The sequence below is a fragment of the Aphelocoma coerulescens genome, chromosome 17 (genome assembly GCF_041296385.1).
Source record: "Aphelocoma coerulescens isolate FSJ_1873_10779 chromosome 17, UR_Acoe_1.0, whole genome shotgun sequence".
NCBI lineage: Eukaryota > Metazoa > Chordata > Aves > Passeriformes > Corvidae > Aphelocoma > Aphelocoma coerulescens.
The window spans coordinates 10,748,971-10,893,149 of record NC_091030.1 but is presented as its reverse complement, the minus strand read 5'-3'; the positions used below and the strand labels follow the sequence as shown (position 1 = coordinate 10,893,149).

The 144,179-nt window shown below is 45.1% G+C and overlaps 1 protein-coding gene and 1 long non-coding RNA gene across 7 annotated transcripts; both read right to left on the bottom strand.

Annotated features, from left to right (window-relative positions):
• Window positions 1-30,946: 30,946 nt before the first annotated feature.
• LOC138119787 (uncharacterized) lies at window positions 30,947-43,496 on the bottom strand. 6 transcript variants are annotated; one of them, XR_011155618.1, is made up of 5 exons: window positions 43,348-43,496; window positions 42,595-43,198; window positions 40,494-40,663; window positions 39,282-40,351; window positions 30,947-38,721 (listed from the first exon to the last, which is right to left on the bottom strand). It is a non-coding gene; the product is annotated as an uncharacterized lncRNA (long non-coding RNA). The 6 variants fall into 6 exon arrangements; XR_011155617.1 differs by having other exon boundaries at window positions 42,595-42,761; XR_011155620.1 differs by having other exon boundaries at window positions 39,282-40,366; window positions 42,595-43,496.
• Window positions 43,497-47,525: 4,029 nt separating this feature from the next.
• LMX1B (LIM homeobox transcription factor 1 beta) lies at window positions 47,526-137,509 on the bottom strand. The gene is made up of 8 exons (XM_069032018.1): window positions 137,257-137,509; window positions 136,769-136,955; window positions 59,376-59,608; window positions 56,565-56,743; window positions 56,094-56,171; window positions 55,630-55,696; window positions 54,647-54,808; window positions 47,526-52,939 (listed from the first exon to the last, which is right to left on the bottom strand). The coding sequence occupies exons 1-8, from the start codon at window positions 137,393-137,395 to the stop codon at window positions 52,782-52,784; spliced, it is 1,203 nt and encodes a 400-aa protein (XP_068888119.1). The 5' UTR covers window positions 137,396-137,509; the 3' UTR covers window positions 47,526-52,781.
• Between the last annotated feature and the right edge of the window lie 6,670 nt (window positions 137,510-144,179).

Genomic DNA, 144,179 nt, shown 5'->3' with positions numbered 1-144,179 from the left:
GAAATGTTCTGGGGACATGAGGGCTCTGAATTTGCTGTCAGTATTACTCTCAGCAGTGCAGCCCCTGATATAACTGGAGCCAGAGTACAGTTCCTCACTGTAGATGGGGAGAAATTCAACTCAACAGGTATTTTTCTTGCCTAGAATATCAGGTTCCTACTAAATGAGGGCACAGGGAACAACTGAAAGGAAAACAAACTACTTTTAGATAAGCATGGTGCAATTAACAGCCAGCTTGTGTTCTTTTAAGTTTGTTGTTTTCTTTTGCTAAAATCAATTATAATCCAAGACAAGTTCAGAATTTGTAAGCCAAAATTTCTCTTGGTTTCTGTGAAGATGAGCATTTGTTTCTCTTGTCCCTCTTGACCTTGGTTTCAAACTTCCTTCCTCATTAATATTTTTTTGACCTGAATGAAAAGCTGTCCGTGTACAGATTGTCTTTCCATCCTAATTCATCTGGCACTGCAGGGTTCTTGTGAAGCTATTATTACAGGAGCTGATCTGCACCACAGACTACCAACTGTGTGCTCTGGACAGGGGGGAGAGGGCAGCACTGGAGAAGGCTGTGCGGCCACTCCTGATACACCACCCACAGATACACCTGGGATCGTGTATGTTAGTTTAACTCTATCTTACCCAGACTTGGTATCTAGAGCTTCCCATGGAGCAGTGCACAGTTATTAGGTTATTAAAATCTAACCTGAAGCTGTCAGACTAAGTGCATGTACTGGTGTGTGGAATCTGCTTCTAAAGCCACATTGGCAATCAGTTTGCACCTGTAAATCAGCCAAGCCAGGTATTTCCTCAGTGCATACAACTTTTTCAAAATTCAAAGAGCCATCATAAGCTGCTGAGTCTTTGACTTATGAACAACCACATCCTGGTGGGCTGGAGGTGGAGCCCAACCCAGGATCCAACCCAGTGAATCTCAGCAGCATCATTGGAGGGCTGTGTATCTGATGGCAGACAGGTTCCATGCCTGTGACCACCTGACCCTCTGGCTGGGATTCTGCTTCCTCAGCCTTGGCAGCAGAGAAGACAATTTGCACCAAATCCTGACTTTCTGTGGGCTGCCTGCCCTGCAGGTTGACTTGATGGAGCAGGAAAAGTCCACCTCTTGTGGAAATTTTTAATGCTCAGACATAATATATTGAAATATAAAATGCATTCAAATTAGAGACTAGGTGTAACAGCGTTAGTGGCTTACCGCAGCTGGAATTCAGTGCTGAGCAAGGAACCCAGTGAGGGCCAGCTTTAATTTGGATCAGATGGCATGCCAGAACATGTGCACTGAATCTGGAAGGGTTTCTGTGGGTATGGCAGGGGGTAGCCAGCACCACAATAGCGGCACAGATCTGAGCAGTCAGCCCAGCTCTCCTCCATGAAACTGAGCATTGAATACATACACCATCCCAGTACAAGAGAGATTGATCTCGGTAGGATGGCCCAGTCAAATAATTGTGTGTCAATAAGCAGGGGGAGTAAAATATCTTCTCACTTTTCTGAAAACCCCATGGCTCTCCCAGAGCAGGACTGGCACAACAGGCTAGTAGGGCTGCGCAGGAAACAAGTACTCCAGCAGCTTCTGGGGAAGGGCCTGCATTCTCCAGCCCTGGAAAGGTGCAGGGAGGCAGGTGCTGCCCCTTGGCATCAGTGGCAGCTTCAGGGAGGTGCCTTCAGGCAAGGAACAGCAGGTCAGGCATGACATGTAGGAGTTTGCACCGGGTGCTGTTTCACCATCCACTATGTCACAAATGGAGAGTGTTGTGATGGGCCACGATTAGATTCCATGGTTTTGGGCAAGGCAAAACACGCCAGGGCTTATGTTTCCTTCTGCTGCAGAAACGTAAAGTCAGCCTCAATGGCTTTTTTCTCTGTGTGGCTCACTGTGGCTCACATATTTTCATCATTGTTTCTCTGCGATTTTCATTGCTATGTGTGACTTTGGCAGAGGAACATCTAGGTGGTTCGCTGCCTGAAGCCAGTTCCCAGTCCCTCCCAGCACAGCTACCAAACACAAACTGTGCAGCAGCCCAGCAGGGGCTGTGCAGTGACCTGTGATCAAAGTTAGACACTACTCTTCTGGCCCCAGTGCCAAGTGATCTTGTTTTAACCTCAGAATGTCAAAATAATATGGAATAAAATACATGAGGAATGATCTCCCATTGCTCATGGAGGGAAGGAGAGATTCCTTCTTGCCTTCCTGCAGAGTCCTGTTAGGGCTGAGTCCTGCTGTGGGAAGGTGGAGAAGGAAAAGGCAGGATAGAAGAGGAAAAGCGGGGGGAATCATACAGAGCGATAGTGATCTGCAAAAAGAAACACTGTTGCTGCTGGCATGCAATTGTAGAGGAAACATTTAGGAAGGGAATCACCCACTCCCAGCTCGTGAGAGGCTATGTTGGCAGCAGCTGAGAGGATAAGGATTTAGCTGGTGCTGACAATATCCCACCTCCTTCCCTGCTGTCGTGGTAATAATGCCCTTTCAGACCCTAGTGTCTGTATTGGAAGGTGCAAGGTTTGCCCATGCACAGAGCCAGGCAGGTCGGGATGGCCGCGGAGCCACATCAACTGTACCCATGAACACATGTGTGTGCATTACTGATAGCAGCTGGTGCAGGTTTGCAGCCCAATTCAGGTGCCAGCTGGCACTGTCAAGTGTTGTCAGGGCACACACTCCTATTGCTATCTCCAGTAGGTATTTTGTGCAGGAAAAGAAGAAAATTGGCCCACATTTTCCATGGTCTTCAAGAAGCAATCAAATGCAACCTGAGGTTCCCATGAAAGGCTACCAGAAGCATGGTTCCCTATGGACCTCTTAGCAGCAGGGGCCTCAGCCCAAGGTTCAGCAGTTGTATGAAGCAGAAGTGCAGAACATCACTAAGAAGGGCTGCTCTTGGGCACTGCATCTGATGGCAGTACAACTGTTGCTTGACAACAAGGCTCCTAGAACAGAGACACTTTTACTTGCAAATATCATGTTTTGTGATATTTGCAACGGTTACACGGACAAGGACCACAGTACAGAACACTACGGGGACCAGGACTGGGGAGTTTCTGATTAATAATCACATAGAAATTAGGTTCAAAATAGAAGATTTTGCATTTGCCAGTGCTCATCTGGTGGAGTCCAGCCCCTGAATTTCAGTGCAAATTCACAAATTCTTGTGGAAAGCCATGTTATCTGCTCATCCTTGGGATGAGGATGAGGTATTGCTGCAGTAGCTGAAGCTGCAGTCCAGAAGAGCAGCAAATACTCATCTGCAGATTGTGCATGTGAATATGGGAAGGTCACTGTTCAGCTAAGACTTCAATATGGAAATTGCTGTCAATAGAGACATTCCAGCGAGGTGAAAAGTCAGCCTTGGATCAGACTGCATGGATTTGGAGGTTACTTTAATGTCATCCATCTATTCTCAGCCTGCTGTTTGGCCTGGGTTTTGCCTGATTTACAGGTAGAAGTTTTGGGAACTAAAGTGTTAGCTGTAAGTGTCAGGACGTGCAGGTGGAAACTGAACCCTCGAGGTTATTAGCAGAAATTTATTCTTTTGTGGTTTACTGTAAAAAGCTGTAGGAGCAGACAGCTTTTTAAACACTGGCCTGTTTACAGAGTCATCCAACCATGGCAGACAGCTTCCCACTCAACTCTGACAGTTCAGGTGTTCAATCTTCAGCTCCATCTCTGCATTTGTTCTTTTATTCAAAAGAAAAAAAATGTGATTTTTAGACTTTTTTGTTACAGCTTCTTTATCAGGCCAGTTAAGGAGAGAGCGGAATAATTTGTAATGGGATCAACGTGCCTACTATTGTGCTCACTCTTCTGAGAGGAGCTGTGGGACATGCAAACACCTCTGGCAAGTTGTGAGCTCTTGCTAATTGATTGTACCTCATGCCCCAGCTGAAGTTAGCAGCAAAATTATAATTTAGGCAATCCTTGTCTTCTGCTCAGAAGTCTTAAGCCGTGCTACAACAGTAACGATGCATATATGGTGTGAAGGAGAAGGGTTTTAGAGAGCAACAACTCACAAAAAACATTGAGTAAAGAACTATTTTGAACACCCTAACAGTGCTTTGACCCAATTACTGAGCTTGGTTGGACAATCTGGCTTTATTGCTCTCTGTAGGTTTTCTCAAGAGGCTAAGAGCTACCCTGATACAGTGGCAGTAAAAGAAACTCATCTGACTAAATTTCACATAGTGCTCCACAAACTGGCCAAGTGCAGAAATATCAAGCCAAGAGCTACAAGTATGTGTGAAATGGGAAAACTTTGCCCACTGTCACTACCCACAGTGCAATAAAGCTCTCCCACTAGCAGAGCTGTAGACTTTAATGCTTTATTAGCTAATTACAGACAGGAGATTCATTCAGCACTATTGCTAACAGAGTGCTGCTACCTCCACTTGATACTTGTCAAGAAAATATTGCATCTGTCTTGGAAAGGAGTTTCACCACCTCCATTTGGAATGGGAGAATTGTAAAGTATCTCCACAGTAAATGAACATCAGAACCTGAATTAAACATTTTCATTTCTTTTTTGCGTTTTATGCTTGGTTTCTTTAGCTAGGACTCTAGAGGATAATGTCCAGCAAATATTCTAATTTTCTGCCTGTGAAATACCAAAAATATGTTATTTATTAACTCAAATGCTTTTTCATCTTTTGCACTAATGACTATAGGGAAGGTATTGATAAAACAGTAATCAGAGAGTATATCTGACTGTCCAATATGTGACTATATGTTAGAGAAGAAAGAATAAAAATTGCTGAGGTTTCAGCAAACCTGCTTACTTTGAGTTTAATATCTCCTTTCCTTGATTTGGGATTCCTGATAGTACAACCAGAGCTGATGCTTGTGGTAGACTCACTGACACTGCCTTCTTGGTCTCAAGTATCCCCTGTATCTTCACCTTTATTCTGCTTAATAATACAGCCCATTGTCTGCAGTTCCCGTCAGGACATTTTAAGCAGTTCTTAGTGTCACTCAATCCAGGATGGGTTCTCACTGTTTAGTAATGCTTTTGAACTCAGTAGCTCCTTGGAAGCAGTTGATAAATTAATGTAAACAACACCCTTGGGATAATAGATCCCAAATTTTTAATTTTTTATCTGTAAACAAAATAAGACCCATTTCCACTGGGAATGCAACTGGCCTGGTAATGGGATCCCAGGCCGCACTAGCATCAAAGTCTGTATTTCTTTATCAAAAGATGAGACTGTCCTGAATATTAACATAATCAGGGTCCCACACTTAGAAAGAACAGCAGATGGGATAAAATATGAAAATAAAAATATGAGATGAGAGGTCTTCTTTTCTTGAGAGACCAAGTGTGATGGTTGCAAGAAAATAAAGTATATGCAAAGATACCAGCACTTCTGTGTCAGCTGCTGAGCATTAGTCCTCCTCCTCACCCAGTTGTTGACAAATTAAATAGCTTGGATCAGCAGCTGAAGAAGAACTCTCTTGGCAGCTCCTGCTCTGGAGATGAGCTTTTTCTGCCCCTCTAGCCCTTGTCAGGCTGGCAAAGAAGGGGATGCATCTGAGGCAAGATTGGAGAGGTACAGGCCACTGGAAAATGGCACGAGCTTGGTGCTGCTTTGGCTTGTCACTGAGCTCTAACAGTTCAGGAGAGGCTGGGGTTGACAAGTAAGCATGGCAAGGAGATACAGTCTGGCCCTTACCTTGTCTTTCAAATATTTAGCCTCTTCTCAAACATTTGGTGATGTCTGCCCTACTACAGTAGATATGCAGCTATAGACAAACTGCAGCTGCCTGGGTCACTCTGTTACGTAGCACAGCAATAACCCAGTGTCAAGGTGAAATTAGCAGTCCTTTAGGATATATATATATATATTCCCAGATATATCTATATTCCTTTAGGATATATCTGTCCTGCTGCTAAAATCATACCTGTAGTCATAGCTCTGCCTGAAGACAACATATAATCCCTATGGAAAAGATACATCTTCCTTTAACCTGAGCAAACCTGTATTTATGCTACTGGCTTTCGTAAATTACTCTGGAGCAGCACAGTTTTGTGTAAGACCAGTATTTGGCTTGGTAGGCATAAATCTCTCTAGGTAGGAGGGCACTGGCTTCCACCAGCATGTCTTCAAGTGCTTTGCAATAATGAGAACAAGACATGGTACATTTCTCCAGTCTTGTACCACCTGAATAATACATTGAATAATACAATTTTTTTTTTTTGAGCATGGAATGTGTGTGCTTTTTCAGAGTCTGACACCCTAGGATGCTTTGGCATGTGTGGGCATTCCATCTGTCTTCCTGACAGAGGCTCACAAATTTTGTCTCAGTCTAATCCCTCTCTTCGCCCTCACTACAAAAGAAAAAGGGGGGAACTATAACTTGCACACAAATACTTATCTAAAATTATCTTCTTTCTATTTCAAATTTGTTCTGCAGCTTCTCAGTGGGACACCTGGAACTACCATCTGAAATGGACGGGCAGGTTCTTCAAAATAATCCTTCTGTTTTCAGGGTACAGAAATCTGTTCTGCGGCAAGGAGGGAAGACTTTGGAGGGATCTAGCTGGCAGGATGTTTTTATAGGATGTTTTATGTTTGGCAAAAAGTACTCATGTTAGGCTGAGTAATGCCATGAAACCTCTCCCCTGCATCCCATTTCTCAAATGCTGGAGATCCCAATATCTCAGCATGCTCAGTACAGTGTGCACACACCTACTGAAAGCAGATTAAAAAGATTTTTTATAACTTCCTGAGATATTGCTCTCCCTTTCAGTAAGTTTTTACTTGTGTCTTGGATGGAATTTTTAGGGGTTTTCAAGGTTCTTGAGACTGTTAATAATACTGCTCAGGGCCTCAGGGAATGAACAAGATGGTCTAACAGGTTGTTTCCATCTCTTATTTCTGTGTCTCTTTGATTTAAGGATTTTCTGCATTTATTGGCTGTTGCTTCTCTTGGCCACTTTATACACTGTGTAGTGATTTTACCAATCATGGGGAATGGCAGAGGCTACTTGAACCCCCCTGTTGCTATAGAAACACAATAGCATCTAGCTGGCTCTAACCTCACTCTCCCATACCAGCCCCCAAGGGAAGCAGAAATTCTGGCCTTAAAATGTAATCAATTTGATGTTAAGTTTTAGAAGTTATTTTCTTTTTGTTGACTGGGTCTCCTGGATGGATGTTTTCATGCAGACTTAATTACTTATACTACTAATACTTTATTAAAATTACAGCAACTAATGATTAGCACAAGTAACACTGTGGTTTCCAGAGCCATCATAACTCCTATTGGATGTGTGCTCTAAAGACTAACAGTTCATGTTTCAGTCAGCTACTGATGCAGCCACAGAGGGAAACTTCCAGCATAACATGAGAGATGTAAACCCAGAGAGACTGGGAGAGATGTTTGGGCGTGTGTGAGGCTGGTGGGTCCTGCACTGGTCTGTGTATCCCAGCCAGTCCCTGCCACAGCACTGCTGGTCCTCTTACACTGGATCAGGTTTCAGTGTCTGCAGTCGTAGGCGCTTCCCAGTCCCCTGCAAAGCCTGTTGAGTGCACAGTACTGTGGCCTCATATTTAGAGATATCTCACTCGGAACCGATTTTCCTCTTTTACTGATGGTTTTCAGATTTCTGTATATTTTATGGGAAAGTGCTGGCTATCCCATGGGCTGCAGCTTGACACAGGCCCAGTGTGAGGCTCCTGACATGATTCCATGACCACTTTAACCTCTAGAATTCTGCTGCTTTCTCCTCTTACTCCCATTTAAGCATGACAATATCTTCAGGTGTCAAGGGTAGGAAAGCACCTTTGTAGCACGAGTTCTGGTGTGTGCTATTCCTGTGGTGCTTGTCTCAGGTAGCATGACTTTGGGTGCATAGAGAACAATAATTTCAGGTAATCTTTAATAACTTGCAGCTTCCAGGAGTCCCTGGGAACCAGAAGGTTTTGTTGTATTCAGTTGATGTGAGTTGTGACCTTGGGTCAGTTTACTGTCATTACACATCCTAATGAGCACATACTCTGGCATCAAAGGGCAAAGCTGGAGCTGGGATACTTTAAACAGACTGGAAAGAAACCATACAGCTATTGTTGTAAATTGCCATTACTGATTAAAAAGAGATAGCAAAGGTTTCTGCTGAGTGAGCTCTGCATCATAAAGACTGAACAGAATCAGGCCCATGGCAGATAGTGCACTAGGAAAGGCAAGTTAGTGGAATCACCTGCTTCTCCCAGTTGCTCTTCTCCAGTGACTGCTGCTGCCAGAGAAGGCTGGAGAAGAAAAAAAATTATAAAGTATTTGCAATATGAATAGCTTCTGGCAAGCAAGATTGTTTCTCTGTGTACTTGAAGATTACATCAGACCTTACAACCCCTTTTTTGTCCTGGTCTACGGGAATAGGAAGTCTTTAAGAATTTTACCTAGGAGGTGGCTTTTACAGAATTTGCTTAAACTCACCGTGAGAACAGCAGCAAGCTAACCTCTAGTAAAATAAGGGAATTCTGTGAGAAATAGCCCTCTAAGAGTGGTTTATACTGCAAAAGTTTTGTCTTGCCAGGACTGGATTAGGAAATTACAGATGCGCCTGTAGGACCCCTGTTTCCTGTGCTCCCATGATTAGATCAGGCTGTAACCGTTCAATACAAAAAATGTAATTGGTGTGTGTCTCTAAAACTTAAGGAGACAACTTTAGAATGTACATGGAATATAACCGGTTGTGCGTAAGGAGAGGGACTGCCTGTGTTTGACAAGAGTCTGAAGAGGTAACTTTGACACAGTAAGAACTCCTGGCCTATTTCCAATGAGTGTTTACTTCAAGACCAGGAGCTCCGAGAGGTTACCTGTGCCTCTGGGATGGAGCTGTGCACAGCCAGTAAGGACAATGATGATGGCTTGGACATGATCAGAAGCCAGCTGATCGTGCTGCTGGGATTGCTGGGAACACGCTGCTGTGTCTGGGAATTGCGCAGATTCCCAGGGCCCCACCATGACACATCAGTACTGAGCTCTGCTGATAGTCTCATTTCTGTAACAGAAATGTACATGTTTTTCTTTTGTAAAACAGCAAAAGCATTGATGTCTTTGTGTTGTTAAACTGAGTTTGCCCCTGTAAAGTCCTCATGCCGTTTTGGAGCTGGCAGTTCATTTTCCCACTCTATACTTTTATGTTTCTTGGAGAGCTCCCGTAACTTTACTCTTCCCTTCTCTCTCCTGGCTGACGTGTTTCTGATCTGTACCAGCCCATATAAAAGCCTAGAGAGGAGAAACACTTTCTGTTCTCTTTCTGTAAACTGGTAAACCTCTTCCTGAGCCTTCACAACCCTTTGGAAGCACACAAAGTACTTTTCATAATTTCCAGGTACAGTGCATGAAAATTCTGCTAAGTAAACACTATAAAGTAGGTTTTGAGAAAATATTAGTCACCATTATGCAATTCTAAAACCAAAACCACAAAGAGAGTGCCAGTATATTTTGTTTTATTGGTTGTGACTGCAAATACTATGCACACAAAGGAAACCTTTGAAAACCAACCAGCCTATGTTTGTATGCATATTACTCTTACAAGGCAATTTGTCTAGTAATCTCAGTGTTAATTTTTTTCATCTGGTACACACTGCTGATACACCAGACAGTTTTCTGTAACGCATCTGAAAAATTCCACGCAGAGATATTTTTTTTTCCTCAGTTTATTCTTAATTTTCTAAAAATAAATTTACTTGCTTTTCTTTTTTTGTCTTTGCTATTAAATCTAGTGAAGATAATATTTTCATACAGTGTCTTTTAACTTCAAAGTTTTCAAAGTAAATAGAAGCAATGTGCACTCTATTAGAAAAAAAATGTACAAAGTACCTAAATCCTAATTTTTCAGGCCTGCCAGAGCTGCATCTGTTTAAACATGTTACTTATATACATGTGTACAGTACAGGAAGCTGGACTGCTTTCCAGAACTGCCTGGAGTTGTATCTTTTTTATTCTTCTCTTTCTCAAAACAATTTTAAATCTACAAAAAAGGTCAGGGGAGGTCATGATTCCTGACCCAAAGCTGAACTGAGCTTGCCTATACCGCCTGTTTGATGATCTGACCAGGGTCACTGAACTGGGGGTTATTACTGGCTCCCTGTGTCTATGAGGCACAGCCTATCCCAAACAATTTTTAAATTACCACTGGCATGAGACTGTCAGGAAGGATAGTAGCTGGGAATGTCTAGACACTGCCGCCAAGACAAGCTCCCCTATAGCGGAGCCACTGTGTGCCGAGGGGGTCAGGAAGAGGGGCCGGGAAGCTGCCCCGGAGCCCCGGGCTGAAAGACAAAACTCCCATCACGTGCCCTGCAATTTGCTCCAGGGGTTTAGCCAAAGAATTTAAGATAAGGAAATCTATAGGCATTACAACTGGGACAATTTTTAACTGCTTTATTGCTTTCCATAGATTCTAAAGCCAGTTGTCTGCTTTTATGAGCTCTTTAAATCACACATCGGTTTCTCTTGGCTTCAGTCACACTAAACTGTCTGTGAATTTATACTGGTTCTTCTTGACTTTATTCTTTAGAAATTAACATTGAGGTATGACTTTAAGATTGTATCAATGAATTCTCATCCTTCTGCAAAGCTGCAGCACCTTCCAGTGCTGGTCAACAGTTCTTTACGGTGTGTAAGGCACGGACAAGGCCACGGGGGTCTTTAAATCATGTCTTTTTCTGATTCATCACTCTGCTTAAGCAAAACTGCGAGGGAAAAGTGAGATTAAATATATATTCTACACTTTCCAGCTCAGTTCATTGCATTTTTTAAAGAAATTTCATTCAGAATGTGTTGGCAAATTATTTAGTAATCATATATCAAAATTTATTAGTATCATCATTCACTCATTAATAAACACCCTATTATTTACAATAACAACACAATCATTTTGAATTTTGTATTGAAGGATATTTTTAACCGAAAAGTGCCCTGATCAGTCAGGTTAGATTGGTGGTGGGCACAGCACTGTTGCAGCCCCAGCCACTCGCTGGGCACTGTGCTGGCACTGTGTAGGCACCACACTGGCAGAGAGGAGCAGCCCCTGCCCCTAAGCAGGAGCTGGCAGTCGGGTGTGCCTGGGATGTGGGAGGGGGCATCCCCTGCTTTGCATCCTGATGGCGGAGCATAAAAGCATCTCAAAAAATCCCGAGTGTTTCTCTGAAGACAGCTGAATGGGGATTATTTCCCTAAGGAAAAGAAAAACTGTGTGAAAACTGGAGTGCTCTCCCTTATGTCCCTTGTTAAGATCCACCATTCTCCAAAGGGGCAGCTTTCCTGCTTTTCCCCTTGGCCAGGCTATCATGCTGTTTCACAGTATCTTTGGGCTAATCTAAATGTCAGTGGGAAAAAATTTCCGTAAGCCCACACTTCCCTGCTGTTTGTACTGTGAAAGGTGTGACGAGTCACACAGCAGACCTCCAGCTCCTCAGTCCCTCAGGCCACTGATAAGCACAGGGCAGGCTGGCACACAGCAAGGACACCGCTTGGTCACAGCAGAGCAGGACCTTTGGTCAGTACACCTGACCTGTCAGAGAGCTCACTCACCCACTCACTGCTTGCTCTCTCACTGAGCAGAAAACAGGCTCGTACAGTCAAAGCTAAATTTGCAGCATAAATTAATTTACATTTCAGTTGTTAGCTTGTGTGCAATTTAATAACAAAAGGAAAAATCCCCAAAGAGATGATACTACACTTGCTATATATAAACTCTTCTAAAAGTCAGTGGCATTAGGGAAATGACAGTCCTTACCTTGCTCCCAGCAGAAATCTTTCAGTGAAGCTATTATCACACCTGTGCCTCAGATTGAGGGTTGCAGATGGACTTAGGGAACGAAAGGAAAGATTCCTTCGCTCACGCACTGCAGCCTGTTAGCCCATCCAGAGTGTCACTGGGGCACACTGCTGGGAGGCAGATTACAGGTGCTAAGCTTGTCATAAGCCTCAGAGGTCACAGGCAAACCTCTACTTTTGAGGTTGCATCTCTACAGACAAGGCTGAGATGCAGCTGAGATGTGAATGCTCTTACTGGGTTTTCCTGCTGCTGTTTGTGCTTGGGGCAGCACCAGCCCAAGGAATACAGCCTACTCAGCCTGCTGATGTCCTGGAAAGGAGAGTTGCCACACTAAGTTTGAGGACAATTTTTAACTCTTCCTTTCGCTAAACTACACTGGAAAATTAATGCACATAAAGTAACACACTTCACATTCCCCACATAAGAGGAGCTCCTTCTAAGGACACTTTCTTTTTCTTTTATTTCATGTTTCTGCATTAGTTTATTCCATTTTTAAATGCCTGTTAGTTGACTAGGAAAAAGATGCCTTTGTGCCTTCAAATGGGAGTTAATCAAGAACATTGGAGGCAAGTTATTTTACACTAGCTGCCTTCAGAGGCTGGCCTTCATCTGCTGGGATTTTCAGCCCAGGTAGGACTACAGGTTAGTGCACCTTGTACTACTTTTTCTTACATCCTGTAATAATTGTGTAAAACAACAATTTTTCCAAAGTTGGATCTGCCTGTTAATAATCCTATTTTAAACTAAGCCTCTTTCTCATGAGCTCACATACAGTTTTGTGGGGCAACAGATCCTGTTTCTAAAGATGCAAGAAAAATCAGTCTGTTCTTCCTAATGCGAATGTTTGCAAAAAAATGTATTGCTCATCTATGACCTGCCTATTACTGCTTCAATCTGTTAAGCTTGGGATGTAAGTGCATGTGCAAATAAGGAGTCTTGTGACTGCCTTCCCTGCCCAACCTGGCAGCTCCTCTCTGGTGCATCTGATGTGTGTTGGCCCAGGTGTACTGGCAGCTCACACCGCTCACCTGGTGCCATCTCAGGCAGTCCTGAACTGCATGGATAAACAAGTAACAGACTATAGCTGGACAAATTGGCACCAAATGCTTTTAGAGACTGAGGGGTGAGCCACTGAGTATGGGAAGGGGCAGGATTTAACTTGTGCTGATGTCGAGGAAAATTCAGTGAGCAAAGCAACTCAGAATGAAGTGGGGCAAGAGCCCAGCCAAGAGCAAAGATTCTCCTGGGGCATTACCTGTGAGTGATATGAATTATGTAATCTGGGACAGTTTTGCTGAATAGTACTAGTTTTGCTGAATGTGATATCTGCATATGGCATAAAAATGCATTTCTACGGAAGATGATATAAATGTTTGTGAGCAGAAAACAGGGTCTCTGATTTAAGGCATGGGATGTAGTTTTGATGCCTGTTTTTAAGAGTGCTTCTCTGAATACTCCAACTTGAAAAAAGCTGTTGAATGTTAAAAAGCAGGAGATGAATGTCTAATTCAAAAGAGAAAAAGGAACCCTATTAGTCACCTTGGAACACAAAAGGAAAACACACAGAAAGAGAGCGCTTTCCAGAAATCAGTCAGTGAAATATCCCAGTATCTCTGGACTTTGCTCACTGTATCATTGTGTCTCTCTTTACCCCTTGTGCTTCTTGCAACTATCTGCTATAGACATTCCTATCTCTTAAGTATTTAAAAATATTTTAAAGAACAATTGGTAGCATTATTCAACTAAAAAAATTGAAATAAATTGTTCAAACAATTTATCTCCCAGTGTACATTGCAGTTAGAGAAGCCCAAGAAATAAAATTATTGCTGTTACACTCATGACTTTCATGCAGTTGATGAACACAGGAGAAGGCACAGCCCCCCTCCCTGGGACCCCCCACCAGCCATTCTCTGGGGCTGGGCTGGGGCTGTGCTGTGGGACTACGTGAAGCCACCCCAGCCACAGGAACAGGAGCCACCATTGGTCCTGCTTGAGTTGGCCATTTTTATTTACCTATGGCAAACAGCTCAAAACTCAAGAGTAAGGCAAATTATTTGTGGAGCTAAGTTAAAGTTCATGTTAATTGTCTTCTTCATTCGCAAGGTACCCTATCTCTGTGCAGTAGGTGATATAAAGACACTTGTGATGACCCATCCTGGAGCCCTGCCCTGCCCTGCCCTGCCCTGCCCTGCCCTGCCCTGCCTGGGAAGCAGTGGCATTGACTTTCTGCCTTTCCTGCTGGCTCTTGCAGTCTCTTCTGGTTTTTTATTTTTTATCTCCCTGGTTCTCCACACTCTTTTTTATACAGAGGTTTCCTGCATCTCTGCATGTATGAATAATATACCTGATGGGATGTATGTGTGCATGTTCTCTCTCCTCAGAGGTACTGTCTTGCCCTGATTTGTGTCATCTCCTGGGCAAATATTTCAGGGTTATGTACAGTTTAGAAATTCATTTTGGAAGCTTCAAAATTATTGTAGTAAGTAGGGAAAATCTAGCAAGTAGAGAAAAAGACCATTTCTCTATAGATTTCTCTATAGTCATGGGAGCACCATAGTTTTAGTGATGAAATAATACTCCAAAAGAAGCAGAAAGTTGCAGGTTAAGTGTTAAGAGAATTTTGAAAATAAAAAGAAATTCTTATAAGGAACCCATAGAATAAAATTAAAATATTAAATTGGGTAAGAACTATTTCCTTTTAGAATATAAATTTGGAAGGATTTTCACAACTATGTCTTATATTTTGTACATAAAGTCACTCGAGTGCTTAACTAAAGGTCAAGCCTTCAAATAAAAAAAAATCGGTTTTTGTAGTCTGAAAATGTTTCGTGAAAAATATTAAAAAATTAACACACTTCCTTTGTGCCAAATTGTTCCAATCTAAGCCAACTGATTCTAAGCCGCAGCATTTTATTTATTGTTTTCAGGTTTTTCTTCTAATTTTCTGATGTGTTGATTACTATAAGCTCACAGCAAACCCAAGCTGGACGTGAGCATGTGCATAACTTGCCCCTCTACATGGGCTGCAAGATAAATAAATTCTTTTTGACTAATCATATCAACTGCAAAGCATTTTCAGTGCAGTGATCATTCAAAAATAGGGTCTTTTCACATAAGCAGAGTACTGTACCTTACAGCACTACCATAGCCTTGTTTCACACAATTTTGTAGGACTTCTGTATTCTGCTTTTGACCTTTTAAAGTATTTTAGTGTATGATGATAATTATCTTTTATGAAAAGAAAAGCTTCAAATAACTAATTTTCATTCTTGAAATCATTACAGCAATTTCAGTTATGATACAGATCATTAAGAAAGGCCAGCAGTTACATATCTGCTACAAATACTCTGTATTGAGTGTGATTTAAGGAACATAAATTTATTAATAGCATGTTTAATAAAAAGAGCCTTTGGGTTCTTCCTGTGCATGACTATCAAATCTATTTGTACTTAGGATGGTAAGATAAGACATGGTTCCAAGTGTAATACACATTTCAATAGAATTTGTGATTACTGACCTTCATAGTAAACTGGACTTGTTTTTAACTCGTATGATGTATTTTAAAACAAGAATGTGAAAAGAATCTTGTTAGATCACATATGGACTAAATGCTTTGAAATTAGAAAATTCCCCTAAATTCTGAGGGATGGCAGGCATCAGACTCTTGCCCTCTTAACCACCTCCAAACTTTGATGGTAGAGACAGATTTCGGCATGTAACAGGAACGTAACTGGGAAAAATAATTGAAAAAGGCCACAAAACTGGATGTGCAATTTTGACACCGAGTTGTTCAAGAGCAAGAATTCTTTATATAACATGAGGGCAGTAAATCAAGGGATTTTGTCACAGTTCCTTGTCGTGCTGATACTTCAAACAGGAGCACCCACATTGCCTGGTACAGAAAAAATATTTTTTTAAAAGACTTCTTTCTTTTAACTTTCCATCACTAATAAGCTGTGATTGTGGATTTCTACCTGTAAAACTCATCCCAAACAACACTGCATTTATTGGAGAATATTTTAATCCCTGAGAAGATGAATTTGACTAAATTTGTGTTTTCTAAATTATGATACAAACCAAAAACACTTTGAGAAGATCAATGACATTTAAAAGGAGAAATGATGGAACTAAGTGTGACATTCTTCCCTTCAAAACAGTATTTTTCTCTTTAGGATACATTCAAATGTAACTTGAATTACAGCAGTTTCTGTGGAGGATTACTTCCCATTAGCTAATAAAGAGTAAACTGCAGCAAATAAAATATTCTTTTAATTTATCTCTTATCAATGCTGTAGTTTAGTAGATAAATTGGCATTCTGCTTAGAGAGTTTTCAGAGCATTCAGTTTCTAAATCTCAGCATACTAACACATCTAAAGAGCATATTTAATTTAAAAAAAATAAAATGAATCTCATACATTAATTTATTGGGGTGGTGCAGCAGCAATAATAATACAGACACAGTTTCAGCCCTAAAGACTTTTACAGCTTTGTTTTTCATTAGGCTTTTGAATCCCAAACAAGGTATGTAAAGCATCTATTTTGTCTCAGTATTCAATCAGAATTTAATATTTATTCTTATTGAATCAGATTCTTCAAAGTCTGTAATAAGTCAATTCTTCGTTGTTAATTTTAACATGAGTGAGCTTAATTTTTCAGTGTGCAAAGGAGCTTAGGATAAGTAGTTTTGAAGTTAAATAGAAAACCCAGGGAGCAATATTTATGAAGTAATGTGGCCAAATGCATTTAAAATGCAGAATATTTGTGACTTGGCTAGCCAGTAAATCCTTTTCTATTCTCTGCTTAGCTACAGCAGCTGGTGATTTTTCAGTTTCCAGGTACAGTATCAGCAGCATAGCCTTTCTTTTGTGACAAAGGAATATAAGTTGCCTTGGAGATTTTTAATTAACTCTTCTCCTGTAGCTCTGCCTGCTTATCATTTCAGCAGTTATTTAAGCTTCATATCAGATTTTGGATATTATTCTTCAGAAATGTCTTCTTAATCTACACAAATTAGCATTTCAGCAAAACAATGTTTCCATAATGGACCATTCATTACACTTTTTTTAAAGGTGTAACTAGTATTTACACCCATTAATTCAGCCTTGAAAAACAGATGAATCCTAAAGAGGGGAACATGTGTGGATTCTGCAACTAAAAGAAACTATTCTGCACCAAAGACGTGATGCTGATCACTTTCCTAACCTTAATCAGACTAAGATACTTCTTAATTACTTTTTATGATTTGTTCTTATCAATAAATAAAGGTGAATAGAATATTTTTTAATAAATTGGGATTCCTCAGACTAATTTGTTATTTAATAGAGTATTATTCATTTAACAAATAAATTTACCTTGCAAAATATCCCTAGCTTTTTGAAATGGCCATTTTGAAATGGCTAGTTGTCTCAACCAAGTGGGTGAAGATATATATATATATTTCTATGTGAGCAAATAAAAGCGAATAAAGTTGGAAGAGGCAGAAAGGTGCTTATGACAGTCACATCCCCTGATGTCACAAATTTTTTCTCTATACTGCTCTTTTAAAAAGCCTGGAATTTACTGTCATCATTGTTGTTAATGCCATTGAGCTAGCAGCTGGGCTTTAGGGGCTTTTTTTTTTTTTTTTTCCAGACAAATTATAAATGTCATAAATGCTTCCAAGAATACAGAATCAGAAGCCTTTTCTACCCTGAAAATGGAGGTAGGAGTTTGAGCAGATATGATTTACAGACACGGGGTTAAGGCTATAAGCTAGAGGGAGCTCCACCACAACGAAATGCAAAGGTTCAGTTTCATTTATCAATGTGCTTCCCCGGCTTTGTCTGCTCGTGAACATAAAAGACCCGGTTTTATTGCAGATATTATCTACACCATTCTATGATATGAATGTTATTGTCTAAACTGTTGATGAGATATAAAACAGCTGAAACCTTCTACCAACACCATATTTATGCCAAACCTTTTGATAAATATACAGGTCTTTTTGTTCACCTTCACTGTCTTTGTCCTCCTTACCACTCAGCCATTTTAAATGAAAATGCATCCTCTATAAATCCCGAGCATAGAAATGCACCAAAAGCCAATCTTGTAGCCATAATTGTGCAAGATAATGTCCAGCAGTTGGACAAGAATTCTGGGCCAGCCCCAAACCCTGGGTCTGAAGACAAAAATATCTCCCCAGTTCAGTTATTTCATAGTGCTCTTTCCAAAGTAATCCACACCACAAATTCATCCCAGTGACAACCTGGTTTATTCCACAACTAGGCCTGAAGAGGGATCAGTGAAGGGAAATTGGAGCAATCTGCTTGGAAAGGACGTAGTTATTATAACTGGAACGTCAATAATCTTTAATAATTGCTTCTATTGAGCATCTCAGAGACACAGGGATCTATTCACAGTTCCAGTAATTCTCTAGGAATCCTGTTACCCCTTCTGTAGCATTGGCTAAAGGACAGTGTTTGTCCACTATCGTTTTTAGATGCCTTTTCAGTGTAAGAATAATTGTTAGTTAATTTGCATCCCTGCCTTGCCTTTGTGCGCTGAAATTCTGGAGCCTACATTTGAGGTTCTTCTTTCTTACCTCTTGGTCCTCAATCTCAGCAGATGATATTGCACTCATAGAGTCATAGAGATAATAAGAAAGCACCTAATACCTTCTTATTGATTTTTGTTAATAAAATGCCACTTCAGAGAGAAAGCAACAGCTGAAACCATGAAGGCTGAGTCATGGCTGTGTTAATGAACTTTATTTTTGTCTATATTTGGTGTCTAATTCATGGTGAATAATTTATTAAGTAAATTTGTCCTCTTTCCTGTTTGTAGAATACCCACAAGCAAATTATGACCTTATTCCACTTTTTAGAAACAATATTATTGTTTTCCTCTATCAACTTTAAAAATTTTCGAACATAATTGACCAACTCAAAAACTTCATATATGTGATTGATCAAGTCTCTTCTCCTTCAGCACAACTGACTGCATCTGTAGGGCACGGTGCTCTCATAGCAGAGAACAGGTATCAGCTTTCCAAGCAACCTTACCACTAATGTTGTCCCAGTAAAAATTTAAAATGGAATTTCCAAATATGCTGTGAAGAATACTTCAACATTTGGTGCATAACAGCATTCCTGAGCATAAAACCTGGTAGGCTTGACCTCACTTGTGGGAAAAGGCCAGAACAAGGCTTAGAACTGCATCTGGGGTTGGTCATCTGAGACTCAAGAGGAGGGATTTGAACCTTTGTTTCCACCAAGACTGAGAGCCTTGCATTCACACAGCTCATGAGTTCCTTGAAGCTTAGGAACCAAGTAACCGCAACCTTAAAACAACATGTAGCTATTAATCTTACATATGATATATTTTCTACATTTAATGTTACTTTTCTAACTTCTGAAGAGGTTTCTTTTTTGAATGAGACAAACAGAATGCCTTTTTCTCCCATATTTATGGGAGACATGGACTTATTTCTGCTCCTTTTATAAGTTATGGCACATTTACTAAGTTACTCATATATTTGTGCAGCATTTTTTATGCCTCTGTGCTTTAAAAAAGAAGTCTGAGTGTTCTGCTCACAGATGGGCCTTCCAGGATGCTGAGAGGGGCAGCTCTGCCTCTGGCCCAGGGGAGGGAATAAAAGTTTTAGGAGACATGTTAGCAACTCAGGACCCGTTGTTAGGGCTGTCTGCATATGGGCAACACCTTACCTCATGGGGCTTTAGGGAAAGTTGTCTGCTTCATCGGACTTGGAGTGGATGCTGTCTGAATGGCAGATCAGCCTCAATAAGTATGCCAGAAATATTTATCACTTTGAGAACTCTACCTGCAGAATTTGCTATCTAATATTAAATAATGCAATATTAACAAGTTCTTAGTGGTCTTATGGACAAATATGCAAGCAGCAATTCTTGGACTGGCTCCAAAGGCCAGCTGCCAGCCATCACCTCTGTGTCACAGCAGCGAGGGCCTGGGGGAGTGATATGGTCAGAAAGGATTTCCAAATGGTAATTTTACAGGCAGCTGTTTGCCAATCCTCATTTGCTTTCTGAGTTTGCTGAAAAGTCTTGCTCAACATCTTTTTGAAGATTTTAACCAGTGTTTGCTTCTTTGCCATATGGGATCACCCTCAGATGCAACCATGGGATGCAGCCCCAGTGCAGGTTCTGCTGCACCGCACTGCACAGGTTGCCATAGTGACAGACAGGCGAGACATTACTTCAGAAATGTTGCTTTATTGCAGCTAAAGTGTATTTTGAAACAGGATCACATTCCAAGTCACTCCCTGTGTTTCATATAGGAACAAGCAGAATTATTGGCTTCTACAAATAAGAATTAGTTTGTACCTGCCCATTCCCCAGCAGACGCTCAGCAGACGTCATGATGTGCTGCATGTGCTTTCCATTTACCCAGAACACCCCTCCCTTCTTTCTCAGTATATGCACAAACACACTTTGCCTCTCTGCTGCCTTCAGAACTGCCCCTGCTTCCAAACAGGCCCACAAATACCATGTCACTGCTGGCTCTGATGTGCTGTGTCTTTTTTTAATAAAGAGTATCTTACTTGAGATTCCATCAATTTTGTTCACATTCATGCAGAGAGGACATCAGGGGAGAATTCTGAAGGATTCCTGACTGTGTTATGTCCTGCCAAATGAACCAAATAAGGGGCATTCTGGAGGCACAGCACTACCTGGTCAGCCTGGGCTGAAATGTCTCTCAGATCTGAAATAGCCTTCCCCATGGAAACACCAAGCCCACGGAGATTCAAGATGCAAAATTCATCAGCCATCCTCTCCCCTGCAACGCCATCTCCATCCCACAGCTGGGGCAGGCCCAGAGCTATCAGCATCCCCCTTCTCCACTGATTAAACCATCTGTCGGGGTCTCCTCCCCCCGCCATGTAGCCCTGGGAGCCCTGAGGGCACAGACACATGGGGTTTCCCTGCCCCTGGTCAGCCTCGTTCCCCATTGGTTGGTTTGTGTTTCCCGCGCGGGCAAAAAGGAGCTCGGGTCCTGACTGTAGCAGTTCCTCGGCAGAGCCCGGCCATGCGGCTGGGGAAATAAACATCTCTGAAGCATCTAGCAAGAATCCGTCCATATATATTTCTTTTCCACGGGACTCCTGGTTTGATATAGGCGTGTTACAGTATCCTAACTGCAACAACCATCCCCACCATTTTTCCTAATAAACAGGATGAAAGGGTGTGCTGGTGAAAGGTGGGGCTTGGGCACAGTTTAGAAATGGGTGAGTTGGCAGTTTGCAGGAGGAATGTTCAGGCCTGAGAGCCCTCCAGCCACAGGGCTCTCCTTCCCACTAACGGGGGTGGTGGGTCACTGGAGCCTCGGTAGGGGCATGGCTGGCACCAGGACAGTGCCGACTGAATTCTTAACATAGGAATAATGCAGGACAGAATGATCTTACTGCTTTTTGAAATAGAGTTTTGATCTATGCCTTGGATTTTACAGCTTGTTCTTTTACATCCTTTCATCCTTTCTGTAACTTAGAGACAGGAGTTATTTTTTCTGCAGTAGATTGCTACAAAGGTCAGAGACATGATTCAAATCCTGTGCTCTTGTGCATCTACTTATAGTTATGCTCATATAATATACTAACAGTACAGTCACAAAGTCAAATGTTGATTTCGAGCCTGTCCATCACACTCCTTCCAAAATACACAGTGCAAGTCAGATTTCTTCATGAGAGAATAAATAATGTACTGGTCCACCAGCTCCTTCCTTCCTGGCTCTGTGACCCTTTGTTCCCTGGGCTGGGAACTATTAGGAAGATTAGACTTCTTATTTTACCTCTTGCTCATTCTTTGTCTTTCTGCCTAAGCAGACATGACTCTATTTCCATTTATTTTGCACAGATCTCAACTACCAAGACAAGTAACAAGCACAGGCATTGGATGAATTCTTGTCTTGCTTAACTTTGTTTTTCTGTCCATCAGTCAACAACTGGAAAAAGAAGTGGATTAAAGTGTAATGCTCCAGGTTTGTTATGATGCTAAAGAAGAGTAAAAATAATTAGTATGGGGATAGCATCCCTATTTTCTCATCTGGAAAAAATTGAATCTCTCTTCTATTGAAACTTCAAAAATAAGAGTGGACCCCTGGCACAGAGAACTGAAGGCCTCAGCTTCATTTTGCCACAGCCATAGTGGTTACAATGGGACGTGCCTATAGGTGAAAATCTTTGGGTCCTCTAAAGCGGATGCACAATTTGAACCATTCTGTGAATGAGGAGGACACAAAGCCAATAAGCAGAGTCTGCTGCAGCTTACAGCTAAGCCTGTGGAAGAAAACCTGTGTCAGAAGGAGTTACAGCACTGGCCTGCCATAGAGAGCCAAGGGTTTGGCATCAGGAGAGGTGAGCCCAGCTGAGGATCTAACTACCGAGCTTGATTTAAACTGTGCCCTGTCTTTTGTCAGGTGCGGGATATGGGCTGAAAGGAGGCAAAATATGGCAGACTTTATGTCTGGCTATTTTGTACACCCTCATGCAAACACTGTCTTTCCTTATATTCCTGCATGAAACCACACACTTGTGGTTTGCTTTGTAATTAGTTTTGGTGCTGAGAGAAGACAAGAGAACTTCTTGTTAGATGGATTAAAGGGATCTATGCTTTACACCACTTGAGTGACAAGAACCATGTCAAACCAGTCTGCTGTCAAGTGAAAAAAAGTGACAGCACAGTCTGAGCGAGATGAGTTCTCCCACTTAGCGAGTGGCAAGAGGCAGGCACGAACTAGCCCTGTCAGAGAGCAGCCACAGGTGACTGGGTCAAAACAACTGGGACAGAGATGAAAACACACAGCGTGATTCCTCCTTAACTTAGCTGAAGCTCTCCTGCTGAGACTTGTGTCTTCCTACCAAGGGAACTAGAAAACGCCTTTAGGTCAAGGAGTGGGAAGGGGAGGAGCCTGGAACTAGCTCTGCGCAGATATTTCCTAGGTTGCAGCCATCACTTTATAACCGTGTTTGCATGCAATGTGCAATAACGATAACTCTTGTTGAGTAAAAGAGGATGGAAAGTAAAACGGAGCTCTCTGTGCCTGTGGCACAGTGTCAGTGTGGCTGAAATCCAGCCTTTGAGTCAGCTGAAGCCAGATGACGAGTCAGGAGAGTGAGGGAGAGATTCCCTTTTTGTTTCGGTTCCCAAGAGCTCTGCTGACATCAAACATCAGTGCAGTGGGTAGCACGGGAGTGCTGTGGAGAGGCTTGTGCTTCTCAGTTCCTCTCAAATCCCCATGACCAGACAGCTCAGTGATGGTCTACCTGCTGATTGCATTAGGATTATTGGCTGAACTAGTTCGTTCTCAGCTTCACAGGCTCTAACATCATGCCAGAAATATCACAAATATTCGAGATCCAAATCCTTCAGGTGCTGTAGAAGTGAGGTAGTAGGGAATGAATGCTCCAAATTTGGATTCATAGAATAAGTCTATGCTGGGAAAAAAAAAGCTTCCTCTTCTCTGAAATTCTACCTTAGCACTGAATTCTGAAATTCTGAAACCTACAAAAAAATCAAATCTGCCTTTTCTGCCTCTAACCTGTATAAACACATGGTTTAATGCAAATTCTACCAAGCATGACAATCAGTACCTTGAAATTATATGGCAGAAAACAGCCCATGAGACCATGAAGTTTGCTTAACAGTTTCCAAGGGATTGGAAAAGGGACACTGCAGCTCTCACACCTGAACTCTCTTGTGCAAAGCAGATGCCCACAGCAGTGTCCTTTCCCTCATGGATGCTCTGTCTGGCCTTCACTGTGGCTCAGGAAGTGTGCCCAGCTCTGCAGAGTGGTCCCTTGCACTCTCCTCATGCACGTCTGTGATTACTGGCATGGACTGTGGTGGCAAATATGCACCTGTAGCTACAAGAGCATCAGCAGTGCTTCATCTGCAGATGTGTTGCGACTGTGTCTGACCACGTGGACCAGCACTGGCTCATTGATACCTGATGTTCTGCAGATCTTTGTGATCTTTACCTGCTGTGAATCATCTTATATCAAGACTGTCAGCATATCAGGGCAGATAATATTAATGGTAGCATCAGTAAAACTGCAGCTTAGATGGTTTCATGTGTGGCTGAAAGATGTGTGCCCCAGCCATGGTGGAAATGCCATGAAATGTGTAAAGAGTAACAGGGCAGGAAGGGCAGACAAAGTGATCCAAATGCTTTAAAGAAGAATGAACAACTCTGTAATACTGATGCAGGAGATGAGGAAATAGATAATTTTGTGATGATCAGAAAAATAATGGCATGAAAATAACCAGTGAGGTGACAACAAAACTAGTCATGTGCAGAGCGCAAGGCTCAGCGTCACAGCTATTGGATCAATGGCAAGTGTTGAAGTTAAGAATTGTATGCAAAGCTGTCAGGGCACATATAAACCATAAAATCTACTGATTTTAATATAAGTCTCTGATTACAAAGTGACAATTGTCTTTCTTTTTTTCTTGGTTTGCACCTTACTCTATGACTCCGAAATGTGGACAAGTTAGGACAAGAACATCAGAGGAAGCAGACATCATTAATCAGCAATACCTCCAAGCTACTATGCTTATAATTGTCAAGACAAAGATTATGAGTAATGATTTTCTGCAATACATTTTCACAAATTGTTTTTAAAAAAGTACTTAGCAAAATACCAGCTTTTCTGGACAGCACCTTTTTTCCTGGCTAAAAGGAATTAATATCCAATTATATTTTAATGGACAGATAAAAATGCAGAAAAGGGATTGAAGATCTAGGAAGAGCTTTTCTATCATCACTTGGAGCTCAACAGCAGCAACAAATCCTTATGGCACATTGAGAATTACTATCATTTATTGGTTACCAGGCAGAGAAGGGCTTCTGCAGAGACTTGCCATGTTTTGAAGTAGCCTAAAAGTCAAAAAACAGAGTTTTTTATCTGTTCTGCCTCTCACAGAAGCCTTGGAAAAACTGAAATTCATGATGGACGGCAGTGACTAGAACTTCTTTTCCTCAAATTTCTGTTGCAATGGGTTGTCTCCAGTTTAAGAACATCTCTCAGCTTTTCAGGCCAGGAACTCTAACTGACTGCATGCAGGCATCTGATATTTCCCTGTAGCCTCGGGTATCTGCAATATGATAGTTGAACATTCAATGCTTTGCATACATCCTGCTCTGTTACCTCCTTTTTATCATCTGAAAATAGAACTTCTTATTAAAATTTTTCACACAAGGAATTTTTTCATTGCATTTGAGATGAACAAACACCTCAGGAGAAACAGTATCAGCAGGAAAGGTCAGAGTGGTTGCTCTGTAAAACATTTTTTAAAGGTCTTAAAAAAAATATTGGGATAGGTCGGACAAAGTTTTCAAAAGTCAAATAACTGGGAAATTGTCAGTCCACTTCAATTAAATGATCTTACATTTATACTGTCAGCTGCAATAATAGTTAGTATTCAGTGAATTTTAAAGCCTGCATTTATACTCCTAAAGCATAGCACTAGGAAGGGAAAGTGGCAGCCAAGTTGCTGTCTATGGATGCAGCCTGTCCTGCCGATCTCACCAGGTGTGCCCAAGGAGCTTGACTCAGGGGCTGGTGTGTGTGGCAGGTCCCACCTGGCCAGCACTGCCACAGGACCTGCTGCTGTGCCCCAGCCCCATGTTGCCACAGTGGCCACCGTGGGCACAGGCTGGCAGCAGCCACAGAGACTGGCATGACTGAGGAGGCCAGCGAGGTGACCTTGCTGCTCTACTCAGCCCTGCTGAAGCCACACCTGGAGTGCTGTGTCCAGTTTGGGGCTCCTCAGTGCAAGAGAAACAGAGCAGATCCAGCGGAGGGCCACAAATTTGATTAAGGGACTGGTGTATCTGTCTTATGAGGAATGGCTGAGGGAGCTAGGCCTGTTCAGCCTTGAGAAGAAATGACTGAGAGGGGAACTCATCAGTGTCTGAAGGGAGGATGCCAAGAAGATAGATCCAGGCTCTTCTTGGTGGTGCTGAGCAGTGACAAGAGGCAATGGACAGAAACTGATGCACAGGAGGTTCCACCAGAACATGAGAAGGAACTTCTCTCCTGGAGAGGTGACTGAACACTGGAACAGTGACCAGAGAGGTTATGGGGTCTCCCTTGCTGGAGATATTCTGGACACATCTGGACACAATCCTGTACCATGTACTCTAGGATGACCCTGACTGAGCAAGGAGGTTGGACCAGGTGACTCACTGTGGTCCCTTCCAGCCTGACCCCTTCTGTGATTCTGTGATTCTCAGGCAGTGCACAGCACACAACGGCTGTGCCAGTGGGGAGCAGCTGGGTTCTCTCCCCAGGAAAGCCCCTCGCCAGTTGCACCCAATGTCTCCTTTTTACATGTTCCTCTCTGGGAGATGCCACTTTCTCATTCTGTACTGCAGTCGCAGATCCCATGTCCTTATCTTGACATTAAAGAAATAGATTTAATTGTCAGTCCTCTTAACCAAGCGTTTAATTCCATTCTGTGGGGACTAAAGACAGTCTTAAATAATTGAGCGGCCAAGAGATTGGTTATTTCTGTTTTCATTGCCCATATTGATTTAAGTGCAGTTAATCCTTTCAAATACCCATGTCACACTGGGCCTGATGGCTCTCTTTAGGGCAATATTGTTCCTCTGGCTAGATTATTTGACATCAAGCATTGTAATGTCACAATAAATCCTTCATGTAGGCTGTTCTTTTCAGAGAAGGACCAGATGGGGACTTCAGCTCTTACATTAAGCTCTTGGTTTTACTAGTCAGAAGTTGGGCTTGTGAATAATTTTCATTAAATTTTCTTTTGTGCCTCATAAAAACTACCTCTTCAGCAGTGACATTAAATAATCAGAAGCCCAATTAAACAGGCATATTGACATAAAACAAACCAAGGTGTTCCCCTCACTGCAAATTAAATATAGTTGTATGTAAAATAATCTCATTTGGGATATAACCCAATACAGAACTTGTGGAATGGATTTTACAAACAAAAAAGTAGGGATGGCTGAAGCCAAGATCCAACAGATATGTTTTACAAGTCATTGCAACATTTCTTACTTCTGGTTAAGTCCTAAATCTGTCTGTCTACCTTGAGTTCCATCAAATTAATTGAATGATTCTCCATTTGCTATTCATCAATGGATCCAAGTGAACACAATAAACATCTGTTCTCTTAAACTTCCCTGGGTTGATGCACTTATCCTTGCTTCCTTCTTTACTGTGCTTTTCACCACTGCAGAGCCTTTAGGATAACTCTGCAATTAGCTGGCAGTGGGAAATGGGAAAGCAGAGCAGTGGATGAATTTCCCTTGAAGCAGAAGGTATTGTGCCTTCACCTGTGTTATTAATGTGGACAGCTGCTCTATGGAAACCTTTTAAACTTTCTTCTTCTCTGGCCTTCCTTCCCTTTGGTAATAATTGCATTGTCTGCTTTTATGGGGTCTTTGGGGTTTTTTTTGGTTTAGATTTATTGTAAGAATGCTTAATGGCCAACTGGTAAAGAACCTGTGTGGTGATTCTTTGGCTCTGTCTCCAGAGAAGGTAATTACACACACAACTTTATGCTGCCCAGTTAGATGGCGGGTGTCATGCAGGGATGCACAGGACCTCTTGGCACCATCATGGTGGGGGGAGACTAGGCTAATGGCATATTAGCTGCACACGGTCCCCATCTCCCTGACTAGTGGGTACTAGGGGGTCAATTTTATCAAATTCAAGATAAAAGTTTTTATTGGACTTCTTGTTACTCAGCCAAGAGGTCTAAAGTCCTGGCCAATTCAGCAAACATGGCACTCTCCATTGCTAATTTAAGCCCTATCCCAGCATTGCTTTGGAAGCAGCAATGTCAGGACTTGGGCTCATGGTCCTCAAGTTGTACTGTGGGCACTGGGTCCCTTTAATATCAAGGATCTTCATGCTATCTGCACCAGCAACCTTTATATTAGCTAAGGAAAATAGATTCTTCAGTTATTAACAAGAAATTCTTCTTTTATTACTGCTTTCTTACTAACCAGATGTGTATTTGAAATTCTTGAATTTTAAACTTCATCTGGATGAAGCATCTGGATCCACCTCATTGGGTAGCCTTTAATGACAGAAAATATTTTGGGTTGGCAGCTAAAAGGACAGAGTTTATCAGCTGTTCCAGCTCTGCTCACATCATCTCTTTCATAGCATCTCCCCTTACTTAGCTCTCCCGTTCCTGTTTTCACACAGGTTGCTGGTTCACTCTGAAAAGTGTTCGTGCACCACCAACCTTCAGAATAAAATTATTATCTACTTCTACATTTAATGCACATGCAGTCTTCATTGCACGTGCATTAAATGATATTAAAATCTGTTCTCTCTGGACTCCCTGTCTGTCAGGGCTGCCCTTCTTTCCAAGCAGAAAGACGATGTCCAAGAAAAAAGGTGTATTAGAAAGCCAGGAAGACAAGCAAGTTCTGCAAACCCGAAGAGGCATGTGTTTTAGGCTCTGGTTTTCTGGACAAGGATACAGATACTCACTGCGCTTGTGGATTACATCAAAGCAGTTTGACTTTCATTCACTGAGAAGATTGTGTAAAGAACTTATGGCTATTACTTATCTGCTTGGGGTATTTACAGCATAGCAGCACATATTTTTTTTTTGCTGTTGATTGCCATTCTTCCGTTCTCTTGCCACAGACCTGCCCTAAACTCGTTCTGGGTGGCCTCAACTGCTCTGGGATCAGCAGCAAGGCACAGATAAATGTATGGGTCACTTCTGCTGTACATTTGGTCAGTTTTTTTGGGTTAATTTTGAGAAGTACATGTTACTGTCAAATCCTATCCTGATTAAGAGTTTACATATTTGATGTATTTTTAAATGACATTTTGAAGAAGTTTTCTTAAGATCTTAATGGAGACAGTCTGTCAAGAATGCAGCTCACAGCAGCGTGAGAGCATTCCAACGGCATTACCGGCTCGACAGCCACACACCCAACGTGGCTCTGCCTCGTTATGCCCAGAGGTGTAAGAATAGCTGTGAACAGCTAATAAGAATCAATGCTATTGGAGACATCTGGTTCAGTTTTCATTTTTCAGTGTTATTAGTGCTTATTGGTACAAGGCTCAGGAATGCAGCCAATCCCTTTGAAGTGGAGTGTATTGTAAGGCTGGAGGCATTGTGAGCCTTGTTGATGACCCTGTGTGTAACCTTTCATTTAAACATCCGTAATGCACGGAATGAGAAAGGCCTCCTTAAAAGAGAAGATTGGTGTACATGAAATCTTGTTGCTGACATTTTAGTATTCATTTTGAATTTTATAATCTCCAAACAAATAACAAATTCTTTAATCTTTCAAGATCCTTTAATTTTTAAAAAATCTTTTACTCTGGTCATGTAAAGACATCACTGCTCTTTTAGTTGTTAATATGTAATAAAGGTCCTTAATCTGTGCACAGTACAAGCAACCAGGGAAGATACAGCTCTTTGACCTCAACCTAGAAAATAACACAGAGACCAAGTGGAGCTGAAGTCAGCTGCCAGCTGTGTCTTGCTCCCCTCAAAATCTAACCACATGCATCTACAGCAGCCTGGAACAGGACGACAATTTGACTTGTGAATAAATTGATCTGCATAAGCCCTGCAGTTTAGAGTGAGGTTTTTAGAGGCATTTTGCAGAGCACAGGGAGGTCAGCACAGCCTTAGGAAGCTCCTATCAGAGGCTCAGAACAGCAGCATGGTGAGGTCGGAGGGTTCTGTGTGTGCCATGCTCTCTGGAGGCTGATTTAAGGGACTGTCACAAATGCAACAATGATGTCATCTGGAGAAAGCTGGGAGAGATGATCTGTGTGACAACCATCACTATCCTGAAGACAGTGCTAATGTACTTTGACTTATACACGAGAAAATTTTTTTACCATGAATGGTGCAGGTCCTCCCTCCCAATTGCCTTGAGGGGAAGCAAGCGACAGTGTCTGCCCTCTTTTTTCGACTGGTGTACTGGGATGAAGCTGATGCTCAAACAGCAGGATGTAACTCCAGTACCTGGCATGTGTTAGTAAAAGAGACCTGGTGCTCACTGACTTCAGCATGGGCAAGTAAATACAGATAAACAGAAGTGAACCAACCATACAGCATGAGACAAAGCAGTAAGGTGGGTGAATGGTGGTAGTGGAAACAGCTCAGTGTTCTCTGCTTCTCATTAGCAGTGGGGAGTATCAGCTTGGATTTTTCAACAGTTAGTGTGAAGTTTGAACTCATTAATTTGTAGTTTTTTTATAGAGTGATTAATACAATTACTTACTTGTACTTAAATGGAAAGAATCACAAATATTAGCAAGAATCAAAATATAATTAAAAGGGCCAATAGTAAGATGAGAAAAGTGGCAGAAGTTGGTTGGCTTAAAAGATAAGATGTAATAGCAGACATATAAATGGGAGAGGAATTACTCAGGATCATAAAAGCAGGACTGATAGAAGGAATGAATTAATGGCAAAGCTTGGGCTGGCAGTGAGATCTGCAGGGCTGTGAGAAACTCTCATAAGTAAAGGGTCAAGTGTATCACCAAGGACATTTAAATCTACTAGAACAATATAGAGCAGAAAATGTCTTCTGAATAAAATGCCTTAGTCCTTTGGGATGAGATACAGGATGTTACAGAGCCAGCAAGTTCTATCTGTGTATTTGGACTGGCCACCAACATTGCTGCTGGGATGTAGCATGGCATCATGTGTGAAGAGGACAAAAAATGTGGTAGTGATCATTCTGAATGGCATGGACAAAATAGCATGTAGATTTAGTTACAGATGCACACCAGCACAGAAGGTATATCTTTTCTGCAGCAGAAATATACATTTGGTTAAAAGTTGTCCCTTTCAATTCCTCTTTGCAGGAACCCTTGAGTAGCAACAAAAGCAACAAATCAAGTAAAGCTACAAAGAGAATTTTTCTTCACATGGGAATAGTGATCTGTGATATTTTTTTTTTTTAATCTGGACACTGCAGAATTGTTGTTTCCCAGTACAGATAGCAAGGATATGTTTTAAACCAGAACACTCTTTCTCTGTTAATCCAAATAAGAATGAACTAATATATTCATCACCTGATGACAAAGAAACAAGGTGGCACATTGGGGCAGTGTGTAAAAATGTAGAACAAAGAAAACTAGCCCACCATGACAGTGGAAATAAGAAAACTGCACATTCCTCTGCCTGGGGCTTCTTCGCACCTCAGTATCCTTAATTATGTTCCAGGGTATTTTGGCATTCCTTCTATTTGCATTTAGATCTTTCATCAGGAAGTTAATGTTCTCAGAGCAAGTAAGATCTCAAACCCCATAAATCCTAATGTTTAATACGTGAACGATATAGAGATAAGTATTTAATTTTGCTTTATGCATGACAGAGAAGCCAATGACAAATAGCACTGAGTAATATTTATGAGTTCCATGCCTGAAGGAATAATAAGTACCTTAAATTATTGTAAATTCCAACAAGGCACATACATTGAAGGCTTTATAAAACTTTATACTTTATGCATGTTAACTACCACATTGTTCTCCCTGCCATAGTTCAGCTTCTTGTGTTTCCAGCTGCTGTGATTACAAAGCAGCATCTTCCTGAGCTGAAACAATCTGTGGGAGTGTATCTAAGTGTCCTTCTTGACATTGTTCTGGCCTCCAGGTTCCAGCTATATCCTGTAAAGGGCCATGAAAAGGGCAATAAGGAAATTTATTGCAGTGCTAAGCAAGTAGCATATGTTTACTAAATGTCTATCATGGCTAGAAACAAGATAGGGTTCATCTTTCCTTCTTCCTTTTCATTATTTGTATTTTAACTTTACGTGCCAGCTTTGCTGACCAGCATTTCCTGTGCTTGCTGAAGGGCAGCTGGAGAAAGGAACCTCACACATTCAGGAGCACAGCAGCAATTTCTACAAGCATCTTATACCAGTTCATCAATGAAGAATGAATGGAAACAGAAGGTGGACTATAGCAAAGGAAATCTATGGGAAGCCACTTCATTTCTTGGATTTTCAGGTGCACCTTATAACTGGACTCAGAAGAAGTCACAAGTGTACAGGGAGGTTTCAATTCCTCTGGCTGAATTTGGCTCTGATAGTGGTGGCAAACTGAAGATACCTTGGTAGGTAAGGAAATATTTGCAGATATTTGTGAGAAAAGATGGCAGCCTTGTGTAAAATGATACAGTTGCCAAGTGTTATCATCAACACTAACTACATGCTGCAAGACTTAAAAGATTATTTTACAATGTACTATTTTAAGAGCATTGTAGCAAGGAGTAGCTAACAAAATGAATGGAAAGTAACCTGCTGCATGAGTAACATGTTTTTCTCCTCAGTTCTAAGGAATACATGTATAGAGCAGAGGCCGCGGTTGGCACAATTGTGTGACTGGGTTTCGGGACATCATTTAACCAAGTATTATGAAATGAATGGGGGTAGGAGGGAATTTTCCTGTCTGGGGTAATATTTAGATGGGTAAAGAGGTGGTTTCCAATTTCTAAAATACCACGTTTTAGTACCCATCCTCTGTGCCACTGCACCACATCAGTGTGAGCCTTCTGCAGCCCACACTCTGCTCAGAAGGTTGCACAGGACATACACACCAGGACACACTCTGCTGCTCACAGACAGTTGCACTGACAGGAAATGTAGCAGCAGAGCCAGTGCCCCAGTCCTGCTTGGCAGGACTACCTCCTCTCCTTCCTCAGAGCAAAATCAAAGCCTCCTTGAAAAAAATTTTAAACGAAGTTTACAAAAACCCCCACAACAATCCCTCTGAGTAAGTGTTCTTTTTCCTTAATGGCGATTTACAAAACCCATACCTTGGATGGGACCGCTTCCAAGAGAAGCTGAGTTTTGTTTTTACTCCATTAATCTGGAATGGCAGGAAACTCTTATCAGTTTGTGCACAATACATTTAGTTTCTTCCCTTCTCTCTTCCAAATGTACTTGGCTTTATAAAGGTATAGAAGACTTTGAGAAATGTGATGCTGTGGGCTTGCCAAAATAAAGTACGCGATGATGAAGCAATAACATATTTAACAAAGTGTTGTGGAGAAGACAAGCTGCAAAACCCATCTGCTGGGCTGCTATCTCCACTGCATCACCTGCAGCTGCACAGAGCAGTCCTGGGTATCTGCTAAGTGCTCTGCATACACAGGAACACAGCAGGAATTACCCAAGTTCATGTGCATCACCCAGACTAACATTGATTACAGTTCTTTAAACTCTGATATCAACTGTTGAAACCATGTTGTATAGAGAAATCTTTGGTCACATCCATTCTTGGACAAAAGCAGTAAGTTAGTCTTGCCAGTACACTTAGAAGAGACCTTTTGAGCAAGATAAAGAAGTAAGGAAACTCCATCAGTTCTTCAAAGACTAGTTCAGACACTGGGACATGACTGGACTGGCAGAAACAACATCTCTAGGAGTTAGTTATGTCATTTACTACAGGTACAACATTCAGGCCTGGCACACGACAGATGCTGTAACCTTTACATTTGTGTGGACAATGGAATCCATAACTCTTATTGTTAGACCAGTCTCCTGGACTTGGTCAAAAGATTTGTTTTGTGTTACCACAACAGAAGGCTTAGAAGGAACCAAGCAAGGAGAAGGATACGATATGTGTGACTCCCACAGGATAAGAGACAACAGCCATATTCTGCTCCTCCTGTCGTGTAACAGGTGTATTAACGTATTTTTAATTCTATTTTTTAAATCTCGCCAGCTCTAGCTGTTTTGTCGTTTGGGTGAGAGACAGGTATGTAGAAGATCTTGAATAAATAGTAGCATTCTGCAGTCAATGTCCACCTATAACTCATTTTCAGCTCATTCTAAAGCTTAGACTAACAAGCGTGCTGAGAACACTCAGAAGAAAAATAAAAAGAAATTCAGAAAGTTGGTGAAATGCAGTTTTTCTTGGCAACAGGAAAGAGCATAGGCTGCCATGGGGAGATGCCTGGTGGGTGAGGGAACCATTCTCCTGCTGCTGACAGATTGGCATCAGTGGATGAGAGCCCAGGAAAACTGACACACGACTGTGGGAGTGGGACCTGTGCGTGGGCAGATCCCCATGTCATCTCAGTGCCAGAGGAGAGTGCTGAGATTGAACCACAGCAGTGGCTCAATCAAGCTGACAATGATCAGACATGTAACTCATCAGGTATGGGTCACTGGAGAGCTTGCAAGAAGTTGTAGCTGCTCGGATTCCCTGTCCTTGGGAAGAGTTGCTGAAACGTCCTTGTCCTTTGAACAGCCATGGGTGGAAGCCAGTGGGCTGTGCTGGTCAAGGTCAAGCACCTTGGAGAATGCCCAAGGCTCCTGTTGTTTTCTGAGGCTGAGCATGGGGACTCACTGGCAGCGTGTGGTAACCAAGGGGTTGATATCAGGGCAATAAACAGGCAATAAATCCACATTTAGGGCCCTTGTCTACCACTGTAGAAGATCAGCTTCATGGCTCAGACAGGTTTTGCTAGCATTCATTTAGGAAAAATGAATAACAAAACATAAACCATTTGATCTGTTGGAAGTGTTGCAACAAGATTTTTAAATACGTATTTCAGAATTTTGCTTCACAAGAATGTGGGGCACTTTTGACTTTCTGCACTGTTTTACCAGGATGCTCTGAGGACACTGCCCCCTCCAGCCTCTGCTAGACTGAGTCACCTGAAAGCGGAGGAGGGTTTTTAAGTGCTTGGAGGAGGCCAGGCTGGTGACCAAGCAAGGCTTAAATCCTCAAAGTACTTCTCTACTCTCCAAATTTGTGAAGGTGTTTCTCTGCAAGGAGAATTTTCCTACACTCCCAAACAAGTGTTGCAAGAGATTATTTAAAACATTGCTGTTGGTGCCTTCTAGCACTAAGCCTAATTAAGTTTCTCTCATGTCTTGGAGGACTGCACATGCTTGCTTTCAGGAGGATGGCAAAGCACCGACAGTGCCAGGAGATCCACGTCAATGCGTGAGGTACCTCTGCAGTAAAAATAACAGCCAGAAATTGGTAGCTGCTGCTTATAATTTAGAGCCAAGGAGCTAAGATTGATGTTTGCTGGCAGCAGGTTTGTTGTGGTTAAATATCTTTTTTCTTTAGCCCATGAAAAATACTCACACAAGAATTACTTGATCCACAGCAGAAGAATAGGATTAGCATCAGGAAGAGGTGTCCGGTGGCAGCCTCAATAGTACAAGTTTCCCTCCCTGAATGGAACTCATTCTTCGCCAGTTGAGCTGGTGGGAAATTCTTGCTCCTACAGGAAAGTGCATGGAAGGCTGCCACGGTGTTGTTTTTTTGCTCTCATGTTATGCCCTTTTGCAGGGGTCAAGAGTTCTTCCATAAAACTCACTCCAGGCTAGAGGTCTCAGCATAAGGAGCCTACTTGGTATGTCCTCCCAGAAAGGATTCTATACATGGGGTGATGGAGCCCCCATGAAATGCCTGTCAGCCCAGCACTGTTTGTTTATTCCAGGTTCACTGGAAGGAGATCTTGCTTCACTCTTCAGCCTGTCCTGGAAATTTTTTTCATAGATTTTCTCTACCACAGCCATATCTCAGTAAGATCTCTCTGCCACAGCCAGCCGGCTCCTCCAGGCTGACAGTCTGGCACAGGCACACAAAGCCGACTGAGCCATTGACAAAACCAAGGTGCCGCCCATTATTTGAACATGCTAGAGTGGACAACTGCCGGGAGATCACGAGTACCAGACAATGAACGAATCCTCTGCGGTTAATTGTCATCCCTGCCAATGAGAGGAGGTTCGTCGCTCTCGCAGTCAAGGACAAAAGTCTTTTCTTCGGCCCTTTATTGCCTGTCACAAAGCTGGTTGGTGCAGCTGGGATCAGGCCCACAGCTGATCCTTCTCCCCCACCCCGGGCCGTTCCTCCCAGCTCAGCTGGGGTCACCCGGACAATGGGGAAGCTGCGTCTGCTATGTCACAGGACGCTGGGTCTATAGCCTGGGCAGCCCGAGAATATGTGTGTATGCTCCTGCTTGATGCTCAGGAGCTTGATACCTCTTTGTTTGCTTTGCTTTATTGCAAGGTAAAATGGAAGAAGGGAAAATGCCCCTGCCTAGAAATACAGAAAAACGGATGAAAAAGGCACAGTTCAGCTGTGAGCCTCGCATCTCAGCTCAGCACAGGGGTGGTGTAGCAGGAGGCTGCCACAGTAGCTGTGCTGCCTCGCTGCAAGGGTTCTGCAGACAGGATCCTCTCCACAAAGCAAAGCTTTTCATGATCAGGTAACAGGCTGCCTAGTGTAAGGTGTCAGGATAATTTGGCAGTTCTTCTGGCAGATCGCTCTCCATGCAGGAGTGAACAGGCAGGTCTGACTGAGCGGCAAGCAGACAAGCCATCAGAAAATAGTGATCAGAAAGTTGTACTGCTCCCTGTTTTCCTGTGTTGGAACTTTGCTTCCCCGATGTGTTTGATGTAGCTGCACTAAAAGGATAGAATAATTTTTTCCACTCTGTATTTCTGTGGTTACCTTTCTCCCAGCTTGGGAGCCAGCAAGCAGATCCCAGCATGTCCATTTCCTACTACCCACTTGTGCCTCAGCAAGACATAGCACAACCTGTGCAACCTATGCTTGTCTCATTAGGACCTAACCTGGTTACCATCTTCCCAGCATTTTAGTGGCTCTTACAGAAAATCACTGCCTCGCGTCCTCATTTCCATAAAGCTACTGCTACCAAGAGTGTCACAGCAGCTGGCTGCTTTTCCCACAGTTTATCTTGTGTAATGACTAAACCACATATCATTCATAAATATCTGCATATTTTTTCTGCATCTCCATCTAAGCAACTGCCTGTGTTCACACCTGCACTGAACACCAAAGGGACAGTGCTCAGTGGTGTGGTTAAATAAAAGTATGCCCTTTGCCAGATCACCACCAAGGAGCTGGGAAAAGGTCAAAACTGCAGTGGTGTCTTTCCCCTTCTCCCTGCTGTCATGACTGCTATTATGCCTTCAGTGCAAGAATAGCAGAGGCTGATAAGCATCCTGAAAGAGATGATTTAACTTGTATTTACCTATGCATATAAACCAGGTTTGAGACAACACAGGCAACATCCCATTCTCTGGCATCTCATGTTAAAGAAATGAATGGCTCTTAGTTCATCTACTGTTTTGGAATAATGCATTCCCTGATTTTTCAGGTGTCATTGGATTATTGATAGTTATTGTGTTCTATCTGCATATCAGTGCTTGTACTCCCTCCGCAAAAGACGCTCACCTGGAAGCCTGTGGAAATTGAATACATATTCAGGACTCAAAACAATTCCTGCCTGATGTATTCAAACACGGCAGCAGAATTTCATCACCTACCTCACCGCCAAATTCTTTTCAGATCTTATCTTTTCCAGTCATAAGCTAGAAAAGATGCATGATACAATATCCTAGCAGTGCTGCAGGGGATGTGACTCCACCAGTAATTTGTGAGATAGATGTTGGGAGTGCCCCTAACGAAAATTGTTTGAGGATAAAATTACTGAGCACAGTGCTGAAATGGTGCATCACCCACTGGCCTGGTCCAGGATTTCCAGAGGGATTCTACAACCTAGATGCCAAAATGCTACTGAATATCAATTGGAATTTTGTTCCTAATTCACTTGCCTGAAACCCAATTAATCCTTTCCATAACATTTCTTTCAGGTTTTGGATGGTGATTACATTAAAAATCCTATAGACTTTGATCATAACCGACAAGATTTCCTTTGATGTGGTAGAGCTTTGATAGCCACATCAACATAAAATCAAATTAAAAGAAAAATTTAGAGATTTGTATCAGTTTACGATGGCAGCTATTCATAAAAATTGAATTGGTGCATATATGATATTTACGTACAGTCTGAGAAGCACAAGCCAGGGGACCAAGGTCTGATGCAAAATTGAGGTGTTGTTAATGATAAAAAACTTAAGCACTATCATAGTAGAAATTATAACCTGTGAACCCCTGTTCCAGACCAGACTGGGGGTCTAGGAGTTGCCATGTCCTTCACTTTCCACCACAGGTAACAACATGAGTATTTTTAACAGAGACAAGAAACATCAGTTGTTTTCTGCCAGAGCATCATCAACATGGGTTGGGAATTGGACCTTGCTGGGCTCTGGCTGCTGGTTCCTTAGAGAACAGATTTTCTTCCTGAGAGTAGGTGTTCAGGGACAAGGTGCTGGAGAGACCCTGTGCCCTCCATAGTCCTGCCCTCCATCAGCACCCGTGGAACTGGCCACAGGGGCACTGAAGGGATTTTGCATAACTGGAGGGCAAGATTTTCCTTTTGTTGGCCGCAGTGTTTGTACAAGAAAGACCTGCATGACTGAGTGGAAGAAAAAAATATTTGTACCTTATATGTTGGAGAAATTGTTCAGGAACAGTTAATCCTCATGAAAATCCTTCTCTGAAATGCTGCCAAGAGCAGTAGCTGTGTTGTTATTTGCCATGCCAATGCCCGTCTGTGAGGAGTGCCTTCTCACCATGTAGCATGTGACTCTGGCAAATAGAGTGGGACATTTTTTTCCCAGTGGGACACAGCTGATTCTATCATTAATGCTGCCTGGACTCCGGGAGTGCCAGCTTTTCTTCCCCCATGGGCATTTCCTGGTATTGGCTACGTGGCAGTGGCCAGGCCAGCGGCAGGGTACTTAACAGGTGGAGCACATGGGGTACCTTGTCTGAGGACACCTTACCTGGAGAGCCTCTTCACACTTCATGGACATACATGTACACTGAGCATCTATTTTATCTCACTCATTTTTGTTGATTGCAGCATGTATCCTCAGCTCACAATCCTCTGCACTCTGTGTCATTGAAAATCAGGTTCTCCTCAGCCCGCTGCTGTCACACAGGACGTATCTGTGAAATCTGCCCACCTCAGGGATGATGCTCATCATTTAACATAATCTTGTGCTTTCCTTCATGCTTCATTTTTCATGCTCTTAGCAGCCATAACAAGTCTGAAAGGTAAATGATGAGAAGCCTGAAGTATGCAAGGAATGACTATTTGATTCTCCTGCAAAACTGGGAAAGAAAAGCCCCAAACACCTTTGAATTTTCACATATATACAATCTTGTTCATGCCACACCCATGCTGGGCTCAGAAATGTAAACATGCCAATTTATTTTTATAGGAAAATCAGAACAGGTACCTGGAACATAAAGAAGTTTTGCAAGAGCACTTTTGAGGAAAAATTGGTCTTATCCAGATAATTTTAATTCAGAAATATAAAAAAATAGTATTTGCATAGAAATGTCATGTCAGGTAAGCTTTGTATTTACTTTTCAGTTGTATTGAAATAGTAATGTTACCACTGTGTTTTCATTTATGAAAGCTTTAATCACTCACATGTGCATTTGGTTCAAAACCAATTAATTTCAAATTTTTTTTCCCCAGTGCTCAGAAAGTTAGCTTTCCATTCCAATCTGTCAGATTTTTCACTACAATAAAAAAGTCCTTTTATTCTCCAGTGTTATCAAGTTTGACAAAGCAAAATAATAATGATTAATAAAATACTACCTTTGCTTTGACTAAACCTGTTTGGTTTTATTGCCTTATTTTGAAGAGGTTTGTTTTCCTTCCTGTGGTGTAACTGTTACTTTTAGTACAGAAACACAAATGTTCCAGGCTTGCAGATACCAGCTCCAGTTCTCAGAGACTCCCCTCGGACAGCTAATTGAGCCGTTGCTTCATTAGCAGTGTGAGCAGGAGCAGTACTGCCTTCCTTGCCCCTGTGGCATAGTTCCTTTGGGAGTGGGTGAGTAGAATAATATAGGGAAAAGCAGCATCGAGACAAAGCAAGGACTAGCAAGTCTGGGTGTGTTTGTCATGGAGCAAGACAGCTCTGAGCTGTGAAGTCCTGGTCATCTAGAGGAGGGTTGTGGTGTCTTGGCTCTTCAGGGTACCCCTTCTAACAGCTGAATGCTGCTACATGTTTTTTAGAAGATTAGAAAAGAAAGGTACAGAGTTCTTTATTAGAAGCTGAAAATTACTAAATGCAGTAATAGGTCTGGTGTGGAAGTTTGACTAACAGTTTGAACATGTGAATTAAGGTTCAGAAATTTACTGTGATGCCCGCAGGGGCATGTCTTTGCAGTAGCTCTATGTAGAGATAAGCAAGGTACCATGAGAATCAATTCCTGCTTTTTGTAGCTACAGTAATTTGGGCTAATTAGGGCAAACTGAGCACCACCCTGGTGCTGAACAGAGAGCTGTATATAAATTCAAAATAACTAAGCTGTCAGCTTCAGTGAGTTCCTCATCCAAAAGACCTCACTTGCAATCACCTGTGGAAAAAAGCTACTTGCACAGACAGGCCATCCTGAGAGCATCCCAAGCCACGAAAAAACGTTTCAGTCCTGAAGAAGTTGCAAAGCTTAGAGCTTCCTGCCAAGCTTCCCTGGTGTTGCCTGCAGGGTGCCAGGTTGCCAAGCCTTTGGGGAGAGAGTCGGTGCCCGGGGACAGCTGGGTGCTTTGCCAACTCTGGGTGGCTGACCTAGCTCGAAAGGGCGGGGAGAAACTGAGTGCGCTTCCCATCTGTTCTGCCCAGCACCAAGTCCGGTAGAGCCTGGCCAGGCTTCCAGCAGTACCTGCAAGATGAAAGGCTGAGATCTGTGAGTGGTTACCACCTTCCTCCAGCCCAGCCCAACCTCAGCAGTGCCCCGGGGCTGCCTGAATCATCGAAGCAGCACCAGCACCAACAGTTTGCTTTGCAAAGCATTAGCTCCTTACTGCCTGTCTCTGCTCCAGTTCTCACTTGGTTGAAATGACGAAACCCTGCACGATATCAGTCTGACACCGCTGCTTACTCCTGGAGAGGATTCGTTTGCTGCATTGACAAAGCTGCCAGGTATGTGGAAGGGGGAGGCTGTGCTCACATGCTCCAAAAGCAGTTAAGAAACCTGAAAACACAGCACAATCTGATGTAAACAAACAAGTTCTGCATATCCTCTCTTCCCAAATATTCAGAAGTCTTAAAAGAATTGGGTGTGTAATTGAAAGTAGCCGAAGGCAGCCCTATCCTGTGCTACCAGCGCTTACGCAGCCGATCACCCAAAGTTTCACTTGGCAGCTTGACAGGGTTACGCATTTTCACATGGGTGAACAGTTCTCTAACAAAGCACTGCAGCCTGAACAACATTGAAAACCACATTGTCTTGTTCCATGGACTCTGATTTCAACAGGCTGGAAGAGAAATTTTCCTTTTTTGCTTCAGCCTTGCCACCAAGTCCCTTGCCTGAAAGAGCAGCCTTCCAGCACCAGGAGCCTATTTTCTTTGACCTCTTGAATCTCACTTGCATTTTCACTAAGAGATAACGTGCCTCGTATTCTGCCCCATGTCCTTGCTAAGATCCTCTGGAGACATAGTTCCTAATGTCAAGGGGATCCCGCTGTCAGGAAAAGATCTGAACCAGCAGCATTTTAGATTTTGGAACACCATTGATCAGAAAATTTGACACTTAGAAGGGATGCAATTTTTCTAAGAAATGAGAAGCATTTCCCTGCAAACCCAAGCACTCCAGAGGATCAGCTATAAGGAACAGGGCTGTCTCCAGAACACCAGGTTTTCTTCCTTGCATGCCATGACCTGCACTTTTTTCTCTTAGGGCCCAGAAAGGAAAATAATTCCAGGAAAAGAAAACTCAGTATATTACTGAGCTGATGAACAAACCACAAAGTAGGGGGCAAGATGAGCCTCTTACAGTTCTGCACTGAGGAAACAGAGAAACTTGTCCCAAATACCATGGTGGGTCAATAGCTCTCTTAAAGCTATTGGATTTCCCATCTTTTGAGAAAAAGTCCCACTTTTGATGACTTTGTTCCATGCTAAAAATAGCTTATTTTTAAAACTGAAATATGACAAGATAAACAGAAAATTCCACAACATAGGCAGACACTACACTATACTAAAATCTGACATGCTTTTCTACTAGTATCACAGTTTTCATTCATGTATATGCTATTTCCTTCCTACTTGCATAACTTAAAAATATGTGAAAGTGCTAGAGTGCTCCTGAGAGCTCCATCCAAGAGCAATTCTCCTGACTAAATCAATAATTAGCCATCATGAAAAAAAAGAAAAAAAATAAGGAAAAAAAAGTAGCAGTCTCTTCACATAGTTGGTTTCTGTTGTTTTGGAGGATAAAAAATGCTTTTTCCATCATCACTCTTGTGAGGGACATAAAGGTCCACCTACAATACAAATCATGTTGTTTACCAAAATTACAATCAAGAGCACTTCTGGTTCCTTCTGCAGCAAGCTTTGATGTCAAGTGGTGTTCCCAGCATGGAGACAAATTTATTTATTCATTAATTTAATATATTCAATAAGCCAACCAGCACACAGACTTATTCTTTACAAGTAATTAGAATGTATTACAAGCATACAAATGTGCCTAAGATTGAGAACTTGGGTTATAATCTAATGAAAATATTGTCACTGAATTAATTTCCTATGTGGTGCCAGACGCACAGAATAAAAAGTATATTGAAAGTCTTCAGAGACCTACTGTCAACAGCCCAGCACTACCTCTATTTTAAGCACGAGAAGATTCGATTTCAAAAGCCTGTTCTTTTTCATGCATGTTCTAGTTGTCTTAGAGGAATCTTCTGTACTTGAAAGGCCTCATAAAAGTTTCAGCGATTAAGAAAGTGAAGAAACAGGCAATTTTTGCTACAAATGTCATTAAAATTAGTACTTTAGTATTAATAACTTATCTATTAATTAAACTCTATTTATTTATTAGTTTTATTGTGCTATTGATTTATTAATAACCATTAGTCATTAAAAATTCATTAGTCTCACAGAAATGGAGTTCAGCTGTCAACTTACCGGGCTCAAGGCAGTTGATCCTCCCTGTGACGAGCTGCAGTCCTGGGAGCTGCAGGTTGCATCACTGCAGCAATTAAAAATCAGGGTGGGTCCGACTCTTGCTGTGGCCGTAGCTGTGGTCTTTGCCAGCACTGCAGCAGCACCCAGACCCTCACTGATACTCAGTCCTTGTCAAAAACATCAATTTCACACTTGCCTAAGATTTTAATTTCTCAGTGTTTTGTAAACTGACTATTGGTGTATCAGTGAGAAGAGAAATATTTTTAAGAATGGGACGTGTGATCTCAATAACACACAAACCCTTCAGAGCAAGCTGGGACAGACACAGACTGTTGGCTGGTGCTCTCAGAGAACAGCTGCTTGGACTCATTCGTGGCCCTTGGAAGTCACGCAGGCAGATGAACCACAACTGGGATATTGCTTCCAACTTTCTGTTCTGATCAGCTGATACAGAAACCAGGCAGAAACGGCCGTGTCTGGATACAGACATAGGCTGCAGCCCCACGAAAAGCCACATCCCTGAAGCTGCCGGCCAGATAGCAATCTGCCTTCCAACACACTTTTGTTTCTTTCTGCCTAGTGCACAGCCTTGGGGCTTCTCCCTCTTTTTAGAAGTGAGAAAAAGAGTTTAAGTTATCCAGGGCTAAGTAATTAATTGTTTTTAGTCAGATGTATTTTGCCTGCTTCAGTATGCAGCAGGCTTCCATTGCTGTGTCCTGCACGAAAGGCGGTTGCCACTGGGAGTATAATTACCTGTTTTCTCCTCTCAGTTCTAAAACAAAAGGTTTCCGCATAGTGCTGAAGTGTAAAGAAAGATCAAGGGAATGCTCAGGGTTCCCTGAGAGCACTTCAGTGCAAGGCTTATCAGCGGCTCCTTATCGCCACTAATCTGACAACACAGGTGTGATGGGATGCCCCAGCTGGGACGGATCTCTGGTAATCTGATCAGGAGTAATTTATTGTGTGCTGCTGGACGCCAGTTTACTCGTTACCAGTTGAACAAAGGAAGAAATTAAGCCTACCTGAGTGGTGCTGGTACCCGGAGGGGTGTGGTGGGGAGACCTTGGCTGTCTGTGGGTGTGCAGTTCCCAACCATTGCACACCACCACTGACATGTTCCCTGGGGGCGGGGAGAGGGCAGGTAATTACAGCATGTGTGTTCAGAAGGAAAAGGCATTTAATATCCCATGTTCCTTGTTTTAATAACACAGATGGCTCACTATGAAACATCTTCCTTAAAAAAATATAACTCTGTGACCTGCATCCTTGCTGCAGTGGCAGAGCTGGAGCAGCAGCGTGCACCTTCCCACTGCTCTGGGGAAAGGTCCCTGTCCCACCTGGTGGACAGGGCTTGTTCCTAGGGCTGGGTCAGAGAAGTTCATGGCTGAAAGGGTCATTGTCTGGTTACAGCCAGGGTCACAAAGCAGAGAGGTGCTCTCCTCAAGCTCAACCCAAAATGCCATGAATAGAGGTGGACATCAATGCACGCTCAATTCTGCTCCTCTGTGGACCAGGTCTCCCTCACCTTCCTCATCCCAACTCCCTGCATGTGCTCCCTGGGCCCCACCACCTGAGGGGAGGTGGCAGCATGCCAAAACATTGTCTTGAACACTGAACTGAAGCAGCAGAAGAGCTAAAAATAATTTGGGGAAGAACTGTGTTGAGCTCCAAATGAGGTGGATTGTTTATTCAGGAAACAGTATCTCAGGCAGAAAGCTGTAAGGAACCCTTTGGTGTCCTACCCTTTTCTACAGTAATTTGAATGGGAAAATGGCTCAACTCTGACAAAACCACTTGAATTCTACCTAAGCCTGTTTAAAAGTAAAATATCACAGCATATGGAAATATTTGTTTGGAAGGGGAGGGACACACAAGCACATGACAGTGACAAAAATATCTGTCACTGATGGATGACATGAGGGGTTTGAACCAGGCTCCTGTGTTATGTACAGCTCCAGCCTGTCCCTCCTGCCAGCTGCTAAAGGCTTGCCATAAAGCATTGCTTTTATCTGCCTGTCTTACAGAATCCTTTTTGCTTTGGACATCATCTGACTATGCCAGGGTCCGACCAAACCCTCATTACCTGCTGCTTCTAGGAACCGGATCTGTCCTATCTGCCAGTCAGCAGGCACAAGGGATGGCAGGAAGATTTTGGAGTGAGCAGATGTTGTATTAGATCCCTTCACGGTTCCTTGTGGATGCACCATCCCATAGGCATGCAAAAATGTCACTTCACTTCCTCATTTTGGCTAAAGATGAGAGAATGTAATGTCCTCTTACTAACTAAAGGTCAAGAGATTGTTAGTGTAAATCCAGGTGGCAGAGCAAAGACTCTATCAACATTCAGTGCAGTGAAACGTGCATTGCTCTAGTTCGTGTTGTGGTTTACATAATTCTTCACTGTTATTTTCTTTACTCTGCAGTTTGGGGTGCCACTTTGGTGATGTCTAACACTGGGCCTTGCTCACTGGGTGATAGCCCTAGAGCCTGTGATTGACATGTTGAGCTATGACAAGAGCATCTGACCCTGGCCATGGCTGGTGAGAAACATCAGACCTGTGCAAGGAGCTGCAGGCCAAGGAGAGGTGCAGATCATTTCTGACTTTAAGGTCTTCACACGTACAACTGACACCATGCTATCACTATATCCAAGCAATTCATATTTAGTTCTTGAGGTATGAGAAAAACTAGCTTAAGACTGCAAATGGTGGCTGTCGCTTTGACAAATACTGCAGGCCAAATTCATTAGTGAGCTTTCAGAGAGAATTGTTTCATTTTCCCATCATAAGTAAACAAAGAAATAGCATTTCTATCACCTCATTTCAGAATGTACCTGCTGGTTCTGGGGCTAATTATCATGTTCTTTCTGTGATGGAAAATAGCCCTACAGCATCTTAATGCAAAATTTGGTTTTCAGGAAAAAACGGTTTTCTGAGGACATAAAAATGTGTTTCATTCTTTCTGAGTAATTGGTTTATATTTGAATATAAATAAATGAGAAGCAAGTATGCTATCTATTTCATAGCATTTGATGTACAATCATTTATACAGTGGGGCCATACTCATAAGTTTCTTTTATGTTATTAAAAATACTGATAAAACACTAGACATTCATTTGTTACACCACTTCCAAGTGCACGGGAGAATGAACAAATGTGTTTTCATTATAAGAGGTAATAATAATTAAGAGTGACAGAACCTTATCCTCAGGATCTTCCTCCCAGCAGCAGTTTGGCTGATAAAAAACCAGAAGTTAAGATAAGGCAGCAATTATTAAGACAAATCTTTTGAAGGGCTGTTTGAACTCCTGTGTCCAGCAGATAATCTGATTTTACAAGGTGCTCCAAGGGGGGAGGCTGCATGGGAAGCAGTACCCAGGTGCAGGCCTTTAGCCCCTTGCACTGGCATTTTTACCTCTAGCCATTTCCCTGGTCTCTTCTTCTTTTGTTTGCTACAGCTGTGGCACATAAATCAGTCTCCATTCTGTCTCACTGACACCAAGGAGAAACACAACACAAACAATACACAACACCAAGCCCCAAATGTATTAATCTTTTTTTTCCTCCTTTTTTTTGTGATCCCTTTCACCTATTTTTTGGGGGGAGATTCAAAAATGGCTATGGGCAACTCTAATTCTTCCTTCATAAATATTAGATGCACACAGAGCATGAATATTTGAGTAGCTAATTCTGACTTAGGTGAATCCAATTGCTAATGGCAATTCATTTTTCCTCAGTGACATTCCACCAATAACCAGTGTGAGTGGGACACGATGATGCAGTTTGGAGCTGGAAAGCAAAAAGGAACGAAAGTTCTGACTAGTAGCAAAAATGCTTTATTGATCTGGTCCTCAGGTGGGACTTGGGACTGTGCCTCCTCCCTTACCTTGGAAAGAGTTTGAGCAGGGAGATCTGTGCTCAGCAGTTACGTGTGCATCTTTAAAAACAAAATAAGGGAAGAAACTTTTAAACTGATTTTTATTATGTCATTGAGATACTGCCTCTTGATGTGTTGTGCCCTTTGTGGTGTCACCCACATGATGTGCAAACTGCAGTGGGAGAGACTCAGTTGGTGCCAGCACCCTCCCCTTGGGATACACCATGTCCTTGCTGCTGGGCAAGGCCTGTTGGGGCTGTGGAATGGCCTGTTCCTCAAGGTAGGTGAACCCACCTTGCTGCACAAGGGCTATAGGGACGTGCTGAAATGGCAGGATGGGGGTGGAAATGGGCCTGTCCCATTTGGTGATACCAGGTTATCTGTAAAACTTTATGTCCAAGGCATAGAAAAGAAATGTGATGTTTCTGGACCTGGGGAATGGCAGTGAGTAATCAGATGTGACCAGATGAAACCTCAGCTGAGGTTCACGTTCATGTTTACATGGCCCAAGAGACACCAGCAAGTATCTATCATTTTATATTAGTCTCGAATTTGCTATTACTAGATGGATACTTTATAATCCATTGCTAATACTTACACACATTTGTCTGCTGTAGCATGGGGCTGCCCTTGCATGCGCTTTGCACAGGAAAGATCCCACTGGGTCTCTGAAATCACCACGGAGCAGCTCCTCTGCCAGGGCTGGCTGTTTGGGTTGGCTCCCTGTGTCTGGCCAGCCAGCTGGAGGAGCCAGGACGGCAACAATCTGTCACCATCCCTACAGAACAGCTCTCAACCTGCAGAAGCCAAAAACCAGTGCAAAAGGAGCCTCTGCCATCATCCTTGCGGTGTCCCTCTGCCAGGCAGCCTGGGCTCCAGTTCCACAACACTAAAACCATCGAGGCTGTGCTTGGCTGTCCCTGTCCCTGGGTTCTCCCGCCTGTGAGAACACTGGTGCTAGCCCCAGGACACAGAGAACACATTCTCAGTCTGCAAAAGCAAAGAAAGAACTGCACACTGAGGGAAAATCCTGCTTAGTTTACAGGTTGCTTTTATTTACAAATATACTGAAGTGTAATCTCTCTCTTTTTTTTCTTTTTCTGTTTTTGTTTAGACTCTGTGTGTGTGTGTGCATGTGCACATGCACGTGGGAAGGAACATGATGCATGAGAAACTCATGGATCTTAGCTGCCAGCAATGGTGGCAGGAAAAAAAATGAAATGAAATTTAAAAACACTAATAAATAATTTAATAATGACAAATAATTAAATAAAAAAAATTCCAATCTACATACATTATGGTGGTTTGTTTCCAACAGAGGAAAAGGAGCAGCGAATCTACAGTGAAAGGAGCTGGTTAAGTATGAGAGAGCACAGTCATATTTTTTACAAGTTAAACAAATTGTAACAGACAGCTACAAAATACTACATTTCGATAACATAAATACAGAATATATAAATATACAAGTAATACAGCCATACACAGCTAAAAAATAGGGTGTTCACCTAAAAACAGAGTTCCCAATGCAAAGTATCTGGCAGCCCCTTCACAGCTGCTGCTGAACAGAACCAGGGTGCACCAAGCTAAGGTGATCCAGGCTGCAGCCGTCAGGAGGGAGAGCCATCAGTCAGATCGGCCTCAGAGAAGCAAGACCATGTTGAAAGCCCACCAAAACCAAAAGACTTCAGGCAAGCAAATGCCCAAGCATGTCCCTAACCAAGGAGCACAGGTGCCTGAAGCCCTGGCCATCTGGCTGCCCTGTGCCCCTAGGCCACAGAAGGGGGGCTATGGAGGGACCTGCATGCTAGGGAGAAGCTACTGGTCAGAAATCCGTGGGGTGAGTTGGGCATGTGGTTGTGTAAAGCATGATCTGAAGCACTGGGACTCTGGGTACTGCAGCTCCAGCTCCCACAGCCGTGTTGTACTTCAGCTGCCTCTCAGTCCTTTCACTGCTGTGACCGAGCTCCAGCTTGTGGGAATCCTTCCCTTCCTCATGATTCTGCTGTTCATTTCTAGTGACTTTCAGGGAGAATCAGAGTTCTCATGACAGGGCTCACAGAGGTGCTCTTGTAAACCCCAGCTTGCAGCATCCCAGCAGCATCCCAGAGCTGGGTTCCCTGGAGCACCTGAGGCAGTGGCTTGGGATATACCTCTGACCCTTAAGGAAACTGGAAGGGAGTCCTGAGCACAGTAGGAAGAGGGAAGTGGGTTCACATCATCTCCGGAAGGTTTGCTGGCATGAAGGACCTTCCCCATGACATGATGCACAGCGAGGTGGCTGAGCAATGGCCCTTCAAAGGACCTGGTAATGATCATCTGAGTTATGCAGGGTGGATTTGAAAAATCCACTCAGCAGCTGCTGTGAGACTAACATGAGCCACATCTCAGGCACAGTTAGCTGCGTCTGGGCCAAGTGATCTGGATGTTTTTGATGAGAGTTTAAAGAAGAAAAGAAGATCAAAATGCCCAAGATGTTTCAATATAAGTGAGTGGAACCCCTACCATTTATTTACAGCAACATAATTGTCTTTAGTATTGTGACTGTGAAACGTTTGCCACGAGCCCCAAGGTTTGCCCCACACTGCAGTGATAAGGAGGGTCTGAAAATAGCAGCAGAGGGCAGGAGTCATCCCCTCAGCAGCCAGGCATGCCCAGGGAAGGTGCTGCTGCTGCTGCCCGTCCCACAGCCCAGCTGGGACCCAGCACCAGACAGCTCAGTGACTGGTCATGAATGCTGGGAACTCTCTGCCACCGCCACAGACCTGCAGCTGCACAATAAGGACCTCTGAGCTCGTACCCAGCATATTCAGTCTGATCTCACAATCACCATTTTGATACATTATTGAGCACACTGAAACCTAATCAATCATCTTTTACTTAATTGCATCGTCACCACTTTAGCTGCACATGTATTCCTTGATTAGCCAAAACAATATGATGGAAACACCATGAAGAGCTCACTTGATGCATTTGTATTAGAGAGGGGTTAATTTCCTAGGGAAAATGATCACTGTAAGGTGCATGTAATAAACTGCTGTCATGACCTCTAGCCTTTGAGCTCCCATATGTGCAATCATTGTTTGTGGTTTCCACGGAAGTGCCAGATGCTAAGAATTTTTGGCAAGAGTTTATCAATTTGACTCAATGTAAGATATTACTGTGATATGGCCCATTAAACATTTTACGTTCACCTGATCGGGGACATTCCCTTGACAATAGAAGAGTAAAGCAGAAATCAAAGAGGTCAGAGGTTGCTGTATAATTTCTTACTGCAAGGTCCCAGGTTAAAACCACAATGATCACACTCCAGTAGAATAATTTATTCCACAAAAAGAAAGTGACATTTATTTTGCTTTAATGAACTTTGGCCTTTGCCAGCTATAGCAGGCCCACTGGAAATCCTTGCCTATGCATTCCTTCCCTGGACCAGCAGCAGCCCACCATGGCATAGAAAATGTTACACATGCCAAGGGCCTGAACATGTACATGGTATGTAGCTTCAAAGGTGGCAGAACACGGGGCAACAAACAGCTAAGGCATCATCATACGACACACCAAGGGAGAGGAGACAGTATGTACAAGCATGAAAAAAAAAAAGTGGCAGTCATCAAAAAAATCAGCAAAAAATTATGGTTACTTCGTTATAAAATAGGATGTCTGATTTTTTCCTTGGAGATGGATTATTTTTCAACATCCATCCCAGATGCAGAGGTAGAGTTGGGACAAGGCAGTTCTCCAAACTGTAGGTCACATTATAGTTCTCATATGAGTCCCTGTAAACACCAAAAATGCCATTTTGATCCTGCCAGTAATGAGATATGAAGCAAGGCTGTGCCTGTGTGAGGAGTCTACAAACTGGTATGTCTGAGAGGCTTTTCTATGACTGTGAAGTAGCACAGCAGAAGTGAGGGGAGGGAAACGATGAATCCATCGAGATCGGTGGTGACAAATGACAAATGTTTACATGTGCCATATGAAACCTGCTTGCTTCTGCCCTGCAAGCAGTGAGGATCACCTGAGTTCTTTATAGATGTTTGCTACCATGCAGAAAGAAAGGAAATTGTTATTTATTTTGATACACAAGAAAAGGGAAAAATAATTGAACAGGATGGGTAAGAAAAGAAAATCCTTTCAATCTCAAAATATATCCAGGGGTTCACAACCCTCAGTTGAAACCACATCCCTGCCAGAAAGTAGGGAATGGTCACTAGGCAAAGCATATGGACACAACAGACCCACCTCCCTGGGGATGGCAGCAATGGGAGCCTACACAGAGAGGGACAGGGATGGGGACAGGGGTGTCCCCTGGAACCCTCGCAGAGCCACCAGTCCCTCCCCTGACTGAGGCTGTGTGCAGCAGACAGGGGCTCTGCACCTCAAGCAGTGGGACAGTGGTCTTTGGCCTGTGCTCTGCCCCCTGCACTATGTGCACGTGCACACACACACACGCACATGCACAGCCTCCTCCACGGTGCTCTCGTTGTCTCTGGAGTGAGAACCCATGCACTTACCCTGCAGATAAAACTTTGCTTTCTCAAGAAACCTCCAACATGCTCAGTCCACATTTCCATGCAGGACTCCCCGAGGCTGAGGCCGCAGTCCCCCCAGCGGGGCTGCTCCCTCCCTGGGTGCTGAGGTTACAGGGGTCCTGCTCTGGCCTCCCCCTGCACAGGAGACCCACGCTCCCATAGAATGTGCCAAGCCCCACAGGGACACTGTGACGCTGGCCTGGTACCAGTCCTCAGCCTGAAGGAGTTAGATTAACCAAAGCTTTGGACTTGTTTTTCAGCTATTATGGTCAATATATTAAAGGTATTTATTTAAGAAAGTGCCTATCCTGCCAATCTTTCCCCATGAGCTCTATTTTGAACACACCCTATAATTACTGATATTACCCTGGCAAATATTCCCCATGAAGTTTTCTCCACTGAGAGCCATGACTGTACTTGTCTGTTTCTCCACATTATAATTATCACCAGGCAATATTTATAGCTATACTATTATTACTTATGATATTTTATGCCCTACAAAAATCTATATGACATATGCTCAAACTTCAACATCAGAGACAGACTTCAGCTGGGACATCCCCTTCAGTTGGTGTACCTGTTCCTCCAGCACTTGCACTGATCAGTCAGCTGGCACCATAGCCAGGAGTCCTGGCAGCGGGGGATTTACGGGACGTGGTAAAATTTCAGCTCAACATACCTGAACTTCCCATCGTAATTTCTTTCATAGTTTCCTGTTCCCAGCTGGTGCACATTTCAGGACTTCTGGTGTTTCAGGCTAGAACTGTGTATCCTCAATTCTTGCTGAGGCAAGGTAACTAAAGGAGTGCTTAATTATTCCAGATGGACAATAGAGAACAGCACATTTATGCCTCATGCAAAACAGAACAGAATGAAAAACACTTGTTTGCCAATCATGGTCTAGACTTGAAATTTGGCACTGCAATACCTACAAACAAATGTAAATGTTTTAATCTCACACCTCAGAAAAAATTAAATAAATTTGTCTTGTAAGCACCTTTAGTTTTAATTATTTAAGATCAATACTAACCTAAATGCCTCTGCCCCTAACATGCATCTCCTCTCCAGGGTCATAGACCTTTCTTGTTCTGAAATCACTGGCTTTCTCCACAAATACTGTTAACCAGTTTCCTCAGTATCATATGCATAAGGGCTATAAACTAATGAGCAGATCTAGGTTATGTAGAAAAAGTGTAGAAAGGAAACAAATGTTGAACGTCACATTTACATTAACTTCTCACAGTTCAAATGGCAATTTATCCACAACATAGTATGAATCATGCAGTAAGAAAAGGAGGAATCTCCAGTTTCTTTGATTTATTTGTCATATGGTTGACTGATGTCAGTATCAGTGGCTTAAAAAAAAAAAAAGTTTAGACATCCAAAAGAAAGGAAGAGAGAAAGGAGGAAAAGATCTAGCTTTCCACAAAATCCATTTCCTTTAGGATGATGAGCTCAAACCAAACCAGATCAAAGGCTGAGGACGAGCAGGTTCTTCTGTTCCTTCCATGCTTGTCTCGTGGTCTGGCGCAAGCTGGGAATCAAGGGTATGGGACAGGTGGATGTGTTTTTTTCTCTATATATGTATGTATGTAGGTATTAAAATATATATACATACATACACATATATGCAAACAGAGACAGTCTTCCTAAAAAAATGCTCTTTGCAGTCCAGAGGCAGCAGAGTCACTGTGAAGGAAGAGCTGGGCAACATATGGCTGTAGAGTCTGCACTGGAAAAGTCACTGGCTAAACACACGCCGGCTGTTAGTTTTCTTTATTTTCATGAGGCGAAATAGGAGCTCTGCATAGAGTACAGCCTGTCAATGGGGTTTCCTACTCTAGCCTGCATGGAGTTAACTTCGGAAGAGGCAAGAAAACAGTCGCTCAAGCTAGTTAAAGAGGTATCACTGTCGATATCATGAAAAATGGAGTCGTTTCCTGCAAATGAAATGTACATGTTAAGCTGGATGCTGCGCAGCCAGGGGAGGACACAGTACACATGGATGCTAACATGCTGCACGCTGCAGCAAACGGGAACACTCCTGGTTCTGTAGTCACATGTTAACCTGCTTTGGCTCTAAGGGTCTGACCTACAAGGAGGAGGGCTTGGAATCAACCCACAGGGGTCAACTGGCAGCAATGCCCCCAGACTTGCCAGGATTTAATTTCAATTTCAGTAAGCAGCACATAACAGAGTCTTGGCTGACAATGGGAGCAAATGGTGCTGGGGAGGAGCAGGTCCCCAGCTTCTCCATGGGCTCTGGCACTCATGGGAGCACTGGGACTGACAAGAAAGGTGGACCAGATATCGAGTGCCCATGACAGGGAAGCATGGTCTAAGAGCCATAATCACACTGGTCTTCATATACACACAAGGTAAAAGTCCTACCAGTGTGACAGGACCCAGAAGAGACCCAGCTTCCCTGGCCTCAAGTGAGATACAGTTGTAAATATGCTCTCCTTTGAGAAAATTCCACTCTTTTAGGGCTGGTTTGGAACAGCACCTTTTATTTCTCTTAGCAACTAAGATTTCAGCTTACCTCAACACTGAAGGCACCAGAAAAAGCTCTAGGTCAAGTCCTGGGGGCTCTGCGAAAGTGTTAGTCTGCTTCTTTTTCCTCACAGACTCATTCAAAAGGGCTTTGTGCCATCCCCTGCACTCCTTTTGGAGCACAGAACCTGCTTCCCAACGAGTTTTACTCAGATAGCCAAGCAAACCAACAAAACCACAAGCCCCCTAATGCTCAAGGGCACTTAATATGTCCTCAGCTCCTTACAGGACCTCCCAAATTTCCTGGTGTGCACCACAGACTTGTCTCAGTGGCAAAAGTAATGACACAGACTCAAAGCAGATTTCCTGTTGGCCTGTGCACGCTGTGCTGGGGACACTAATGCGCATGTGAGCCTCTACAGTGAAGTGCTCCTGGTCAGCAGAAATGAGTCTGAAACAGGCCCTTGTGGGCTACCGCAAGGCCGAGAATCACAGTCTGAAAAATCCTCTGACATTCTTTTTAAATGCCACACTGCAATTGTCCAGAATCAATAATTGAGCATTTAGTGCTTGTAATGCGTTTGATGTGTGGTCAAGCAATCGTGAAAGCAAACCGTCATCTTGATTTGGGACAGAGAATAAAACTATGCAGGAGAAAAGTCCTGTGGTAACCCATCTCTTAGTAGCTCAAGAACTGTTCTTTAACAAATCCACGCATCCAATCTGAGTGGTCTTACAGAGCTGCTTATTCATTTTGTAATGAATAGATTACTTCTCTTTATTGAAGGCACTTTTTCCTCAAAGCTTCTAAGAAAAAAGGAAAAATTTGTGAGGGAGCTAGAATTTGGTACTGTTTATTTTTCAGTGTCTTGGACAGTGGTTTTAAAAGTGGAGCTTGGAGAGGTGCTTGCTTTATCATTAATCAGAATTATACTGTGAAATAGTTTTGAAAGGTGTCCAGAGCTTGCAATGAGCTCTGTTCTACCCTCTTATGTGTACAAGAAAATACACACATAAAACTGACTGGTACAAATTCCCTGGTACAAATGCCAGAAAAAATATTCTAAAAGCCAGTAATGCTGCTGCCCCTGTGGTGTGTGATCCAGCGCACGGACCCAGCTACTTCGGATGTGGCAGAATGAGGCATGCCTTACCATAGGGGTTCATGTGGTCGCCTGGCATTTGTGGAGGGGTAAGACCCTGCTGAAACGGGTCTGTGCCATAACTGCTTTGCTCCATTGCTACAATCTGCTGCTGTGGTGGTGCAAGTGGTGTGTAAGATGTCATCATCCCTTCCATTCGGTTGGACATTACTTCTGCAAAGCAAAGAGGAGGCACAGTTACTGCTGGGGCAGAATCAGTGGCAACAATGAACCCTAGCAAATGCAGTCAGGGGTATCCTGTCAGTCAGAGAAACTTTCCAAATTTTGTCCAAGTGTAGAACCCTGAGCAATAAGCTGAACAGCTTGTAATTTCTGACTACATGATTTCTGGAGTTCCTAGGTGCTTGACCCTATCCTCCTAAAGTCTGTGTACTGTGTATGACAGAGCCCAGTTATTCTCTAACTTCTGATGGTCTCAGTTTTTCTGCCCTGGGTAAAGTGGAGGATTTGAGGCTGCAAGGTCTTGGGAGCTGGAGATCCTCAAAAGTACCCACAGAGCAGCAGGGCAAGCCCTGGTGCCTCTGTGCAGTGCCTGCCCCAGGGTCCAGCCACCTCTGGGGGCACAGGAGGGACTCCCTGTGCCTCAGCTGGGGCAGTAAAGCTGATGCCCATGCAGATTCCCAGCTGAGCACCGTGCCCCTTACTGCAGTAGAAAACAAACTGGAGAATCTAGCTGGAGCAAGCCTCCTGAAGATTTCCTCCAGTGCATTTCCTCCACATGGTACATTTCTTCTAGAAACGAGGTAACAGCTTCTGCGTGAGCCCCTCTGGGGTCTGATCCCACCAGGAAAACTTGGGGTAACCTGGTGTAAGCACACAGGTACACCTTTGTGTCCATCCTCTGCTGATGGCACATGTCACTCACAGACCTGTGTGCACCCTGGATTGCTGTATTAAAGTATCATGTGGGAAAGACACTTCCAAACAATGGCAGATTCTTTCTCTCTCACTTCGCTTTATCACAAATCCCCTACCTTGTCCTAGTCGCTGCGAGTTCTGTTGCTCCTGCTGCTGTTGGTGCCTTCGTGCTAGCTTTTTCATCTGAAAAAAGCAGAAAAACAGAACAATCTCGTGGCTCCAAATGCAAAAATTTTGTTTCCTTACAAAACTCTCTGCAAACATCTTATCAGTTGATACGGACCATTTATACTTACGCACACACTGTTGTGGGTTCAGTTTCAATTCTAAGCTTAAACATTTCAGTTTCTAGTTCAGATTTGCATGTAAAATTTACTCCCAACCCTGAGTTGCTTTGAGCATATGAATATAATGTTTGTGTCCTGAAGTTGCCTTTCTAGTGTGGATGTAGAGAGCAGAGCAGGCAGAACACAGACAGCTCAGCCATGGGACTTCTGCATGTGTGAGCTGCATGTGGGGAAAGGGCCCATGTTGAGGCACAACCTGCATTTGACTTTTGATAATGTGACAAACAGCCTACCTTTGCTCTTTGGTTTTGAAACCAGACCTGGACGACTCGCACGCTGAGCCCTGTTTCAGCTGCCAATGTTTCTCTGACCTGCGGGAGGAAATGCTTAATGATGCAATTTTTCATAAATTAAAAAAAAAAAAACCAAAAACGAATCAGTTTTGTTAAGAGGAGAATTTGTACTTACAACAAAAACTGCATGTATAAAATTACTTTTAAAAATTAATCATATCTTTTCATAGTGTTGTCAAGTTCTGCCCCTGATGGCACTACCAGTTCTGTAACTACTGAACAAAGAGTCTGAGCTGAGGAAAATGACACTAAGTCATTTCTTTTTTTTTATTTTACCCACAAAAGACTTCTCTGCAAAAAGAGTGCTCTGCCTTCACCCCAGAAGAACTGCTATTGCCCCAGGAAGGGGCAGGGCTGTCTGGGGCTGTGGCCTGGTGTCAAGGCTGACTCAGTCCCTGGTGAAGCACCTACCTTTCTACAGGGTTTAGAAGACACTTCAAAGGATGCTTTGAATGCTCGTCTCTGTTGTGTAGTAAGTATTGTTCTTGGTCGTTTAGGTCTTCTTGGGTCCTTCCCATCATCACTTCCTTTTCCTTGGGTTACTTGGCCCTTGGTGGGCTTAACATCTCCATCTTCATCATCACTTTTGACTGGTGAAAAAAGGATATATAATTGCACTTGTTCCACCAAGAAAACAGGATGTTTGAGAACTGCTCTTCAGTCAACAGGTTCAACTATTGTCCCATGGTTATTTGAATACCTAAAGCAGCTGTGGGCAGGAAGAGACTATCTTAGATCTGTGTGCTCTGCCTAAATCAAATGCCACAAAAGCATAAAAATGTTTGCAATTTTTAATTTAGGACATGGGACTGATCAGGGGATGGAAACTCAGAATATGCTTCAGTATTTCCAGGAATCAGGCACAGAGAGACTTTGTGCCTTTCCAGGATCTCTTGGTCCTGTGTGCTCACCTGCTCCAATCTTACCACCAGATAAACACCTTCACCTTCACAGCTGAACTCCAGCTTCTCCTGAAGCATTATCTGCAGACAGGTACTACTGCCTGCACTGCTACAGCAGCAAAACAGCATAAAGCAAGTATTACACAAGTATCTCAAAGCCCACCTAACTAAATATAGTGCAGATTCCAGTTACTGAAAATTGTTTTGAATGTTTTGAAGCTCCAGAGATAATATTAAATATAATCTTTGTCATCTCATTTCCACTTCCCCCAGAAAACATCAGTAATCTTCCTCTGTGCATTAAAATGTGTCTGTATGTGCAAGCACAAACTTCTCTTTCTCAGTAAATACATACAAGTATCTATGTGCTTCTGCAGACCAAAGAGTTTCTTTGTAAAGAGATTCTTTGTATTTTCTATCATTAAATTCTGAATACTCATACAATCCGGTGGTATTACGTGTTCATATATTGTCCTGGGAAATCTCAAGCACAGTGGCAAAGGTTGAGGGGTAAATACATTTCACATTTTGTTGTGAAACTCAACTTTTCAACTTTTTATTTGAACAGACTACTGATTTTTCTTCCAGAAAACACTACCAAGTATTACAGGGACTTCAACACGAAGAAACACACTGAAATTTTTATATACTAAAGGACTACATTTGGGGAATCAACAAATTAGACTTTAATTCATTTTAGGGTCTGATTATTATTCACCTAGCAGTCTAATCACCTTTTACTTTAATAAGCATCTTTGGCCTAATGATTAAAGAGAAGTTCAGTCATTTTAATAACCATGACATTATTAACTTTCCAGCATGCCTTTTCTAAGGAAAGGTTTGTGAGGATTAATACTGCTCATTGGAGAGTTACTTTTGTGTCCAGTGGATAAATATTTGATTGAAGCAGGACACATTCTCAGCCAGGGCTTTGCAGATCATGTGCTCTCACGCCGACCCCTGGGAGATCGGTGTTTTCAATGTGTTAGACAATGGGAGACAAACGATTTATTTAATTTGTCAGCTTGTTTTTCAGGTTTGGGTTTGGCTAAAAGAGAATAATGAGGGGGAAAAAAAGCATCTCCAGGAGTAAGAAACTCCCCTTTGTGCCAAAGGGAAATGAAATTGAAACCAAGACTAGTTTGTGCTACTGTGGTAGCTCCTCACTGATGGTCACAAGCCAGATCTGGTCCTGAAGAGGAGCCCACCCCTGCTCAAAGCTGATGCCAAATACAGCTGCCAGCACCGGTTGTGTGAGTGAGGACAGCAGTGGGGGAAGATGCCTGTGATCAGCCCCAGCGTGGGGGACAGCCTCGCACAAGCTGGTCGAGAGGGTTTGGCTGGACATGAGGCAGGTGCACAGCAGGTCACTGGAGCTGGTTGGGGGGAAGGTATGCTGACAGCCAAGGAGGAAACTAAAGTGCCTCAGGCGTGTTCACCGAGAGCCCAGACCCTACGATGCGAGATTTACTGAGCAGAGCACTCCAGGTCCTGCAAACGCGGCATGGCAATAACTAAAACACTGCTCTAAGAATGGCCCTGGTCCCATGCATTGCTGAGTCTGCAGAGACCTTTGTCCTGAGGGATTCCTAATGCAGAAATAAAAATTTTAGCAATGTGGAGAATATGACTCTCAGATTAGAGATTAAGGATAATTTTTGCTCCCAGTTAAAATGGAGTAATGCATTTTCCCATAAACCAGAGGCAAACATGTAATTTGTACATTTAATGGTATGGTAACTGTTGATTTTCCTGCATATTTTCTTGGGAAAAAAGTGTGTGATTTTGATGGCACAAACCCACATCTCAGTTACTTTTAGATTCTCTTCAGTATTTCTATATTGTATTTGCAATCTTTCTTAAAGGTACATTTGTAATTGGCAGAGAGATTCCTCTCAAAAATCATATTACTGCTGTGCTCATTTCCCTAATTTAGTGCTGAAATTGTATGTGCATAAGATCCCCTGAAAAATATATTAAGTGGATTAAAGAATGCCTGAGGAGAACAGCATACTTATGCCTCACTTGAGTGAGGCCCCACATAGCTAAATTCAGTCCGATTCACACTTTATGATCTTATAGAAAAACACTTCGATGAAAGCAAAAAGATTTTGTCTTTTACTAAGCAGGAAGTTAAGGGAGGGAGTCAGGTTAGGGAAAGCAGACTGCCAGTAGGAATGTTTTCAGCTGGGCCTGCAAATTTGCACAGGTGGCACATGCATTTGGATAAGGTGGATGTGAAAATGAAAGCACTTTTCTATAAAAAGCTCTACAAACTCATGCAGCTTCTCTGGTCAGAGCAGGTGTGGAAAAAGCTCACCTGAGTCTGAGTCGTCTGGGCTGACCGAGCTCAATAAGTCTTTCTCTTTCTCATAGTCACTTTTGCAGAGCAGCTGACCTTCCTTGAGGACAAACTCGTCCCCTTTCCTCAGCTGGCGCTCGCACACGCAGCAGCAGAAGCAGCTCAGGTGGTACACGCACTCCAGGGCTCGCATCACAAACTCCGTTGGAGCGATCTTCTCCATGCAGCCGCTGCACTTGGCAGCAAACAGCCTGCAAGGAAGAGACAGCACAGTCAAAGGGAGCGTCAGATCATACCCCGTGTGGATCTAAGTCAAGCAATATCTGCACAGATCCACCTGGCTCATGCTTCTGCATCCTTAGGCTTGGAAACGTCATAGGCATGCAATTTTTTCAAATCTCAATCTGTTTGGTCTTGAGATTCCCTAAATCACCTTTGCTGGACAAAGCCCACTAAGATCTGTCCTTATCTCAGTGTTTTTTTCCTTTTCAAAATAAGAAAAAAATTGAGCTCCCGAAGTTGGGTAATTGCTCAAACCCAAATGTATTTTAATTCACCTTTTAAAGGAAGGACCAGCTAATGCTTTGTTTTATGCAGGGTCTCTGGTTTCAGCACTTAAGCCCTATTCTGAAGAGATTTCATGACTTCCCATTTTTGGTATTGTCTGTCTCTGAGGAGGCTGATAAACACAGAAATGAGCATGCAAACTTTGTGCTTTTGCTGAGGCAAAGTCAGCATGTGCACATGCACACACGATTGTACACGTGCAATCAATAAAGAGAGGAGTGAAATAACACAGCTTTTCTTTGGATGTTGAGTTATTCCAGAACAACCTGTCTCTGAAGGAAGTACTGTGCATTTTAAATGGTGTGAAACATCCTTTGGCAGAGATAGGCAGTGATACAATCTGTCAAACTACCAGTATAATCACAGACCCTAGAACACACACTGTATCCAGACTAGTTCTTATTAGTGCTCTATAAACCCTGTCTTTCATCCGTCATTAATTTTCTAGGCTTAAGTTAGAATTATTTAGATTAATTTTATTTTGCTTTTCTAATGGCAACTGGGAATCTCCCTAAGTGAGATTTCAGAAAAGGGCTGCCTCAAATAAAGACGAATTGCTAAGTTACATCCCTGTGTCACATGGTGTGCTGGTGATTTGAAATTCAGTGTCTTTTATGGCAATATATCACAGTGCAAGGTGCATGAACATTTACATTTCAGCAAGGAAATGAACACCACTGCATCAGTGTGTTCACAGGAAAAAAATTAGATTCTGCCTTTTAGCATGGGGTACACTGCCTTTTTTTTTTAATCATCAAAACTATAATTTTTCACAAAAAAAAAGGCAATTGTCTTTGATTTTAGAAGGTTAAGACTACAGTAGTTATTCATTCCTCCAGAGCCTCCATTTTGTCTGAGCTGAGAAGTGCAGGAAAATGGCAGTCACGAGCTCTCGGCAAAGGGCTGGAGTCAGTGGGCAGGAGGGAAAAGCAAATGCCAATACGGTTGCACACGACATCCAGAAAACGGCAGAGAGACGGCAACTGGGGTGTTCCCCAGCTGCACCTAGGAGTGACTGCCCTGGCAGCCTGGCTGCCTCAGCGCACATCTTTGCACGACCACAACCTCAAGGTAACAGCGGTGCAAGGCAGACTGACTGGCTCTTTTTCAGGCATGTAATGAATTAAATCTATCAGAAGGAAACTGATGCCACACAGGACGCTGGGCACTGCCGTGAACAGGCCGGCTTATTTCATACACTCCATTTGCTTTGTCCACAAGGTTTTCCTCACAATGCTTTAGCCAGCAAATTCCTAAGCAGAAAATATTTTTATCGCTACACAATTTTATATCCGAAAGGATTAATACACAAAGAGGAAAAAAAAAGGTGCACTGAAAAAAGTTGTTTCTATTTAACTGCTTAAACCTATTAGACTCATTTAATCAAGCCTGGCCTCTCTGTTCGAGGGGGTGTCCTTAGGACGGGGCATCCCTGGAGATCTCAGGAGCGGCAGAGCTGGTGCGAAGGCATTGTCCCCCCGAAGCCACCCCCACTCTCCCGTCCCCGCTGGCCGCGGCCGCCGGGAGGGACGGGGCGGCCCCGATGTGCCGGTGCCCGGTCGTACCGGGACCGCGGCGGCTCCGGCCGCCTCCGGGCTCCGCCGCCAATCGCGTGTCCTGTCACAGTGCCGCTGGGCTGGGAAACGTTCAGAAACGGGCTCCAGGGACCCCGCCCTGCCGCCACCGCCGCGGGCAGGTGCCCACCTCCCCACTCCGGCGAGGGGAGAACGGGGAGCCTTCCCCGGGCGGGGTCTGGCGCCGGGGAGCGGCGATGCAGCCGGAGCCGATGGGTGGAGCGGGCCCGGCGCTGCGGTGCGGGCGCGGCGGCCCGGGCAGGGCTGGGATTGGCCCTGACGGGGCTGTGATCGCTCCAGGTTGGGCTGCAAATGCCTCCAGTTGTCTTCCAAGCAAACCGCATGATATGCCACCGTCCAGTGACAGTGGAAACACAAATGTAACACAGTTTACAGATAATTTCAAGACGAAAAGCCCAAGAAAGCATAAATCCCCTGCACCTTCCCTCAAACTGGGACACGAAAATAACCTCCTTGTCCTGTGGAGTGTGTTGTTTCCCTGACCAGCACCTTTGCTGTCATACTGCCTTAGCGACTGTTTGTGTTTTTTCTTTTTCTTCAACATAAGTATATCTAACACAAACAGAAAATACTTCGTGTTATTTACTGGCAGCCGACTATTCCCGGAAAGCTGGTGCTTTTGCAGCAGCACTTCCCAAGGCAGCCTTTTAGCTATAACGAATTACACTGTCATCAGTGTATATTAACTCATTCAAATGAACATTAAATTGCCCTGACAATACTGCATGGACTTCATATCCCGAAATTAACTCTTGTCAAGAAAACTCCCTCCCCTGTCCACAGGTACTCTGTATTATAACATGCCTTCGCACAAATACACACACACACACACACACACAGAGCAGCGTGTTGGGTTGAATTCTGAGATTATAAAATCTTCATTAGACCTATCTTATAGGGTGTTTATAGGTATTTTTTCAGCTTCCCAAGAGGAACACAAGGTTATGCACTCTTTTTGCACAAGGCAATCTCACAACAGGAAACTAATCTTGACAAATGACCAGACTTTGATAGCTGTGATCTAAACCACTGCTCGTTAGACTGTTCATTTTATAAATGAATGGTAATAAACCTGTTGGGAAGTGTAGGATAGCCAGGAATACTTTACAGATCACCCCTTTACAGGTTTCAATCAAAGCCATAAATTTGAAGGGGAGCACACAGATATTCTGTGCTGAGACAAAGACTCTGTCCCACACCAACCACATTTAAAGGAATAGTTCTTTTGCTTTCTATACATTTTACAAATAATTTGCATAACTCTGGCTTTTTACCCCCATGGCTGATTATCTCCAGCTCTCCTAAGCTAATGTCAAACCTCAAAATCCTTGGATGTGTTAAAGTATGTGGAGAGTGGAAATCAAATGCCTTTATTAGAAGCCGCAGGAAATCTCTGACTCCTAAGCACAACGAAAACATTCCAGAGAAAACCGTTCAAAGAGGACAAAGAAGAAAAGCAGAACAAGAAAACCTTGTTTTGAATCAATGATTGCGGAGTTTTATAAATAAATTCTGTTGCCTGGACAATTTTGAAAGACAACTCAATAGGTTTAGGAGTTTTAAAGTGTGTTTGCCTCTATGCCTGGAACACTTGGGGGACTCAGCCAAGCTAAAGCTCCGAACAATGGCCTGTCTGTCCATCAGAGTATTTACAATAAATGCCATGAAGCAACTTTACAGTACTAGATAATAAAAAACTCTTTACCAGCTAAAACTCTGTGAACTTAAATTAATTTTGCATATGTGTCAAGGGCAATGCAAATGCTAAGACATGTCCTGACTTTAACCAGTAGATGAAAATTTTCACCAGCGGAAGAGGCCATAAAGATTTTATTTGTTAGGATATCCCTGTGAAGGCAGGCTAAATCAGTAATCCTCAGAAACAACCACAGTTACATGATCCACTGTGCCTTCCTGCCTGGCACAGCCATCTGGAGTGCAATACGGACCCCTGATTTATTATATCCCGTGCAGTTATCTCGCAGTAAGTTTGACCCTGCTTTGCTCCTGAGAATCATGGCTCTGCTGTTTACTCTCCTGGTGTCCTGACAACCCACCCTTTACCTTTCTGTGGCTTAGCCAGGTCCTTCATTTCCTCCTGTCTGTGGGCAAATAGATTTTAATTGTTTTATTATAACTAATTTAATCTGTGCTGAAAGATATCTATGTGCAGTGTGAAATTTGCTGTTCACATTAAGTGTGGTTCAAGAGGTTTGTTATACAGGACAAAGGTAGAAAAATAGACTAATTTAGTCAGGTTGTTCATTTACTGGGCCTCTGCCGTGAAGCAGTAAATAGGAAGTTATTAAGCTGTGTTTGATGTATGCAAGAGGACAGATGCTGCTACTTACTATCAGAGACCTTCAGCCATTTCCCGTTCTGTGTTATTCTGACATTACATGTTGCAGCAACCACAGCAGACACCTGGCTTTTCTTCATATAATAAACATGCAAAGGTAGTGGTCACAGCTTTTGTAAATGCTCTCGGTGTCTGATGCTTTTCCCTCTGCTCACCGGGACACCCCGGCTGGCCTACTCTGATGCTGGGAGTTTGCTCCACACTCCTGTGGTATGAAACAGGGTAGAGCTAGAGCAAAGTATATTATGCTTTTCACACAACTGAGTTTTATTAAGAGAAGAAATTAAATTACTAATGAAAGACATCTGTTCCTTGTTCTTTGGGAGAAATTTTGATACTTCTTTCTTTAGATGACATAGGATTGGAAAAAGAGTATGCATGGGGCTTTTCCAGCATAGGACTTGAATAATTTTTGTAGCGTCTTACAGCTCATGGGTACTTATAAAGTGGAAAAACTGTTCCTTGGTTGCACTCAATTCTGAACATACAAAACATCTTGAATACAGTAAAGCATAACAGGAATATTATAAATTTATTATTTAAAACCCCCTTCTTAAAAAAGAAATAATCCATTTAAAATATTTTCCCGGCAGAAGAAATAATTACATAGTTTATTAAAGCCAATTTCATAGCTGAAACTTCAGTACAAGAAAGATAATTCCCTTTCATCGAGTAGTAATAAAATGTGCAAAAATTAAAAGTTTCTAGAAAAAACCCTTTAATATTTAGAGAGAAACTAAAACAAAGAAACTTTTCTTCTCTAGGGAGAACTGAAGAAAATATTTATTAACCCTCTATCCACAGGTGCTGTAGTATGAACACCAGCTACTGGTGAAAGCTTGTGTTAAATCTGCACTTCACAACGTGGATTTGGACTCACAAATTACACATTGCCTACCTTGGTAATGAGTGACTTTTTCTTCACTTAAGTATTTAACCTGTATTTCCATGACGAGTGCTGTACTCCCCTGCCAAGACAAGCTGATGGCTAAAGTAGCGATAGGGACCACATATTATCCCATGCCAAATCTTGCTCTGAAGCTGGTGGGACTTTGACCATGGTCACTGTCAGAGCCACCAGCTCCCATCCTCTGCCCACCAGAAACAGACCCTCCAACATGGTGCCAGGAATACTTTAGGCTGGCCATACCCAGACAGCAGTCTGTGTCAAACAATGCCCACAAAAATATCATCCTTCATGTGATTTTCTTCCCGCTGAGGCCTCTCATGATCCCTCTGCAGGTGGCCCAGCACTCGCTGGCCTCCTCAAACCTGTGGGCATCAGCAGCTCTGGGGCAGAACTGGGATGCTTAGACAAGCACAAAGACACACAGAATTTAAAGCTTACATCCTAACGAAACTTGCTCAAGTGGGACCAGAATGACCTAAATAGTTACATCTCCCTTAACTATAAAGTACAACATAAAATGCAAAGTGCAGAGCAGTTTCTCGCTTTGAGCAGAATGTGACAGAATGAATTCTTCTCTTTGCTTAATTTTCATCCCCTAATTGACCACTTTGTTCAACTGTCTTCCATCACTGCCATGCTGTTCTATTTTATAGTATTTTTCCATACAACACTTTGATGGAAAAATTTATGAAGAATAGAATTATTGCTGTTAGAAGGGAATTAAAACAATTTTTCATTTACAAAGTCACTGATATTGCTCTACTGTGCTCCACCTTTGGGAATCCAATTGCTCTTCTCAGCTACTCCCATTCCTCTTTATAGCACAGCAATTGCACTGTACAGATTATGGCTGCAATTTTCTCCTAATCTTTTCTGTAGAACAGAAACTGTTATAAAAGTTAAGGGCACCAATTGAATTGATAAAGCTGGGACTGCAATTAGGAAGCTTTAATGAATTAACAAAATATGATGATTTTGTTAGAATTATATTTTTAGGCAGTGCAAACATTTGTGAAATAGTGTTATTTTTGTCCATGAGTTTCGAAGAGGCTAAATGGGCTTCTGCTACTGTGTTTTTTACATTCTCCAAATCACACTGATGGGCTACAAAAGCATGATACGTGTCAGGGTGTTTATGCTTCTGCCACAGCTCTACCTAGCTGGGGGGCAGTGGTCACCAAAACTGACCAGGCACTCCTTTTCTTTTTTTCCTTTGGATTTTTATTCAGTTGTTTGCACAAATTAAATTATATCCACATTCATCTTCTCCCCTTATGCCCTCACCAATATCCAGTGGATGAAGCAGCCTGTGGAGGGGCCCTGTGGAGCAGCCCCGCTCGGGGCTGGGATGCTGGCTCCAGCCTGCAGAACAGTCTCTGCTCTGACAGACATCTTATCCTTCTTGTTCACTAAATGGCACACTGAATTTACATCACCAACAACACAGGGAAATTCTTCTAATGCAATTTTTATACGAGATTTCACCCTAAAGGCCCCATAAGCAGGGAAATTGTACTGTTGTGATTCACTGGCTCAGTCTTCACTTTTACAGAAAAAAATAATCATGTGTCAAAGCAATTCAAATGTAATTTCTAAGTTATTTCTTGGCTGGCAAGAATGACTTAGGGAAAGAATTTACACAAGGCTTTCCTCGCAACTAAGAACATCAAGACGAAGAAACGTTATTTGCCAGTATAAAACAAAATCACTTCCTGTGCCTGCTGCAGTGATGCTGGTGGAGAGCTTGTGCCCAAACTCATCAGCACAGCCAATTTAGCAACTGATTTGCAAGGGAAAGATACCTTAGTCCTGTGGTGTTAATGTCTTTGCAGTGGGGGGTCTATTGCCAGCTTCTCCAAACTCATCAACACAATCTATTATTAATACCCAGAAAGGCTTTATAGTATCTTTATAGCACAAGGCAATGAAAGCTCTGTGGTGTAATCTGTTATCTATATTGCAAAAACATGTGAAATAAAACAAAACATAGACACTTCATAAACAAAGTGTTTCATCTATTATATCTCTCTGCCTCCCCTGTATATAAAGCAGTGGGGTGCAGGAAAGGCATTCAGAGAGATTTGCTGTTAGATGTGGCACTGGCTCCTTTTTAAATTCTATTTGTATTGTGACACATTTTACACTGAATGAAAATTTCTGCTTCTTTCACGGAGATGGAAATACTCAGATATTTGCAAAATTAGGCTGTGTTTTGTCAGTAGAGCAAAGGGGGGTAGGAGCAAAATACAGCTTCTAAACTCCTACAGGAAAACTCTATGACACAGGGATGAGCTGGCTGAGCCAAAGTGAGGAGGCAGCTGCAGCGGAGCGAGGAGGGGGCACAGCCTGGGGCAGGGCCAGGTAAGAGGTGTCAGGGCATTGCCATGGCATGAGCTAAAGAATTTGCCTCCAGTAAGCAGCAGCAAAACCAAGTGCCCACTGGAGGCAGTTATTTCTCTGGAAAGCATTCAAGAACAGAATTTGAGCAGAGCTGGATCTTTTCTTCTACTACTGATGTGCATGACAATGTTTAATATGAAAAGCCCAGAATTACCCTACCTTTAGTCCCTAGGAACAGACACAATTAGAGACATCATTTAACAGCAAAGAAGTAAACACGCAGTTTAAAACCCAAGAAGGTTTTGTTTCAAATAAACAGATTGTGGCAAAGGTAGAACCAAGAGGGAAGCATGAAGCAGTTTTGTGTACTTGGTGCATGTATGTTTGCAATACAGTAAGAACCAAAAAAAGTCCTCGACATAGGGCTGTGTCTTATTTCCCAGATGCCTTTTTATGTTCTTTGCCTGTTGAAAATAAATTGTTCTTTTGTAGTGTTTGTCTTTTCAGTCCAACTGTCAGCTATTACTTTTCTATTTCCTCTTTTTGTCACTTTGCATTATTTTTGGTGCTGTAATTCCCATTTGTTCCCACTCCTATCTTCCTGTCTCCCATTGTTCCAATTTTTAATCCCCAGTTTTACTCTTCTTTGGCTCTTTTTTGGCCCATTCTCAGTAGGGTTTGAGAGAATACCCAGGCGTGACTCCCTGCTATAGCAACCACACCTCCCCAGGAAAGCCACAACAATCTCTTCGGGAGGAGAAAAGTCTTTCACAAGCTGGCAGCAAAAGTAAATCCTTCTTCAAGGAACAAGAAGGATTAGCAGGGAGCAGTGGGCTGCAGACTTAACCCTACCCCTCATTTCTTTAGAGCACCAGTCACTCAGAACCCTGCTGTGATGTACAATTAAACAGAACCCAAAAAAATCCTGAATGACACAAGAGCAGGATTGTGTAAAGGTTTAATTCCACTTTAATACCTTTCCAAGTTCAGAACTCAAAGATAGCAATTTAACCCAAGAATCCCCATCCGAGCATGAAAAGTTGCTGCTTGTCTTACAAAAGTCCCAGCTATATTCTGCTCTAAATCATGCTCTTTTAGGCTGACCCTAAATGGATGAAATTTTTCTCCCCCACTCATCTCACATGGTTTCTCTTTATTGTCCTTCTTTCACAAACTTTGTTGTTCTGATAAAAACAGGAGGCTCTTACCAGAGGCATGGAGCTTTGTAAAAAGGACCACTGAAAAAGGAAAAGGAACACAAAAAAGCCCCAACTCAAACCCCCAAAACTCAGGTGACTAAAGGTGTCTCCTGCAATGTCTAAGAATGGTAATTTATTCTTGTAATGTGAAGTGATTCTTATTATGTCGATTACTTACTATTAATATTAGGATGGAAAATAAATATCCCTTTTAATACAGGGTTTTTTTGAAGACTCAAAATATCTGATTCAGCTTTTCTAAATTAAAGAACAGACAAGCCTGGTCATTCTAGTATGGATGACTACTAAAGTTGCTCTATAAACTGAATTTTTAAGATTAGACACAGAACTATGAAAACCTCCTGGCTTCTGTAAGGCCAAATATGGTTGACAGAGTCCTAAGACTCAGCTATCAGCATCTGTGTTTGTATTCAGGCTTTAGTAAACTAGATGCTCTAAACCCATACAAAGAGATTTATCAGTAAGCAGGGCCCTACAGCACGCCCAGACCCTCCTCCTGCCTCAAACGTCTGCACAGGTTTTAAGTCATTCCAGCAGTCAAACATTTATCACACAGGACACTTCCACATGTGTGAAAATGAAATCCCATTAGACACCAACAACATTATTAGGCATGCAAAGAGGATTATTCCTTTAAGCTCACAAGACTGAAAGGTTTGTCTAAACATTTTATTAGCTTTTTCAGATTTTTTTTTAATTAAATGAAAAGTTGTAAGTAGGTCAAAGCTGAAATACTTAAATTAAATACTACTTAACTTTTGGTTGTGTATGTATATATATTATAGACACACAGAGAAAAAAATAGAGATGCCTGTTACAGAAAAAGTCTATAAAATCCCCTCATATCTTACCAGCACATTCCTTTCTTTCAGCAAGAAAATTTGTATGGCTTGGAATTGTTCTATAAAAGCACCAAAATGTTACATGGTGTTGCTCAGGGTTCCATATATGTTTCCAAAAATGAGGTGCTTTTTTGAATATCTGGTTGAAAAGAAATCCTGCTCTGACTGTACTGTCCTTTCTACAAAGTTGACAAAGCCCTTTTTTTCAAAACACAATATTTGCTGAAATGCATCGAAGTTTGCTCACCGGGAGGTCTGATGTTCTTAAGATCATCTGTTAAAGAAAAACAAGGGAGGAGAAGCTGCGTCAGCTTTTGCTTCAACTAAGTGAGATGCAAAACTCCTTAGGGAGCATCAGGAACAGGACTGGGTCCTCATTCACAGGGAAGATGACTTTAGAAACGATCAGCTCCGTCGGCAGTTTGGTCCTACATTTTGACATTTAAGTGTTGTTCACAGTATCTCAATTTGTTATTGGAAAGAAAACAATTCTCTTTTTGGATCTCACACCAACACACATCACAAGTCACAGAACAGCCTGCCCTGGGAATGTGAGGGCCGTAGGCAAGACGTGGCACACGCCAGTCCTTGCTGGTCATGATACACATGCCAGTTCATCACGGACGGGCAGGGCTGACCTCCACATTGCTCTTGTTCTCACTTCACTGACAATAGGCGTTAAAATATTTAAGATTTGCTTCTAGCACTGTATGGAGCAGGCAGGAAATGTAGAAGCTTGGGTGTACAAGTTAATGAAATATGGTTGGGTGAACATAAGCTCTTAATTTAGACAATAACAGTTACCGCCACAGTGTCTTTGTGTCCGCTTTATGAAAGTCATAAACTCTCCAAAGAAAAGCAGGAGCTATTTCACCCTGATGGTCTTTGACTCCCTCTCACTACCTGCTGGCACAGTTAGAAAGTATCAACTGTCTTTGAACAGATTAGGACCAAGTTAAAGTGTGACAACATCTTAAGCTTTCTCCACATGTTGCCAATGATTTCCAACTAAAGATGTTACCCTCATCACTTCTGCCACAATGATAAGAATCTATAGCCGGCTCACTTGAGGAGATAAAGGCAGTTTAGCTGGAAGTATAAAGTACTCCAACTTGCTAAGCTAAGTGGCTGGCTGTCCCAAACTAGCTGACTTTTTTTCCTCTACAAAGCACAAAATCCTTATCATTAGGGACTTAAGCTGCTTTTTATTTTGAGACAAAAAGAATACTGTTTATTGGCATCCAACTCAAACCAGCTGTAAACAGTTGCTTTGATGAAGAAGCAGCTACAACTTCAGTGTGCCCGAAGGCACAAACCCACCGAATGTCAATCATTAAAGGAAGAATGTAAGGTGTATAGAGGGTCAAAAGAAGGCCAAGGGACATTTGCAACCGCAGGGATCTTGGATAGCTCACTTTGCCTTTAGAACCAGAAGAGGAATTGAAGCTATTCTACTGTATGACCTCCATCTCCAGCAGCAGCTCTGGGCTTGGCTCAGCCCTGAGTTTACCCACAGGAGCAGCAGACCTGCAGTGTAAGGCTTTTCTCCCCCAGCATGACTGTGGGAGCCACATAATGAACTTTGATTTGGCAGAGCCTGAATGGCTTCAGGATGCTGTACCTCATGGCACCCATACAGAACCCACACAGAATGCTCTGGCAGCAGGAGTACTGCTAGCGTCCATAGACATTTGAATCACTGACGTGCAGGTAATTTTAATTCTTCTTGTGACATTTCTTTCATCAAGAAACACTTTACTGGTTGCATCAGCTATTTAAATTAAGATGCCACCAACAGTTTCGGTGTTGCAGCCAGACTGATATGGACCCTTACAGAGTTAAATCCCAGCTGCTTTGGGCAGCCCAGGAGGGTGAGCTAGCATCCACTGTTGGCCCTCCTGCCACCCTTCTTCTTCCTCCTCACCTTTCTGCCTAGTAGATACTGATGTCTCTCAGTTGTTCCAGGCTTCCTCCCACTTCCCATCCCTGGCACAGCATCAAAGCTTTCCTAGAAAGAGCCGCAGCACAAAGGGTTTCAGCATAGAATAGCAGTGCTGGCTGGTGGGGCGTGGGGTTCCTGATCCTTTATACGATCAGAGTGGCTTTTCAGAAGGAATTCAAATGCTGAGTGAACTCAGCTACTGGGTTGCACGTGCAAACCAGCTCTCACTCATGCCACATGAGCTGGGATATTTTATAGGAACATGTTGTTTCTGTAGAAGGACCTGGTACCACCAGAGATATGGCTCCTCCAGGTACAGGCTCAGCAGCTCCTCCTCCTCCCAATGCTGAGAAGATACACACCAACACTACTAGTTCCTCTGGCAGAAACAGGGTGAATCTCCCTGCCCACATCCTCACAGATACCACAAACACATAGTTTTGTTTGGGGGATTCAGTTCAAAATTGCTGCCTGGGCCTGGAGCCCTCTCCCAGACTCCTTCCAACCTGGCAGCCTCTCCCTGGCCATACGTGCACCCACTGTCCCGCACTCCTGCTGCCCACTTGCACAGCCACACCGGGAGCCAGGCTGTCCTGCTGCTTCTCAGCCCCACCTCTTCACCCACCACATCTTCGGTAACACCTCTGGCCCTTGCTGGTCCCTGCCTGGCTTCAGCTCCAAACAGCCATGCAATGCAGCAGCTCCTCCCAAGTACTCCAACACAACTGGCATTGCAGGTATTATTTTGGGCTCACATGATAAGCCAAAAGCAGTGGAAGGTTTGCAGTGCTGTTAGATTATACAATATTACATACATAATACAAAAAGAGTAAGTATTTGTAATTTATTCTGTTAAGAAATTTTCCTATATAAAACCTCATAGTTGGTTTTTTTAAAAGAGACAGTGGTTCATCTTTATTGTCACATTGATATCTTTATAAACTTACTCTAGTGATCTACAGGAAAAGCAAACCAGACAGCTCTGTATTTATGGGCATATTTGAAAAGCCTCTTATATTTAACAACTGCATTTAGCTGTGTTAACTGTGAGCTGCAGTAATAAAGGCTCTGCACACTTCGATGCTAAATTAAAAAAAGTTCTGCTGTTCAATAATACATAGATGCTGGTTTTTTCATTACTCTTTAATATCATTTCCATTTAGTTTATAAATAATTGTAGCTAGCTAATGAAACGAAATAAAACCTGCCTCCAACCCATTCCCTAGAGCAAACTAAACTCCTCTTTTTAAAGCTTCTTAATCACCGCCCAGTTCTTACAAAATTAGCATAGTAATGGGCTTTAAATTGAGCCTCTTTGTTTTTTAATTAAGCTCCCAGCAGGTAAAAATAAAACAGATTATTGAAGAATATGCCAACCCTAATAGCCTGCAACTCTTTTGACAATTAAAAAGATCCCATGTTAACCCTTTTGAGGAATCCTGCATGCTAATTAGTCACTCCGAGGCCCAAATCCGTCAATATTCCATCCAGACACCTTGTAAAGTTGAGATGGCTGCTCTGTGTCCATACCTGCCCCATTCCCCACAGAAGGTGAGGAACGAACCCTCGGTGGTGGCCAGATTCCACAGGCAGCTGTGTGCCAGGAGAGGATGGCACTGCAGTGGCCGGAGCTGCCACCCACCTTGTGCTGGCCCGTGCCCCACAGCTCGCCCTGTGCCCAGAGAGCCCTTCTCCCATGCTGTAAACTCCAGCACCGTTTGGCAATGCCTCCTTGGAGCCTCTGCTTCATTTCATACAACAGAAGGAATGGGGTGCCAACAGAGGCAGCCCCCTGTCCAGCCCTGGGGCTGGTTTGGAGTGTGCGCAGCAGCACCATTGCCCCAAACATGCCAGACACACAATGACTGTGTTTTGCTTAGCAACACTGCTGCCTCAGAGGCAAAGGTAAATCCTAAGCAGAACAAAGGGGTTAAGAAAGTCCAGTGTTGAAGCCATGTCGTGGGCAGCAGTGATTCTCTGGGAAAATTTACTAGACACTGCTGGCAGCCTAGAAATAGGAATAGCACTGCACTTCCCTGGCAGTTCTCTGTCAAATATTTGGAAAGCTCTGTCCGAGTCCCACGCTTTATCTTCAGTGTCTGCTCTGAGCATCAGTGCAAAGTGCTGGCTGCCCTCCACTCGCATCCAGCCAGGATGATGAATCGCCACGGTTGGAAGTGTTGTGTCCATCCAGAAATGAAATCATCAGCATGAAAAGCCCATTCATTTCCACAGACACTGATCGCTCTGCATCCTTCAGAGACTCCCAACAAATGGGGCTGAATGCTCTTGTGTACCCACTAAGGCCCTGCCAGGTCCCAGCAGCTGCAGGAACTACTGTCAGTTGCTGCTTTATATTATACCTTACAGTGTAAGGGTCACTGTGATGGAGTTAAGGGCCCACAGAGAATGGGATCAGATTTAAGGGCAGACTCCAGCCATGAATATATGCTGCCTTCTTTCACTGAAGCATTTGGGAGCCTCTACATGTACTAACATTGCGTTTTCAAAGATAAGTGACATTTCTTGTGTCTCTCAACTGCTATCAGAAAATTTGGAGAAAGAAGGATGCACCTTGCTTATAGTGAATAGAAGTACATTTGGCAAAGACCTTCATTTACCCTCTCTGCAGGGACAGGCCTTACTTACCTTACTGGGCACCTCTGGACTATGCCCTGTTACAAATAAAACTTGCCAGCAGAATCATTCAACACAATGTAGATCCATCACAACAGAATTCACTTCCCCTGAGCTACGCTGGAGGAGATCACAGTCAATGTACATCAGAACTGGAGAGGCCAGACTGTGAGATGGTGATGGTGACTTGAAGTTTCTCAGGTGGGATCTTCAGTCCCACAGCCTCCCCACTCACCTCTCCCACTGGGCCTGATGGACAGACAGCATATGTACAGAGATGCTAACTCCTCCTGGGACCATTTCAATTAAGGGAACCTCTCCAGGAATATATTTAGTTTAAAATAAAAAGCTACAATGTTCAGAATAAACTTGCAATATTCCCATCACAACTTGTTGAGACCAGCTGGAGAGGCAATATTGGGTACAAACTTCTGTATCCCTGGCTCAAGGTTTGTCAGCTGTTGGTGGGGCTGCAAAGTAGCTGCAGAAGAGCAGCAACTTGTGAGTGAAGCATTTCCCAAATTCCCAAGAGCTGACTTTAGAGAATGTAGTATCCCCTGCACCGAACAATTGCACTCCCACCATTTCATGCTGAAAGCTTCCCAGCAAACTGAGGACAACAATTCCCAATGCATACAAGATTCATATGACAGATTTCAAGCTGAAAAGCATGCTTTTACATTGTGCATTACATACCTTGTGCCATGTCACATGAAACAATCTATTCTACGAAACTCTGCTGCCAAAACCACTATGGAAACATGGATTCACCCCAACGCATCTTGAGAATACAGAATAGTGCATTTAAAAACGCTTCTGCCTTTTTTAAGGATTTTTACCAAGCCCAGAGACATTCCTTACTACACCAGTAACTCCTTCTCTACCAGAGAATCAGTCAAAATGGGAGAAACTTTTTTCCATGTCTGATCCTGACTGGATTTCAGCTGTGACTGCAGATGGAGCTAAAATAAACCCACCACCTTCTGCTCTGCGTGCACAGACTGTTATCTCCACCAGCTCCGACCTTTTGCAAATGTGATCCAAAGTGACCTTTCAGTATTATTGCAGCACTAAATGCAGTTTTTCAAGTAATCCTCACTGGAGCATGTTCTACATCAGTAGCTGGTATGCAACTAACCTTTCTGCTGTGTCAGGTTTATTATCATGGCCATGTCTATGGAGCTGTATGATTTTATATGAACCTTTTATGATCCTGGCATTCTTACTGCCAAGCCATTGGCAAGCAACACCTTTGAATGGGCAGTGCAGCTGTCCAAACAGTGCCTGGTGTACCTGGACAGCACAGAGGTACTTGTTTACTCTCTTCCAGAGTACACAGAGGTAATTCTTCTGGATTTCATCACTGTCCGTTGTTTTATGCTTTATATTCAACCTCTCAGGAAATCAGAGGAAGATATTATTTCCTAACAAAAATATCTGTGATCTGATTGCAGCTGGCAGCCTCAGCCTCTCTCTGTACCCCAAGTGTGGGCTTTGGTTTAATGTCTCCTTGTCAGGAATGTGTTTTATACTGGCACGGTGTGATACGATTTCTTTTGCATAAAGGATATCCAACCATTGCTTGTTGAAAGCGCTGGTGACAAAACTGCTTTTGCCCACCCTTGTGGGTGAGGACAATCACACTTCCAGGGGCCTGGGGGGGCTTTGAGAGCAGTTTCCAGGTATGTGCCTGCTGCAGCCATTAGCACTATTCCTACAGGAAAGAAGATGAGAGCAATCCTGCACCATTAGCAGCTGCAGTTCATGTTTTCTTACCAAAAAATAAATGTAACTTGACAGTAGAAAGGAAAGGGACAGGTCAGGTGTCAATTCTTTTGGTCAGGAAGGCACCATCTCACAGCTGTATGCTATGAAAACCTGTGTTTGCTAATGCTAATGTGATTAAATTTTACCATTGACTTAGTTTATGAACTTTACTGAAATCTGATGCTTTCACATGAGTAAATCAATACAAACAAAATAATTTGGCACAAAAATGCTAAGAACAAACACAACCAGTTCACCTTCCACACTCTTTAAGGCACATCTAAGTGAGATGACGGCTTGAATCACTGGAGTTGCAATCTCATTTAGAAAATATATATTAATTTTTATTTCCAAATTTTGTCAGAACTGAGAGAAAGACTGTGCAGGTTTGGTAGTTAATAGCAATGCAGAAATCAGCATTTTCCAAACACTCTAGACAGATGTTGAAATATCAAGACTGTGTGCAATAGTCACCAGTAAGAAACGTCCAGACTGGTCAAGAAAAGTTCCTGTCTCTTTGTGAGTAAGTACAGGAGAAGCTGCCCCGTGGCTGTGCAGCATCTCGGGTTCCCAGAGCCACCTACAGCCCCTGGGTTTGCCTTGCTCTGTGTGAGCTGACTTTGGTCATCAGCTGCCAAAGGGCAGAAACTGCACAGGACAGAAATAGCCGGGGCTGAGCACCAAGCCCACAGGTGTCATTTACTTTGGTGGTTTCTTCTGCTCTCCCCACATTCTCTGACACCTCACAGAATGCATTGGCCACAACTCTCACGGAATTCCAGTAACGATCCCTTGAGTGAGGCTGAACTCTGGTCATTCCAACTGAATCTAATTCAGAGAGAACCAACTACCTCTCAAGCTGTCATTTCTCATAGTGTGACCATTTCTGCCACCCCATGAAGCACACTTCCTACAACCTCCAAGTCCATCCTCCACCTGACCAACATCAGCCCTTGGAATTCCAGCAGTTTTTTGTGATTCCCATTAAAAAGATCAAACTCTGCAGTTTTGTGCGTAAGGCAGGCTTCTATCTGGCAGTAACTCTGCAAACAATTCTGTAACTCTGAAAAATATCATTAAATTAAAAGCAGGAAAATATTTGAAGGCATTGTCTTCAAATTTTTTCTTTTATTTTTAAGCAGTATTTTCCAATTTAATTTTTGTCTATCTTAAATTGTCTGAAAGTGAGAAAAGTTACCATGAATATTTTATTAGGCTTGGTATTATGCAAATTAGAGAAGTTTAGACTTAACTGTAAATTACCTCTCAGCCCCCAGAGAACTGTTTCCATGATTTCCCACCTACTAAACACTGACCTTCAGCATTCTTCTGCTCTGGAAAAGCTCAGTGCAATTCCTGACTTGACCTTGTATGGACAGAGAGAGTGAGGTAGGTTGGGACTATAGGAGCCAGCCTGGAGAGCACAGCTCCTCTGACTGCTAATAGAAGTGCAATTGTTTTTAAAAACCTTCCAATGTAAGTGACAAACAGCAAAGAGGCAGAAACACTATTTGTATGAATCCCACACTCTGAAGCAGTGCTTTTAATTGGGCTCATAGCACTGTAGTGGTTACTTCAGCGATTCTTGCCACTCATCTCACAAATAGTAGGGAAATCCATAATTAAAGGCCTATTGAAATGCTGAATTCCAAGTCTTCTGACACGCCTGTTCCTCCCCTGCGATGTACGAACACGCATTAGAGTAGCACCTATGTGCAAGCACAGCCCCGCAGTAACCATCAGCCTCCTGATCCAAAAAGGGGAGGAAACAGAAAGGTATTTCTTAGGGAAATGATCATTACACATAACGCACAGTTTATTTGCAACTACCAAACACTCCAGGCTGGATAAATCTCCAAGCTCTTCTTTTTGTTACCCCCCAGAATTAGGAGTATGATATACTTAATTTAAACCATACTTCTCCAGCCTCTAAGTGCTTTGACAGAGCTGAAAAGCTCATCAGTTGTAGAAAACAATTTTATGCCATTTTTCTATCAAAAGCACTAATAAGTAAACTGAAAAACTAGGTTACGAATGCATTTGTACCCATGAATATATTCCTCCTTTCACCCACGTTTTCCTGAGCTCATAGCAGACTTTCTAACAGCACATTGCAGCATAGCAAGATGCATTTGCTACAGGTATGTAACTTAAAACTGTTTGTAAGAAACATCCTAAACATGTCCCTTGCTGTAAATGTGACATCTTTACAGCACATGCTTAGTAAATGAAAGCCCTGGGAAAAGGAGGAAAGTCAGGATACCTCCCATATAACTGATTGTAAATTCTTGGGCACCAGGTTTATATTCTTAATAACCTACTAGTTAGACTTAGTGTGTCTGTTCCATCTAAGTCAATTTAAATGAGGTGTACCAGATACAGTACATAAAGTGTTTCATACTTGTGGAGATATGTTTAAGTATTGTTTCTTTAGGAAAATCTAATAGCTAGCTCCAGTTAATCACTGTCAGATGTTCTACATGCTGCAAGTGGTAACTTCCTTGACACAAACTGCTTTTAATCAGGAATCTCCAGCATATCTTGCACACATCTCAGACTGACTTTTGTGATACATTAAAAAGTCTTTATAGCATTTAGTTTTTGTTCATGTTACCCTGGTTTACTCTTTGCTTTACTGTGTAGGAAAAACCCTACAAAATAACTTCTTCTTTCCCTGGAAAAGAAGATGAATTCCACAGGGTTTCATAAAAATTAAACCACAAATGCAACCCCCCAGCCTCCCCCTCCCAACGGCGCTCCCCACACTTAGTTGGAGTCAGGGTTATACAACCAACTCTGTGAAAGCAGTGCCAAGCCCAGCCATAGGCCCAGGGCAGCATTCCTGCTTCCCCCACCCCCATCCCAACCCTTGTTTGTAAACACATCTTGGCTGAGAGCACGCGGATGGAGCACTGATAATAAGAGCCTTCAAACTATGTTCTTTAACTTCTCTGACTCTAAAAAGGCAATCAAAGCCACCCCACAATGTGTGATTAAATATACGCAGGGGATAATCTCTCCTTCGAAAAGCTGGAGAAAAGGTGGTGTTGAGACTGGTTTGAAGTGGTCTCCTTAATAGAAAAGGACGGTCCCTTTCTGTGTACATCATGATTTGCTTTGGGATTTCTGTTGTGCCCCGTAAGCCTACAGGATATTACAGCAGCTTTTGTGTCGCTGGTGACCCAGCTGTTCATTATTGAAAAATTCCACTGCTTGATGCTAAGGGCAGGAAGGCTGACCCCTCATCTTATGGACGTTACTATCTTTCAAAAGATACAGGATTAAAGGGCCGAGCAAAATCTGGAGGAAAGCTATGTCTGGTTTTCTGTGTTTTCATTGTCTTTTGCTATATTGGCCCAGAGAGGGATGTTTGTACAGGATTTAATTAGTTGGAATCAGGCTGAGATTATTGTTGAGACTATTTACTCAGCAAATCTCCAGTCTGAGCTGGAGCTTGAAATGAGTCTGAATAAGAAAATCGAGAAGTGCTCAGCCTTACTGCTCATATTCTGTAAAGAGCAGCAAGACATAGACATGAAGAGTCTGCTTATGTGAGGTGCTGAATGCCCTTCATTCCCGCTGGGATTGATAAACCATGGGGGGAGCTATCACTACATCACATGATTGAGCCTTAATCAGCTATATATAGCAAGTGAGAAAATCACAGAGGCCACCAAGGTTTAAGAAGAACTTTACCTACAGTCTCTTGGGGAGCTACAGCACTAACGCGTGATGCAGTACAGGAAGCAAAAAAAGGCATGTTGCTATCCCTACTGCAGCTGTGGGCTTCCACCATTTCATACAGATCAAATTTTGTAATAAGAAGGTTAGAAATATAAATTTTTTTACTTTTTTTTTTCTAAAGCATCAAGGTTTGGACATAAGACTTGACCCATCAGCTTCAGTGGAAAAGAAGACATCGCATCTGATAGATGCAAGTAAGGCAGCTAGAAGAGCCATCAATAACGGAGAGAGCAAGGAATACTGTTCTGTAGCAGGACACAACATCTCTGGGAACACCACACATTCACTGTCTCCCCTGGTTCAGGGGGGAAAGAGATTCTGGCAGGAGATTGCCTAGGATTCATATCCAAAACTCCTCAGTAATTCCAGACTCTTTGCTCTCTGCATTTCAAGGGGAAGGTGGTCATTCTTAGGGAAGATTTGTAAAGATCAATAAGCTGCTGTTCATACTTTGTACAATTAACACAGGTTCTTCAGGCCTGTGTGCAAACGCAGCAGTACTGACCAGGGTGCTTCTGGAGCTCTAGAGGGTGCAGAAGTGGCTCCTCCATCTACTCTTCCAGCAGTGCTTTTCTATGCAGTGCTCAGGTGGGAACCATGGTGATACAAAGTCCCTGGTCTCCATTCCCTTACCAAAATCAGAAATAGCTGCTTCCAGGCACAAGCAGTCACTGTCCAGTGATTAGAAGAGGCATTAAGATTGCTGAGAGAAGAAAAATGCATGGGGTCAGCTCCCCTTAGACAGGCACAATACTCATCAAAAAATTACCCCCTCTGATGTATTATGCTTGAAAACTTTGTGATGACCCAGAGCTACTTGCCAGGACCTCGTCTTGAACACTAAACCAGTCCAACAGTATTACTGCAGCAACACCCCACGGCTGGTTGAGAGTGCAGGAAAAGCAGACGGTTCCAGGCAGAGGATGTTTCAGGTGAGGTGGCCGTTGCTCGGGCTGCACCGGTTACTATGGCACGGATCTGGTGCTGCGAGCAGGGGCCGGGGGCTCTGTAGGCGTGTTGGGCTGCAGATGTTACCATTCACAAAGCTGCCCTCTGCAGAGGGGAAAAGCCCTTCCTGCAGGCTGGAGGCCCCTTGTTGCCTGGCTGCACTATTTCAGTCCAAATAATATTGTTTTAAACTTTCTAAATTGAAGAATAAGTGACAGAGAGAGAGCAAACATAGAACCACAGTGGATTCTCACCACATCTGACACCAGTGACCGCCTGCTCCAAAAGACAAAAGCAGGTTCTTACCCAGCCTCAGAGCAGGAGGCAGGAGGCATACTGAACATCTCCTCAGCCTCCAGAAAATTAAGATCAAACAAGAAAGTAGAACTCAGTGCTGCTCTTAGGTCCCAGCTGTGACTTTTTACCAGTTTTGAGCAAATTCTTGGCACTGGCTCAAAAGGCTTTTTGTGAGCAAGCATGTTGTCAGAATTTTTCCCTTAAAGACATATAACCTAAGGTAAAAGAATAAAGCTAGACTGGGATTTATGCTGCAGCTTGCTTTCCCCCTCTGCCCCCCCACTTTGGTAAATTACTGATGTTGCTGTATCAGTCAGCTCTGCAAGCTGTGGGCACGTGACTTCAAAGACAGAGGTTTTCCCTTCCAGGAAAGAGGACGGGATGAACCCTTCCAGCGCTGGGGGTGTGGATCCTGCAGCTGACCAAGGCAGAAAGGCATCTTATCTGTAGCTGCTGTGTAGCAGTGGGAACTTCCCAGATCCTTGCCAACTGTTCTCAACATGCGTGATGGATCACAGGGCCTAAGGAAACCGTTGCCATGTTTATATTACATGGTTATATTATCTGCTTGCAGAAACCACAGCCCCTTTGTGCACTCAGACTCTTTCCTCTAAAGAAAGGAAGAAAATTTGAATAGAATAAAGTCTGAATAGCAGGGAGATGCAGGAGACAATGAACACAAAACCCTCTTTCAAATATTTTGCTGGTGATTTTGTACGAAACAGCAAGCCTGCATTCCTCCTTGCAATGCACTGTGAGCTTTCATAAACAAGGATTTTTCTGAAAGTTCAGATCTTATAAAATTCAGAATATGGAGGAAAAGCTGCCTGGCTCAGCTCCCAACCAGCGCCTGGGGGAACGGATCCAGCTCAGCAGCCAGGGAGATCAGGGGGATCAGGTGGGAAAGAGATGGCAGGGCTGAGCTCTGCAAGTGCTGAACAGGGATCCCGTCTTGTAAAAGTGGGAAAACAGTTAATCTCTTCCAAAAGGAAAATCATATCTACTCAGAGAATTACTGAGAAATTACCAGGAAGGTCTCTTTGTTTTTTTTAAGTAGTGGAAAAAAAAAAGATCATTTTAAACAAGCAAAGGCCCTGCAAGGACCGACTCATTTAAAGCCACAGAGGCTTGCCTGTGTGTGAGCAGCAGTGAAACTCAAACCCTTTTGTTTTAAACCTCTGAAGCACAGAGTATGGCAGGAACTACATAGCCTGTGAGCATGTCTGCAGTAGGCACTGGACTGCCAGCACAGGCACTGGCTGGACACAGCACCACTGGAAAATGACCTGAGCAAAGGTTTGGGGGTGGAATATCTGCGGGACCTGGGGGTTTGATGTGCTTTGCAAGACACAGGTAGATCATGGACACACAGCAGTACCTCAAGGGCAAACCATTCGAATCCTTTACTAGTGATGCAAACACTGTAATACCACTAAGCATTCATGGAGCACCACAGCTCCATCTCCAGCCACAGGCTGAGGGACATCAGGCCTTCACAGTCCCTCAAACAGTCAAACCACCCCACAGCACCGGCAGCATCAGGATACCTGGCAGCTTTGGGACGCCCTTCCCTGGACAGCCGGGTTCTTTGCGCACATGCCAGTGCTGAGGACCAGGGCTGTGTGGCATGGAGGAAGGACAGTGTGGGCAGCTGAGGGACAAGGGGTGCCAGAGCACCCACAGCACTTCAGCAACGAGGATGCAGCAGCTTGTCTGCAGAGGGAATTCCATGCAGGCTGCGGATTCAGCACCACGTGTGTCTATCCCTCAGATGACAAGAAAAGCACTGCAGCTAATGTTTGTTTCTTGGGCTCTGCAGCCACACTCACTCCTTTGTTGAGCAACAGGCACAGGAGCAGCCCAGTGCCAGTGCCACACTCTGTCCATCGCAGCCTGGGTGCCCTGCACAGCCAGACAGCTACACACAGAGCACCGGGAACCACATCTGTGAAAGCCCTTCCCCCTCTCTCGCCCCCGCCCTTCTCTTCACAAAGGGCGAGTGGATGGTTAAAAAGCCCTGATCTGATAGCTCTGTCCAGGCTGCATCTTGAGAGAATGGACATCCAAGCTGCTGACAGCCCTATCAACTCATCCTCCCATGGAGAGCAATCAGGGCCAACACTTGTGGTGATTTATGAAGAAAACTGTTTTCACAGACACAACGTGAAAGACACAAGCTCTAGATTACCACCAAGATTAGCATGCAAAAATGTATTTGAATTTCTGATCAGCAGGAAGCTTCAAAGGGCCCGGGCTCAGATTAGCAGGTGTTACGTGAAAAAGGAGAGAGAGCTTTTGTGCTACAAAGTTGCGCCAGCAAAACAAATATGTCTTTCACTTTGAAGAGCTGGGGAGGAATTTGTGGCCATTGCCATGGAAACTCAACAGGCCTTACACTGCAAAGCCAGATTTTGGAGACAGAACTGCTCTTATGTCTGTATGCTGCTGAATACAGCATGTCTTTATCAGAAGGCTGCTGAGAAAAATGAAATGACAATGTGGCACCATTGTAACACCTTTGTTTGGTTCAGCTGAATTTCCATTATTTGGAAAAGGAAAGAGCATAGCAGGCACTTGCTTTCAACAGTGGATCCCCTGAAACTACATTATTTAGAGAAAAAAATATACAGATTTCAGAGAACCTTGATTATCACTAACATCTAGCTACATTTTCTGGGCCAATATGGTCCCACCCAAAAACTGTGTAGGGTCAGTTGTTGTGTTTGGCTGTATGTTTCAAATTTCTTTTTCCACTTCTTCTTTCATTCATCTTGTCTCTGCATCATAACTGAATGGCCTTCACGTGAAACACAAGGCCCTGACTAGATACCAGTGACCTTGAACCAAACGAAATCAGGCTGGAGAGGATGCTGCCGCTGTTCTCAACACCCTTGGTGACCTCACTCGAGTTGTGACAAGCCCACCTCCCTGAGCTCTCCAAATGGTGCTGTGCTCCACGGCTGGCCATGTGGACAGGTGACTCCACAGGGCTGTCCTCATGCACTGGGCCCCAGGGACCATGAACAGTTGAAATGTCCCCAAAAGGACATTTGGGGAGACAAGTCTTCCTCAGTGTAGCAGGGAACAGGAGCAAAGGGCAGCACAGAGAAGGCAGCAGACAGTGGAAAAGGTCCTCTCCAAGGGCCCACAGCACTGCAGGCTCTGGAGCTGCTCCTGCCCAAGTGTCTGCCTTTGGCTGCCCAGTGTACCTGACCCTGGTTACAGGTATTGTTTTATAAACAGAACACATCCACAATTAACCAGTTAGTCCACCACTAACTCATCACCACCAGCACGGTTAAAACACACAATTAAATAGTTGATGCCAAGATATTACGCTGAAAGGTCACAGTATCTCCCCACTCCCTCTGCAGTTCAGCCCTGGCTCATCTGGCAGCATGGGGTGGGGCAAAGACGGGGCCCCTGCTCGCAGACGCCTGCTGTGGGGGCACAGACCCACAGCTCTGAAGCTGTGGCCAGAGCCACCAGCTGGGGGACACAGGGCCTCCATCCCCAGAGGCCATCCAGCCAAGGTCCTACAGCCACAGGAGGTCTTTTCATGGCTGCTGCAAAACAAGGAGGCAGTGAAGGCAGAAGCTTCCTCCAGGGAAGGACACGGCTGCTGGCACTGCCACCTGTGACCGCTGCCACGGCTGGTGAGGAATGACTGCTCGGGGCACCTGGAAGCACCTCACATAAGGTGCAACACATGAAGGCAAATAAAACTACGGAAGACTTGAAAAATCAGGACTCAGACCCATCCCCCAGGCCAGGGTCAGCAGGATCATGGCAGAGGATCCTGTCTCCAGGCACCTCTGAAGGTGTTCAAGATGCTGCACGATGCTCCCAAAGGGCACATTCCCCAGGGACTTTCCAGCTTTAGGGGGCTGAAGGGCAGGCACAAGGCAATAATTCTTAGCTTTTCTCCACTTACATCTGGCCTTCCTAGAACACCTCAGGTGGAAGGATCCTGGCACCACAGCAGGCATGAAACCATCTCGAAAAGCCCTGCTCACACACTGGGCAGTGCTGCTTTCTTTGCTCTCAGACAGGAGTGTCAGAAGATATTTCTTGGATGCACCAGGTTTTGGTTAGTCTCTTCGTGTTGAAAATCTGAATTGTTATTTAAAAATAATAATCTACTAGTGTCTAAGTTAGCCTCATGCAAACCTTAAAAGGCCCTGCTGCATTAAATAAGAACACATTCTGTGAGAGGCAAAGCAGCAGCACTGTCCAGACATTAAGATATCGACTACCAGTGAAAAGAAATGAGTGCAACAGTAGTGTAATGAGTGTAACAAAGAAACAGGGAGCACTTGAAACCCAGTATACTTGCTAGAACATGTATTCGCTGCCTTAGATCTCATTTTTAGCTTCCACAACTCCTTGCGTAAGAATACCAACTTCCTCTCCAGCCTGCCCCACCTTTGTGGGCTTCATTCACGTTTGCAAGAATGCATTTTGCCCCGAGAAATCTGGCAGAAAATGGAACTCCTGTCCTGCTCCCCTTGCTGGCTACTTATGAAAAGACTCACAGTATTAAAAGCTAAAGAACTGGTTCCACAGAATTCCACAGAGATAAACATGCAATTTGGTGGAGATACTGCCTGAATTTCAGTGCCATTTGCATTCAGCTAAGAGGAAGCAAAGACTTCTGGTTTTCATCACTAACTAGTCACATCCCTGAATACACAAAATAAAAGTCAAATAACACTTGCATGTGAAAAAAGAAGCATGCTTTAAAATATTCATCCATGAAGCATACTTTGTATGGGTCAAGCACTTCTAAACTAATCAGTTACATCCAGGTATTTTTTGAAAGCTAGTAAGGCAATATTTAGATCTTCCTTCATACCATGCATTTAGGAAAAAAAGTATTCCTTCAAGTGTAAGCATACCAGAAATATACAAACACATAATTTATCTAAATGAAATAAAAAATGCAGTCCTTAAATGTATAGCCGGTTTACATATCTAGTTCAAAATATTTAAATTAATATTTAATTCCAAGATATATATGACACAAAAAATATAATCAAACCAAATTAAAATAATTTCAATGTATGAGTTGGAAATGCTCAAAGATTATTCTGAATGAAGGAAGAAAGAAATTTTATGATAGAGATCTAGAAGTTGAGGGAATAACTTACAGTCAATTGCCAAGGTTTTACACTGTCAGTTATGTAAAACAGCGTAAGACAAGGCAGCTGAATTTGTAACTCACAAAACCCTGACAAGTGTGGTCAACCTCCTGAAAGCAGTAATTTATTATCAGAAATGTCACGCCTACACAATAGCCTTATTGTTGATTCATTAGGTAATTTCCCTTGAAGACCAGCTGTTTCTAGTGTGGTGGGATGAATAATGAGAAAGATATTTAATGTTCAGGGTACAAATGACAGACATAAGGAGGTTCTAACACCACCAGCGTCTCACTGCCTACGGCACCAGCTCTGTTCCAGAGGGTAAAGGTCCTACACCTCCCACTTGCACAGAAAACCTCCCAGGTGTCAGATATGCTCAGAGGGCAGGTTGCTGTGCAATACCTTCAATAGAATCAGGAGACCCATGTGATATGGCCAAGCAGGCCTTGGGCTCATTGTCACCTTCTATTTCCATTGACATGCCCCAGGGGTAGATACTTTCCCCTCCCAGCAGACTCAATTTATTCCCAGGTGCTTCGCTGAATGTCTCACCACCAGTGCAGCTTGCAAAAGACAGTCCCCATGGCTGCGCTCCAGGCAAGCTTTTATCCTGTTTTCCAGAAGTGCCTCTTTTTTAACCCTAAGCCAAGTACTATCTAGATAATAATTATTAAACTATAATTTAGTACAGCTAGTAGTACTATCTGCTAGTTGTTTGGTTTATTTTTTTAAATTTTACACAAATACATTATTTGTCCCTCAAATGATCCCTCTGAGGGCTACTTCTCCATCATGTTAAGTAACACTGCAATTAAAGTGAGTTAAATTCACCAATAAGCAGACAAGCACCATGTGCTGTATGGCTGGTGTTCATTATGCTCAGTACATTAATGCCAACAGTTTGTCACTGCTTCTCCAGTTACAGCCACCTAAACTGCAAGAACCCGGAAAAAAAAGGAAAATTTGTCTAAAGGCTGTGACTGATCAGCCCTTTAATGTGATCCTGGAATACAAAAATCAGGTGGAACCATTTCTTTGCCTTTCAAAATGTATTTGTTTGGAAACACAGCTGCATGCCAAGCAGGACCACAGTGCTGCCCAGAGCAGGCTCCGAGGGGAACCACTGTGGCTTTGGTTGTGTTCCCAGAGGCTGCAGCAGGATGGAGCCTGGATGCTGACATGCTGGCAGCCACCTCCACAGCTGAGTCAGGAAACGTAACAGTGTGCTGATACAAGGTCCAAAACTTTCACTGAAATTGCAATAAAAAGGAAAATAACCACTCTCCACCTTGTCTAGTGATGGCTTAAGCTTTGAGATGATGGGAGGACAATTCAAGTTCTAAAGGCCTGTCACTCGCAAGTGTCTCTATTCCTCCTACATTTTGCCTTCAGTTGCAATTATAACAACACTTTCAATTAGATGTGGCTTTAGGAAAAGGAACAGAAGCCCCAGACAGTAAATATTCCTTCAGTATTTCTTTCTGAGGCCAGATGCACTGACACGGCACTTCAAACACAATTGTTTTTCAGTGACAGCGCTATATAAGGTAAATAATTTAGTAAATATCTTCTTCTCAGATCTTACTTGTGCTGCAGCTGAGATCAAAATCAAGTTATTGTCCTTCTCCACCTATGGGGGGGAGTGTAATAAAAACCTGGATTTACAGTTAATCAGATCTGCTGACTTTGTGACTCCTGTCTGCATTTTAGCACCACTGCTGAGTAGCTCTGTATCCTCTGACACTAGAGGAGGTGTTCTCAGTCATCTCTACCACACTGTAGTAATTCTGTAGTAAAACTACTTTACTGTAGTAAAGTAGTTGCTTTTAAAACTGTTCCCCTAAATGCTTTAATTGAATATAAACTATATTCAATATTTTTATTATCAGAAGAAAAGATCTGCGAAGACCTTTGTCCCCTCACACATGTGAACACTCGCCCTTAGTGCAAACACCCCACTCTTGAGCTCGGTGTCTTGTCCCACAGAAAGGTGCCCATTGATTTGGGTGTTTGGGGCTCCCTTGGCAAGCTTGAAACTTTCCTCTGTGTTTGAAGTCTCCAGATTTTAAGAGTCGTTCCTATGATCCTTAAAACCCTGGCATAAGTCACAGCCTGATGCTATTCTCCATAGTAGGGATTAAATTTGAAGTCACTATTTGTCTAAATACAAATAGAGCTGAGACAACTGTTTGGGATTTATTGCTAGAACCTTGCCCTTGCATTCCCTTCAGTATGCATCTTTAAAACATGGATATAGATCCTGGTTTCCTCCAGTCACCAGGAAAAATCACAGGTACTCCTAAGAGGATGGCACTGCAGCTCCAGGTATGCTCAAGGGGCTCACATTCTCCATACTCTCCCCCCCAGGGAGGATGGGAATGTGGTCCTCCAGAAGCATTGTGCGGTCAGTGCTGTGGGCACTGGCCATTCTCATCTCAGTATAATCTCATTGCAATTAGCATTTAATAATGTGCTTCTTTCTATCAGACAGTTGTGATCACCAAAAACCCAACCCAAGGAACCTGTCTGCCCTTCTGAGAAGCCTCCCATGGCAGAAGCATCCCTTCTGTCTTGGTGCAAGGCTCCTTTCCATGACTGGTGGAGCATGCTGCATTAGGATCTGTACACATTAGGAACCAACAAGCACTGAGGAACCCCTCCTGGTCACTTGGTTCAGCAGTCCTACAGGGACACAAGCCATGACACCGACTGCCGAGATCTCACCATGTCCGAAGGAGGAGACTAGACCCCTTTTCCTGTTTTTTGGCCTATTAGACTTTCAAGTCCAAACATGGACACGTGCTCAGTGCAATTTCTCCATAAGGAAATTTATAAACTGTGCCCCATGACAGAATTCTGCCAGCAGAAGAGGTTTCACAATTAGCAAAACCTTGTTCACTGCTCTGTTTTAGAATCTGATTATTGTTCTACATTTATCTTAAGCAAAGCGGCTGACAAGTAACTGCAAAATAATGTGATAAAAACCATTTATAATGCCAGGTTATTCCAGGTCTTTCTCCCTAACTATTTATGACAAGGTAATAATGCTGGTTATGCATTTGTCTGACTTTAAATTGGTTACTAACAGCCATGATGGATGAGGGGAAGGATCGCCTCATTCGGAAAAGCAGTTCTTGATTTCTGATCTCATTCTTGCAGGTAATGAATTATATCTAATTAGCAGGTTCCAAATCTAATCAAGAGGTTGAGATGTTGACCCAGAGCAGCAAAAGAGGGTGAGGAGGCCTCCTTTTATGTTTTTTGCTTATCTTAAATAAAGAATACTTCATAAATACAGTCTTCTGGAGAGCACTGACTACACTGGCTAAAGATGGAATCAATTCTAAAAGTCACTGTTTCAGTTAACAGTTTAATGAAACTCATCTCCACAGATGTATTCTTTCCATTGGGAATGTAAACTCCTTATTCCCCATTATGGTCTATTTATTTTATTATTTAGGAAAAGTATGAGAAATTGTTGTTGTAAGCAAATCAGGCTCCAAGTGAAAGAAATTATTTTTCATATGATGAAAAAATTCTGTGAGTTAAGAAAAATGTCCATCAGAATTCTTGAGAAATAAACAATTATTTAAAAAAAATAAAGGAGCTGGAGTGGAAAAAATAGCACAAGGAATGGACAGACTAAAAAATGCTTTTTAGTTTTACGTCACAATAGCTGCAAAGCAAACAGAGCTCCACTTCTAATTTCATTTTGATCTTATAAGCCCCATTTTCCCCGCCAGAGACAGCAAAGTGAATATAGGAGTACAAAACCTACCCTGCAATTCCATCAACAAGACATTTGTTACTCTTTGGCTTCCACACTTGATCTAAACCCACTACTTAACACCTAAACAGGTTCAAAGGTACCTGTGCAATGTTGATACCTGTGCTACAATTAATCACCTGCCCAGCCCTGCTTCTGCCAGTGATGGGTCTGCAGGAGGATCCATGGCCACTGCATTGAGCCCTGAAATGCAGAAGGACCTTTCACAGCTTCTCTTATTTTCCTTTTATGGTTATTTTTAAATTCTCTGTTAAGATCTTTTAAGAAGTCTTAGTTATGAAAATAAAATGAGCATTTAAAAGACAAATAACTTCTGAATTAGAAATCCAGACCTATGCCATATGGTTTATATTCATAAAAAAAAGACAATATATTATACAAGTTCTTGAGATGCTATAGCTAAAGCTAAAATAAATCTCTGTTTTAACTGAAGTCCTAAAGAGGCCTACAATTTTCCTAAATATTGATCCAGTCTTTCTACCTTAAACTTACATGAGTCTTAAGTCTAGCAGTAAACCTTAGTCTAAAAATGACAAAATCCTAACCCCTTACTTATAATTTGTAGATTTATCCCTATCCACAGCAAGCTCCAGCTGAATGTGACCACAAGAGCTCCAAGCCCGTCTGACAGGAATCCCACCTGGCCAGCCCAGCGGCGTGCAGGCAAGGCCACTTTGGCCATGATGTCTGCTGGGGGAAAGCTAACAAAGCCAGGGTGGAAAGAAATGTCAGGAAAGTACAGTGGCGGCAGGAAATGCCCCGAGTGCTCAGCTGAGCCTGATGCTTCAATGGGAGCTGGTGCACCGGCAGCCACAGGTCAGACAAATTGCCTGGTCTGGGGGGAAGGTGCTTCCCCATGGACTAAGCCATGGGCACAGCTGCCCACCCTGCCTGGGCTGGGCCAGCCTCTGCCTGGCTTGGTACATGCCTGGGCCAGCTCCTTCCACAGGGCAGGGAGCAGGAGAAGCTTTAGGTCCTTCACCTGGATTCACAGCTTCTGCTGCATGTCCCAGGGATGGCTTGGCTTCACCCAGTTAGGACCTTTTGCTGTGTGAATAAAATGATTCCGCAGAGAAGGACTTTGAGTGCAGCAGCTACACTTCCCCAAGTCTCAGGCAAGGTGATTGAAAAAAGGGCCAAACCCAACGTGCAGCTCCACACACGATGGGCTGTGCTGTACCTGCAGCGAGCACTTATTGCTAAGACAATGCTACAGCTTGATTAGTATGTTTCCAAAAGCAACAGGACTTTATTGTTTTACACTGTAGCACCCATGCTCCCAGGTGTTAAGTCTGCCCAGCTCACCTTGTTCCAGGACACTGCAAACAGGTACTGTTTGGGAAGAGGAGCATTTGCTTGCCAGGCAGACTAGTAAAATGATGGATTTATAGTGCTCTGTCTTTCATCTAATGAGGTTAATGACCAGTTCCAACTATGCCTGTTTCTCAGGCAATACCAGTTTTAAGAGCTCGTTTTTAAAGCCAGACAACTTTACTTTGTGTATTTATCTATTTATTTATGCATTTCCGAAGATCACCACAATATTTACTCTGTTATTACACTCTGTGTCAGGCACTAATGGCCTGTAATTATCTTTGAAATTGGATTTGATGTTGCAAAGTTACATAGTACAGACAAGTGTCTTAATGATGTCAGAGTTTCATTATGAGAAACTGTTCCGATGCTGCAATTGACTTAGAAAACACACCTGCCATGCAGAGCATATGAAAACAGATCAACAATGAGCCTGACTTAAAAACTAAACCAGAGCCCAAATATCCCAAATCTGTATGTCAATCCACTTCAAAATGGCCAGAAAAAAACAGTTACCCATGCTCATATTCTGCTGCTTGTACTCCCCTGCACAGGTTTACATGGACGTATTACTACTTTTTCTTATTTAACAAAATAGTTCACAACATAATTCCACAAAATTAGCATAAAAACAAATGTTTGTGAGTGGTATTTTCTTTGTTCCTCCTGAGCCTGGCCGAACTAGCATATTCTATGTCATTCTTTCTTGTGAACAAATGACTGAGAGCTATTGCCTCCAATTCCCCATTAAAGCCCTTGCCCTCACTCATTCTGTCTGCAGAGAGACCAGAACCCCCCCAGCAGCAGAACCCGCTGCCATTAATTCAGTTACCCAGGGAATTTCACACCTTTGCCAGGCCCTTTACAGTTCTCATTTTAGTGCAACCTAATCTTCAATGGATGCGGAAAGCTGTGAAGAAGGGCAGCTCAAGCTGAAGGCAGCAATTAAATGATAATTAGGGCTTTACTTCATCTTGTGATTGATAGAGGTTCACTGGACCTAAACTGCATCTTGTCATGTGCTAATAGGCCTGGCAAGATACTCCACTGCATCTGAAGGATTTTGCCTTATCTCAAGAGAGATAATCTACTCAACAAGTAATCTCCTGCCTGTGGTAAAGTGCCACTGTATATTCACCAGGCCAGTATTCTTCATGGTTCAGCTCTGAACAAGCCCTAGGAGTTCCTTAGGAGCAAGGAAGCCAAGACTTTCCTATTTTCAGGCTTCTGGGTACCCAGTTCTTGGGTCTCCCAGAACAGCTGCTTCATCTCCCTTAAGCACATCCCTTACCAGCACAGACCCTCACAGGAGCCACCACCTTTTAATCTCAGCCATGGAAAACTTCTGAACCATTTTTAGTCCATTTACTGCTCCTGAGGAAGTGAACAGTCCTGCAGCCGCAGCCCTGAGCCAGGCACATGGCGAGTGGGAGGCAGGAATGCCCATGGTCCAGGGCTGCAGCTCCCATACTCCTCTGTGTCTTTTGGGCCTTTGTCAGCCCAATTACTTATTATAAACAATACAGTTTATCTTTATCAGAATCATTATCTAAATTGGCTACATGACACATGCTGTTTTCCTAACTGCACTCCCGGGAAAACGTGCTATAAAATCTGTGATTTTGTACTTTGTAATTATCCCTCTATGGGCTATAAAGCATTACTCTGGTGTTTAAAATAGGTATAGCTAGCATTTTCCACTCCTCAGAGTGAAGCATTTATTCTACCCCAGAAAATAAAATGCAGCAGAATATTTGCTGCAATCAAGCAGAGGTTTGCTGCAGCCACATCCTGACTGCTGAGCTGACTCCACACACAAAGGAGTTTCTCATGACGTGCTCAATTTTTATTATGGAGTTTCTTTTACTCTGAGCAAGACAAAGATGACCTAAGATAGTGTGAAGTGAAACATGGCCTTAGCTGGCATTTTAGTCTGGAAATGATGAGGTGTCAACAATAACGGTTAACAGGATCATACTCCCAGTGCCATTAATTTTCTCTTTTCAGTATCCTCCACATTTCCTGTTGTAAAAATGCTGGCCAGTTCTTCCCTGGTGCTGACTTTTGTTTTCCTTACTGTTTTGAGAAATTCCTCCTTCCTCAGGATTTCTAAATCTATTTCACACAGTGCCAAGCCAGCAGCTCTCCCCATGATTAAAACAAAACACTTTAGTTCTAAAGAGCAAAGACCTCACCTCCCATCTTGCACAACATGAGGTGTCCCTGGCCTCCCTTTTTAGCTGATTCTGCTTGCTTGATGCACTTTCAGAAGTTCAGTAACTAGCAGTGGAGGGGTCATGTTTGCCCTCAAGTTGCTGCTTTTCATGCTTGACATGTTTTTCTACTGTCCAGTCCCTTAGCTGCAACAGGGTCAAGAGGATGGAGGGAAGGGTGGGGGTTACAGAAAGGGTATTGTATTACACAAACCCCAAAAGGTTTTGGTTACAGAACTTATATTGTCCATGTCTGTTGGGCTTGTGAAGAAGTATCAAGTTCACCACATTCTCATTTAGGGACTTTGATCCTTTCAGTTAAAAAGAAGCTGCTGAGAATTACTCTGCAGAGCAAAGAAATGAATCAGTTGTACTCTCTCACCCAGCACTGAGGAATGCCAATATTTCTGTTAGCCAGCCCAATCCTAGGGAGATTTACCCAGCTGCAGAGAGGCTGGAAGGGGCTTAAGTCTATCAACACAACCACAGGCTCCCCCTGCTTTCAGAAGGGCTCAAGCACCTCTTATGTTGCCTGACTTTTAGTGATGTGGAGCCCTTTATATGTCTCTGGGTTTGAGTATTTTTATGCTCATTCTGCAGCTAAAGCAGCCGTGGGAACAGCAGCCGTGAATCTTGTCTCCTCTCCCCATCTCCCCTCTAGGTTATCCATGATTACCTAGGTATTCCTGCTTAGGTAATTTATCCATCAGGTAAAAATATATCTGTAACCACCACAGCAGTTGTTTTTGCTGCTCTTTCCTGTTGCCCTGAGAAAGGCTGACATGTCTCAATGAACTTTCATTATACCAGAAAGTATGAAATTCTGTAATTGTCTTTTCCCATAGGAGTCCCTGTATTTTTTGCCTGGAACACATTTATGCATATACTGACAATGTTTGGGGTTTTTTTTCCCTTGCATTTACATTGAAATCTTTGTTAATCTAATTTTTATGGCCTGGTGAGCTGTGATGTGCATGCTGGCATTGCTAAATCAGGGATACCTTATTTATATATGGCGGTTTTGTCTGCATTTACTAAAATAAGAAAAACTTGGAGCCATCCGGTGTTTCAGGGTCCATGCCTGAGCAGTATCCTGAGGGCAGAACCTACTCATGACCTAGATGGGGACTCAGAATCTGCCATATTACAGAGCGTGGGAGAGTTAGAAACTGGCTTTCCTTTTGCTATGGAACAATCTATTTCCTCTGGGCTCCCCCTGACCAGGACACAAGTCTGAGCTTTGCTGGGGAGCTGAATGTCCCAGTGCAGTGCTTGGACTGACTTTCAGAGGTGCCTTTCAGTATTTCAGGATCCCAGGGAGCAGCCACACGGAAACCCGTGCAGTGCTTCTGAGCCCAACTGTTCTGTGTGAAGTGATGCTCCTGTGAATGGGGTCAGAAGGGACCCAAGAAAGGCATCATGAGGCGTTAGCTAAATTTTCAAGGGGCTCTGTTTTGTTGCATTAGCAATTTTCTACAGCATTAAGCAGTTTCATGGTACATTGTACTGCACTGCCTGAGATGGGACACAGACTATTTTCAGCCCAGAGAGGTGACAAATTTTAGACATCAAACATCATACTGGACAGGGAGACTAGTAACCAAACAGCAGCCATCTGCCATAAGCTTTCCAGTTCACCAGACCTGGTCTCCCTTTTCAGATCTGCAGTCCCATCACAGCCCTGCTCCAGCCTTTTGGCAAGCTGCTGCCTCAGTGCCTGGGAAAGTCCACATCTTCATTAATCACTACCTGGGCCTGTCTAACCTGTTGCCTCTCCTTGCTAGAGCCCTTCATCCTTTCCCTTCTTTCTTCCTTCTTACCGTTTCTTTTTAAATAGTCTTCATCTTCTTTTTTTCAGGGAAATTATCCAGAGACACTAACAACAAATAGAATAGCTTAGACAATTGTAGGGTCAAGAGCTTCCTTTTTATATGGCAAATATATGTATTTCAATAACTATTTCCAGTTAAATTTAGATTTCCACTTGTCTCTTCCAGTTACACAAAGAAAACAACCACTTACTGGTATTGCTGCCACAGTGTGAGCAGCTGTACAGGAGGTGTCTTAGGACAGATTTTAGGAAAAAAAGGACTCTCAGGAAAAAGGAAACATTACAGAAGGGCTAGACAATGGATCACCTGTATGCTGTAAACTGCACTCTTGACTTTTAAGAAATAAACCAGACCACATCAGTCTTGGCATTTTAAAAAGAGCACTCAAGAGCAGCACGGGACACAATTCAACCTACACAACACACCTGGGCTCCACTAAACGGAGCATCATAAAGGGCCACACCAATGCACAGGAACTGCACTGCACCTGGCTGAGCCTCTTCACGTGGGACATGGAAGCAGAACCCAGGATTATCTGCAGGCTTGACTGGAGGTAAGGAATTCTGCCTGACTACAGAGATCTTTTTTCATTAAGATCTCGCCTTTCAGAATCGCATAACATTTCTAAAAGTAACAACAGTGATAATTTTATTGCTGCTTAATTTCCAGTTTGAATGTTCCAATTTGAAACAGGTTGGAAGTTCTGTCCCACTTAAAATTTCATGAGCATTATTAGAAATTATTGTTATAGAATTGTCACTGGAATATTTGATAAAATCACTGGCTCATAAAATATGCTGAGCTGGAAGGGACCCATCAGGATCAGTCCATCTGTGCGGGACACCCCAAGAATCCCATCTTGTGCCTGAGAGTGTTGTCCAAACGCCTCAAACCCAGGCAGGCTTGATGCTGTGCTCACTTCCCAGGAGAGCCTGTTCCAGAGCCCAACCTCGCTCTGGGTGAAAACCCTCTTCCTGATATCCAACCTAAATGTCCCCTGACTCAGCTTCAGCTGCTTCCTTGGGTCCTGCCACTGGTCACAAGAGCAGAGATTGGTACCTCCCCCTCCGCTTCCCCTCGTGAGGATGCTGAAGTTCACAATGAGGTCTGACCTCTTCTCCAGGCTAAATAAAGAGCCCTCACCTGCTCCCCATAAGACTTCCCCTCTCTGATTTGCTGAGATGTCTCTGCAGGGCCTCTCTACCCTCAAGGGAGCTGGCTGCTCCTCCCAGTTTAGAGTCATCAGCAAACTTACTTAGTATTGTTTTGAGTCCTGTGTCCAGGTCATCAATGATGATGCTGAAGAGCTGAGGATAGAGACCCACAGAACCTCTCTAGTGACAGTGCCAGGCTGATGTCACCCCATTCACTGTAACTCTTTGTGCTCGATCCATGAGCCAGGTGCTCACCCGTCACACGATGTGGTTATCCAGCTGTGGGATGGACAGTTTGTCCAGAAGGATAATATGAGAGTATCAAAAATCCCAACAGATTACATCTACTGGCTTCCCTTGGTCATCTAGGTGGGCTATCTGGTCGTAGAAGGAAATCAGGTCTGACATACAGGACTTTCCCCTCATGAAGCTGTGCTAGCTGTGACCGATAACTGCCTTGTACTCCATGTGTTTTTCAATACCTCCCAGAATAATCTTTGCCACGATTTTACCAGTAAATGCTACATTTCTTGTTACCTTCTAGAAAACAACTTGACTAAATGGAACTCACCAAACCTGAACTTGCCTCGCAGAGCAGTAGAAGGATGCCTTTTTTGTTAATCTACAAAAATTTTCATAAATTGTCAGAGGACATAACAGGCAGCCCTCCCTTCTCAGCCAGATAAAATCTGAATAAAAGAACACATTAAAAGGCATATAAAAGCACATGTGTGACAGAAGTGCTGTTCACTGGAAAGGGACACAGATAAAAAATCCCTGGAAATGTCATCATGCACTGTTTGTAGATACAGCTGTACCCGTATCTCTAAATTACAAATGATAATGAGGTGTAAAGATTTTATCAGATACCTGGCCGGCTCGAAAGACCTTTGTGTGTTGGCTGGCGTAGTCTCATATTAGGTGGTAGGAATTCTGTTTTCTTTTCTAAGTGGAACATCAGATTACACAGGTCTTATTTCACTGCTGATTGCAGTCATCCACTTAACATCTTGACAGATATTCAAGAATGGAGCAAAGCTGGTGGTGCTGCTGAGTGAGGTGCACATCCATCCATCATCTGCTAGCAGATCACTTGGAGGGCCAGGCCTCATGTCATTACCCTGCAGCACACTACAACTTGGTGACTTTTTTTTTTTTTTTAATTCCTGCTAACTAGGTTTCTCAACAATTTAGGGATGGCCTATTAGCTGTCATTCCTACAAACAAAAAAATAAACTGAAACATCCTACGTCAGATCTTGAGTAACACAGTGGGGGTTTCATATATTTTCTGCAGATTACACAGCTGTGTGATGTTTTAGTCTATTTCCAGTGAATGTTGCCACTGCACAGTCTGTGGATCACCGAGTAGTCTCCAAATGCTTGGTTTACTTTTTACAGTAGCAGGACTGCTGTCACCTATTGCGCCATCTCCTGTGCTCCCATCCCAGCCCACTCTGGACCTCCTGTGAAGAAGATGGGCTCCCAGCTGAGCCCATGCCTCTGTCATCTGAGGGCACAGCAGAGAAGATGAGGGCAGGACAGTGCTCCCAGCAGCCACAGTCCCCAGTACCCTGCTGCAGTCATGCGTCTGCTCTCAGCTGTGTTTCAGCAACGGCGCCCGAAAAACAGTCACTGCCTGTGATCTGATCCTCTCCTATCTTTGACTGATCTTCCTGCAAACCAGCTTTCCAGAAGGGTCTGGCTGAGGATATCCCTGACTCCAGGTGACCGCCACACCACCTCTCCTGGTACTGGCAAACCAAGTGCCCAACAATGCTTCAAACCAGTACAGGACAAAACCAGGACCTGAGAAAGACTTTTGCTCCGTTGAAAGAAATATGGCAGTTGGCAGTTTCTTCCCTAGATGATCACCTGTGCTCTTGTCACTCAGTAAGTTCAGAGAAAAACTGGATCTTTTTCAAGGAAAATTTATTTAGGGGAAAGATTTGAGATGTGTTAAAGGTGTGATCAGTGTTTGCCACCACTGCCAAGGAAAGTGCAAGTGGCGGGAGCACCTCTGTTACCGTGCTGTGAGAGGCACTGGAAACCTCTGCAGCAGTAGGAACCTCATCCAAAAAGCAAACAGGTCAGTCAGCCCAATACTGAAGCATTTTGTGAAATGCTGAATGTTCTATATTCATTCATTACTGCTTTTGACACCTTGTTCGCTCTCCTTTGTGACTCCCTTTTTTGGTTATCTTTTCTACGTCGTTACATTAAAAGAGGAACTCTCTTCAACTTTAATGTTTTTAAATTCATAAACCACAAAGCATGTTCTACTTCTGTCAGCCTGTAAGATGTATTACACAAACTGGACTTGTGTTCACACGTTTGTTGAAAGACAGAAACAAATTCTTCAGCACTCAAGAAAAAGAATAATTTCTTGTCAATGTGCTAGTATGTAGTTTGACTTCACTGGACATCAGAGGAGAGTGATGTCTCTCTCTAACACTGTTCTCTGTGAAATAGTCTCTAACAACAAGGAATGAATACAGATGCTACCTGTCCAGGTGAAATGGTTATCGCCCTGTCTGCTTTCATCTAACAGCACAAAAATATGTTTGCTTCTATTTGGGAAACACTCAGTGAAATCATTACAAACCATGGATGAAACCATATAAAACAGATTTGCATTTCCTTGTCCCAGAATACTTGACATAACAAAGGGCATATACTCCTTAATGTAAATAGATCACACTTGCACAACACTATTCTAAATAAATCTGGGGCTAATGTAGTTTATGAGATACACTGAGGAGGTTAAATTGTTTCTGAGTAGGTGGTTAATTAAAGGATTTATTTTGCAGTTGCAGAGGACCCATAACTCATGAGTTACTGCACAATAAAAGTGTTGTAGATGTGTAAAATAACACCATTATTAACTCCCCCAAGCCACTCAGCCCCACACAGTTTTGTGTGCCCCTTTATTCTGCCAACGGCCCCAACCCAAAACTCAACCACACTGTGGCTTGGAGTTGGGATTGTTGTTGGTGGTGGGCTTGGGTTTTCTTTTGGTTTGGAGGTTTTTTAGTGAAATAGATGCATCTAATCAAGTGGTTGGTTCAGGACTTCTGCAAGCTACAAAGAGGAAAAAGTGTACACGGAGGATTAATTATCAATCAAAAGTGCTCTAGAACAGAAGAGAGAAACAGCCAGGAAAGACTTTTTAATATAATAACTCTTATTCTGTTTCTCTCTCAAAAGGCTCCTGAGAAGCTGTGAGCTGTACAATGAAGCTTCCATCATACAACACACTGCACTTGTGTTTTGTTTGTAAGGTCAAGCATCTGTTTTACCATTTCCTCAAAGTAATCTTAATGTTTAATGGAAAGTGATAAAGAGGAAGTGTGAAAAAACACAACACCGTTTTCCTTTTAGTTAAAACTCTGTTTGTTTTGGTCCATATTAAAAAAATGATTTTCCTATATATTTAGTCCTCTAAAATCCATGCCATTCGGCTACGAGCATTAATGATGTTAGGATGAATTATACAGAGAAATCAAATTTTCTGTAGCATTTGAACGCCATTAAAATGCCAAACAATAAACTACCAGACTGCAAATTAGATCACTGGAAATATCAAACACATTGCGGTATAAAATCCATAATTGCATTTAGCGCTTTGGCTCCCAGGGGACAGGCTGCTAAAGATCATCACCGTGCCACATATGAGAAGCTATTGACAGAACGATAAAAATCGACAGGCTAACCAAATAAACACTGCAGGCTTCATTAAATATTCAGCAACTGAAATTTGACTATCATGTGCCTTTTTTCCCACTAGATGTGTCCTGCTGCAGCGCTCAGGATTTCACCGTGACAGCAATGTGGGCGGCTGTGCCCCGCAGGGCTCACGGCCGCGCGGCGCAGGGTGCGGGCAGCACCAGCAGGTACTGGCGCCATCAATAAACACACTGCAGCCCAGACAGGGTGATTATTCTCCCAAATACGTTATTAGTCTTGGCCCCGGGAATACCTCCAAAGACTTTAATTAGAGGAAGCATAATATCTGCAAAAGTTTAACACTCCTGCTAGGAGAACAGGGACATTTTGTCCCTAATGAAGCTGAGCATTAAATGGCCTCCTCTCTAGCCCCTTCTGCAGGTGGGTGCCACAGCAACTGCAGGACCCTGCACATCCTGGGATAGGCATGCCCAGCTGTTCCAGGCTGGCCAGGACTCCAGTGGGCACCTGTGTCTGAGGAGCACAGAGCGTGGTGCCCACCTCAACAGCCTGACCCTAAGGCCAGAAGGCACCCACAGGCACAAGCTCTGGGATGCTCATCAGTGCCTGGCTCTGACCTGGAGAATGGTAATCTGCTTTGTGTAGCTCTGTCTTGTACATGGTAAGAGGGACACAAAAGAAATGAGTGTCCCTGGCAGAAGACAGGATGGTACTAATTTTAATTTTTACTAACCACTTATTTTACTAACCACTTAATTTTCTGTTGCTTTCTTGGATCACTTGCTGGCAGGAAGAGTGCTTTTGTGGCTTAAACAGCCATTCTTTCTGGTGACAGTGAGACAGAGCTACAAGAGAGTTGGTACAGGCAGAGGGCACAGAGCCATGCCATGTACTTGTGGAAGAAAATGGAACTTAAGTAAATCCAGTGTGCCTCAAGGAGTTCTAGAGCCCAACAGTATTTGCTGCTTGTGGACCCAGCCTGACCGAAATGGTGAGAAACTGGGACCTGGAACAGGGCTTGTGTACTACATTGTTTAAAATATTTAAAATATACTGTTGTATTTCTTAAAATTACATTGAATGTTTCAAATCCTGGAATGAGTTCCCACAACCCTGTCAAGACACATTTTCGCCTGCTTGCATGCTCATGCATGCAGAGTGGCACGCTTACTGCTGCAAGAGAAAAGAAAACAACGAAAAGGCTGCACGTTTCCTGACTCTGTTCCTACAGGCCTTGAGTCTGAAATTAGAACAAATAAAATGTATAATGCATGCTCTGGAAGCACCCAATAGGGTTATAAGCAGCCATTCCCTCTTCACGGAGAAAAAGTTTATGTAAATGACTGATGACAGTGTTATTGTGTGAGGAATATCAATGGAGTAATTACAGTTACATAGCTTGCTGCTGCACTGCTGCTCTAAGCCTGTGTTAATTTTTCACACCACTCCCCTGGGAAGGATCGCAGTGTGCTCCTAAGAGCAGAGCTAATAATCGGAGCTCTGAGCCACTGCCGCTGAAACTAGCCCCAAGGTCTTTCTGAGCAGACTGCTAAACACTGCCTGTCTCCCCAGAGAGAAGAGAACAGAGATAAAATGATTAAAAACTGCCAAATTGGGCTGGCAATCACTTGGCTATACTGTCAGCCCAAGACAAGACAAATCTCAGTTATTTTTCCTTTTGTGAGCTAGTGAACAAGATCAGCACAAAGCAGCACGACTGCTAGCAGAGCAGCGGGATGACCACGTTCCTCCCAGGTCCTCACCACTTCTCTGTCAACATCTACAGACTCAAGTGACATCTCAGTGCTTTTATTTAACACCAGCACAAATCCAGAATCTGAGAACACCAAATTCTATTTAGGCCTACTGGGACACTTACTAGAAGTCAATTCCACTTGTTTGATCCCAGGAAAAATTTCAGAACTGAGCAAATCACAGACCCAATAACTACATCTTCCTCCATATGAGCAGTTCTTGGATACTGCTGATACCATTCGTCCTGAAGTTTTAGACAAATGACATATTTTGTCCAGCTCTACACAGTGAGAGATAGCAATAGGATTAAGTGACAGAATACATGTTAAGTGTGTAAATTAAAGCAAATGGGCTTTTAAAGACTTAGGTGAGGTATCTACACCTCAGTTGCGTGAGCATTGTGAGAGGGTCTTAAGCCACAGCTGATGATCAGTAACACAAGTTATCACTTCCCACAGGCTTGGAAGAAATACTCCATAACATAAAAGAAAAGTAGCCACAATTAAGCCTATCAACTACAAACCAGCATCCCATGTAAAGCAACCTTGCAGTCCTGACAAAAATCACCTCACAGAGGTGCCTACACCTTTCCTGGTGAGGCGAAGAACAACAGCCAGAACGGCTGTGGAGAATCCCACAGACCTTGTGCATGGCTGGCCCATAAGCCCTGTGCAAGCTAAATTTCCTGTGCGAAATCTGTCAAAATCAGTCAACATCACTTCATCCCTGTAAAAGGGCAAAAGGGTGATAGCTAGGGACCTCTTCTACTGCTCATCACAGTATTTTTAGTTTGAGTTCACTGCATGAAATCCTAAGTGCAGATGTCAGCATTTGTGTAACCACCTAGCCAGATCCTTTTCCAGAGGCCAATTGTCAAGTGGCTCATGCATATTAATGACAAAAGTTACACCAGTCTGAACCTGGGGCTCCCCAACCCCTTCCTATCTATCCACAGAAAGGGGGGTGACACAGGGTCTTTTCTCCTATACCCCACAAATTTCTCAAACATTTGTTTGTGATTAAACCATTTGTTTGTTATTAAAAATACTTTAGCTAATACCCTTTTGAAGCAAGAGGAAGAAATCTGGCAAGATGGAACACTAGCAGCTGGTTGGGATAAACGGGCTACAGGAGGCAACTTGCTCTGATAAATCCTCCAATTTTTCGTTTTCACTGAAACATCAATTGCCACGCCTGCTCCCCAAACGTCTCATTTACTGGACAACTACTGGAGTTTCACAGGGATTAAAATGACCTCTCGTCTCTGTTTCTCTATAGGTCCGTGGCAATGCCCCCAGGGCAGGGCTGCCGGGGCACCCACATGTGCCTGGCTGCATGTCTGCCGCAGTGAGGGAGCAAACCCTGCACCTGGGGCTCTGCCAGCCTCCAAACCCTGCCTGGGGCTGTGTCCAAACCAGTTTCATGCACGGGCAAGCCAGGGTTTGGTCCTCCACGTCCCAACAGAGATTTGGAAACAGGACATTTAAAAACTTGCAGGGGAAGGAGGGAGGGAAGCAAAGCTGGGGGGCACACAGGGACACTCGGGGCCTGGAGCTGAAACCCCTCCCCACCGGGGATCAGCGGCACTGCTGAACTGTGCAGCCTCTTCCCCAGGAGAGCAGCGTGCTGGGGGCTGGGCCCTGCACTGGTGAATCAAAGCCACATCTGAGGCAGAGTATCCTCAGCTATTAAATAGGTTTTAGTTTATTTCATTGATAGGTCAAAAAGAATCAGCTAAAAATGAGCTATCTCAGTGTCTCGTCTGCCTTGCAGGTCCACCACGGCTCATTCTGGCTGTGTTGAAAAAGCTCATCCCTCTGTACACCTTTGGTTTGTATCAGACTAACGTAAACTGAATCCTTTTCACCTGTTCCAAAGCTGATCTTGCACAGAGACCAGACACCATGACACCAAGCTCTGTAAAACCACATTTACTACCTCCCAATTATCTCTCAGTTAAAGCAAACATTTCCTCTGTAAAACAAGCTGTTGGGGAAAGCCTCTAAAGTAGCCAGGAATGATATAGCCACATCTACCGCCCCTTTACCCTCAGCTGGACACACTGGTATTCAATAAAGAGAAACTATTCAATTAAGAGACCCTAAATAGGCATGTACTTGCAGCCTGGAAAAGTTTAAGTTGCTGGAGCTGTCTGCATGGCATTTGTGGAGTGGAAATGGTTTAGGCTGCTGCAGCTCAAGGAGAGTAAGGCCAGTCTTTGTGGATGCGACACAGCCCTGATGGACATTCCTCATCCCCTTGTCTTCAATGTAACACAATCTTACGGCCAGCTGACAGACATTTTCCAGTGTTAACAACATGGGCTTGCTTACTGTGTTTGTTTCCTCATTTCCACTCCTAAAAAAAAGATAAATCACTATAATCTTAACTTTGATACACAAAAATACACCTTTTTCACACACTAAATACATAGCCAATGCACACCAGAGGCATTTCACTTAGTTACTGTGAGCAGAGAGTCATATTGTAAACAGAAAAACAACTTTCTACTTCAGCTGCTCTAGATCCAGATGCTTTCTCTGTTCTGCAGCACTCCAGACACTTATGATTAAAAAGAACATACCAGGTATTACAACTATTAAACTGTTAGATACAATTTACAATGGCAATAACCCCCTTGTCGTTGGTCTTTCTTAAAGTGAACCAGAGGTTTGTCAGGTATTTAACAGCTCATGGAGAGAACAGAGTTTGGGACTTGTTTCACAGAAGTTTGGTCAGTTATTTCTTAAAATCACCAGCTTTTGGTTTAACTCAGTTTGTTCAAGTTAAGGAAAATGTGAGGCTAACTGGTATAGGTCTTTCTACTTTTGGTCTATTTATACAGTGTCTCATTTCACTCATATTCAGAGCAGATCAGACCTGAGTCCTGCTCTGAGCTTGCAGACTTGGGGTCAAGCACCTCCCAGGGCAGGCAGTCAGGCAGGCAATGCACCCCTCAGCAGTGCCAGTGCCAGAACCTCAGGACTCAGCTCTGGACAGAACCACCCCCAAGCCCAGCGGCACCGGCTGACAGCACAGGCTGGGCAGGGGGTTTGCAGCCGGCCACAAGCTCGGCCCCTTGGGGCTGCCCATCCCACCATATCCCACCAAGGTAATATGGCTGGGGACTGTCAGCCTTGCTGTCCCTCCAGAAGTGTCCAAAGGGATCATTCAGAGGCAGAGGGATGTCTGCTGGATCATTCTCTGCAGCAAAGGCAGGGGAGGGCAGCAGACTGCCCTGAGTGATGTACTTCCCTGGCTCCCAACTGCACCAGGACATGCAGGGCACAGCTTTGGCATAGGGTAAGGTGGACAAGGGTGGTAGGACTGGCCAAAAGATAGGAGGAGAACAAGCACCCAGTGGTGTCCTTCTTTTATAAGAAATTGAGTAACTTTGCTAGAGAAGTACAAACCAGGAAAGCTGACAGTGCTCGTTCACTGCAAGTAATGAGGTTTGACAGATTTTTCTCAAGGATCACAGGTTATAGACTCCCCTACTCATCAGCAGCAAGATGTTGTCACGGTGGATGTCTATCTTTCCCAGAAAATATGAACAATTTCAACATGTGAGAGCATGTTGAAGTCATCATAAACTTCACAAATTACTTACTGTCATTTCTGTCCCTGCTAGGGTGAGCACTGCAAATGCAGACCAGCCTGGCCTCAGGACACCCACCAGCATGATGCAGCCCTGGGAAGGATCAGCAAAAGCTGAAGATGAGAAAATGATCAGATTAACATTTTCTCACTACATGTCCCCAAGCTGTGTTGCCTGCCACCTCAGGTTAAATTCACACAGAATTTAGCCCCAAGCTTCCCTGGATTTTTACCTTAGCCAAGGATCCCTGGGCTTAGTAATTCCACCAGATGATAAGAGCAGTTTACAAAATGTCTTAGCTTTTCTGTTTCTGGAGAGCTGATAATTTAGGGCTTGACACCACGTGCAAGTCTTGCCTGAGCAGGAACCCTGCATGGTATAATTGCTTCCTGCAGCGAGGGCACAGTGTCTGGATCAAGGCTCACAGCTGACACACTCCTGCCTGACATCAGGCTGGAGCAGACACCTCTCCATGCCATCAGCACACTCCTGCAACCATTCCTCACCAGCTAACTTCCTCTTTCAGTGGCACGAGTGGTGTCAATGAGCTGGGTATTTTGATTTTGGAATGATCTGGGAGGTGCAGATTTTATTATGCTAATGAAATAAGAACACAATAGTCCTCTGAAGCATGCAAGCCAGAGGCCAGGGGCAGTGCTAAAAACTTCTCCCACAGGAAAAACAGATACAAGGCTGGCTTTGAGAGTGGGCGTCTTCTACACTAACCACTGCATTGTCAGAAACCACAGCTGTCCACCACATGAGCGAGCTCAGACAGGCCTGCCTTGGGCGTGCTGACAGGTCAGTGCCTGCAGCGTAGTGCTCCCCTGCAACACAGGGCAGCTCCTCAAGCTCTGAGCTGGCAACCTCGCGGCCCAGCACCCGTGAGGATACGTAGGGCACCAAGCTGAGCTGTGCCAGGGTTGCCCTGCCTGTCTTCCTAAAGGCAAGGGGCTGATCGGCCTCCCTGGGCATTTCTAACACAGGCATTTACACACACAAACATGCTTCTGTTTGGCCCTATTATATGTGGCACTTTTTACTAGCATGTGTCTTGCAGCACAGCATCAACGTGAGTCTGCAGAGCAAACCTCCAGCTGAGCACCTGCACAATCCCCTGGCTGGCCCAGCTTTCAAGGTGCTGTGCATGATCCTTCTCTCGATCTGCTGTTTGCCCTGTCATGCTCCTACAGTACACACAGAACAGCTTGGGTCTTCCAGGAGAAAAAACACACAACAAGCTATTATTAAAATTAGTTTAGTAAACAATAATCAGAGGAATAGTTAATAAGCACAGCTTTGCTGTGTTAAGTAGGAAATTAGATCCACTGCCCCATTACTATTTTGAGTGAGAAAGCAATGATGCCTTTAATTATGCATAGTCTGCTTTATTTGAACTGTGTTGGCTGTTGTGAAGGAAATAATCAATGTAAACGCCTCCTGAGGTCGCTCCTGAGGCAGCCGTGAAATGAACTAAGTGAGCAGAGCAGTGCGTATAATCATATCAAGCAAATCCCCAGGTACCAGCCTGAGAAACACACACATATGATTTATACACTCTCCACAACTCAACACTGACACCCCGAGCCATTTTAACAGCAGAGCCTACACATTGCTCTGAATTCTTACCTATACATGACAAGTCAAATTTTTGAAGCTGGAATTAATCCTGTGCATTTTAAAATTAACATAGCCTACCCTGAATTCTGTGGGAATCCTTCCTGATTAGAAATCGTGGAACTCAACTCCTGTTTAAAACCAGTTTGTATTCTAGGGACTTAAGCAGAACTCCCCAAAGAATTTCTGCACACTAAAGTTAATCTTCAGGAGAAGTTCAACATGAAATAAAGTTTAGAACCAAACTCTACTGTAGTGAGAGGGGCAAGATTCAGGCTGGAGGAATTCTCTTTTAATTTCTGTATTTATTTAATAGCAAACTTTTATCTAAATTTGTTTACAAAGCTAATCAGATTTTTGGTTTTTTATTGTTTTTCACATTTTTGAGTTCAAGCAAATATTTTAAGTACAAGTATCCATCTTCAGTGTGTTCAACTGTGAAGGGGAGAATACAACATCCAAACAAGACTTTCTGTGCAGATTCCTTCACCAACCACCTTTTGGTGACAGGTGCTGTGGCAGTGTCACAGCTCACCCCACCGCTCCCCATGTTTTACTTCTGTGGAAGCTGTACCAAGAAACTTAGTTAAAAAAAGAAAAAAGAAATTATAAAAAGGGAAATTGTGTTGTGATTCAGAGGATCACACCTTGTAGGGAAATCACGGTGTACACATCAAGCCCTGGAACAGAGGCTGGAGCCTCTTGCTGCGCTCCAGGAGCCCACCCTGCTGCAGAGAGTAGCACCCCAGAGGGGTCTGCACCACTCAGCCACGGCAGCCCCAGCTGCCCTCTGCTCACACAGGTCAGGCAGTGGCCGGGAAGGCCACGCTCCACGGACCTGCCCAGAGCCAGGAGCCCTCTGCCCCCTCAGATGCTTCCCTTCTGTGACACCTGCATGCTCACACATCTCGGTCTCTGCTGAACTTTCCCGCCGATGTTGCCCCCCGCCGCAGAATAAAGCTTCTCAACTGTCTCATGCAAGGCCTCCTGCTCCAAAAAGCACAGAGGAAAGATTTTTTTTTCTCACAGCTGAACTGCCACAGAGTTTGCTCAGCACAGTTCCCTGACACCTTGTCACTGCCAGGGCAGGAACCATGTCACAGCAACACAGAGGTTTCCCAGTGCACATTTGGGTGGTTTTGTATAGACATCTGCTCTCCACTCCACACACAGGATTTCTGCAGGTCCCTCATTCATGTGCTAAAGGGAGTTTGATCTTTCACTGAGACGTGACTGGCGTGAACTTCACCCTAAGGAGTTAAATCAGCTTTTGCTGTGGAAACTCACATGATAAAAATAGATCCTCCTGCTCTACAGGATCTGTACTGTGTGTGATTTAAGGGTCCTTACTGAACTACCCTGTGTGGTTTGTTTTGTTGCACAAAAATCATATTTGTCAAAAATTTCTTTCCCCAAGATTCATTTGAATAGGTGATGCTGTACTGGCCACAGAGGGAGAAAACAGCCTCTTTTTCCCAAATGTAAAAGGAAAGCTTATGCTTCTTAGCATTTAGAATAGAAATAAAAGTTTTAAGGAGTAAGAGCATATGGTGGTTCATAATTTTCATACAACCCATCCCTAAGCATGCTACCATAAATCTTTTAACACTAATTAAGTCTGAATAGAGGTATCCAAGATCACAAAGTAGTATTTTGTGTGACTTCAGACTTTTCAAGTCTACAATCAAAACAGCTATGTCCAAAACTTGCTAAAAATTTCCAGCAGGAAGCTAGGGGCTATTGTTTGCATTCTTTGATGGATTTGGCTATTTAATGTTCTTAAAACTGAAATACTGTAATAGTGATTCTAAAAAAATATATTCATCCCCATGTTTTCTGAGAGTTGGGTAGACACAGATTTGGGTATCAGGACCTGTTTTTCAAGATTATTTGAAATATTGTTGATTTATTTCAGTTTGAGGGTTTTTTTAAGAGGGCTGTTCTGGTCACCTGAAAAGGCTCATCCAGTCACTATAGGCAGGAAAAATGAAACTGGCATGAGCTCTGAGTGAGGCTCAAGGCAATGACAGATGAACTATCACCTTACTACCTGCCCAAGCAGCACTCTGCATAGAGTGTATGATCTTTTTGAATAAGAGGTAGAGCATTTCTCATCCCAGCCTTGTGCTTCACCCCCCTGGAACATGTACAAGACATAAAGCACTCTCTCAGCAGTTTCTGAGCACCACGGAGTGATGCTCTGGTCACTGGGATGCTCGTGCTCATCTGCCAACAGGACTGGGACAATGGGCTCTGCCAGCGTGTGCAGCCCCAGAGCTAGAGCTGCTCCAGGAGCCTTGGATGGGTTCCTGTGCCACACACAGAGCTGGAACAACCTGGAACTGATGTCCCCTCTCTTGAAATGATATGGGCAAAGGTGAACAAGATTCTGAGAGTGGGGTGTGCTGGAGAGGCCAGTCTGCCTGCAGGATGTGTCACAGGTGCTGCCACCACCTTCACCTGTGGGGCTGCACTGCCCAGGGGCACAGTGGGTCGTCCTACAGGCCTCCCTTCAGGCAGAACTTGAGGATCACACAGCCATATGCACATGTGCACACAAACACATCTGCACACACTCACATTTTCCAGCCCCTTAAAGAAAAAATAAATCGAATGAGCATCGTGCATATTTTAAACTGATACCCTGGGGGATTTTCAGACCAAAAATGCCTTAACCAGAAAACTTCATGTTTTCCTTGCTCTCAAAAACTCAGAAGAATTCATATACAAACGATGACAAATACTTCATTCAAACAGACAGTTACTCCCAGAGCAGAGGGAATAGGGCCAGCTCAAGTAGTTCGGATGGCTGCATGCAGCTAGGCCCTTTGCTTCAAGACCACAGGAATTGTTTATCACTGAGACTCTCCCAAGCTAATTGAAACCAGCCCTGACTTTTGAACCTGCCAGCACTAAAGAAACTTTAAGTGTTTTCGCCTACTGAGATTTGGCCTATGGGGACTGCTCATTGCTCACCCCTTAGTCATTTTCAGTTCTTTTTATTTCCACCTTGAATGGATCCTTGGACTAAAAGATGCTTAAGCAATTCTCTGGTAAAACACTTCATTTAGATGACAATGAAATTTTGAGACCATGTTGCTCATTTTGCATCTTTAAAGACATTGAATCCAAGTTTGGATTCATCATTAAGGACTCTGATTATAAAACAGTGTCGATAGTTTGGGTTTTTTTGCGGTTTACAACTTCCAAATGTAACTTGGGCAAATGACATTCGCAGCATACAGCATGCTCTCACTTAGGATTCGTACAAGCTCTTGGTAGCAAAAATTTAAGTAAGGAGTTGGGAAAACAGTCCAGTTAACCTGAAGGTAGTTTAACATTTTCTAAAAACAAGCTGAAAAACATTTCCATCCAAAGGCAGATCAGCCTGGTATGTGCTGTACTGGACAGGTATGCTGGCCTGCCCTACACAAATGGGGAATGAATTTTATGTATCTTCATTAGGATGCTGTTATAACAGGAACACCAGTGTCTAATGCTGTTTTCCAAAAAAACACTTTGGAAAACATTGCAACCGTGATGCCCGACTGCTAACAGGCAATCCACAGCCTTATCATTGATAGAGAAATGGATACAGGTCACAGCACCAGATTCTGGCAGCCTGACATCCCAAGCTTGCTTCCAGCCCTCCTAATTCCCCCAGGACACTGTTCGGTGCATCACAGATTAAGTCAGGACAAGCAGGCAGGCAGCAGCACATTTATCTTCTCTGCAAACATCAGTTCCAAGAGATATTCCACAGATAAGACAAGTTCATTCAAATTCATTCATCTGAGAATAGAAACCTAAGCCAAAACTAACACGCATTTTATGCTTATTTACAGACCACCAGAGACTAAAGGATTCACCAAGAAATTCACAGGTACCTTGTCTGCAGCAGCAGCAAAATGCCACAACTCATTCTCCTGGGAGGTTTCACCACACACCAGCCTGAAGTTCAGCCTTTCCCCACGGCTCTTCTTCCCCTGTGGTCCTGCTCCTTGTGCCGAGCTGACCTTGGTCCATGCAGCAGTGAAGAGAGCACTCTGTGCCTGGTGCTGTCTGGACAGACGATCCACCTTGACAGCAGTCAAACAACTGCAAGCCCGCAGGCCCTAAGAAACACTTGCAACAGGATCACAGAAACAACTTCTCTGCATTCTTAGACTTAAGCACATTTATCTGCCCAGAAACTCAGGGTGCCCTGAAGAGCAGCACCACCCTTGTGCCTACAGCCAGTCCAGCCCTGTAGCCCAGCCCAATCCCCAGGAAACAGCCAGGGTGGAGCTGCCATTTTCAAACTTCTGGGGAATTTGGCAGTAGGTGAAGCCAGTAACAAGGAGCTACTGGCCCTCACCTGTGCCTCTTGGGAGGAGAGGCACAGAGGCTCAGGGAAGAGTAAAAAAATGGTTGGGTGTTTGTCCCCATGATGGTTCCAAGATGCACTTGTGATACTCTGCTGGATCCCTTGTTTAAAGTCCCGGCAAAAGTCAGCTCCATCCCTGACAATTTCTGTACATGGTACATTCATTGCCTTGGTATATGGAATACAATTGATGGCTTGAAAAAAAAGAGGTGAATAAAATTTAAACTTCTGTGTAGGTCCAGAGGAAGTCTGTGCCCAGATATTGCCAATTTATAAAGTCAGTAGCTAGGTCATGTCGTAAGTGAATAAGGTAGTGATGATGTCAATGAGCAACAGAGAAGAAAGCGTTTTCTCAGTGAACACATCATGATCTTCTGTAGAGAAAAGAACAAATGCAGTGCTCTTTTCATGTATGCACCTTTTTCCAACCCTGCCTCTTTTGAATGCGTAGCTGATAGTCCAAGGACCTCATCAAAAGAGGACACAGAGCAACAATACCTGTCCTTTTGGGAAGGACACAGCAGAGTAAACACCGTATGACAGATGGTAGTCATAGTGCTGACACACAGTGAGATGTTGTTTGGGTCTGGAGATTCTAAACACTGAGACATTTACCTACTAACATCAGGAAGGTGAGAGGGCTTTTGTGCCTTTGAACTCCACATGCTCTGAGACTCAGCCACTGTAGCAGGGACCGCTGGAGCAGGAGCGAGGGAGACAAAACTATCTACAGGTGTAATGGGGCTCCAGTGAAAAGGGGTGCATGGGCTGGACCGTGTGGATGCATGGATATGGCTGAACCAACGTAACCCGTGTTCACAATCAGGGTCCTGTTCACTACGCTCATGGACACCAGCACACAGGTTCAGACAAGGAGGCTCTTGGCTATGCCCCTGCTCACCTCGTGAGCACCTCTCCAATGGGCTGCCAGCAGTGCTGGTGCACATCAGCAGGAATTACAACTTCCAGGAGCTCTCCAGACCACAGAACCAGTATTTTCCACACATGCCAATACTTTCCAACTGTGGGTACACCTTCTTGACAGGATTTGGGAGTGCTTGGGGGCTTTGGATTAGCTCCTGGAGCTGGAACAGCCATGTCAGCACGGCACTGTGCCCAGGCTGAGAAATGTGGGGGTGTAAAAGTCAAGTTTATCTGGAAGTGGGACAGGGGGTACAACAGCTTGGGAAATGCTGACAGAGGCTGTTTGACACTCAACCTGTCCTGAGGAAGCTTCAGGAATCCTGCTCAGTATCATGCAGGGATCAGCCTGGCAGGCTCACACGTGCACACTTAGTTATTTCCCCCAGGACTGCAGCAGCAGCAGCAGCAGCAGCAACATCCCATCAGCTTGTGTGTGGGAGCAGTCCCAGTGCCAGTGTTGATTCAAGTGGAGAGTCACCCCCAGCTGGCACCAGGCCAGCCTGTTGAATTGTCTCCTCACCCCACGCCTCCTCAGCCTTACAAAGGGAAGAGCTTTACACCGCACCTCTGCTCCAGTTCCACTGTGGGCATCTGTGCCCAGTGCAGGGGTGCATGTGTGACATCTCACAACGTGCAGCACACGGCCCTGCCTCTGCCAAGGGGATGTCACCTGCATACCACATGCGGACAGTTCCACACAGACCTGAGAATGGTGCAAAGGTGCTGCTCATTCCTCCTTTGTGGGACATACATTAATGTATGTTATCTTACAACACTGCAAATAGTAATCAGGGCTCAGTTGTGCGGTCCTATAGAGAGGCCTTCACCTGCAGGCTGCAAAAATGACATCTGTGGGCTGCAAATTTGTGGGTTAAGGATGTGTGAGACATCAGCTCTTCCCTCCCCTTGAGAGGTTCACACCTTTCACCAGCCTGGAGAACACCCTCACCTGTGAGCTAGGGGGTGACAGGGGCAGGTCCCATCTTCACCCTCCACCACACAGATGAGTCACCGGGTGAGCATCGGGGGGCTGGTGTGATCCGGATGGACAGCATCGAGGGCACTCATCTGCTCAAGGCTACAGGTACCCTGCTCAAGGCTGGCCACCACTGTGCCCAGGCTGCTGTCTTGGGAGGAGCACTGCGGGTGCTGCAGGAGGGAGGAGAGGGGGGTACACCACCGGCTCCTCCTCCGGCAGTGCTTTAAAAGGTTTTGGCTGCCGCTGCATTTTGTGCGAAACCTGATCTTGTCAGCGTGCGCGGTGAGCTCCTGCATGCCTACCGCGGCGTCGAGCCCCGCGGGCCCGGGCGCAGCAGCAGCTCCCCTTGGCGAGCAGTCAGCTGGGAGCGGGCCAGGTCCTCTGGAGAGGCCGATAGCCCCGGCACCCAGGGAGTGCTGTCCTGGCTACCCAGGGAGCGCAGTCCCAGCACCCGCGGACTGCCGTCCCGGCCCAGAGCGCTGCTCCCGGTGCCAGCGCGGCAGCCAAGGGCCGTCTGCCCGGCGCAGCACCCGTGCGCCCCGAACTCGCTCCCTCTGGAACCACCTCGACACCTTTGGCTCGGCGCTGAGTTGGGCCGAACTGCTCACCGCCACCAAAACCTGTTTCTATTAATTTAAAACTATAACACATCTTAATTATAGCTATTAAAAGCTACTCTATTTTTATACTTAATAACAGCACCTTTACTGGGGGCTTGAGAGTTCACACTCATCTGACAGCCCTGTTCTGGAAGGTCTGAGCTAGATAAAGTTGCATAAAGTTTGCACTAGTCTTGCTCTGCATCAAAGTATTGTCGATTTACACTAATGCCAGCCAAAAAAATTTAGATGTAAAAATGGGAAATTACAAATCCAATCGTTAAAAAATCCCACCATAACACAAGCCGAATTCAAATTCCTGGCACAAAATATTTTCTTTTTAAAATCCTTACATTTTTAAGCAAGAATCCATTTCAGCCCATGTGACCCTTGCTGGCAGCCAGCTTAGCACTGCTCCCTACTGTCAGTCCCAAACCCAACAGGAATTTACAGCCTTTCTTCCACTCAACATTTTCACTGAACAAATTGCCAAAAATAAGCAGTGTTCCTCACCACAATTACTCTGCCTCTCTTTTGCACATTTGCCATGTTCTAACCCTAGTATTTGCACTCTGGTCATTATCCATCATAAGCCACTTCACCCTGCATCCATGTGTTGCTTTAGACAACCTCTATTCCCAACCATTCCAGCATTACTAAATGCACATTGTGAGATTAATTTTGAAGAATAAACAATAGTTTATTTATTTTGCTTTTCACAAACACGTGTACAAGTAAAGCTTAATGGCCAGCCCACTTCAGAAACAGGATGCAAAAGCATATTGAAAACAACTGCTTTAGAGCAAATAGTCAAGGGAAATGTTTCCCCCTTTCCCGTTCCCCATTGATGGGACACAGGGAGTGCTGCCCTAACATCCCTCAGTGAGGGAGCCAGGATCATGTCCCTGCCTCTGGCCACTTGCTTCCTTACGCTGCAAGTCTGTGACTTGTCTGGAAGAACAGAGATGGTGAGAAAAAGAGAGAAAACTGCACCCAAGTTGACACAGAGCAGCCAAATGCTCACGTCTGCCTGTCGAGCCTCACTGACACAGAGAATGTACACAGATTCACTCCAAGCGGAGATTCAATTAGTTCCCACCTCTTGGTAAAGAAACTGGCTAAATGTGGCATCATCCTGCACCTACCTAAGTTCTGCAGATCAGCTAACAGGACAGTGTACCCTTTGGGCGGGAAACATGGCATCAACATTTTCTATTTTTCCCCTCTGCAGCACAGAAATTCGGGTGTTTCAGCAGCATTCCAGCCCATTCCCTACCCAGTCATCTTGGCAGGAATGCTAGCAGAACTAAAACACAAGACAGCACTGATCCTGAGCCGTGACTGACCCCAACTTGATAGTCCCATTTTTTTCATGGAGGATTAATTCATAAAAGATTCCACAGCTCCACCTAAAGCTCCTTCCTCTCTGAATTTCCTTGTGATGCAATCCATTGAAGTTTCAGGATGGCCTTTATTACAGCATATGCTGAGGCTTCAAATGTAAAGCAACATTTTGAAAAGGCAGCATCTGTCTGCAGGCAGGAAACCCCTTTTGTTGCCATATTGAACTCTTACACATAGAGAGAGATGCACTGCAAGCAGTAAACTCTTGATCTTCTCTCGAAAGTCTCTACTTTCACTTATCAGCCTGACATCTCACAGTGGGGCCACCTGAGCAGACGATGGGGCTGGCTCCAGGGCTCGCAGACTGGAACCAGACCTCCGAGGGACGGAGGTGGCCAGCTCCCTGGGACCCTCCAACACAGTTCAAAGTGACATGTTTCAAACAGCCCTCTCCTCCATACCCCATGGCCTTCAAAGCACAAACAGCTTTATTGCCTGGAGCATGTTGAGGATCCGCTCGGGGATGTGTGGCAGTTGCTGAGCCGAGGACGGAGAGCTCGGCAGGGACCTTTGCATCCTGCGCTCTCAGGGCTGTTTGTAAATGAGTTTAAAGTGACTCCACTCTTTGATTTCTGACATCCTATTTCTGCCAGATCCTTGCAGTTCTCTCTCAGAGCTCACACACAAAGAATTTTAAGCAGAAATACAGTAAACCCCCCAAATTTTTTTAAAAGTTTAATAAATAGATAAATAAACAAAAGCTTCACAGCTATTGGACTCTGAAGTTCAGGACAAAACTCCTCTGAAGTAGAAAATGAGTTAACACATAATTAGGGGTTTTCCCAAAGAGACTGAATAATTTATGGAAAGTTACTGACATGTTCCTGACATGTTTGGTCCAGTTACACCTTTGCACAATATTAGGCTGTGACATCACAGCACTAAAAGGCAGTGTTTTCAAACAAAAAATCAGTTATTGTCAAGCCAACAGAGCAGAAGCTATAGAAACTGCTAAATGTAGACCATTTTCCTAAATCGCTATTTTATAAAAGGAAAACATTCCTAGCTGTGTGCAATGTGTGCAGAAGTCACAGGATCCCACTTGTAACAACTTTCCTTCCCCTTGTCACAGCTCAAATTAATGGCACTCAGGAGGCAATGAGCAGAACTGGAGTACTCTGCCCAGCTCCTTCAGCAATTTCTTATAAGAACTATTCCTAGAGCAGAGACTTACTCACCCCTGGCCAGAGTCACTCTATATCCAAACAGACAAATTTTCCAATACTGATAAATGGATTAATGGACCATACATTTTGCAGAAACCTGCAGGAAAACAACTGTCCTCAAACAATGTGAGGGTGCAGCTCTGTGTGAAGACACAGACACTGTTTATCTAATGGCTGGAAAGTTTACAAGAAAACAGCAAACTTCGTGCTGTGGTTGTTGAACTGAAGTAGTACTTTACTAGAACCAGGTTTTTTCGGTAATTTTGTGGTTGTAACAACTATTTTCTTTACATACTGCTATAGAAAAGGGACTCTTTTTAACTTAATTGAAGACACTATCAAGAATAAATATACTGGGGCTTTTAATAAAAACAGTATGAGGAGAACATTCAAAGCTAAATAATCAGAAGCAATTTGTGTTCATGAGCAGAATGATGTGTCATTTTTTTTTCCTTGCAATGCTCTGTATTGGATCAGTTTTGAGACTGTGGCAAACTTTAAACCTATCTTAAAATAATGAACAGCAGTGAGGGTTGAAGATAGTTTGAAAAATACACTGGAAAGAGAAAACATATGCCACAGAGTGTGGTGCAAAAGTCATATTTCATGCATGACTTTAGAGAATGTTAATAAGGATTAGAACCATACTTCAGCAGAATAACAATCAGTCAGAGAAGTGTAATTAATTTTTCTTTAGATCTCTGTTAGACAAAAATACAGGAGAGATAGTAATGTTGCCTATAGATTTTGATCCAGAGAAGAAATACAGCTCTTAAATACTTGTTGCAATTGTACACTGTAACTGCAGTGCAGTACATGACTCATTTACTTTATAGTTGTTGATTTTATAATAGTATGAATCCAAAAATATTTTTTAATTTTTTTTTTTTTTTGCTTTGGCCAATAAGTATGATTAAGATAATACATCCAAAAACATATGTAAGCTGTGTATGTGAGACATATGGAAAGCAGATGTGTTCTTAATTTACATATGACCTAAAAAAATCAGCTGATTACCAGAGATGGTACTTTTTGGAGCTGTTTTGGAGGCAGAAGCATTGTTGCTAGCTCAGCACCATTTTAAAGTAGGCAGCTTGCTTCTCTTGTGCCTGAAACCCCAAAGTCAATGCAGCAGATTGCATCCCCGGAACAGTGATCACTTGGCTTCACACAGAACAGCCCAGAAATGGAAAACCAAGGTCATTTGTTTCTAAACATGATTGTTATTGAAAACCTCTTTTGAATATCTTAAGTGTATGTTCCAGCATGTGCTTACAAAACTCCAGCTATGCCTGTAACAATGCTCCTTCAACCATAATGACAATAAAGGCAATGCTCAGATTCCATCATAAGCCAAACGCTGAATGCCAAAGTCAAAAGGCAAAACTGTATCAGTCCCACTGGTGGGGAACCACACTGAGGTGGCAGCCACCTCTTCAAAACCACAAAGTTACTTTTATCACAGTCACAACAGATCATGGAAATGGCTTCTTAATTAAACCGTCTGTGACAGAAGTTCTCTGGGGGCTAAGTTCTGGTTTCATTTTTTTAGTTATACCCTGTAAGAAAACAGTAACTTACCATCAGATACGAAAGGCCCAAAACACTTGGCTCTTGATAGCAAACACAACCAAGAAGGCATGTTCCCACTCCAGTTAGCATCAGAAGTCAAAGCTGGGCTGCAAAGGGGAGCACCAGAAATAAGCAGTTCCTACATTTCTTTAAAGCAAAACATTATCTAGTCTTTTCCTCAGCAGAGGTGGTTCAAATGGCAGGGGAGACTGCTGGAGCGATGAGACAGCTTTTCCAAAGCTCAGGCTAATTGAACGCATCACTGATGAATAAACACATATTTTTTTCAGGCAGGCATTTGTCACAGTTAGGAAATTCTCACTCCTCTGCCAGTCTCCAGCTTGGCAGCATCCACGGGAATCGTTCCAGCCAGAGTCCCCTTCTCAGCAGTGCCAAGATGCAAACCTGCTGCTGCTGCCTTGCCCTGGCAGTCGTGGTGCTCCACAGCCCTGCCTGCTGAGGGGCCGGGCAGAGTCAGGCACCCGCGCTGGAGGCGGCAGCTCTGGCTGACTCCGCCGCAGCCCCTTCACCATCCCCTCCTGTGCAGGGCACACCATCCTCCCAGCAAGATAGATGTTAGGAAGACCTTGAAGAGCCTCCGCACTCCCCCAAGCCAACAGGCAGTAGGTGCTTTTTTTTAACAAAACAGTATTTTAAATTCTGTATCCTATTTTCTCAGTGCAGATGTAATTTGAGATTTGCTGGTGCAGCAGTGGCTGCAGCAGACCCAGTGAGGTAAGCCCAGGCCCAGCCCCACTGCTCACATACTCTGGCAGCAGCACGGGATAGGGCTTCCCTCCGTGGAATCAGGGAAAGGCGTCCACTGTCACTTCCAGCTGTGTTGGGACTGACTGGTGAGAGCCTGAGGTGCTTGCACCCATGCCTACCTTGGGGCTCAGGGTGGTCTCTGAGGCATCTTCTCACTGTGATTCCTGCCTGGGAATAAAGCCATCCTCCAGCCCCACAGTACCTAAAGCCCTGCACTGAGCTTGGGTATGGACATGGTCTCTGACAACACACGACACCAGCGTGCACCCAAGCACTACAGAACTGGTGTCTGCTGTTTCTCACGTATTAAGCTTTAGACCAGATAGACTCAGAGTTTGTTTCTCCAACTTGGGCTCCACAGCCTACACTGTTCTCCTGATGCTTGTACACGTGTTCAGTACATAATTCTGGCCTACTTTTTCACAAACCTGGATGCCGTGCTCACACATCTCTTTGGCCCAGCAGTGATGCTGAGGGATGCTTTGCCCTGGATGCGGTGCAGGTTCAAATCCCTGTGCCGGGGCTAGGTCTCAGAGCTCCTGTCCACAGGGTGGGTGCTGCCCCACCGGGTCTTCTCCACTCCTGCCAAGGCAGGAGCACCAAGATCAACTGGCTGGGACTGGACAGAGCCAACATGGCCAGTGGTCAGTGACTAGATGTTTAGCAGACCTACTGCTGAGTCAGGATCCTGAATGATTTCTCCTCCTCCTCCATCAGTATTTTTCTTTCCTTGTTCCAGACCCTGTCCTCCTTCCAGGAAACCTCTGTCTATATCAGAAAAGACAATGGGACATGCCATTAATGTTGGACTCTTGTCCAAAAACTCTCGCTCTTCTCAGACAACCCTCCATGGGCCACTGTCAGGGCTGGCAGCACACACAGCCCAGCCCCACCACCACTGCTCTGGGTGCCCCTGCCAACACCCATGGGGCAGAGCAGTAACCCACTTCCCAGTGGGAAATTAAAATCCCACCCTGCTCATCAGAGTTACCTAACACAGTAAGTACCATGATTCTTCCACAGTAAATCCTAAAAATGTAATCCTGTGAGATGTGACAACATTATACCAAGGAAAAAGGGCTGCAGAGAAGACCCCAGCCCAGACGCTGTTAGGGGCATTTTCTCATCATCATCAGAGACCTCATGATCTGAAACATCTGCATTGTCTTACACTGGTCATCAAGACCCACTGTCCCTCTGAACTCCAAATGTTTCCCTTCTCTGCTGCTTGATGCCTCCCTGGGTCACAGGCCGTTGCTCACAAATCATTTCAGCCTTCAGAGGGGGCTGAGAGTAACGCAGGGAGGCTCTGAAATTCAATCCCCAAAGGGTTTTTTGTTTGGTTTTTTTGGTCCAAACAAACGTTATTTTTCTTTCAATGAGAATGCTGTAGAATCAAGTACTGCTAATGCAGGAACACCAGCCCAAACTCACTGTGGATGGATGTTTTTTCCCTGTTTACTGATCCCTTTGCTCAGAGAAAGGCAGGACATGTCAAGGAAAGCAAGAGGAGCTGTTGTGTATAGCGTCAGGGCACACAGTGAGGCTTGGTTCTCTCTGGAAGATGCAGAACATGCTGTATTTCCTACACCTTTCTGCAACAGACATGTTTGGTGTTAGGGTAGGACACCCCAAACTGGCACCACAGCTGGCAGAGCTCTGAGGGGAGTGGTAAACAGCCCTCAAGTTCAAACCCACAATACTAACAGGATCTCAGATGCCTTCTGAAGTCCTCTTCTCTGTCATACACACAGCTTCATACCACACTGCTTCTGCTTGTATTTAACACTTCAGATGTGTTACACACTCCTGTATTTCAGTAAGGCTTTTGCCAATGTTTTGATGCCCTTTACAGTTTTACTGAACCTTCTCCCCAAGCTCACCCTGATGTCACACTGTCTGCTCAATTCACCTATCAGTTAATTGACCTGAGAAGTTTACATACATTTATGGACTCCTGTACCAGCCTCATGGATTTCCAGGGTACATAATTCTGTGTTCAGCTGAGCACCTCCAGCCCTGTCTGTGCTGCAGAAGCCACAGCAAACTGACACCAGATTGCACTCCCAAGATCCCAGCAGAGCTGGCTGTTCAAAGCAAACATGCTCTGCTGCAGGAAAGCCGCAGCCTTGCAGGTTCCTTTGTGTGCTGTTTTTTTTAAAATAGGATCCTGTGTATGCTCCCTTTTGCACTTCATGTTGGCAGCCGCTGGTGCTTACAGTGGAAAAACAAACGCAGGCAAAGCAGCAACGAATGGCTCCGCACACCCCAGACATGAGAACGTTCCTGTCCCAGATCCTGGGGCAGCCTGGTCCTAAGAAGACATGGGAAGAAATTGTGTGTCCCAGGGATAAGCACGCCTGGGACAGGCTCCAGCCTGCAGGAACCCCAGGCAGGTCGCTCTGCAAAGGACTTTGATATCTGCTGGAGCAAAATGCCACAAGAGATGAAGCATCTGCCCAGGATGGGATGTGAGCACCCACCAGGGAGCACTAGGTCTCCAGGAACTGGGGTGGGGGACAGGGACGAGAAAGGGGAATTCCTGAGGGATGATTTCTTAAAACATTTAATTAGCACTGACTTTTTACATCTAAAATTACTTTAAAAATGCGCATAGAGATGAAAAATACAGAGGAGCTGGACACGCCTTCTCAAATGAGGACTGGTGAATAGTGCTGACAGAACCAGCTTGTAGCAGATGAGGTGAAGGAAGTTTGATTCAGTTTCTCTGCCAGTGGTGCCAGTCTGGATGAAAAGAAAAAAAATTTTAAAACTTTCCCATTCCATTGCTTTTGATTACAGCTTAAAAAAATACTTAATGCAAGGAAAAACGTAATTAATTAGACTATGCCCCAGAATGCAGCATTCTTTTGAAATTTCCCAGACTTCTGTTTCAAAAATTACAGCAACCAGTATAAACTTCACAAATCCACTGAGGAGGCAACTCTTCAAATACCTGTGGTTTCCCACATTTTCCAAGGAAAACAAAAAGATTTATAGTTTCTCATGTTAAATCTGAGGGGCTAAACTTTGAAAGATGTACTTGCCCACCTGCTGCACATGTATTAGTTCTAGCTGAAGAGAAGTCAATAAAAATGGAGAAAGAAGAATTTGGAGAGCTGGTTAAGGTAATAAGATTTGTTTCAGAGCATCTGATCTTTAGACTAACAGACTTCCAAACAGTTGGACAAGTAAATAAAGCACCACAGGGAACCACTATTTGCAATAGGTTACCGCAGGGATACGCACAAAGGAATTCCTACAACTAAGAAAGGGCTGGAGCTATGAAACTTATAATAGCAGCACTGGGATCGATTGCTGACTTCTATAACATTGATCCTATGCTTCTGAAAAGATAGGGGGTTTAGTTCCACTTACTCTTTTGCCTGGGTGCAAAGTCTGAAGAAGCTCAGTGAGACATTTCACTACATGATCTTACAGATGCAACACAAAAGGAAGTATTTTCTTTAAAGGCCTTACATTCTTCAGAGAAATAAAACCAGAATATAAACAAAATCAGATAGCCTGTAAATCATCCTACCATCTCTCTGGAATTTTCCTGCCCTGCAGACACAGCTTCCCCTGGGCAGCAGCTGTCCAGCGTGTGCATCGTGCGGGGCAGTGGTGGGCAGGACACGCGAGCCCTGGGACCAGAAGCGGGGCTGCAGTGCTGCAGGCAGAAGCACAGCACAGCCGGCGAACAAAGCGTCCCATGTCCCATGTCCATCCAGCACCAAGGGGGTGGAGGTGACACTGTTGTAAGATGCCATCTGATCAGAACTTCTTTTCTGTGCCTGACATGAATAAGGGGATTAGGACGGCAAGTTTCCGTGAGCTCACTCTATTGGACAAAAGGCCCTGAGGTTTAGTGTCACACTGCCTGATAAAAGTACAGGAGGCTGTCAATCACAGGCTCCTAGGTACTTGTGTCGGTGACATAATCTTATTAGAAGATAAACCAGTGAAATCCTTTTCATGATGAAAAGTTACATTTAATTGCTCCTTGGCTTTTCTACTCTTTCTCTTATTCATTTGTCCATTTAACTCTCTTAATGTTTGCTATTACAAGAATATAACAGCATTCAGATGCCAGCCATCCCCACCACAGCCACGCTTTAAATACATGAACAACCGAGGGTGCTGAGGGATGGTGGTGTCTGGGCAGGAACAGCACCAGTTGTGATCTTTTAAACAGAAGGTCAAAAGAGTTACTGAATTAATTAGCACGAGTGCTCACGCACAGGGATAAAGCTAAATGTTTTGTCACTTGATTTAATACCAAAGAAAGCTGACAAAAAGACTAAAACATGGTAAAGCTCAGTCTCTGTACAACAAAAGGACTTTTAATATCCTCTTACAGGAGCAAATCCATATTAGTCTCAGTAATGTGACTATTTCACTTTCAGATTGCTTCTTTTCAGCTTCACAAACAGGCAGCTGATGCTGAGAGCATGAATCACCTGAGAATGAATCAGGAGAAACTTCACGGAGCCAGGAGGGGCAGTTTGGGGAGCATTAGTGTCTGCACCCCCTGTGTGCCCTCCGCAGTATCTGGGACCCCCCATACTACACTGTGGGCTCGGCCAGAGCTCAGGGCCAGCCTGCATCACACAGGCCGGGGGGACCAGAGGAGCCCTGGCAGCACGGCACTCCCCTGCCCGAGGAAGGCTTGAGAGGACACACGCAAGGTCTGCACAGGACTCACTTCTAGGAGAGACGAGGAGGGCAGGACAGGACAGGACAGACCTCAAACCCTGGTACAGAGGAGGAGGCTACACTGCCACTGTCCCTGGACACCCTGCAGCTGGGTCACTTGCATGGCTGTGCAGCCACTGCATGAGCCTACATATGTGTATCTGCCCTGGACAACAGGCAGGAACTGATGGATGTGAAGTTCCACCTGAACATGAGAAGAATTTCCTTACTGCAGGGGTGACCGCACACTGGAACAGATTGTCCAGACTGTGTGGTGTCTCCCTCACTGAAGGTATTCCAGAACTATCTGGATGCAATCCTGTACCATGTGCTCTGGGATGACCCTGCTTGAGCAGAGAGGTTGGACCATGTGACCCACCATGATCCCTTCCTGCCTTACCCGTCTTGTGATTCTGTGAACAGCCAAACCCTTGCTGGTACAGGAGAGAACTGCTCAGGTTACTGTGCCCCAGACTGCCCCAGAAAATGCCCCTGGGAAGTAAATGATCACTTACCACACAGCTTGGGCACCTGAAGGCCCCCAGTTCTTCAGCCAGTTATGTGTGTAACTTTGCCCCGTAAATTGCTCTTGAGAAGATTGAGTAAAATTAGCCAACTTCTAAATGTGGGAGCACAGCACAAGCCAGAAGCTTTGATTCTCAAAATAAAGATTTTTAAACATCATATAGTTGTTAAAATTAATAAACTACAAACATATTCTCAGCAAACAACTAGTGCCATTTGGTGCTATGGAGTCCCACTAAAATAAGCTTCACACAAAGCACCTGAGTGTCCATGTTATCCAAATAATTTAGCTCCACAAAAGTGAAATGTTCAAAGAAAAAATGAATTCCATTCATTTTATACATACTGTTCTTCATTTTATCCAAGTGCCTGTCAAACTGAAAACAAACTAGCACTGGGAGCTGAAATGCTTAGCTGAAATGCTTTGAGAAATTAAATGTGTAACTCTCTTCCATAACTCAGATGATCTTAAAGAAAATAAGTCCTCCAGAATTCTAGAAAACCACATTTTCATTTAAGGACTAACAAAAAAATATCTGACAAATGCCTTAATACTTTGCTTGTTTAGTGAAAGTTCACTTGAAAAATTGTAAGAGAAAGATCAGAGTGGCTGATGGCAGAACAAAAACAGCTAAAAAATGTGATTAGATGTTGGTTAAATCAGTGGTAGTGGTGATTCAGTGAAGAGACAATTGTTGCCTTACCGCGTACTGGTCACATGTCACTGGCATGCCACAAACACTTTGCCAGTGGAAATCCAACTCCAGCTTTTGGCAGGGCAATTTCAAAACAGTGCAACATATTATAAATTAATTATCTTACTTACTATTTTCTCTCAAAACAACAGTTTCTATATCATGGATATTTGCAAAATCCTTTGCTACATTTTTGAATATTTAATCACATTTCATATCTGTCAGTTCTATATACGACTCTAGAGACTCCGATTAGTACGCTGAAAGCCTGTCAAAAATATTTGCATACAGATTATTTGCTCAGCACCCAAATTCCTCCGACATTTTTTCTGAAATAACAGGAGACAGAACAAGTTCAGCCCCACTCAGCCCCTATCCTGGTCACCCCCATTTCAAGGCTGCAGGGTGACCCATGAAATCAAGCTCCTACAAACGAGCATTTCAAAGGTTTTGAAGCAGCGATGAGGGAAGAACAATGGGTGAGCTCTGTGCAGAAATTTATTTTTACTGATTGAACTTAAGCAAATCCAAGGAACAATTAGGAAGTGCTGTCAACTAAAGCCTGAAATCTAAGCAAGTCACCATTCAAAGCACAGTAGGCCCTTATAAACAGTTAATCCACGCAGCTGCAGTAGTTAAAGCAAACACACTGCCCTTCACTGCGCCATCAATTACACCTTCCCAGAAAAAATTACACAAACTTTGCAGGATTTTTCAGAGAGAAGATGGATTCTTTTGGAGGCTTGAGGTCAAGGCTGGACTGTTTAAAGTATATTATTAACAAATAAACATTTATTGCAAAAAAACCCTATAGGCCTTTGGGGAGGAAAATTGTGTTATTTTTGGCATCAAATGACACAAGCCATTTATGACATGAATGGCTATCACCAACAGACTGATGAAATGGCAAATGTCTCCCACTTAACTTCCCTTGGCTTCCTGAATAAACTTTTTCAAACACTTTTTTCCTTCTGAAATGGCAATAAACTCCATGTAATTTTGGTTTTCTCTCTGTTGTAGCTATTTCAAGATCTGTAGGTGGAAAGGGTTGAAGGTACTTCCAGATGGAAGCTGAAGACTCCCCAAAGACTGGTAAGGTGATGAAAATCACATTGCTGGGATCCGGGGCCATATACTGCACTTGTTTGTATGTATTCCTGCCTGAGTGACAATGTCCAATTAGCTTTTGGATGGCTGGGTGAAAAACCTGAGGTTTAATTGTGGCAATCAACAAATTGAATGTTATAACTCTTGCCATTGAATGTATCCTCTGTGTGCTCAGACAAACCCCTGCCAAAGTATGAGCTGATTTTTTAAGAAAAAAGCCACAAATGGGACACACTTCAATTACTCAAGACAACCAGTGTTCAAGGGACATGAATGAAGCCAAGAAAGCACACTTGCCTTGGGCCTGTTTTCCAGCCTTTCTGTAGGACACAGCAGCTGAGTGAGCTCCACTGCTGCTGGCGCTCAGTCCTGGCACCCTGGGCCAGCTGTGGAGCGCAGTGGGACCATAGACCACCCTGCACTGGCTTTGCCATGAAGGATGCTACATCACCCAGCCCTCCTGTCCCCTCTTGCTGCTTCCCTCTGTGGGGAACAGCAGCAGGATGGGGAGGACGCTGCACTGGGCAAGACTGCACTCCCTGTAATTGCTCTGGAATCCCTGGGGATTCTCCCACATAAAATTAATGCAGGCGCCATCATGACTAATTTATTCTACACTCACAAAACCATGCTGGGAACTAGCCCCAGCATGGGCTGCGAGGCCGGGGAAGCAAGATTGAAGGAGCTGCTGGGAGCTGCACACCCCAGAGCAGTGCCGGCTCCCTGCAGCTCAGGACACCCCCACAGAAGTTCATGGACCCCACAAAGGTCATGCATGCTCCTGCAGCCTGAGTGCAAGACATGAAGGAAGCTGCCGCTGAAATACAAACTCTGCCTCCTCTGTGGAACTTTGTTCCACAGCAGCTCTGGCCAGGAGCAGCCAGGGCGCAGCGGGAATCCCTGGTAGTAGGATCCGCCTGTGCCTCCATTACCAAAGTAGCTGTCAGTGTTATTAACACTTTCTGCTCCCATCAGCTGAATCACTTGTTTGTTGCAGCTCCAACCACTGAGCCTGGCAGGTTCCAACCAATAATGCCGTGCAGAGATAGCATCGCTGCAACATTACACCGCCATTTCTTCCCTCAAATTGTTTTACTCCATTTGTATTTTTGCACGATTTGCACACTTAACAATAACCAGCCTCACTGCCGATGCTAACATTCATGTCGGGCCCCACCACACTTTCTGTATCGACTCCAGAGTGAGTGGGACCTGACCCTACAGGGTCAAACTCCATAGAGGAAACTTTTCTTATCACCAGACGAAGCCCATGCCAAGATCCAACTGTGAAGACAACGCATGATGTTAAACTGCGACTTCTGCTTAGGTGGGGCGAAGATAGAGGGCAGGGGGTGAAAAGCTTAGGCCTGTGAAAAGCCACATCCCCAAAAACTGCAGTGAGCAGCTCCACTGAGCTCTCACTAGATGCTTGCTGTCAGGTAAACTGACCTTGCATGACACTGCAAGCTGCTGCATGCCAGGGCAATTGGCTTCACTGGCACTACTGGGAGCAGGGATTTGCTGGCTCAAACCCCCACCCGGGGCCTGTTGAGTGGCAGCATCAGCACCTCTGCACAGGGAATGTCCCTGCCTGCTGACGGCTGCTGGAGAATGTACTGCCAGCCCTGCAAGCTCCTGTACCCGCTGCTCACACTGCTCATCGAGGAGGGCTCCAGAGGGATGACGGGTACTGACTCAAGCTTCCACGTACACACAAACATTCATGGAACAGATATTTAGTCTGCAAACCATGATTATTAACAGTGGGGTGGAGGAGGGGGGAGAATCAGCTCTTCCTCTTCTGGAAAGTCAGAAATGCTGGAAGACCAGCAGACCCACCTGTACAGGTAACCTGCATGACCCCACCCCACACAGGCAGGAAGCACCAGCTTGCTCCCCCATGGCAGCTGCTATCCATCCACCACAGCCCATGGCTTTGGACCCTTGTGAGCTACCAGCCACACCACCACAGCTCCAGTATCCTGAACACATCATTCAACTGGTGGGAAGGATATATGGTGCCCAGTCAGCTCCAGCCTGTGCAGACACAGTGGAACCTGGGGAGCTGGCTCAACCCTTCCTCTGCCCTCTATCTTCCCCCCACAGCACCCAGTACACCTCTTCTGTGGCTCCTGACCATTCAAAAGGTTGGGACAAGGCTCATAAGCGGGTAGAGGGCCTGCTCCTGGCCACCGTCTGCCACAGACCCAAGGCACAGCAGAGGGACACAGCCAAGGTGCTCGAGATGGGTCACCACAGAGTGTCAGCTACCAAGAAAAATCTGCAGGAGATCCTGAATATTTAAGAACAGTTCTGGGGTTATCAGACTGTCACGTACAGCTGGACCACTGTACCAGGTATCCCCCTGACGCTGGTAGCTCACCTCTCCTGTGGTCATTTCAGTGTTTTGTTTTGAGGTTTTTGTTTTGGTTTCATTATTTTCTACAGTGATTTATTGTGATTTGCTAATAAACCTCTTTTTATGATACCAAATTAAACACTTGTCTCATTTGATATGCACTATCAAAGGAAACCTCAACAAATGCTCCTACATCCCCCTGAAACTAGATTAATGTTGTGACATGAGAGAAAAAAAACAGAGTAGAGAGAAGCTGGTTCCCTTGGGAAGGAAGGAACTGCACTATCAGGCAACAGAAAAATGCAAGCTGTTGTCAAGCTGGTTCTGTTAAAGGCCAGGATCTCACAGGTTGGATACAATTCTTCTGGGGGGTCGGTGTTTAAGAAGAACTTGGCCTTTCTCACTAATGAGCTTTGGCAGGTATCGTGCCACAGCCCAAGGGTCCAGTCCCACAGAGCTGCCGAGGACCTCGGCTCCAGTTGCGCAAGCAGAGCCGGGCACCCTGCCGAGCTCCTCTGCTGGGGAGTGGAAAGCTGTCCCCGTCAAACTGTCCCCATCCACAGGCTGCAACACACATGCTCCCTCACTGACACACAAGGAATGCACCGGTGCCAGCCTGTAAAGAGCAGTGGTGCTTCTCTCAATCACAGCAATCCCTGGCTGTAACCAGAAATGCTTTAAAACTATATTCATAGTTTCTTCTGCAAATTCAAGCTTGCTTGCTCCCTATCATAATACTAACATGATGGAAGTAACAACTGAAAAAAAAAAAAATTGATGTAGACAAATATTCTTTGTTTGGTTTTGTTTTGTTTTTTTCATCAGTGAATGGTGATTCAGGTTACACCAAGGAACAAGCGTGTGAAAGTAAACTTCCTAACAGCTACCGGGAGGATTTGGTCCTCAGCATGTGCACATAAATCCCATCAGCTCTTACTGGGAGAGTGCACGTGCACTCTTGTACATTATAAATAAAACACTGATTGCAGTAAAATCAAGAGCCAAATTCCCTCCTTTGATGAGTGAGGATGGCTCTCACTGAAGCCAATAGGAGTTGCGTGTTCACAAGTTCATGTCAATGTTTGCAGAGGAAAATTTTGTGCATATTAGAGAAAATAAAATGTTTTGGAAGCAAAGCAAACGACCTCCATGACAAGTGTTCTATCTGCCTGTTACAGGAGAATCAGAGCACAAACTCTTATCCCAAAGAAATGTGCTATACCTTGTTTATGCTGATATCAAGAGAATTTAATCAATCTGTGCTACAGCAGTTCTGCTGTATCTGTGAGGAAGATCACTGTAAAATTTCAAACCCAAGAAAACAAAGAACTGAAATTAGTCATATTAACAATTCCTTTACTGTAACACAATCTCAGAAAAGTCTACTTGTTCTCTGCCCACAGGCAAATAGTTTTTGAAAGGTAAAACCCCCATTCTGTGAGAGTGAGGTGATGAGCCATGCACAGGTGGGCTAGGCCGGGCTGCTGGGGTCCCGGTGCAACAGACCCTGTGTGCCACTGGCAATGCTGACCTCAACATTACACCCTTCGGATACTTAATGGCGACTGCAAATACTTCATCGTGAGGATTTTGCTGCAATATAATCTGCATTAGAACTGCGTAATATGCCACACATGGTGTTTCTACTTACGAGGTGTATTCAGCACACGAAAAAGGGCCATGGCAGCACACCTATTGGGGTACGAGTTGGTCATATAAAAGAAGAAAACAGTTACCAGTAATTTGTTTTTTAACAACCAGAGTCTATTTTGCAAAACGGCTGTTTTGAGAGCAGCCTGTTGAGGCCCAGGCGCAGGAGCCCTTGTCCCCCCAGCCTGCTCCTGGCAGTGCTGCTGGTGCCAGGGGCTGTCTCTGGGCTCAGGGCTGCAGCTCTCATGGTGTGGCCAGAGCAACTGCAGGTATGCCGAAGAGCAAAGCAAGGATAAGACAGTATTTCATTTAAGAAGTATAAGTCTAGCTAAAGCAAGTCCAGGAATGTAAACGTAAGGCTGATATGTAAAAATTATTTAAAAAAAAAAAAGGAAAAAATAAAGTATCTGCCTCAATTTTATACTGAATTTAAAGAGGCTTCTAAAACGAGTGAATAATTTGCCTGAACAAGGCACTGAGGATTCACATCTATATTGGCATGCATGTTAGAAACACTAACACTGCATTTCAAACAAAAAGTCAGGCTCATTTTACCTTATGAGTATTTCCATTTTTTCCTCTTTTATGCTTTCTCCTCTCAGACTCGGAAGTCTAGCTTGACTTTCAACATTTATTTTAAGTTAGATGTGAAGCTGTTAATGTATTTTTTTCACTTAGTTACTAATGGAGAAAAGTGATGTCTCCTTCCCAAGTGTAACCAGTGCTGTTAAGGCTCCCAGTGCTGCACAATGAGGTTATCTCCCTGTTACATTTTATAAAATACCATAACTCAGAAAACACCTCTGCTTTCTAAATAAATTCTAATACTTATTTTGTCAAAAAGATCAGTTTTCAGTCATAGCTTTGGCTATACCAAACCACAGCTACACAGTCTGCAAGGTGGCTACTCAATAAAAATTTCCTGCCCGCTTCATTTAGTTATTTCAATTCACCTGGAGAAAGGAAAATTCTGTTCCTAATTGCACCCACTTATCTCCAGACTCCTCTAGTTCCCTCCTTTGGCTGCTGCAGACTCAGCTGTTGGGGCTCACAACACACTGTTACTTATAATTAATCTTGTCCTTTGTTCCAAAACAAATGTGGAAATTTTATATTCTGCAATGAACAAGAAACTGTCATTTCATTATGAGTCAATCTTTGCCTTGTGAGTAATGTAATCATCCCAAATCATGCCAAAACTCCTTCCTACCACACCAAACCATCCCAGAGCAATACCTGGTTTGTTTACCTTTACTGGAGATTGCTGATCAAGTCACTTCACAGTTTTATTTATTCATTTGCTTGGTTCTTACCTCTCTTGAGCATTAACATGACTTATTATGTGGGAAAAAAAAAATCTGTAGGCAAAGAGAATATTCTTTTCCTGGTTTTTGCAACTCCGTCATTTGCCCTTGTACACCTTCTACAGAGGACACAGCAACGGCCTTTTTCCATCTTGCTGGGGTTTAAAATCCACAGCCTTTCTCTGACTCTGCGTTTTATGCAACTTGTGGCATTCCAAGCTGGCCCGAGAAGTGTAAAATCCTCTTCTAATTTTGTCATGAAATGCTGCTGTTATATTTACACTCCACATTCTCCCCAAAGTGCCACAAGCTCCGCAGAGCGCGGGGAGCTCCGCGCACGGCAGGCAGGCACGGACTCTGCTCTCAGCCTGGCAGTGATAACAAACACGAAGTGTTCACTGAGCCCTCTCTCTTGCCCCGAAATCGCCCCGCTGAGCCACGCCAGCAGCCACCCGTGGGTGCTCGGGGTGCGCTGTGGGGCGGGGGTCCCTGTTCCTGCGCAGCCCCAGCGCGGCCGCTGGCGCGGTGGCTCCGGCGAGTGTTCCATTACAGCCGGGAGGGCCCCAGTCGTTCCTCGAGCGCTGAAACCTCCCAAACCTCCCGCTGGCCTCCACACCGAGCACGCAGGGAGCTCAAGTCTCCTCTAATCAATCCCTTTATCTGCTGCACTCGCCATTCCAGAAGAAAGAGATATTAAATAAAATTAAATCAACTCCTGTTACTGCAAGAAATAGCAGATTTAGTATAAATCCAAATTTTGTCTGGAATGAAAAATAAAAATCACAGCTGCGTTAGGAAAAGCATACTCCTTTCTCTCCCGAATATTTATGCCCAGATATCTGACCAAATGAAGCAACCGCTGGATAAATCTGCCCCCCCCCTTCCTTTCAGGTTCACCAGAGCAGTGAGCACTTTAGAAGATACCAGGCTTTACAGGCTGCTCCAAAACGGAGGGAAGTGACAGGGGTGTGTGTTTACCATTGAAATACACTAATAACATAATTATTAGTTTATTAAGTTTAAAAAGAGACATTATAAGCCAGCTGTTTTATCGTGATATACTATTGATAGTTGGAAAGGGTATGTATGCCTTTGAACTACCTCAAAAGTTTAGACCAGAAAATAACAGACTCAGTGTCTAAAGAGAATGCAAAATATTCCTGTTTGTTATAACAAGTGAAGAAATTTTTGCAATGTATTTCACATCTACGATTATTTTTTTTTCTCAGGGTAGTAGTAAAGCATTATAAATTACCCTCCTGTTAATTTAATTGCATATTGCCTATATTGCACAAAGATCTTCCCTATCGTTTTCTGCCACGGATCAGTGCAAATCGTGTCTTTCCATTGCAATTATTTTGTCCAATGTTACAGTGATTGCAGCAGCAAACCAAGATGTCTCCCCAAATCCTCAAAACACATTCCATCCCAGATCCCCGCCAGCACTCAGGCAGCCCAGCCCCGACCCAGCGGGTGGCCCGTGGCCAGCGCTGCCGAGGTGCCGCCGAGGCCAGCGCCGCTGCCACCCGCAGGGACGGAGCCCCGCCGGCACGGGGGACCCGCAGGGGCCCGGCCCCAGCACGGCCACTCTGCTGACGTCACCGGCTGAAATAACAGCCCCATTTCCTCAGCGCTCCCGCTTTGGGGACTGCTTCGAGATGCCACAGAAGTCTGATCGTACAGAGGATTTTTTTATGGGGCTGATGAGACCGACGGTGCGGGGCTGGTGGGATTTTCAGAAAAAAAAAAAAAAGCCAGAATATTTCAGTGACTTTGAAAAGCATTTTTAGTGGATGACATAACTTTAATCATTACTCCATGTCCTGGGGATGTGCTTGGGCTACTCCTGTCTCTAAGTTTTATCTGGTTTCTGTGTTGTTTCCTTGTGACCCGCACACAAGAACCAGTGCCCGCCCAGCACAAGGCAAGGGCAGCTGGAGGGACCCCCCGATCCACACGGTTCTGCTGAGCTCACAGTGCTGCACGACTGCACCCACGAGCGGAACAGCTCCTCCGTTAAAAATAAAACAGGAAAACTGGAAACACATCAAATCCTGCCGTTGGCACATTGCTATTGTCCACTGTGCATGCAGCAGAATCCGGGAGCTTTGGTCCCTCCTGCACCGGGCTCCTACCACATTCCACAGCCCGTGCTCTGCGAGAAGTAACAGTCACAAAACCAAGAGACACTGACGGGAAACTTTCGTTATATTTTGAATCTAAAATGCAACTGAACTGGGAAACATCAGCCTCAGTGTTACGCTCGCGTGAAAGCATTCCCAAAATCTGGAGAGGGGAAGGCTTCCTCACAGCACCGAGGCTTCATGGGGTTTTCTTTCCTTCCTGCGAGGGACGTGTTGCTCCGTGCTGACTGCACAGCAAAACCAACCCCAGCCACCGACAAGAAAGGACTCAAAGATGAAGAACAGAAATACATGGTGGGTCCTTTTTAATAGCATCCAGAAGTGATGCTAAAACAATACCTGACACATCTAAAAGAACAAAAGCCTGAATATTTCTCTTTCTCACCCTAAACAAAACTTATAATGCATTAATGAAAAATTATGAAATAGCAACTGTGGGTGTTTGCTATCTGGTCCCTTGAATAAAAACCTCTTTTACAGCCTTTATTTCCAAAACTAAAACAGGAATACAGATCTTTCTCTAAATTAGATGTATTGCTTATATATGAAATACATATCCTGGAACAGTTATTTTTCATAACATATCTTTTTTTACTATCAGAAATAACTAGGGCAATCGTTATATAACACTGGGCAGTGAGAGAAAAACAAACCAGAAAAGCGCAATCACACAAAAAAAGGAAATACACAAATGGAAAAGAAATGTAGTATTTATAAATACTAGCATTTGTAGCAGAAAGCACTGCTATGAGTAATACAATAAGTAAATTCATTTAAGCAAAGAACCAAAATACAACTACCACAAGCCTTCTATTTTCGAAAAAACATTCATTCTGAAGGTTTCAGCTTGTCAGAAAGAAAAGTTCTTTTAAAGAAAAAAAAACACAGTGTAAGTGTAAGGTTCCAAAAGCGCATCAATCTGGCAAAGTTCTAATTAAAATAAAAGAGTTTCTGTTTGACTTGGGCTTGCTAAAGCCAGCCTTCCCTTATGCCACTGCTCTAGGTTTTTTCTCCTTAAAAACCTTGCCATCAAATGCACCTGACCCTCAAAATCCTAAATTTTAGCAAAGTAAGCAGTTTGCATTAACTCAAAACATCAGGATGTACTCATGCAAGAACGTGCCGAATTTCTTCTTTAAAAAGAGACCAAAATACATGCCCATCTTATCCCACTGACACACTGATGATATTTTTGTGATAAATTACATTTATCAGGCACCTCTGACTACTTCAAACTGGGCTTGGGCCACTAATCCACCTCCCCCAGGACTTGCTGTAACATTCCAAGCATAGGGGTAGCTTCACACAGCCAACATTTTTCTTAGAAAAATAAAAAGAAAAAAGAAAAACTGTTTCCACCCTTCCCCCTAATGTGAAATGCCCTCATCCAAGGATGGGCAGCAATCATTCCTGACCTAGGGAAAGGTGTAAGGTCTGATATCTGACCCATCAGAAGCTTGCTTTCATTAGAAAGATGAGACACCATTTTCCCAAAGATATATACACAGCACTTGATTATAGTCCTGGGAGTTCTGGAGAAATCTGACCTTTAAAATTACATTACTACGTACCGAAAAATCTATTTAAGGCAAATTTCAGGAACTGAGATATTTAAGTAAACTTTATTCTCCCTTTTAAAATTATTTTTCCCAGATATCTGTAAATAGGACTCAGGATAACAAAAAGCATCTGATATTACTGATCCCTGTCTTCCTCCGTACCGATTCCATTCCATCTCACTAGCCCAAGGCATGCTCACTGAGCACACAGGCATTTCCCATTCCCAGTGTTCCAGCATCGGCTATGTCCTCTTGCTGTAGTCGCCTCGCACAGCTCGCTCACGGCTTCACTCCCCACAGTCTGATGAATAAAACTGACCCTCTGTACTGCACAGCCCAGGGCCACTTGCACGGATAGACAGCTATTTTTATCCTCTAGCTACCATAAACGAATATTTCTCCAGCTCTGAAAGGACACACAATCCGTGTCAGCACAGTTTCACACGTTTGCTCTTTTGGGCTAATAAAATCTCAGAGAAAACAAATTTTGATTTACCGTGTCTCCCCTCCCCTTCCCGTGAGCCGCTGCCGCTGTCAGTCCTCGGGGGCACACACAGCAGGGCACCATGTCATGTCACACTAGGTGCTGGGATTCAACAAAGGCCAACATGTTGATATCTTTTTATTGCTCGGCAGCCTGGATACCCCATTTTCCCCCTCTACAATTGGACGCTTTTGGTAATACGGGAAGTTCTGAAGCAGTAACAAGTCTGTTTTCAGTCAGAAAAGTATTTTTGTTTTACAAAGCAATAGTCTCTGATCTTGCTTTTTAGGTCACTAAGTACAATTCTTTATTTTACAGAAACTAAAGTTGGGAACTTAGAGGGTACATTTATTTGCAACTAATGTAAATATTTACATTGCCAAATAAAGCTTTTTTAAGGCAGCTTGAAGACTATTCTACATTCTTTACTAATTAACAAAAACATGTAAGGTGTTACTACCTACAGAAAAAGAAGTTTCACCGATCTACAACTACAGCTACCCCAGGGTGGTTTATTTTGTGTAGAAATGAAAGGCAAAGCCTATGGATGGGCTTCCTGCAGCGGGCACGAGAAAACCCTAAAGGTACCGCAGCCCCAGCCCCACGAAGGCGGGATGGCGGCAGCCCACGGGCAAGCCTTGGGTTATTCCCATGCACAGTGCCCGGGCCATGGAGGACTCTCTGGGAGCTAGCGAGGGCTGCAGCATGAAATAACATGTTTTGTTGTAATTCCTAAACAGGGGGACATTTATCTCGGCCATTTATACAAGAGTTATAACCCTCACAATATTTATACTCAGCATGTCATGTTAGCATTTACTACCCGTTTCCATGGAGATGGATTTTCATGCTGTAGCTATGAAATGCACATTGTTGCCACTAAGCCACTTCAGGCCTTTCTGGATGCCTGCTGAATGCCTGACAAAAGTTGATGCAAACCAATAGTTGTTGTTCTTTGTTTGTTGCCAGACTTCTAGCAGAGCCATATTATGTCCTAGTGATTGAAATGCCCATGTTCGCCCCCCTCCCGGCACAAAAAGGATCCTCAATTTAGGTGACAAGCATGAAGTGGGCTTCTGCAGGGGAGGGCGGCCCGGCGCGGGGCCGGGCTCCGTCCCTGCGCGGGGCCGCGACGCGGCGGGGGCCGCTCCCGACAGCGCCTGACATTTGGGGATAAAGCCGGAATAAGAGAGAGCGCAGGCAACGCCGGGGCCAGGGCCGTGGCCAAGCTGAGCGCCGGGCTTCTCCCTTCGCTGCGCCAGGCCCTCGGCAGGGCCCCGCCGCGTCCCCTCCGCGCCCGACGGCCGCTCCACCGGGCCGGCCCGCAGCAGCGCACCGAGACCCGGCCCGCCGCCGGGCTGTAGCATCGTCCGTTCTGCGGGCCGGGCGCCGCTGGGGCTGGCCTCGGGCCTCTCGGGGCGGCTCCGGGGCAGCGGGTGGCGGCGGGACGGGACTTGAGGCGGGCAGGAGAGTGCCGCGGGACGGCTCCGAGCGTGGCGCTGCCTGCGCAGCCCGAACCGGACCGGGCCGCCCTAGTCGCCGTCCCCTCCGACGGCGCCGCAAGGTACCGGACCGCGGCGGGCCCGGGACGGGGGGCAGCGCCCTGCCTGGGTCGGACGCCACGGCTCAGTGTCTTCGGTCCCGTTCGTGCCCGCCGCGCCGCCTACGCCGGGGTCCCCACTCGCCGTGGCCGCCACCCGTAGCCGCGAGCCCCGATGCCGAGCTGCCCCGCTCCGCCGAGAACGGGGTACGGCCCGGTCGGGAACACGCTCAGAGCCCGCCGCGCGCCCCGGGCCGGGCCGGGCCGCCCCGGCGGGACCCCCGCCGCCCCCCGCGCCCTTACTGTTGGTAGTCCTGCTTGCAGTAGAGCTTGCGGTCCCGGAAGTAGCAGCTGGTGGTGAGCGCCTGCTGGCACGCGGCGCACTGTAGGCACTCCTCATGCCAGGAGGACTCGTTCACCCGCATCAGGAACCGGTCCGAGATGGGCCGCTGGCAGCCCTCGCAGACGGCCTGGTGCTGGCACTCCGACCCTGCAACGGCAGACGGCGGCGTCAGGCGCCGGCCCTGGCCCCGACCCGGCCCCGCTCCCCAGACCCCGTCCCGGGCAGTGCAGTCCGCCCGGCCCAGCCGGTCGGTAACGCAGAGCTCGACGGCTGCTGCCGGCCCCGCGCACCGCACATGCCGGCAAGACAGTCCCGCGCCCCGCACCGGTCCGGGGCTGAGCGGCCATAGCCCGCATCAGACCGGCTGGGCCCCTCGGAGCGCAGCCCCGGGCACCGAGTGGTGCGCGGGGCCGCTGTCGGCGTAGGCGATAAGCGACCGGCAACTCACCCAGCAGCACTCCCAGCGTGGCCGGCCCCGAGCGCAGGGGGTGGTCTTCCATTTTAATGCCGTCCAGCATCTTGGCGCAGTCCGGTGGGCCCCGCGGGAAGCACCTCTCCAAGGACTCGGGACCCGTCGCGATGTCCATGAGCCGCGGGTCGGGCCGGCGCTCCGGGCGGCGGGGAGAGGCGCTGCCGGGCGGCGGGGCCAGCTCAGCCCCGCGTCGGGCCGGGCGCGGGGACACTCTGCGGCCGGGAGGAAGGAGTCGCTTTTATTTTTATCTGGGAGACATGAGGAGCGTTTCCTGCCCGGGCTTCCAGAGACGGGGGGCAGAGGCAGGAGCCGGCGCCGCCGCCCATGGGGCCGCCCCGCTACACGGGCGCGCACATGCCGCGCACACGGCGCCGGGCAGCCGCGGTGTCACCTGCTCGCCGGCAGCGCCGGACCCACGCCCTGCTTGGCGCGGAGGGCCCTCCCGGGGCGGGCCGTGCCGGGCGGAGCGCGGGCGCGGCGGGCCGGGCGGGGCACAGGGCTCCCGGCGCTCCCAGCCCCTGAGCCGTGCGGCGGCCCGAGGAGCCGCGCCGTTTAGAGCAGGGGCCGCGGCGGAGGAACACACCCCCCGGCGCCTCACCCCTCCTCAAACTTGCTGACATTTGAACTCCATTGGTGCACGGCGTATCGCTGCGCCGCGGTGATCCGTCTCCTCGACGTCAAATAGTGCCCTGGCCCCGCCGGGCCCCCGCGGCCCCTGAAGCGCAGCGGCGCCCGGGGCGGGCGGCTCCGCGCACCCCGGGGCGGCCGAGTGGCGTGGGCAGCGTGGGCCCGGGTCGCGCTCCCGCGGGTCGGGGAGGGGAGAACGATCTTGGCTACCGAGGGTGGTGGATGAGTGGGGCCCCGGCTGCTCCGCTCCCCCGTCCGCGCCCCGCGCTGCTCCTGGCCCGACGGCGGCTCTTGGCTCCTGCCCTGTCCGGGGTAGGTAGCAGCGCGCGTCCAGCGCCGGGCCGCGGGCAGGTGGCGGCAGGACCCTCCCTCGGGGTGCCCGGGACCGGCCGGGACGCGGCTCTGTCCCGCGGACGGCGGAGGCGCGACTCGCCCTGGCGGGCACGCGGGACGGGGCACCGCGGTTTGCGCCGCGCACGCCCTTTTTTGAAGGCCAGCTCCGAACCGTCACGCCGAGGCTGCCAGCGGGAAAGCTCAGGCGGAGCAGCGGCCCGAGGGCTGCGGGTGCTTCTGCGGCGGTGGACCCCGTGCCCGCTCCCGCAGCAGCGCTGCCCGCTCGGGTCGTTCGCTAACGCTTTTGAACGCGCAGGGCTCGGTGCGGTGCGCGGCGCGTGCGTGTGCGGGACAGCCCTGTCCAAGCTCACCGCGCCGGGATTCCCTCTGAGGAAAAAAACCGACGGGAAAAGCGATCCCGCACGGAGCGCCGGACCCCGAGCCGCCGGCTCCCCTTTCGTGTTTTTTTTGTTTGTTCGTTTTTGTTTGTATCTTTGTTTGCTTTTTCCCCCCGATACCGTTAAAAATCTAAACACGAGAAAATGAAAATCCAGAAAAGATTCTTTGTGGAGATTCTTAATGTGACCCGTGATATGCCATGACCCTGCCAAAAGAAGGAGTCTATTTTGTAATGCTCCCAAAATATTGATACTTAATAAGCAGGACGAGTGTTATCTTGAATTACTTAATGCTTCTATTTTGTGGGTCTTAAGGCAAAACTTCTTTCTATGCTGTTTTCGTATGGGAAAAAAAATATCTGAAAGAAATTCGTCGCTGTGTTTTAGTTAATTGTTTTGGAAAAGGTTTTCAGTAATAGAGCTTATTTGTTTTTCTTCTAGACAGTAGAAGTCTGAAAATCTTTGTCGTTAATGCTGAAAAAATAATATATGATTATTTAATTCTGAGATCAAGATAAAGGCTGCTAAGATTTCACAGTTCAGTCAGCGGCAAAAAAGCTGCTCTTTCACATTAATTTTTTATGTCCCTTTCCTATTTTCCCGTAAGGATTCGGAGTTCTCCATCACACAGGGCTTCCGTTAAATTATCTTCTACAATTGCGTGGAAAATTAAAGCCCTTGTTTCCTCAAGAGTTTTCATAAATTCTCGCTATAAAAGAACGAAAAAAAACCTCTTCAAAACCCAACGAAAAGGCAGCGCTGAGCGGCGGGACCGGGAAGCAGAGAGAGAGCCCCTAGCCCTGCATCCGCAGCAGTAATTCCAGCTTTGTTCGTGGGCTTTTACTCGCAAATATCACACTAAAGGTTTGTTGCTTCTCTCCGTGTGTGTATACGAGCACTGCGCCGGGTAATTGTTATCCCCGCTCCTGCCCCGAAAACAATTCGATGAGGTGTTATATAGGTTTATATAATGCTTTTAACGAAAAACGAAATGCAATTAAAACACCCACGCGCAAAACCATCACAGAAATAAACCCAAACCAGACTAAGCAGCCCCACCTCCCAGCGGCTTCCTTCGAATTCTCCTTTTATTTGCAAGGCAAATCTCTTTGTTTTGAGTTAATTTTGAGAGTCGAACAAGAAACGCAGCCGGTCCAAATCCTTCCCAAACGAGGCAGGAGGAAGGAAACCTCGGGAAAACTAACAACGGCCGAGCCCTCTGCACCGACTCCCCCACCGCCCGCCGGGACGCGCCGCCCCGTCCCCGCTCCTGGCGCGTTGCTCCCGCCCGGTGCACATGCACGCGGGTACCCGGCGCTGCGGGAGAGCAGCGAGACCCCAGTCGTGAGCGGGACAGAAACGAGAGTAACCCGGGAGGGCCACGGGCGTCTCGGCACCAGGGAAGGGGGGCTCTGGGCATTCTCCGCATAAGCGTGCGGTGCCGGCGGATGCGTGGGTGTCTGTGCAGTCTGTCTGTGCACATTCCCGGCTGCCTGGACGCGTATCTTCCGTACCGACGGGCACCGCCCGCTTCCCTGCTGAGGTGGGCGCGACCAGTGGGTGCCCGGCGCTCCGCAGGCTGCGGTTTGGTGCGGGACGTGTGGTCCACTCGTGCGGCGAGTGCTGCCCCGCGAGGTGTGCGGCCGGATCCGCGCTAGCAGGGCTGCCCTCGGGCGGGGGGGCGGTGACGGCGCGGCCCGGCCGGGCTGACCTCGGCTCGGCCGGGCCCGGTGCCCGGTGCGGCGGGGCTCGGGCGCAGCCTGCCCCCTGCCGGCGCACGGCGGCATGGCAGCGGCTCCGCGGCTGCGGGGTCAGCCGGGGCGAGCGGCGGGGCCAAGGGAGAGCGGGGCACGGGGCAGCGGGGCAGACCGGACCGGGTGCTGTGCAGCGCGGAGACGGCGGCGCTTCCCACCCCTGGATGGGCCGGACAGGCCTCCAGGCTCGCCGTGCGCGGCCGCCGGCCCCAGCTCTGCAGCACCACGGCAGCGGGGCGTGGGGGGAGCAACTGGGCAGCCGAGTGCCACCGGCTCACTGTGTCCTGTTGTTTTCCACCCACAGCCGGACTCCACAACTCGCTGCCCTGCGGAGCCCCAGCCTTCCCCACCCGCCAGTGGCCGACGCCGAAGCATCGGTGCGCAGAAAAAGGCCCGTGGCGGGAGCGTTCGGGGAGCCGGGGCACCAGGCTGCCGGCACGGTGGACAGCTGCCTAGCTTCGGCACCGGCACGGAGACCGGCGGGCGCCCCTCGGGCGGCCTCGCTGCCGGTTGTCCACGGAGCTCCCTATGCTTCCCTCAACCGGGCACTCCCCAGACAGGCTCTGCAAACCCGCAGCTCAGACCGAGCCCCCGGCGGCCACGCCCGCCGCCCGGTGCCTCCACGTCGCCGTGCCTCTGCCCCCGGCCGCTGTCATACGGGGCAGTCCCACGGCCTGGCCGCGTTGGCTCGGTAGCCCTAGCGGAGCGGCCCCGGCCCGGGAGGAGCCACCGCCGGCGGCGCACGACGGTGACTGATCCAGCCCGCGCTCCCTCCCTCGGAAGGATGAATGTGAACGAGCTACTAAGTGTAGTTACTAATAAATAACAATAAATTTTTGGACTGTTGTTCAGTAATGCAAACAAATGTTTTGTGAACCACACGGAGTCTCCCCGTGCCTCTCAGAAGCCCCACCGGAACCGGCCCATCTGACCACCGGCTGTTCCCCGGCCCAGGGAATGGACCCCCGGGCGGCCTCACGGAGCAGGTGACAGGGCCAGTCATCAGGGCCGGGGCCAGCCAGGGCGGCCGATAGGGGAGGTGGTGCCGGCGGTATCCGGCAGAATGCGGTCGGAGGTCGCTCCGCGTGAAAAGCGGCGAGCACCGAGCCGGTATTTTAATAAAGCAGGACGTCTTTGATATAGGCCGCTTGATGCTATCTATCTCTGCGCTGTGTTCCCGTCACGACAGTATTTGGGTAGGAAAATTGCTGAGCGAGGCGGGTCAGGCAGGGCGTCAGGGCCGCGCCGAGAAGCCGGAAAGCCCCAGGGAGCGGCGGGGGCTGCGCAGCGCTGGGAGTCCTAACCCCTCCGCGGTGCGGTACCGCCGTGTACCTTTTCGGGGGGCCCGGAGGAACGCGAGCCAATTTACCATGATTAAAGGCACGGGCGAGGAGGCGCCACGCATTTGCATGCGCCTTCATCTTCCTTAAGTGGATTTTTGAGGGCAGCGCGGCAGACAAGCTCGGGCTCTGCATCTCCTCCGCCGATGGAGCGCCCGTCCGGACGGCCTCGTGGCATAGAGGGGTCGAGCCCCCCGGCTCGCCCCAGGGAGCCGCAGGACCGGGCTCAGCACCAAGGCCCGGCGCGGTCGCGCTGCTCCAACGCGGAGCAGCTCTGCCACCCGGCCCCTCCTGCGGCGACCGGCGGCTCCGTGCTGTGCCCGCGACTAATCCGGCGCCGGGCACGACCCACAAGGGCTGCGCCCAAGGTGGAGGCTGCTCCTCAGCCTCATCAGGCCCCCGGCTCTCGCTGCCCGCTCGCCCGGCTCTAGCGCGGGCCGTGTTACTGGCGCAGCCCTGTCCCTCACTCGCCCTGAGCACGACCCAGCGAGCCGGGCGGGCGGCGGAAGCCCCGTGAGAACAGTGGGCGCCGGGCTCGGGTCCGGCTAGGACTGAGCTCAAGCGGTCTCTCTCCGGCCGCTCGCCGGGGACAGCGACCCGATGGGGCGGGCGTGACGAGCCCGGCTGGCCGCAGCGTGTCGCGCACATGTGCCCCCGCGGCGACCGATGCCAGGTGCGAGGCTGGGGGCAGAGTTTACCGCCGGTCTCTGACGGCTCCGCGGGTTTCCCAGCCCAGGGGGTGTGGGAGGGGTCCTTTCCCAGTTCAGGGCAAATACCTTCGTTTCACTGGGAAATTTAACCTCTCCTTGGAGCTGGATCCATTATACGGGTTTAATATCCGCTCTTTTACAGCTCAGTGTTGTAAAAGGCAGCAGCCAGGTCTGTGAACTCTGACATGTGCACCCGGGGGGGGGACGGAGGGGGGGAAAACGACAGGACCTGACGGCGCGGGGAACGCCTGCGAGCGCAGCCTTTCATCTGCGTAGCCTCTGCACCGGCCCCGCGGGCCGGAGCGGGCCGGGGGCGTCTGTGCCCCCCACCCATGCTGCCCGCCACGGCCCCCGGGGCCCCTGCCGCGGCCGCGGAGTTCGACAGCCTCCGAGGTGCTTCCGGGGGTCTGGCGGTGCCCAACTGCTCCCGAGGAGCGGTCTGGGCCAGCGAGGCAGAGGCCGTGCCCCCACCGGTGGCCTTCCCCGCATAGAGACTCGGCAGGTGCCCCGGGAGAGCGGGCGGAGGCCGAGAGGACCAGCGAATCGGTCCGGGCGCTGCCTGTCCCGGGGCTGTCCCTGTCGGCGGGACGTGCTCCGGCAGAGACACGCTCGGCAGAGCTGCGTCTCCCGCGCTGGCGTGAGCAGGGCAGTGCGACGGAGGGACGGCAAAGGACGAGGCCACCCCAGTCTTCCGCTTTTTCTCCCGAGAATTGCCAGGTGCGTGGAGTAGCCCGGGCTGGGGCACCGGGCCAGGGCTGTCCGCGGGGCACGGCGAGCGCTCGGCGCCGGCCGGGCGGCGCAGAGAACGGGGCGGGAGCCCGCTCCGCCGGTTCGGCAGCTGCGCCAGGCTGCCCGACAGGATCCCGGCACCCGCGGGACCCGCCGCCCCCCGAGTAGTATCTACGGCTCCCGATGCAGGAGGGCTGCCCGTGCCGAGTGGCGCTGGGAACCGTCGGGCCGGGGCGGCGGCGAGAGCGCCCATTCGGCTGCCGAGCGCGGCGGGACCGCTCGCCGGATGGAAGCGGGCTCCCGTTAGAGGGCCAGCTCCTCGGAGGAGGAGGGAGCTGGCCGCTCCCCTGCTTTTCCGAGGTGCTGCGGGGTCGTTTCTGTAGGTTTAACCGAGGAACCTAAATACAGCTCCATTTTCAGTGGAAAAAAAAAGTAACAACAATGAGAAATCGTTTCCTTTTGGTTCTGGGAGGCCTCTCCGTTATGACTAAGCTTTCCCCCTGCCGTGCCGAGGGGAGCGCGGGCCGCGGCAGCCCCGAGTGGCTCTCCTTCTCCCACCGGGGCCACCCAGAGCCCCGCGTAAGGCCAATGAAGCGCGTGGGCCAGGCAGGACCGCTCAGACATCGCTTCTCCGCCTCGCCCTTTGCGCGCCCACGCAGCACCGCTGCCCCGGCGCTTCTTGAAGAGAGACATGAAAAAACGCGTTTGGGAGGAAGAGGAGATGAGAGGAGAGGGCTCTGCCTGCAGACGGCGTCGCTTTTACGTAAAGATATGAACAGCAGGAGCTGCAGTCAGGGGCGACGGCGTTGCAGTGGCTGCTGTGGCTCTCCGGAGCTGCCTTTGTCAATAGAAAACGATCACGTACAACGGGAAATATCAGAAGCCGCGCGAATAAGCAGCGCTGCCCCGAGCGGAGCGCTCCGCTCTGGTTTGTATTAGCGATTATTGTGCTGTCATTGAGGAATGCAGGGTGGAAGGATTTGCTTCGGGACTCGAAACACACGCGGC

Excerpts from the sequence above, each read along its gene's own strand:
- LMX1B (XM_069032018.1), bottom strand. The coding sequence starts at position 137,395 with ATGGACATCGCGACGGGTCCCGAGTCCTTGGAGAGGTGCTTCCCGCGG. Across the intron at positions 55,697-56,093 it reads TTCAAAACCAAAGAGCAAAG|ATGAAAAAGCTAGCACGAAG; the intron begins GTAGGCTGTTTG and ends TGCTTTTTTCAG. Across the intron at positions 52,940-54,646 it reads CGACCACATGAACCCCTATG|GAAACGACTCCATTTTTCAT; the intron begins GTAAGGCATGCC and ends TTTCATTTGCAG.